At 38.8% G+C, this 139515-nt stretch overlaps 6 protein-coding genes across 6 annotated transcripts; 4 read left to right on the top strand and 2 right to left on the bottom strand.

The window, feature by feature from the left end:
- Nucleotides 1–33152: 33152 nt before the first annotated feature.
- AIM2 (absent in melanoma 2) lies at nucleotides 33153–54786 on the bottom strand. Its single transcript, XM_081486983.1, is given in 6 exon segments — nucleotides 33153–33227; nucleotides 38625–38816; nucleotides 40205–40417; nucleotides 40419–40636; nucleotides 43065–43198; nucleotides 54737–54786. Coding segments are annotated over 6 exon segments (882 nt in total).
- On the top strand, nucleotides 46044–84068 carry LOC145505084 (olfactory receptor 6N1-like). Its single transcript, XM_081486791.1, has 2 exons — nucleotides 46044–46153; nucleotides 80981–84068. The coding sequence occupies exon 2, from the start codon at nucleotides 80986–80988 to the stop codon at nucleotides 81928–81930; it is 945 nt and encodes a 314-aa protein (XP_081342917.1). The 5' UTR covers nucleotides 46044–46153; nucleotides 80981–80985; the 3' UTR covers nucleotides 81931–84068.
- Nucleotides 84069–95152: 11084 nt separating this feature from the next.
- On the top strand, nucleotides 95153–99670 carry LOC145505085 (olfactory receptor 6N2-like). The gene is made up of 2 exons (XM_081486792.1): nucleotides 95153–96123; nucleotides 99612–99670. The coding sequence occupies exon 1, from the start codon at nucleotides 95153–95155 to the stop codon at nucleotides 96095–96097; it is 945 nt and encodes a 314-aa protein (XP_081342918.1). The 3' UTR covers nucleotides 96098–96123; nucleotides 99612–99670.
- Nucleotides 99671–112820: 13150 nt separating this feature from the next.
- Nucleotides 112821–113774, top strand: LOC145504834 (olfactory receptor 6N2). Its single transcript, XM_081486162.1, has one exon. The coding sequence runs from the start codon at nucleotides 112821–112823 to the stop codon at nucleotides 113772–113774; it is 954 nt and encodes a 317-aa protein (XP_081342288.1).
- Nucleotides 113775–121596: 7822 nt separating this feature from the next.
- Nucleotides 121597–128954, top strand: LOC145505086 (olfactory receptor 6N1). Its single transcript, XM_081486793.1, has 2 exons — nucleotides 121597–121651; nucleotides 127607–128954. The coding sequence occupies exon 2, from the start codon at nucleotides 127625–127627 to the stop codon at nucleotides 128561–128563; it is 939 nt and encodes a 312-aa protein (XP_081342919.1). The 5' UTR covers nucleotides 121597–121651; nucleotides 127607–127624; the 3' UTR covers nucleotides 128564–128954.
- A 6749-nt stretch (nucleotides 128955–135703) lies between these two features.
- Nucleotides 135704–136720, bottom strand: OR6K6 (olfactory receptor family 6 subfamily K member 6). Its single transcript, XM_081486794.1, has one exon. The coding sequence runs from the start codon at nucleotides 136661–136663 to the stop codon at nucleotides 135704–135706; it is 960 nt and encodes a 319-aa protein (XP_081342920.1). The 5' UTR covers nucleotides 136664–136720.
- Between the last annotated feature and the right edge of the window lie 2795 nt (nucleotides 136721–139515).

Raw genomic sequence — 139515 nt, forward strand, 5'->3', positions numbered from 1 at the left:
AAAGGTCCGTCTAGTCAAGGCTATGGTTTTTCCAGTGGTCATGTATGGATGTGAGAGTTGGACGGTGAAGAAAGCTGAGCACAGAAGAATTGATCCTTTTGGACTGTGGTGTTGGAGAAGACTCTTGAGAGTCCCTTGGGCTGCGAGAAGATCCAACCAGTCCATCCTAGGGGAGATCAGTCCTGGGTGTTCATTGGAAGGACTGATGTTCAAGCTGAAACTCCAATACTTTGGCCACCTCATGCGAAGAGCTGACTCATTGGAAAAGACCCTAATGCTGGGAAGGATTGAGGGCAGGAGGAAAAGGGGACAGCAGAGGATGAGATGGCTGCATGGCATCACTGACTCAATGGACATGGGTTTGGGTAAACTCCGGGAGTTGGTGATGGACAGGGAGGCCTGGCCTGCTGAGATTCATGGGGTCGCAAAGAGTCGGACACGACTGAACGACTGAACTGAACCGATGGTGTGTTACAGGATATTGAGTATAGTCTTCTTAGAGAGTATTTGTTGATCCCACATTTGGTACTTGATATTTTGCAATTACTTTGTGTCACTTAATCTTATACCAGCTCTAGAGGGTTGACAGGATTCTTTTTTTTTTTTTTAACTCTCCTAATAAGAAAAATAAGAGACAGGGTGGCAAGATCATGTTTTTAATGATTAGAACAGTCCCATCATAAAAAAAATTTTCCCCATGTCACTTTATTGTCAATGCTTTCTCTAATCCAAGCTCCTGGAAACCACTAATATAGTTTTTTATTTTTATTTTTTTTTTAGTTATTTTATAATAGGAGGGAAATTGCTTTCAATGCTGTGCTGGATTCTGTGTACAACAACTCGAGTCAGTAATAATTATGCATATATCCCCTACTTCTTGAGCCTCCCTCCTCTTCCCTCATCCCAGCTGTCTAGGTCATCAAAGAGCACCATCTGGTCTCGTTGTATTATACAGCAGCTTCCCACTAGCTATCTATTTTACACTTAATACTGTATGTATTTGATGCTACTTTCTCAATTCATCCCACCCTCTCCTTCCTCTGCTGTGTCCATAAGTCCGTTCTCTGCTTCCGTGTCGCCATTCCTTCCCTGAAAGTGGGCTCATCAGTACTACTTCCCTAGATTCCAAAAAGAAAAACAAACACATATATTAATGCATATGTAGGGAATCTAGAAAAGCTTAAAGTGAAAGTTGCTCAGTTGCGTCCAACTCTTTGTGACCCCATGGACTATACAGTCCATGGAATTCTCCAGCCCAGAATACTGGAGTGGGTAGCCTTTCCCTTCTCCAGGAGATCTTCCCAATCCAGGGATCGAGCCCAGGTCTCCCGCATTGCAGGCAGATTCTTTACCAGCTGAGCCACCAGGAAAGCCCAAGATTACTGGAGTGGGTAGCCTACCCCTTCTCCAGTGGATCTTCCCGACCCAGGAATTGAACCAGGGTATCCTGCATTGTAGGTGGATTCTTTACCAACTAAGTTATCAGGGAAGGCCCTCTTAGCTTAAACTTTCCCCTTTTCCAAAGTTTCCTAAGATGGAAGTTAAAACGGATATAACATTTTGAGTCTGACTGTTTTTACTTTGTAAATGTATGTAAGATTCATCCATGTAGCTGTGTGTATTGGTTTTTTCCTTTTTATTGCTGTGTAGAATTTAATGTATGGACTCACTGAAGTTTATACATTCCTCAAGTGAGGAACAATTGGATTGTTGACACTTTCACATAGTTACAAATAAAACTGAGGCAAATACTCACATGCATATTTTTGTGTGAACCTATGTTATCATTTAATGAGTAAAACTTTTGGGGTTACATTGTTGGTTTATACGGTAAATGTATTTCAAATATGTAAGAAATTGCCAAATTGTTTGGTAAGGTGACTATAGGTTTTTCATTCCCTGGAGCAATCTGTGAGAGTTTGAGTTGCTTTGCATCCACCTCAGAATTTAGCATTGTAGGTGAATGTTAATTTTAAAAAACAAACAAACAAAACTGTCCAACTCTTTTGCAAAGCAGTGTACCATTTAATATACCTGCTATCATTGTAGGACAGTCTTAACTTCTCCTTATCCTCATCGGTCGCTGGTATGGTCAATCTTTTAAAATTTTAGTCATTCTAATTTCTCCATAGTGGTGTCTCACTGTAGTTTTAATTTGCATTTCCCTAAAGATAAATTAGTTTGAGCATCTTTTTAATGTGCTTATTTGCCACCTATGTATCTTTTTTTTTTGCTCATCTTAAAAATTTAACTGTTTGTTCTCATAATATTGAGTTTTGGGAATCCTTTATAATTTATGGTTTTAGGATCCTTAGTAGCTATGTGACCAGCAAATATTACATCTCAATCTTCGCCTTGTATTTTCATGCTTTTAAGGTATCTTTTGAAAAGACATGTTTATTTAGATGAAGTTTAAATTATCAAAATTTTTCTTATGAAGATTTTTTAACACTTGAGGGGAAAATCAAAAGACAAATGTGACGCAGGAAAATTATATAAAATTCAAATTTCAGTGTCTACCATGCAGTTTTATTGGAACACAAACACTTTCATTCATCTATGGATTGTCTATAGCTGCTTTTGTAGCCGATGCAAAGTAAGCATCTGTAATAGAGACTATAGGGCTCACATAGATTGAAACATTGGGTTGGCCATGAAGTTTGTTCAGGTTTTTCTGCATTATCCTACAGAAAAACCCAAAATAACTGTTTGGCCAACCCAATATGTATTATTGGATGTTTTACTGAAAAATTTTTCCAATCCTTCTTTTTGAACTTCAGTTATCTTGTAGAACACTTAAACATGAGAAAATAAATTTTATATTAGCTTCATTTTTCATATTATCAGTGAGGCTGACAATCTTTTCATGCTCTAAACCTTTGATATTTTTGCTGTGAACTTGTTTATTTATAGTGTATATTAACTTGTATAGCTACAGATAGTACATATTTTCCATTAATTATTTTTTCATTCAATAGATTTTGAAAATCTATAATATTTATGAATATTTACATAGAGCAGAACCCTATCCTCACCCCAAACTAAACCTGGCTATGGGCTTCAATAAATGAAAAATACATTTTTATTGTGATAACATGTTGAAATTTTGGAATTGTTTATCCAGGAATTAACCTATCCTGACTCATCTGGAGTTAGGAAGGAGCCTGTGTGCTACTGCTCTCCAGTAACTCACAATCTGGTTGAAGAGGTTGTACATTTCAGGTATTCTTCAATTAAATGCTGGTTAGACCAGTTGATCTGAATTGATTCCTTTCACTTCAATTTTTTGACCTTAAAACCTGGATGGAGACAAAATACATATGGTCTGAGATGAAGTTGATCAATTATCCCTCTCCTGCTTTCAGTGACTTTGTCCTCTTAAAGTGCATTTTTCTTTTCTTCTCATAAAATTATCTTCTTCCTTTCCTCCCAGTGGACTTCCCTGGTGGCTCAGATGGTAAAGAATCCACCTACAACGTGGGAGACCTGGGTTTGATCCCTGGATTGGGAAGATGCCCTGGAGAAGGGAACAGCTACCCACTCTAGTGCTCTTGTCTGTAGAATCCCATGGACAGAGGAACCTGACAGGCTACAGTCCATGGGGTCGCACAGAGTTGGACACGACTGAGTGACTTTCACTTTCACTTTCTTTCACTTCCTCCCAGTACATTTTTCACTCTTGGATAATTCTCCTGAAGTTGCTATGTGGCTTGAGATATACACTCCTACTTAACAAGGGCACATATACCAGTGTCTCAAGTCTCCACCCCACTCTTAAAAAGGGAGATAGCAGCTAGTGCAAACAGTGCTGAGACATGGGGATGAAGACCAGGCAGTGACAGCAGGGTGTACTGGTTTGAGGGACAGATGGAAGGTCAGGAGTAAGGGTTTACCCTGACTCCATTTCCCTGGATGATGTGTAAGGATGGCTGAAGTGCCTTTGAGAAATGTGTCCTTAAGATATACCTGGACTATGTCTATTTTAAGATACATCTTTCAGAATAATTTAACCGACTTTGGGCAATTGTCTGCATTAGACTTACAGTGTTACCAATGGACTGTTTGTGGAGATGTGTGGGTATCACAGGGTGTGTCTCTGCCTTATGAAGCCCATGTCCTCTTAATTGTGTGTCTAGGGTGTGTATCTTCTAAAAAGGAGGCTCCTAAGTTCTGTGAGCTAAATATCAGGGTCTTCCACACCATATTCTCTTCAATAGCACCTGTCCAGTTTGCTGAAAGCAAACACAAAGCATTATCCCTTTGGAGAGTTGACTTTTCTCCATGAAATTCCTACCTTAATGAAACTATGAACTCCAGATTTCACGTGTAGTTTCTTTCCAGTCTTTGATAGCTTGAAGAATATAAGCTGAAGTTTATCCCCTTCCTTACACTGGATTTTGTTCTCTTTCCCAAGCACCAATACTTCTATCCTTCCTGTGTTGTCATTTAGATTATATAATGTATGATTCCACTGTTGTGCTTTCTGCAAAGATAAAATCAAAATCCAACTTTTGGTAATCTAATTAAGGAATGCCACATCAATCAGATATCAGAAGTGCCAGTAACAGCCTCCAGAAAGAGATATAAGGGGAAAGAATACAGGCTTGAAACTGGCAGATATTTAGATAATGTGCTGTGCTGTGTTTATGTTAGTAAATTCAGGTAGAGAAGACAGTCCTGTTTTACTTAGATCCTATTGCCTCTTAGGTCCACCTTTCAGGTCCCAAGCTCCTTTCCCTCAGAAGGCCAGGATGGCCCTGTGAACCTGTAATTGGTCGGGCCAGTAGTTGGAATAGTTAAGGGAAAGAAATTCCTGAGTTGGAGGACAACCACTCAAAGCAACAAATGCAGGAGATAGATGAGCAAATGAGACAAAACCAATAGCGTCTAAATAAGAGTTAGGAATGAGGAGAAGCAGAGTAAGTTACCCCCAAGTATTCCGCTTTGACTTGTGGATTTTTAGTTGAAGATAATTAAGACCCAGCAGATTCAGGAAAAGCTTTTTACCTCTCCCTGAACCTCCTAAAATAATTTAGATATGGGGACCCTACCAGAAAGAGCTATTACTAAAGATACCTTTCTACAGCAGAAAGACTTATCTGTATGGTAGGACAAACATCTATTTAACAAACACTATTTAACAAACATCTGCTCTTTTCATTTTCCTGTGAATTGTCTTCCCCCGCTTTGAAGACCCAGACTCCTACCTCCTTCTCCTTAGCTCAGGATAGTGTATAAGACTCAATTGCCTGACCCTGTTGTAGTCATATTTTTTATGGGGCTCCCATACAGTTTAAATTACAGACACTTCCTGCCACATTGGATTGTCCTAGGTACTGATATATCCTGAGCCAAACTCCATCTTCTCTTGTCTCTTTAAAGTTCCATGGAATGCTGATGCCTCCGGCAGAACAAACCTTCCTACTGAGTCAGCACCCAGCTTCATCTCCACTCATCTCACCTTGTCCCTTTCTCTACTTTCATCTGCATGGTTCAAAATCTCAAGCCACTTAATTTATTTCAGCCAAGTTGTTATGAAGCTAAATCAGAAGTAATGAAATGATGAGGGAAACAGGAAAATACATGACCAGGGATATAAAACAGGTAATCAAAGTGAGGAACACATTGCATGGGAAAGAACATAGTGAGTTTGGCCATGAACCAATTGGATACTCAGGTATCTTGGCCCTAAAGTCATCTCAAACTCGATATATCAAAACTTCTCCCATACATACCTCGTAGACAATGGTAAATTAATTCTTCTTTTCTTATTTTTGTTTACCACCTAATTTTCCAAACTAGAAACTTGAAATAATTGCTCTTTTCTCTCTTTCACCTTCAATTGTTAGTGAATGCCTGTGGATCAACCTCCCTAAGCTCCATTCCCTCCTCTTCCACAATGTTGTTTCTGTCTTTTAATCCTTTAAAGTCCTAGTGTACATTCTGGATGGAGAAGGCAATGGCACCCCACTCCAGTACTCTTGCCTGGGAAATCCCATGGATGGAGGAGCCTGGTGGGCTGCAGTCCATGGGGTCGCTAAGAGTCGGACACGACTGAGCGACTTCACTTTCACTTTTCCCTTTCATGCACTGGAGAAGGAAATGGCAACCCACTCCAGTATTCTTGCTTGGAGAATCCCAGGGACGGCGGAGCCTGGTGGGCTGCCGTCTATGGGGTCGCACAGAGTCGGACAAGACTGACGCGACTTAGCAGCAGCAGCAGCAGCAGTACATTCTGGAAACTCAAGATCCAAACATAAGAATGTAAACCCATTGCGAGCTAGATCCATCATGCAAAATATGATTCTTTGGCCAGAAAGGAACTTGAGAAGGCACAAAATCTACACATCTGAATCTGTGTAGACCACACACTAATCATGAAACTTTTAGTCCTTAAAGGCAGCACAGTAGAAAGAGCATGACTTTTGTAATCAAATAAATAGAGACTAACCCAGGCTCTGCCACTGACAGTGTGTTCTTAGACAAATTATACAGTTTCTGTGATTTATAATTGCCTGGCTTGTAAAATGGAGATAATAAAATTATCTACATCAGGGTACTGTTATGTAGATTAAATTAGTTAATTAATTTGTACAAAAATAACCACTGAGCCCATGCTCTGAGCCAGTCACCCTCCCATTTGCTGGGAATATAACATGAAAAGAAATAGAAAAATATCTTTACCATTATGAAGTGTACGTTCTAGTGGGTAGAGAAAAATAAATATAATTGAATAAAATATATGTAATAGAAAGTGATAATTACAAAGCAAATAAACCTAGGAAAAGATCTCTTGGGCAGGAAAAACTCCCAACAATTACAAATATCTTTGAAATAGGAGTGTCCCTGGAAGCTTGAGGAACTGTGAGGAGGCCAGTGTGGCTGCAGTGAAGTGAGGGTGAAATGCTGGAAGATAAGGTCAATGCATTGACGATTTTCTTGTATGACTGTACTGGCCATTTACAGCAGGTATTTGTTCTACTTGATCAATCCTTGTGCCGTGCAGTGCTTCAACAGCACTCATGTTCATAGGAGATAAATTGTGGAAACTAGCTAGGGTCCAGAACATGGTAAACTGAATGAATTGCCAGGAGAGAGCAAGGAGGTATTTCTGGAAAATAAATTTTAATGTAAAATCAGGAGTAGAATATTATGGTGGGTAGGAAAGAAGTTAGATTAAGAATTCAGAAAAAAAAATGCAATGACAAGCAGTTATGTGCAAAATTTAGGGTGAAAGTTATATTTGAGCTGGGCTAGGGTTGCAATGGTTACACATGAAAGCCAAGCTGGAACACTTGCACAAAATTGGAAATTCAGTTAAATTATAAGGTGGAATTCTTTTCTCTCCAACTTGAAAGCTTCTCCCATCTTGTCTTTCTTCTCTCCCATTCTGCAAACTACACCTCAAATTTATCTTCTTTTACCTTTTCTTTTTCCCAAACTAATATCATCAACCCCAGACAATTCGGGCATCAGAAAATGCATCTGTGACTTAACAATAATCTCCCTATTTTAAGTGGAATAAAGAGACCCAGTGTTGGAGCAGGAGAGGAGAGCAAACCTCTGTGAAAACATCAGGGGTGATGTAGCTAACTTCTGTACACACCTGGAAATAACACCATTAAGCTCATCTGCTTAACACAGCACAGGGAAAGTCCATGAATTGATGCCATTACTGATCATCGTAACTATTGTTCTCTGAACCTCACAATAGCAGACAACACATATTTTCCCACTTCTCTGCTTTAATATCTGCTATTTTCATCCTCTATTTGATCATTTCATCTGAGACAGATCATTCTCCAGTTGGGCTTCTCTGATGATGCATCCTAGAATAAGATTCCTTTACTCTGCTTTGCTTCAGGATTTCCTCTTTTTACTCTCAAGATTTTCTCAGATATTATTTTACTCTAAACTTGGAGATGAGATGCTTTGCTCTTGAAAAACACTGATCTCCCCACCCTAGATGTCTAACTTAGAGGTTCTTCCATTATTAAAATATATTATTTTCTAAGATTTACTCAGCCAAAGGGCAGAGTGAATTGAAATTTAAATTTCACAGTATCTTTTCCCTTGATATATATTGATTTATTGAGTTGAGGGAAATAATTTAAAGTATTGGAGTAATGGCGTTTGGATCCAGAATTTCCTTTTCTTTGAGCTTCACATTGGACCTTACGAATTTTGGGCCCATGTGAAGAAGCTCTTAGGCACCCAAATTAATGTTCTTGCTTTCTTAAAATGTTTAAGCTATCACCTCATGAGTGTCAGAAAGAATGACAGGAATTATTCACATGCAAGTGGTAGAAAGTTGGTGGAGGAATTGCATACTGACTTACTGGCCATGATAAAGGAAGACCGCTTTTCAGGTTTATAAAGCCAAAAACTGATGTAAGCACTTCACTCTAATCTTAGGATCACCTAGTATAGTAAAGAATAGGATCACTTTGGGAACAGAGGTATAGCTCCTCTAGGGGCTCAAAATATGGCAAGTTATTGCTTCTTAGTGTTATGACAGTGATTTAGGTCTTGTACGATGTTGTAGTTTCAGAATGTATTGATATATCCAGAATAAAAATACAACTATGGTGTAAATTATTATCATATTCTCCTGTAAAAAAAATTTTATGCTTAAAAATTACTGTTAGCAGAAATGCATTCAAATAAATTTCACGACTGATTTTGCTACAACTTACTTTACAAGTTTATACAAATGGAATTAATTTAACTTTCCCTATATTTTATCATGTTTCACTTCTCAGAAAGCTGGATTATTTTCTTTGGGGATAAAAATATCTAAGTTACTTAATATATTTTGTAAATAAAACTGAACATTTCTTATTTTTGAAATCATCCTATGAGATATCTGAGTTGATCACATGATTTTTTTCTGGCTTTCATCTATGCTATTCCAGGCTTAGAAAGCCCAGTTAGAGAATACACATTGAAGAGATAAATGTAAATGATGAATATAAATGATGGCATAAGCACATGATGCTACAATGATATAAATTATTATCTAGTTTCTAAGGCATTTAGCAGAAGGGACTGATTATGTGTTGCATTGTAGTTTTCTCTGCTCTGTGAAGTTAGAAGATGTAGGTTTTAGAGATGGCCTCAAGGTGGCAGTGATTACATGTAATTGCTCCAAGTAACCCAAAGCCCTGTGATATTTCGAGTGTAAGCCAGGAATCTAGAAGTGTTGGTGAACATAGGTTGAAAATATTTAGGAATGTCTTTTATTTTTTTCTCTCAACTGAATAATTTATTCCTCTCTGTCCAGGGTAGCACCAAATTTCCCCTACTGCAACCTTTCTTCCCTTTGCTATTGTAATGATCCTAGAATTTTATTACCCTGACTAGGTAAAAATGATCCAATAAGGAATGAAATTTCAGAAAAATTACTAGTACAGAATGACTGGTAGCTCTGTGCCCCATGTAAGAAGTCAGTTAGGTTCCTGTTTTATTTTAAATTCCATCCTAGATTATTCCTAGGTATATTTCGTATGTATCAAATTTGTTTGTGCTCCATGCCACCCCTAGCTATTCTGGTGGGAAACCAGTTTTTGTTTTGTTTCCTTGTTGGTTTCATCTTTCATCTTTTGTTGAAGTTTCTTTCTGTGTAACCAGGAATGTCTGCACATTTACTACTGTATAATGTTCTTCTCACAACCTCTCCTCATTTGAAGTAGAACAGAGTAGATGGAACTATACTCAATATCTTGTAATAACCTACAATGGAAAAGAATCTGAAATATATATATATAAACATGTATATATATACATATATATATCTGAATCAATTTGCTGTACACTTGAAACTAACAGGACATTGTAAATTAAATATACTTCAATAATAAAAACAAAAACAATGTCTGTTCTTCCCTCCCCCTCTTCCCCAAATAATTGAAAAAGAACATCTTGAGAAATGATATTTTAGAAATCAAAACTGGAAGTTGGTTTTTCAAATAATATATAATTTGGCCATTGACCTGGGGCACCCAAGCCAGATGGTCCAGCTGCACTGTGGTGGCATTTTTGAGGGGCCAGGTTGTCATCCACCCATCCATCCCTTTATCCTTTCAGTAAATATCTCTTGAGTTCCTAATAGATAATAGGGACTGTTTTAGGTTCTGGTGATAAAACAGGGAGTTAAAAACAAATCCAAGTTTTACAGAGATTTTATTCTAATGAGAGAGGTACATCTTTTTCTTGACCACAAATTAATAAATTAGTAATCTGAGGTAAGACTTCCAGCTGAAAGGAAGACAGTCTTTGGAGAGCATGTGTCAAGGATGCCTAACAACAGACAGAGGTTAGAGTGGGAGCTGTCAGCTGAGGCTTCTCTTGAGAAGTGACTTTTGTGCTAAACTCTGAAAATGAACAGGAATGAAATGTATCTTCAGTCAGAGGAAACACAATGTGAAAAAGGCCTGTGGCAGGAGTTTGACTTTCTTAAGGGTTTGAAAGACAACAGGGTGGCTGCGGTACAGAGAATCTCCGAAGGGTGGTATGATGCCTTGTAAGGCCTGTTGAACATGATTAGAATGCTCTGTTTCCAGAAAAATCAGAAATGATCGAACAAAAGGTTTTGAACAGTAGAATGATAATAGATTTCACTTTAAACTGATCCTTCTAGATATTATTTGGCAAAAAATGAGTAGCCAATTTGACTTTGGGGAGAACAACTACTACCATAGGCCTGGAAGAGATAATAGTAACTTTGATTTGGAAATGTAGGAAATGTAGGAAAATATACTGAATTGAGAGAGATTTGAGAAATATTAAAACTTGGTGATAATTAGAAATGAAATGTTGGTGACTAGGCTTTGTCAGAGAGTATATTTTAGTTTTATCCAAATAAGTTAAGTTGCCAGGTGAAATATACATATATAGAAGTATATATATATATATATATATATATATATATATACACATACTTTATACATTAAATATATATATGTATATATTTATATTAATTTTTATATTAATATGTATATATTTATATTAATTTATATTAATTTTTATATTTATATTTAATTTTATTAAAATTTATATTAATTTTAAATTTTATTTAATTTATATTAATTTTCACCATTAGTATATAAAAAATAAAGAAGGTACACAGATTTAAGACTACAACTCAACAAATTATCAAAAAAGTAAATGTAACATGATATACCATCTTGATTGGTAAATTTTATTAGCACCTCCGAAGTCCCTTTTTCGCTCCAAGATACACTTAAAGATTGCCATTGTCTTGAATCCTAACAGCAGAGACTAATTGTACCTGTTTTTCAATATTAAAAAAAATTTACAGTTTAATCTATTTTGTGTCTTTTTTCAAATGACATTAGTAGCTTGTAGCAGTTGTTTGTTCATTTTAATTTCTGTACAACATTTCATGTTTTAGTTTTATACATATAATATATGAGAGAGTCTACTGTTGATTGTTATTTGGGGACATTATGAATACTGCTGCTATAATCACATGTTCATTACAAATATTATGAACATTATATACATGTCTTTTCATTTATATATATGCAAACATATAGGCTTCCCTGGCAGCTCAGCTGGTAGAGAATCCATCTGCAATGCAGGAGACTTCAGTTCAATTCCTGGGTTGGGACAATCTCCTGGAGAAGGGATAGGCTTCCTACTCCAGTATTCTTGGGCTTCCCTGGTGGCTCAGACGGTAAAGAATCTGATTGTAATGTGGGAGACCTGGTCCAGTCCCTGGGTTGGGAAGATCCTCTGGAGGAGGGCATGGCAACCCACTCGAGTATTCTTGCCTGGAGATCCCCATGGACAGAGGAGCCTGCTGGGCTACAATCCTTGGGGCTGTAAAGAGTTGGACTCAGCTGAGCGACTAAGCACAGCACAGCATGTGCAATCATAGAAGTATGTATATGTAATACTGTATATCTTTCACTTGATTGTATACCTGTGAATGGAATTAATGGAAATAAGTTTAGCATATACTGAATTTTAGAAAACAGTGCCAACTATTTTCTGAAGTGATGTAGCAGTGTGAAATTTCTACTTAGATCACAGTTTTTTTTAAATTTATTATAAAATATTTGCCATTTTAAAGAGTACTTTAATATGAATTTCTCTGATAACTTTTGAGGTTGAGCACAATTTATATTTATATGGTTACTAGCCATTTATATATCTTATTTGTCAAGTGACAATTCATTTTTTCCCTGCTTATCTTGTGGTGTGTCTACCTTTTAAATCTGTGTGTATGAGAGTAATTTATATTCTGGACACCAGTACTTTATTTTATATATATATATATATATACACACATATAAATATAAAATATTAAAAAGTGAACCCCTTGGATACACTATTATCTCAGTCAGTACATGGAAATCCATCTGTTCTCTCACTCTGTGGCTTGCTTTTCACAGTCTTAGTAGTACCTTTTGGGGAACTGGATAAATTGATGCTGTGGTATGTTACAAACACAGCTATCACACTTTGCATTGCAACCATGCAGATGCTCATCAGGAGGTGGAAATTCTGTTTCTTAACCTCTGAAACTGTATGTAGGCATGTGATTTGCTTTAGCCAATGGGGCATTAGGAAACACGCTATGCTATGCTATGCTATGCTATGCTAAGTCGCTTCAGTCGTGTCCGACTCTGTGCGACCCCGTAGACGGCAGCTCACCAGGCTCTGCCGTCCCTAGGATTCTCCAGGCAAGAATACTGGAGTGGGTTGCCATTTCTTTCTCCAGTGCATGAAAGGGAAAAGTGAAAGTGAAGTCGCTCAGTCATGTCCGACTCTTAGCGACCCCATGGACTGTAGCCTACCAGGCTCCTCCGTCCATGGGATTTTCCAGGCAAGAGTACTGGAGTGGGGTGCCATTGCCTTCTCTGTTAGGAAACATGAAAGGAGTGAAAACCACTTGTACATTGGAGCTTTCCTTGTCTTATTCCTGGGAACCCTTCTGTCCTCATGTGAACAAACCTTGCTTACCCCTTAGGTGATGAGGCACCACAAGGGAGGAGACCCCAGTTATCAGTCTTCTCAGTCTCTCAGTTGAGGTCCCACATGAGTGTGAGATGTCATGTGATCGTCGAACTTCTCTGAGCCAGTCACGATTGCAGAAACTGCTTGGACAATTTACAGAATTACAAGAGATAATAAATGTTTGTTGTTTTAAGCCACTAAGTATGGAGTGGTTTATTGTAAAACAAAAATTAACTGATGCGCTCCCAGCTTTTTGTGGTATTATTCAATTAAGTTCAGTTGCTCAATTGTGTCTGACTGCAATTCCATGGACTGCAGCACGTCAGGCTTCCCTGTCCATCACCAACTCCCAGAGCTTGCTCAAACTCATGTGCATCGAGTTGGTGATGCCATCTAACCATCTCATTGTCTGCCATCCCCTTCTTCTCCAGCCTTCAATCTTTCCCAGCATCAGGGTCTTTTCCAATGAGTCAGTTCTTTGCATCAGGTGGCCAAAGTATTGGGGCTTCAGCTTCAACATCAGTCCTTCCAATGACTGCTATTATTATTATTATATATTTTATCTCTACATGTTATAATCACATACAATGTCATCAACATCATCATCATCAGTGTCACTGTCCTCATCATTGTTGTGATATTAAACTGTTAATACTCTTCATATTTACCCATATATATTGACTTTTTAAGTGTTCTTCATTATTTCATTAATTTCTTGTTTCTGTGTGATGTTTCTTTATTATAGTCTGAATAATTCCCTTTGTTATATCCTGCAGTAGGTTTCTGATTAATGTATTCTTGTAGATTTTATCTGAAAAATTTATATCTGACTTCCATTTTGGAAAATATTTTATATTGCTTTCTTATTCTTTCAGTACTTCAAAGATGTCCTTATAATACCTTCTAGAACATAATTTCTATAGAAAAGTCAGCTATTGGGCTTATTATATTTCCTTTTAATGCAATGTGTGCTTTTATTCTCAGATCTTTTAAGATTTTTCTCTCTGTTTTTGTTTTCCATCAATTTGTCTGTGATGTAGTGAACTGATGCTTTCTTTGTATATTTTCTGTTTATGGTTTACTAAGCTTCTGAAATCTATGCATTGATTCCCTTTAAGCTGTTGGCAAACTCTCAGTCACCATCTCCTCAAATATCCCTCTGCCCTGTTCTCTTCTGCCTTGGAATTCCACAAACAGGACATGTTGAACACTTTCTACATATTTCTTTATGCTCTCTTCTGTTTTTCCATTCTATTTTTTTTCTTTGTTTGATTCTGTTTTCGTGATTTCCATTGACCAGTTTTCTAGATAACAGTCTTGTCATCTGCTGTATTCAGTCTTCTCTCCAATCCTTCCAATGTGTTGTTAAAAGCAGATATTGTATTTTCATCTTTATAATATACATTGGCTGTATGTACATACATCTTTATAACATACATTACCATCTTTCATAGATGGTAATTCTTTGTTGAAATGATCTATTGACATTTTAATCAGTATTATGTGCATCATTTTCTTTCTTTAGCATGACAATCTTAGTTATTTTAAAACCCATATCTAATTCCTTAATCTTCTCATAGGTGGTTTTGCTTGTATTGCCTTCATTTTTCTTGACTATGACTCTTTAGGTTTTTGGTTCATCATTTTTTTTTTCTTTCTTGATGTTTTCTCATGCTTTTGTGTACTATTCTTCAAAGTCAAATTGTCTATTTTTTGTATTTGTTCTCTGTGACAGGATGTGTTCCTAATAAGTAAGCACATCATTGTCAGAGTCAGAACGTGTTCATGTATCATTATATTCCTGTTCCTCTATATCTGAAGGATTTACCTACTACTACAACATGCTGATGCAGTTTCAGGATGTCTGTGTGTGTGTGTGTGTGTGTGTGTGTGTGTGTGTGTGTGTGTATAATCCCAGGGCAGTTTTTGACTCAAGATAACTTTACTTTATTTCTGAGGGAAAATAATATTTACATTTTCCTCAGATGTCTATGTTTAATCTCTTTGGGTTAATATATGTTTGTTTACTTTTAACTAGTTGATAAGAAATACAAACAGAAAAAAGGAACAAAGCTAGTGAAAGAGAGAAGTCAAGCTGAAGTGATGCCTAATGCTTCTGCAATTCAGAAGCAAAGGATGTCATGAACACGCCCCACTAGAAGTCTCTCCTCACATTAGGTGTGATGGGCAAGTGGAGGCACCTCAGTCCTTGTCAGAGCATCCTCCAGTCACTGTCCTTGTCATGTCCCACATTGGGGTCCTCTGTTCTCTATCACACAACGTGCAAGTAAAGAGAACAAGGCTATAATATGAATGGTACATCTGGGTAACAAAAAGAGAAATTCCTTCAGATTCATTGGATTAAACATCTATTGAGCTCCTAATCTCTGCCAGGCTCTGGGCATCTTAACACATTGTTACAGGGTAAGTGCTGTAAGAAGAAAACTCTGAGATAGACAGTGGTTTTCAGGCAACAGCTGTGAGAGTGTTCTCAGGATTAGTACTTGTGAAGGAATGATGTAGGAGAAGAGCAAGAATTTCAGTTCCACTGCATCGTGACAAAGACCCCAGCCACTCCACAGGGAGCTCAGGAGCTGGGAGTGCCTTTCAGAGTTGTCGTGATTTAGGTGCAGAAAGGAAGAATTTAGGCACCTGTGCTAAGATGAGGTAGCCCTCCTCAGGCAAGAGTGATGACCAGAGAGGGTCTTGGCTTCTGGAATGTTTATCTTTTCTATAGAGGAGCAGGCTTCCTAGGTGGCTCAGTGGTACAGTATTTCCCTCAGTTTTCAAGGAGATAAGATTCATATGCAAGTGGTACCTTCCAGTCATCAGGAATGAAAATACACATTATCCAACTATGGGTAAGTGGTATCAAAGAGAAATCTTTGAGTAGACTTGAGTGAATCTAACTGGCCACCTGATATGAAGAACTGACTCATTGGAAAAGATTTGGACTAACTGAGTGACTGAACTGACTGAGTGAATCAAACATTTTCCTGAATTGGTTCAAATAGTCTGTGTCACTGTCCATCAGTGTCCTCTGGTGAGTAGACATGCCCTGCACTCCAGATCCTAGTAGAGATCCCATTCAGAAGCACCTACAGTTTTCCTTGTATGCATCATTTTTTTTCTCTATTTTCCTTTGACTCTAGACAGTAAATTGTTTTTCAAAAGTAGCATTTGCTTCTAAAACAACCTACCTCCTCGTATCTTATCTCAGTTAATTTGGAAAAGAACAAAGAAAAAAATTAATATTAATCTTATCACCTAGAGAAAACCTAGTTGATATTGGTAGCTATTTAATGTGTTTGTATGTGTGGCTTGTTTACCCAATAAGAAAAACACTGTATATTCTGTTTGGAGCCTTTACCTTTTTTGAGTCAATTATAACAGTTTACCTCATTATTCCTCTAAAGCAGTTTTAATATTTATATAGTGTTCTATTGTTTGACTATAACACATTTTACTTAATTAAATCCCTATCCATCTGAATGCAGAGTTCCAAAGAATAGCAAGGAGAGATAAGAAAGCCTTCTTACAAGAACAATGCAAAGAAATATAGGAAAACAGTAGAATAGGAATGACTAGAGATTTCTTCAAGAAAATTAGAGATACCAAGGGAACATTTCATTCAAAGATGGGCAAAATAAAGGACAGAAACAGTATGGACCTAACAGAAGCAGAAGGTATTAAGAAGAGTGGCAAGAATATACAGAAGAACTGTAAAGGAAAAAAAAAATGGTCTTAATGATTCAGATAACCACGATGGTGTGATCACTCACCTAGAGCCAGACATCCTGGAGTGTGAAGTCAAGGGGGCCTTAGGAAGTATTACTACGAACAAAGCTAGTAGAGGTGATGGAATTCCAGCTGAGCCATTTCAAGTTCTAAAATATGATGCTATTAAAGTGCTGCACTCAGTACGGCAGCAAATTTGGAAAACTCAACAGTGGCAACAGGACTGGAAAGGGTCATTTTTCATTTCAATCCCAAAGAAGGGCAATGTTAAAGAATGTTCAAACTACCACACAACTGCACTCATTTCACAAGCTAGCAAGGTAATGGTCAAAATCTTTGAAGCTAGTCTACAACAGTACATGAACTGAGAACTTCCAGATGTACAAGCTAGATTTAGAAAAGGCAGAGGAACCAAGAAATCAAATTGCCAACATCGTTTGGATCATACAAGAAGCAAGAGAATTCCAGAAAAACACCTTCTTCATTGACTACACTAAAGCTTTTGACTGTGTGGATCACAGCAAACTGGAAAATTCTGAAAGAGATAGGAATACAAGACTACCTTACCTGCTTTCTGAGAAACCTATATGCAAGTCAAGAAGCAACAGTTAGAATCAGACAAAAACAATGGACTGATTCAAAATTGGGAAAGGAGAACATCAAGTCTATATTTTGTCACTCTATTATTTAACTTATATGCAGAGTAAATCATTTGACATTCTGGGCTGCATGACTCACAGCTGGAACCAAGATTGCTGGGAGAAATATCAATAACCTCAGATATGCAGATGACACCATCTTTATGACAGAAAATGAGGAGGAATTAAACAGCCTCTTGATGAAAGTGAAAGAGGAGCATGAAAAAGCTGGCTTAAGAACTCAGCACTCAAAAAACTAAAATCATGGCATCTGGTCCTATCACTTCATGCCAAATAGATGGGAAAACAATGGAAACAGTGACAGATTTTATTTTCTTCAGCTCCAAAATCACTACAGACAGTGACTGCAGCCATGCAATTAAAAGATGCTTGCTCCTTGGAAGAAAGGCTATGACAAACCTAGACAGCATATTAAAAAGCAGAGACATCACCTTGCCAACAAAGGTCCATACAGTCAAAGCTATGGTTTTTCCAGTAGTCATGTACGGATGTGAAAGTTGGACCATAAAGAAGGCTGCCATATGACCCAGCAATCCCACTGCTGGGCATATACACTGAGGAAACCAGAGTTGAAAGAGACGCGTGTACCCCAATGTCCATCGCAGCACTGTTTACAATAGCCAGGACATGGAAGCAACCTAGATGTCCATCAGCAGATGAATGGATAAGGAAGCTGTGGTACATATACACAATGGAATATTACTCAGCCATCAAAAAGAATACATTTGAATCAGTTCTACTGAGATGGATGAAACTGGAGCCCATTATACAGAGTGAAGTAAGCCAGAAAGAAAAACACCAATACAGTATACTAATGCATATATATGGAATTTGAAAGATGGTAACAATAACCCTATATGCGAGACAGAATAAGAGACACAGATGCATAGAACAGTCTTATGGACTCTGAGGGAGAAGGTGAGGGTGGGACGTTCTGGGAGAATAGCATTGAAACATGTATATTATCATATGTGAAACAGAACACCATTCCAGGTTCAATGCATGAGACAAATGCTCAGGGCTGGGGCAATGGGATGACCCAGAGGGATGGGATGGAGAGGGAGGTGGGAAGGGGGTTCAGGATGGGGAACACATGTAAACCCATGGCTGATTCATGTCAATGTATGGCAAAAACCACTACAATATTGTAAAGTAATTAGCCCCCAACTAAAATAAATAAATTTATTAAAAAAAAAAAAAAAAGAAGGCTGAGCATTGAAGAATTGATGCTTTTGAACTGTGGTGTTGGAGAGGACTCTTGAGAGTCCTTTGGACAGAGAGGAGATCCAACCAGTCCATCCTAAAGGAGATCAGTCCTGAATATTCATTGGAAGGACTGATGCTGAAGCTGAAGCTCCAACACTTTGCCCACATGATGTGAAGAACTGGCTCATTGGAAAAGACCCTGATGTTGGTAAAGTTTGAGGGCAGGAGAAGGGAATGACCGAGGATGAGACTGTTGGATGGCATCATCAATTCACTCAATGGACATGAGTTTGAGTGAACTGCAGGAGATAGTGAAGGACAGGGAAGCCTGGTGTGCTGCAGTCCATGGGGGTCACAAATGAAATTATTGAAATTATTTCAATTTTTGTAATTATAAATAACAAGATGTAATGCTTTTCTAAAGCCTTAGTGGGTAGCTTGTTATTTCTAAGGGTAAATTTATAAACATACATTTGATTCTTTTTTTTAATTCTCCCTATAACTCACTTGTAGAATCTCTGACTTAGGTCATTCCCTTTGCTCACATTCAGCTTAATCTCTCATTTTATCAAGCAGAGGAGCATTTCTAAAAAATTGGGAAGGTTGTGCAGATAATTGAGCTTCCTCAATTATCTACCATTCAGTTTAGTTCAATTGCTCAGTTGTGTCTGACTCTTTGTGACCCCATGGACTGCAGCACGCCAAGCTTGCCTGTCCACCACCAACTCCCGGAGCTTGCTCAAACTCATGTCCATTGAGTCAGCAATACCATCCAATCATCTCATCCTCTGTTATCCCCTTTTCCTCCTGCCTTCAATCTTTCCCAGCATCAGGGTCTTTTCCAATGAGTCAGTTCTCCACATCAGGTGGCCAAAGTATTGGAGTTTCAGCTTCAACATCAGTCCTTCCAATGAACACGCAGAACTGATTTCCTTTAGGATGGACTAGTTTGATCTCTTTGCTGTCCCAGGGAATCTCAAGAGACTTTTCCAACACCAATTTGATTCTAGCTTGTGCTTCATTCAGTCCAACATTTCACATGATGTATTCTGCATATAAGTTAAATAAGCAAGGTGACAATATACAGCCTTGACATACTCCTTCCCAATTTGAAACCAGTCCACTGTTCCATGTCCAGTTCTAACTGTTGCTTCTTGACCTGCATACAGATTTCTCAGAAGGCAGAAGGTGGTCTGGTATTCCCATCCCTTTAAGAATTTTCCATAGTTTGTTGTGATCCACACAGTCAAAGGCTTTGGCATAGTCAATGAAGCAGAAGATGTTCTTCTGGAACCCTCTTGCTTTTTTGATGATCCAACAGATTTTGGCAATTTGACCTCTGGTTCCTCTGCCTTTTCTAAATCCAGCTTGAACATCTGGAAGTTCACGGTTCACGTATTGCTGAAGCCTGGCTTGGAGAATTTTGAGCATTACTTTGCTAGTGTGTGAGACGAGTGCAATCATGTGGTAGTTTGAACATTCTTTGGCTTTGCCTTTCTTTAGGATTGGAATGAAAACTGACCTTTTCCAGTCCTGTGGCCACTGCTGAGTTTTCCAAATTTTCTGGCATTTGCGTGTAGCTCTTTAACAGCATTATCTTTTAGGATTTGAAATGGCCAGCTGGAATTCCATCACCTCCATTAGCTTTGCTCATATTGACGCTTCCTAAGGCCCACTTGACTTTGCACTCCAGGATGTCTGGCTCTAGATGAGTGATCACAGCATCGTGATTATCTGGGTCAATAAGATCTTTTTTGTATAGTTCTTCTATGTATACTTGCCACCTCTTCTTAATATCTTCTGGTTCTGTTAGGTCCATACCATTTCTGTCCTTTATTGTGCCCATCTTTGCATGAAATACTCCCTTGGTATCTCTAATTTTCTTGAAGAGATCTCTAGTCTTTCCCATTCTATTGTTCTCCTCTAGTTCTTTGCACTGATCCCTGAGGAAGGCTTTCTTATCTCTCCTTGCTATTCTTTGGAACTCTGTATTCAAATGGGTATATCTTTCATTTTCTCCTTTGCCTTTCACTTCTCTTATTTTCATAGCTGTTTGTAAGTCCTCCTCAGACAACCATTTTGCCTTTTTGCATTTCTTTTTCTTGGGGATCGTCTTGATCTCTGCATCCTGTATAATGTTACTAACCTCCGTCCATAGTTCTTCAGGCACTTTGTCTATCAGATCTAATCCCTTGAATCTGTTTTGAGTGCTGGAGTGGCAGTTGTGCAGTGCTGGAGTGACTGTGAAGAGATATCCCAGGTCCAAGGGAAAAGGAGAAGCCGAGAAAGATGGTAGGGGGGGGGCGAAATTGCGTTTAGAATCAAACCCCATACTAGCCAGAGACTCTTAGAGGGTTCAAACATACCTTGTGCACACCAGGACCCAGACACCCCACAGAGACTGAGACAGAACTGTGTTTGGGTGTCTCCTGAGGAGGTACAGGTCAGCAGTGGACTGCTGTGTGGGCAGGGGCTCTGCGTGAAGTAGACCTGGGTATGGCATAAGCCCTCTTGGAGGAGGTCACCATTAACCCCACCACAGAGCCGCCAGAGCTTACACAGGACTGGGAAACAGACTCTTGGAGGGCACAAACAGAACCTTGTGCACACCAGAACGCAGGAGAAAGGAGCAGTGACCCCACAAGAGATTGACCCAGACTTGCCTGTGAGTGTCCAGGAGTCTATGGCAGAGGCGTGGGTCAGCCATGGCCTGCTGCAGGATCAGAGGCACTGAGTGTAGCAGTGCATGCGTGGGACATTTTGAAGGAGGTCGCCATTATCTTCATTATCTCCACCATAGTTTGGCCTCAGGTCAAATAACAGGAAGGGAACACAGGCCCATCCTTCAAGAGAAAATTGGATTAAAGATTTACTGAGCATGGACCTGCCCATCAGAATAAGACCTAGTTTCCCCCTCAGTCAGTCTCTCCCATCAGGAAGATTCCATAAACCTCTTATCCTTCTCCATCAGAGGGCAGACAGACTGAAAACCACAATCACAGAAAACTAACCTATCTGATCACATGGACCACTGCCTTGTCTAACTCAATGAAACTATGAGCCATACCATGTAGGGCCATCCAAGACGGATGGGTCATGGTGGAGAGTTCTGACAAAGCATGGTCCACTGGAGAATGGAATAGCAAACCACTTCAGTATTCTTGCCTAGAGAACCCCAAGAACAGTATGAAAAGGCAAAGAGATAGGACACTGAAAGATGAACTCCCCAGGTTGATAGGTGCCCAATATGCTACTGGAGATCAGTGGAGAAATAACTTCAGAAAGAAGGAAAAGACAGAGCCAAAGCAAAAACAACCCTCAGTTGTGGATGTGACTGGTGATGGGAGTAAAGTCCGATGCTGTAAAGAGCAATATGTGCATGGGAACCTGGAATGTTAGATCCATGAATCAAGGTAAATTGGAAGTGGTCAAACAGGTGATGGCAAAAGTGAACATTGACATTTTAGGAATCAGTGAACTAAAATGGAATGGAATGGGTGAATTTAACTCAGATGGCCATTATATCTACTACTGTGGGCAAGAATCCCTTAGAAGAAATGGAATAGCCATCATAGTCAACAAAAGAGTCCGAAATGTAGTACTTGGCTGCAATCTCAAAAAAGACAGAATGATCTCTGTTCATTTCCAAGGCAAACCATTCAATATCACAGTAATCCAAGTCTATGACCCAACCAGTAATGCTGAAGAAGCTGAAGTTGAACGGTTGTAGGAAGATCTATAAGACCTTTTAGAACTAACACTCAAAAAAGATATCCTTTTCATTATAGGGGACTGGAATGCAAAAGTAGGAAGTGAAGAAATGCCTGGAGTAACAGGCAAATTTAGTCTTGGGGTACGGAATGAAGCAGGGCAAAGGCTAACAGAGTTTGCCAAGGGAATGCACTGGTCATAGCAAATACCCTCTTCTAACAACACAAGACAAGACTCTATACATGAATATCATCAGATGGTCAATACCGAAATCAGATTGATTATATTCTTTGCAGCCAAAGATGGAGAAGATCTATACAGTCAGCAAAAACAAGACCGGGAACTGAGTGTGGCTCAGTTCATGAACTCCTTACTGCTAAATTTAGACTTAAATTGAAGACAGTAGCGAAAACCGCTAGACCATTCAGGTATGACCTAAATCAAATCCCTTATGATTTTACAGTGGACGTGACAAATAGATTCAAGGGATTGTATCTGATAGACAGAATGCCTGAAGAACTAAGGACAGGATTAAGTTTCCCTGTAATATATCATGTTTTACTTCTTTCTTAAAATCTAGATTAGCTCCAATAATGGTACTATAGGAAGCTGGATTGTTTTCTTTTGGGATAAATGTTTCTAAGTCACTTCAATTTTATTTTTTACATAAATCTCTTAGATTTTAACAAACATTCTCAATCTTTCTTCTTTTTGAAATCATTCTATGAGAAATATGAGTTGACCACAGAGGTGTTTTTCTGGCTTTCATCTACACTATTCCAGGCTGAGAAAGCACAGTTAGAAAATACACATTGAGGAGAAAAGTATAAATGATAACTATAAATAATGGTATAAGCACATGGCTCTGCACTGATATAAATCGTTATCTAGTTTCTAAGGCACTTTACAGAGGAACTGATTTTGGCTTGCATTTTCCTTCACTCTGTGAAGTTAGAAGATGTAGATTGTAGAGATGGCCTCAAGATGGCAGTGATTACACGTAATTGCTTCAAGTAACCCAAGGCCCTGTGATTTTCTGAGTGTGAGTGTTGGTGAACGTTGGCTGAAAATACTTAGGAATATCTTTTATTTTTTCTCTCAATGGAATAATTCATTTCTCTCTGTCAAGACAGCACCAAATTTCCCACACTGCAATCTTTCCTCCTTTTGCTGTTGCAATGATCCTAGAATTTTATTATCCTGACTACGTAAAAATGATCCAATATGAAATGAAATGGTAATTACTGAAATGGTAATTTCAGTAAGAGAAATTACCAGTACAGAATGACTTGTAGCTCTATGCCCCATATAAGAAGTCAATTAGGTTCCTGTTTTATTTTAAATTCCATCCTAGATTATTCTTAGGTGTATACTTTGTATGAAGCAAATCTGTGCTCCATACCACCCCTAAGTATTTTTGTAGGACAACAGTTTTTGTTTTGTTTCCTGTAGGTTTCATCTTTCATCGCTGATTCTTTCAGTGTAACCAGGCACGTCTACACACTTACTACTGTATAATGTTTTTCTCACAACCTCTCATGTGAAGTAGAGAGTATCTGGAGCCCAGGGATTTATACTCAATATCTTGTAATAACCTATAATGGAAATGAATCTTTAAAAAATAATATATCTATACATATACATATATATACATATACATACATATATCGCTGATCCTGTTCGTGATGCCAATTGTCTTGCATCTGTTCACACTGTTTGTTGAACCCAGGGTGGGCAAGGAACAAGCTAAGAGGCTGAAAGAAGACTCAAGGAGTCGTAGGAACGCAGACACATTTATTCTTTCCTGACTGGCATAGCGGCCATAACACAGACTCTCTCCTGGCTGGCGCAGCAGTCAGAGCAGCAGTCACAGCATAACCAGAGTGTAGCAATAACTAGCCATGACATGCCTCATATAACATAACCATGATGCCACTCCAATGTAGTCCCAATGTCATAGCAGCCAGGGCTTTTGTGATGAAGCTCTTACAGGCACACCACACAAAGCAGCTCATGACCAAGAGAATACTTCATGTTGCACATGTGCCTTGCTATAAGTGGTCTCAGCTGCTACATAAACATTATTTACAAAATGTGGAGCAAGCAAGCGTGAGAGACTGTGGGGTGAGAGAGCCTGATCACATCATCTTGGCTAATTTGCTCTCTCCCCACTATATATATACACATATATATCTATCTATGTATATAATTGAATCACTTTGCTGTATGCTCAAAAGTAACAAAATGTTGTAAATTAACTGAACTACAATACAAAAACAAAGAATGTTGTTCCATACCCCCTACCCCCAAATAATTAGAAAAGACATGTTGAAACATGGTATTTTAGAAAGCCAGACTGGAAGTTGGCTTTTCACGATGAAATAAAACTTGGCCCTAGACCTGGGGCGCCCAAGCCAGATGATCCAGCTGCACTGAGGTGGCATTCTTGAGGGGCCAGGTTGTCATCCACCCATCCATCCACTTATTCATTCAGTAAGTTTACCTTGAGTTCCTAATAGGTAAAGGAACTCTTTTAGGTTCTGGTGATGAAACAGGGAGTTAAAAACAAATCCAAGTTTTACAGAGCCTACATTCTAATGAGAAAAGTTTCTTTTTCTTGACCACAAATTAATGAATTAATAACCTGAGGTAAGAGTTCCAATTGAATGGAAGACAGTCTTTGGAGAGCATGTGTCAAGGAAACCTAACAATAGCCAGGTATTAGAGTGGGAGCTGTCAGCTGAGGATTCTCTTGAGAAGTGATTTTGGGCTAAACTCTGAAAATGAACAGGAATGAAATGTATCTTCAGTCAGAGGGATCACAGTGTGAAGAAGGCCTTGCTTCTTCAGGAGTTTGACTTGCTTAAGGGTGTGAAAGATAACCAGTGAGGCTGCATTACAGAAAATCTCCAAAGATGTGGTATGATGCCACTTGAGAGAAGACCTTGAAGGTCTTGTAGAAGATGATTAGAATTCTTTGTTTCCAGAAAAATGAGAAGTGATTGGTCAAAATGTTTTGAGCTGTAGAGTATTACTAGATTTCATTTTAAAGTGATCCTTCTGGAAATTATTTGGGAAAAAATTAGTAGCCAGTTTACTTTGGGGAGAATAACTATTATTATAGGTCTGGAAGAGATAATAGTAACATTGATTTGGTTATAAAGTGGAATAGAGGAAAATATACTGAATTGAGAGAGATTTGAGAAGTATTACGATTTGGTGATAGCTTGAAAAATGTTAGTGAATAGACATTCAGGGAGGATACTCTAGTTTTAATAATTTAAGTTTCCAGGTGAAATATACATAAGTATACATATACCTTATACATGTAAATATATACATATACATTTATGAATAGGTCTGTGTGTTTACTTATTACATTTTACTGTAGCTTGGATTTCCCCTGTGGTTCAGCGGTAAAGAATCTGCCTACAATTCAGGAGACCTGGATTTGATCCCTGGGTCTGGAAGATCCCCTAGATGAGGACACAGCAAGCCACTCCAGTATTCTTGCCTGGAGAATGCCATGGACAGAAGCCTGGCAGGTTACAGTCCATAAGGTTGCAAAGAGTCAGACACGACTGAAGTGACTAACCACACACACACTGTAGCACATCACAAACACAGGAGACACACAGATTTTAAGAATACAGCTCAACAGGTTATCAACAAATAACTGGAAGATAACATACCATCTTAGGCAGTAAATTTTACTAGCACCACTGAAGTCCTTTTTGTGCTCCCTCTAAGATTTACACTTAAAGATAGCCATTATCTTGAATTCTAATCTCAGATATTAGTTTTGCCTGTTTTTGAATATAAAAGGACTTTTACAGTGCAAATTATTTTGTCCTTTTTTAAAATATTGCTAGCAAAATTTAATCCATGATGTAGTTTGTAGCAGTAGTTTATTCACTTTGATGCTCTATAACATTTCATGTTTTGGTTTATATACATATGTAATATATATTTGTATTCAATTGCTTCAGTTGGGTCCAATTCTTTGGAATCCTATGGACCATAGCCCGCCAAGCCCTTCTCTCCATGGGATTTTCCCAGCAAGAATACTGGAGTAGGTTATCACTTCCTCCTCCAGGGGATCTTTCTGACTGAGGGATTGAACTCTTGTCTTCTGCATCTCCTGCACTGCAGGCAGATTCTTTATTGCTGAGCCACCAGGGAAGCCACATATACATATACATAAAGAAAGTGAAAGAAAGAAAGTGAAGTTGCTCAGTCGTGTCTGACTCTTTGCAACCCCATGGACGGTAGTCTACCAAGGTTCTCCGTCCATGGGATTTTCCAGGCAAGAGTACTGGAGTAGGGTGCCATTGCCTTCTCCAGGGGATCTTCCCGACCCAGGGATTGAACCTGGGTCTCCCGCATTGTACATATACATATGTATATGCAAATATATGTATGTACAAAATTATATATATAGGTTTGTGTGTGTATATATATATATATATGTGAGACAATCTACTGTTGGCTTTTGTTTGGGGCCATTATAAATAATATTGCTATAGTCATTTATTCCATTTTAAATATTGTGAGTATTATGTACATGTTTTTTCTTTTATATATATGCATACATGCATAGTTATATAAGTATATATATAATACTGTGTGTGTGAATCTTTTTCTTGCCTGTACACTTGTGAATAGTTATTGTACAATAAGATTAGTATATATTCAATTTTAGCAAGCAGCCCAACAGAAAATAGCCTGACTATTTTCTGAAGTGTTGTAGCAGTTTGAGAATTCATAGTTCACATTTAAATAAAAAATCTTATTTACTTAAAAACTATTCATCATTTTTAAAAGAGTATTTAATATACATTTCTCTGGCAACTTTTGAAGTTGAGCATTGTTTATGTTCATATGATTTATGCTTATGTTCTTATGGTTATATGCCATTGGTATATCTTATTTAGCAAAACAACAATTCATTTTTTTTGCCTACTTATCTGGTGGTATGTCTGCCTTTTACACATGTGTGTATAAGAATTATATATATTCTGCATACCAGTATTTTGTTTTATATATATACACATAATATATCAAAAAGTGATTAAGAAAATACCTGAGTGTAGGCATGTGACTTGCTTTAGCCAATGGGGCATTAGAAAACATGATGAAAAAACAGGTATGAAAGCTGCTTGTACATTGTCTTCTCTTATTGCTGGGAACCTTTCTGCCTTCATGTGAACAAACCTTGCTTAGCCCTTAGATGAGGAAACATCACAAGGGATAAGGCCCCATTTATTATAGTTTTCCCAGCATCTACAATGAGGTTCCAGACATGTGTAAGAGACATCATTTAATCATTCAGCTTCACTGAATCAGTCAAGTTCAGAGGAACTGTCCAGACAATCTACAGAATTATAAGAGATAATAAATGTTTGTTATTCTAAGCCACTAAATTTGGGTTGGTTTATTCCACACTTAAGGCAAATATATTGGTGACCAACCAGTCAGTGTCCCAAAGCACATTATCAGAAAAGCTGGTGAAACCCCAAAGATCATGAGCATCAAAGTCAGCCCCTTGGAACAATTGTGAATAAGCTGTTTGTTGTCCAGAAGGTAATTATATATAATTTTATATTGATTAGCAGAAAGTTCATTCTCCACTATAATCTTGGAGAGACTTTAGAAATTATCCTTTTCAAAATAATTTTATATAGAAAAAACTAAAACAAATTAACCCCTCCCAACCTAAAAAGCTATAGAGTGGATGTTCTAAAACTGAAATACATTAAAAGGGTTTTTATTTTCAAGATGCTGTCACACTCTTGCTTCAATTTCCCTTTGTCATTGTAGTTTCTGAAAAAGGGATGATTTCATATGCAAATAATGTTTGCCTTCTAGGTTATTTTTATATTTATACAAATGATCTTTATTCCAGCTGACTATCGTTATAAATACAGAATTACTATAGTTGAGTGATAAACTAGATTAATTGGCTCAGAAAGCCAATATGTAGGGCAAGATTACAGAACTGTGCTTAAAAAAAGAAAATAGAAGACAGAGTTAGTATAAGGAAATTTATTAGAAGTGAGGAATAATAACATATTCTGACTCTGAGCCTCAGGGAACGAGCCTTGTATGACTGTTTCCGGTATAGGCTGGCACCAAGAGCCCCAGAGAGGGAACCTGCTGATTCTGCCTCCAGGAGCTTAAAAGGCTAAGCTCTGCTGTCTTGGGTTTAGTGAAGAGGAACTGATAGGAAGAATCTATCTTCTTGAAAAATTCAAGTTAAAATTAACCTTGGGTAAGAAGGCCATGGTCTTTACCCTAGTTTTGAGCTTTCAATTTAGCCCACTGTACACAAATATATATTCACTGAGCCCAGCAAATTAAGCCTAAAATAAAATCAATCTCCTAGGCAACTAAACAATTAAATAAAAGTGTAAAAAATCCAATTGTTCCTCACTTGAGGAATGGATAAGCAAACTTTGATGCGTCCACACATTGAATTCTACACAGAAATAAAAAAGGATAAAGTGGTACACACAACCGTATGAATCCTAAATGCACTTTACTAAGTGACAGAAGTTAGACAAAATGTCAGACACATTTAAATTTCCACTTTAGAAATTGCTGGTAAAGTGAAAAGTTTAAGTTGAGAAACTACATCAATGACTTCCAGAAGCTTGGATTGGAAGAAGCATTGACAATGAAATGGCATGGAAGAAATTCTTATTATGATGAAAGTGAAAGTGAAAATGTGAGTTGCTCAGTCGTGTCTGACTCTTTGCAACCCCATGGACTGCAGCCCACTAGGCTCCTCTGTCCATCGAATTATCCAGGCAAGAATACCTGTGTGGTCAGCCTTTCCCTTCTTCAGGGGATCTTCCCGACCTGGGGATAGAATCCAGGTCTCCTGCATTGCAGGCAGATTCTTCACCATCTGAGCCACCAGGAAAGTCCATAGTATAAGATTAAGTGACACAGAATAAATGCGAACACCAAGTACCAATTATGTGATCAAGAAATACACTGTAGGTGCAACTATACTCAGTATCCTATAATAAACCAAAACGGAAAAGACTATGAGAAAGTACACATTTTTTTTGTATAACTGAAACACTTTGCTGTACAGCAGAAACAGTACATTATTTTATGTTACAAGATTGTATATCAACCATACTTCAATAAAAAATACATTGTAAATTTCAGTGTTAGATATCTATTTTCTGCCATTACGTTCTACAGTAAATTAATTATTCTTCAGTGTTATTCTTCAGAGTTTGCCTAATGCAAGTCTTTGCCTGGAGCAATTTCCTCATAGGACCACAAGTGTGAGGACCAGAAGTTTAGCCAGAGAACTAATGAGCTGTTGGTATATGAATAAATCAGTTCAGTTCAGTTGCTCAGTCGTGTCCGACTCTTTGTGACCCCATGAATAGCAGCACACCAGGCCTCCCTGTCCATCACCAACTCCCTGAGTCCACCCAAACCCATGTCCATCGAGTCGGTGATGTCATCCAGCCACCTCATCCTCTGCCATCCACTTCTCCTCCTGCCTCAATCTTTCCCAGCATCAGGGTCTTTTCCAATGAGTCAGCTCTTCTCATGAGGTGGCCAAAGTATTGGAGTTTCAGCTTCAACATCAAGTCCTTCCAATGAACACCCAGGACTGATCTCCTTTAGGATGGACTGGTTGGATCTCCTTGCAGTCCAAGGAACTCTCAAGAGTCTTCTCCAACACCACAGTTCAAAAGCATCAGTTCTTCGGCACTCAGCTTTCTTTATAGTCCAACTCTCACATCCATACATGACTACTGGAAAAATCATAGCCTTGACTAGATGGACCTTTGTTGGCAAAGTAATGTCTCTGTTTTTTAGTATGCTGTCTAGGTTGGTCATAACTTTCCTTCCAAGGAGTAAGCGTCTTTTAATTTTATTGCTGCAATCACCATCTGCAGTGATTTTGGAGCCCAGAAAAATAAAGTCAGCCACTGTTTCCACTATTTCCCCATCTATCTGCCATGAAGTGATGGGACCAGATGCCATGATCTTAGTTTTCTGAATGTTGAGCTTTAAGCTAACTTTTTCAATCTCCTCTTTCACTTTCATCAAGAGGCTCTTTAGTTCTTCTTCACTTTTTGCATAAGGGTAATGTCATCTGCGTATCTGAAGTTATTAATATTTCTCCCAGCAATCTTGATTCCAGCTTGTGCTTCCTCCAGCCCAGTGTTTCACATGATGTACTCTGCATGTAAGCTAAATAAGCAGGGAAACAATATACAGACTTGACGTACTCCTTTTCCTATTTGGAACCAGTCTGTTGTTCCATGTCCAGTTCTAACTGTTGCTTCCTGACCTGCATACAGGTTTGTTAAGAGGCAGGTCAGTTCAGTTCAGTTCAGTCACTCAGTCATGTCCGACTCTTTGCGACCCCATGAATTGCAGCACGTCAGGCCTCTCTGGCCATCTCCAACTCCCGGAGTCTACCCAAACCCATGTCCATCGAGTCGGTGATGCCATCCAACCATCTCATCCTCTGTCGTCCCCTTCTCCTCCTGCCCCCAATCCTACCCAGCATTAGGGTCTTTTCCAATGAGTCAGTTCTTCGCATGAGGTGGCCAAAGTATTGGAGTTTCAGCTTCAACATCAGACCTTCCAATGAACACCCAGGATTGATCTCTTTTAGGATGGATTGATTGGATCTCCTTGCAGTCCAAGGAACTCTCAAGAGTCTTCTCCAACACCACAGTTCAAAAGCATCAATTCTGCGGCGCTCAGCTTTCTTTACCGTCCAACTCTCTCATCCATACATGACCACTGGAAAAACCATAGCCTTGACTAGACGGACTTTTGTTGGCAAAGTAATGTCTCTGCTTTTAAATATGCTATCTAGGTTGGCCATAACCTTCCTTCCAAGGAGTAAGCGTCTTTTAATTTCATGGCTGCAGTCACCATCAGCAGTGATTCTGGAGCCCAAAAAAATAAAGTCTGACACTGTTTCCACTGTTTCCCCATCTATTTCCCATGGAGTGATGGGACAAGATGCCATGATCTTAGTTTTCTGAACATTGAGCTTTAAGCCAACTTTTTCACTCTCCTCCTTCACCTTCATCAAGAGGCTCTTTAGTTCTTCTTCACTTTCTGCCATAAGGGTGGTGTCATCCGCATATCTGAGGTTATTGATATTTCTCCCGGCAATCTTGATTCCAGCTTGTGTTTCTTCCAGCCCAGCATTTCTCATGATGTACTCTGCATATAAGTTAAATAAGCAGGGTGACAATATACAGCCTTGACGTACTCCTTTTCCTATTTGGAACCAGTCTGTTGTTCCATGTCCAGTTCTAACTGTTGCTAGAGGTAGGTCAGGTGGTCTGGTATTCCCATCCCTTTCAGAATTTTCCACAGTTTATTGTGATCCATATGGTCAAAGGCTTTGGCATAGTCAATAAAGCAGAAATAGATGCTTTTCTGATATTCTCTTGCTTTTTCGATGATCCAGCAGATGTTGGCAATTTGATCTCTGGTTCCTCTGCCTTTTCTAAAACCAGCTTGAACATCTGGAAGTTCACGGTTCACGTATTGCTGAAGCCTGGCTTGGATAATTTTAAGCATTACTTTAAGAGTGTGTGAGGTGAGTGCAATTGTGTGGTAGTTTGAGCATCCTTTGCGTTGCCTTTATTTGGGATTGGAATGAAAATTGACCTTTTCCAGTCCTGTGGCCACTGCTGAGTTTTCCATTTTTGCTGGCATGTTGAGTGCAGCACTTTCACAGCGTCATCTTTCAGGATTTGAAATAGCTCAACTGGAATTCCATCACCTCCACTAGCTTTGTTCGTAGTGATGCTTCCTAAGGCCCACTTGACTTCACATTCCAGGATGTCTGGCTCTAGGTGAGTGATCACACCATCGTGATTATCTGGGTCATGAAGATCTTTTTTGTACAGTTCTTCTGTGTGTGGAACCAGTTGTTTCACATCAGACATGGCTAGAATTAATTCCAACATATACTAGTGACTTCATGCAAATCACCAGAAGCTGTCTTAGTTTGTATGCATGTTATGTCCCTCCAGGAGACCGAATCTGAAAAGATAGCATTGTTTTGGAGTAAAGCAACTCCACCCTAGAACAAGGGTTGGCAATTGAAGCACAAACTGGATTTCAGCCCGTCTGCCGCCCTCCTGGGTTTCTCTGAGTGGAGTACAGCTTGCTCAACCTATTCCTTGTTTTTCTTTCTTTCTTTCCTCTTTCTGATAAAAGACAATTTCATCTTCTTTAAACAACTCCACAGAAAAGGTGAGTACCATGGTCTAAATAAGACTCATTTGACATCAATAACATACATTACGGAGAAGGCGATGGCACCCCACTCCAGTACTCTTGCCTGAAGAATCCCCTGGACGGAGGAGCCTGGTAGGCTGCAGTCCATGGGGTCACGAAGAGTCGGACATGGCTGAGCAACTTCACTTTCACTTTACCTTTCATGCATTGAAGAAAGAAATGGCAACCCACTCCAGTGTTCTTGCCTGGAGAATCCCAGGGACGGAGGAGCCTGGTGGGCTGCTGTCTACGGGGTCGCACAGAGTCAGACACAACTGAAGCGACCTAGCAGCAGCAGCAGCAGCAGCAGCAGCAGCAGCATACATTATATAAAACTTGGAATCTCAAAGGAAATAAACATTCCACTGACATTTTGCTTACATAAGTTCACCTAACAAATGCTCTTCCTTCACCATGAAGTTAGACAGTGACTCAGTCCCAATGTTTGGTTTATTTTGACTCAGTCAGAATAGATGGAAATCTGGATATGGGCTCCAGACTCTGTCCTGTTCCATTATGAGATAAACTGGAAGTGAGTATGAACACTGCCATCTGCTTTGGAAAGCCTCAACTCGTGTTAGCCTTATAAAGCACCAGTTCGGTTGAAGCATCAATCTGTTCATTCTTGATCACAATTATATCCTGGAAAGTTCATACCCAAAGTATAAATCCAAATATTGCTTGGGGCTTAGGAGTCCCTATATGATTTGAGAACCACAGACTATTTATTTTTAGGCAAAAAACCTATGCATTAGACTCCTAGGGAGGCACACATTTAAGGGAAAACAAATGATGCTTAATTCTTCCAAATTATAAAAGTTACAGATTTAAAATATGACAGTGAGATGATACAGAAAAGTATATTGAAAAAGAAAGTGAAAAGCACCCTTAACACCCCATTCCTAAGAATTAATAGCTAGTATATATATATTACTGTATTTCAAACATATGTGTATATATATATATTTTTTTCTGTACTTAAATTTATCACAATAAACATCAATATTAATGACATCCAGGTCTTATCCAAACACATGAAAATACAAGATAAGCTTCTATATAGAAGAAGACCTCTAATCAAGTTTCCATATGTGAATCAAGATTGAATGGTTGTTCCTTCCTTTCCTTGTACTTGGTGACCTTGAAGAAGAAAGAGACAGAGATCAACAATGAGATGACCCTGATTATACATCTCTTCTTTCATTCACACTGTGTCAGCTTGCTATAGGCCACATCCCTTTTTCTCTTTCAGTCTAGAAGGCTCTTTTCCCACTCTCACCTAGCTTCTTTAGTGAATTCCTCTTTTGAGTCATCACCTCCAATTCTTAGTTGGGGCCCTCAAGTGAGATATGCACTCATACCCAGCATGAGCGCATGTGGACAGGCAGGAGTTGTTGGAGAACAAGAGAGAGGAAGGAGCAAGTGTACTCAAGGTTAAGAGTTGGAGGGAAAGTTCTTACTGGGAGGAAAGGTGGAAGGAAGGGGCAAGAGGTATTCCTGGTGCCATGCTATGAAGGAAGGATTGGGCTATCTCACTGAGAGCTTGAGGACTGGCAAGACTGAAGAGCATGTGCATTTCTGAGAGCCTGGATATGTCAGCCTTTGAGTTTGATCTGTTCGCATTCCAGTGCAGGCACACCTCAGAGATATTATGCATTCAGTTCCAGATCACTGTGATAAAACAATTATTGCAAAAAAGTGACACCTGATTTTTTGCTTTCTCAGTGCATATAAAAACTATGTTTTCACTATCCTGTAGCCTATTGTGTGCAAGAGTATTAATGTATATATTTTAATAAAAAAATCCATTATTGCTAAAAACTGCTAACCCTCATCTCTCTCTCAGCCTTCATAGAATTGAAGAGTGTTAGGGCCTTACCCTCGGAGAAGGTAATGGCACCCCACTCCAGTACTCTTGCCTGGAAAATTCCATGGATGGAGGAGCCTGGTAGGCTGCAGTCCATTGGGGTCGCTAAGGGTCAGACACCACTGAGCGACTTCACTTTCACTTTTCACTTTCATGCACTGGAGAAGGAAATGGCAACCCACTCCAGTGTTCTTGCCTGGAGAATCCTAGGGACGGGGGAGCCTGGTGGGCTGCCGTCTATGGTGTCGCACAGAGTTGGGCATGACTGAAGCAACTTAGCAGCAGCAGCTGCAGCAGCAGGGCCTTACACTGGGAATACTGTGGCTGGTTTAATCTTCTATCCAGACTACTAAAACTTTTCCCATATCAACAATAAGACTGTTTTTCTTTCTTACCATTCATGTGTTCACTGAGATAAAATTTTTAATTTCCTTTAAAAATTTATTCTAAGCATTCACATCTTGTCTATTTGGTACAAGAGGCCTAGTGTTTGACCTCTTTTCTTCCTTCCTCACTAAGCTTAATCATTTCTAGTATTTGATTTAATGTAAGAGATACGTGACTCTTCCTTTCACTTGAACATTTAGAGGCCTCTGTAGGGTTACTAATTGGCCTAATTTCATTATTCCTTTGTTTCAGGGAATTGGGAGTCCCAAAGACAGAAAGAGAGATAGGGGAATGGTCCATCAGTGGAGCAGTCAGAACACCTATAACATTTATCAAAGAAATTATCCAACTTAGGAGGGTGTGTAGTTCATGGCACCCCGAAATGATTTCAGTAGTAACATCAAACTCACTGATCACAGACCACCATGACAAGTATAACAGTAACGAAAACGCTTGAAATATTATGAGAATTACTAAATGTGAAAAGAAGACTCAAAGTGACAAATGTTTTGGAAACATTGTGCCAATAGACTTGCTCTAGGCAGGATTGCTACAAACCCCCAATTTGTAAAAACAACACAGTATCTATGAAGCACAATAAAGTGCAATAAAGCAAGGTATGCCTGTATTAGCCTTTGTTAGTGTTCCAGGAATTCGTCCTACACGGATGTATGTATGTGAGTGTGACAAAGATCATGGGATTTGTCCTGTAGGATAAACTACAACAGAAGTGGTTTATCCTATAGGACAAATCCCATGATCTTGAAACAAATCTTGAAGCCCAGATTTACTAAGTAATCTACCTGGTCTGAAGATTCAAACAATTCTATACTATTTAGATTTGATTTCATATCCTATAATAGCTTCTCTGAAATTTCTTTCTTCAATATGATTAAAAATATCCTTTATGAAAGGTATAAGACACAGATGAAGAAGTCAAAGACAACACAAACAGATCAAAAGATATAACTTGTTATTGGATTGGAAGAATCAATATTGTTAAGATGACTATACCACTCAAGGCCATAAACAGATTTAATGCAATCCCTATCAAATTCCCAATGACATTTTTTACAGAACTGGAAGTAAAATTTTCAAATTTCTGTGGAGACACAAAAGATCCCAAATAGTTAAAATAATCTTGAAAAATAAGAATGGAGCTGGAGGAATCATGGTCTCTGACTTCAGACTACTTCAAAACTACAGTAATCAAAACAGTATGTACTGCTACATAAACTCAAGGATTTGTGATCAATTAACCTATAACCAAGGAAGCAGGAACGTACAATGGAGAAAGACAGTTCCTCCAATGAGTTGTATTGGAAAAGTGGACAGCTTACATCTAAAAGAATGAAATTAGGTCATTCTCTAATACCATACACAAAAACAAACTCAGAATGGATTAAGAACCTAAATGTAAGACTGTGTGCTCTAAAACTTTTAGAGGAAAGCAGAGGCAGAACACTCTTGGCATAAATTGCAACAATATTTTTTTAAATCAGTTTCCTAGAGTAATGTAAATGAAAACAAAAATAACTAAATGTGACCTAATTAAACTTAAAAGCTTTTGCACAGTGAACTAAACAAAACGAAGAGACAACCTACTGAATGAGAGAAAATAATTGCAAATGATGCTACCAACAAAGGATTGATTTCCAAAATACACAACTCATACAGCTTAATATCAAAACAAACAATTAAATACAAAAATGGGCAGAGGACCTAAATAGACATTTCTTCAAAAAAGACATACAGATAGCAAATAGACCCATGAAAAGATGCTCAATGGCTCTAATTATTGGAGAAACATAAATCAAAACTAAGATGAAATGTCACCTCACACTAGTCAGATTGGCAATCATGGGATGGGGAGGGAGGTGGAAGGGGGGTTCTGGAAGGGGAAAACATGTTCACCCATGGTGGATTCATGTCAATGTATGGCAAAACAAATATAATATTGTAAAGTTAAAAAATAGAAAATAAACTAATTTAAAAAAAGTCTACGTGTAACAAATGCTGGATAGGGTATGGGGAAAAACAAAAAACCTCCTAAACTATGGGTGAGATTGTAAATCACAGTCATAATGGAGAACAGTATGGAGTTTCCTTTAAAAACTAAACATAGAGTTACTATATGTAGGATCTGGAGAAAACTCTAATTTGAAAAAAATACACGTACCACACTTTTCACAGCAGCAGTATTTACAATAGCCATGGTGGACGGTGGAGAAAGCTGAGCGCCGCAGAATTGATGCTTTTGAACTGTGGTGTTGGAGAAGACTCTTGAGAGTCCCTTGGACTGCAAGGAGATCCAATCTGGGTGTTCATTGGAAGGTCTGATGTTGAAGCTGAAACTCCAATACTTTGGCCACCTGATGTGAAGAACTGACTCATTGGAAAAGACCCTAATGCTGGGTAGGATTGGGGGCAGGAAGAGAAGGGGACGACAGAGGATGAGATGGTTGGATGACATGACTGACGTGATGGACATGGGTTTGTGTAGACTCCGAGAGTTGGTGATGGACAGGGAGGCCTGGCGTGCTGCAATTCATGGGGTCACAAGGAGTCGGACACGACTGAGCGACTGAACTGAACTGAACAAGTAACTTGTGCCCTTTGACAAATCAATGGGCAAAGAAGACATGGTGTATATATACAAGGGAACAGTGCTCAGCCATAAAAGGAATAAAACAATGCTATTTGCAGCAACATGGATGGACCTAGAGATTATTATACAAAGTAAAATAGTCAGACAGAGGAAGAAATACCATATGATAGTACTTACATGTGGAATCTAAAAAAATGATACAAATGAACTTATTGATATAACAGAAATAGACTGATAGACATAGAAAACAAACTTATGGTTACCGAAGTGGGTAGCAGTGGGGAGAAGGGAAATAAATTAAGAGTTTGGGATTAATATAACACATTATAACATATAAAATAAGTGAACAAGGACCTACCGTATAGCACAGGGACCTATATACAATATGTTATAATAGACCATAATGGAAAATAATCAAAAAAGAATATGTGTATGTGTGTGTGTGTGTGTGTGTGTGTGTGTCTGTGTAACTGAATCCCTTTGCTGTGCACTTAAAACTAAGACAACATTGTAAATTAATGATGTGCTGTGCTCAGTCATGTTCAATCCTTTGCAACCCCATGGACTGTAGTCCACCAGGCTTCTCTGTCTGTGGGATTTTCTCAGCAAAAATACTGGAGTGGGTTGTCATTTCCTCCTCCAAAATTAACTCTGCTGGGCTATGCTTAGTTGCTCAGTCGTGTCCGACTCTTTTGTGACCCCATAGGCTGTAGCCTGCCAGGCTTCTCTGTTCATGAGGATTCTCCAGGCGAGAATACTGGAGTGGGTTGCCATGCCCTCCTCCAGGGGATCTTCCCAACCCAGGGATAGAACCCAGGTCTTCTGCATTGCAGGTAGGTTCTTTACCATCTGAACCACCAGAGAAGCCCAAGAATACTAGAGTAGGTAGCCTATCTCTTCTCCAGGGGATCTTCCCTGACCAAGGAATCAAATCGGGGTCTCCTGCATTGCAGGCGGATTCTTTACCAACTGAGCTACCAGGAAAGCTCAAAATTAACAATACTTCAATATAAAAAATTAAATTTAAAACTATTCTTTTAAAAAAGCATGATTATTTACACCCACTAAGTGGCAAGGGTTAGTTATTCCACCTGCTGGGCTCTCTGTGTAATAGCAGCTGTCTAGTTTTTTAAAGACTTCTACTTTGGAGCAAAGATAATGCACCAGATGATCTTACCTTGATGAAACTATGACTTATGGATCTCAGCTGCCTCTTATCCCTAATTGATGCCAATTCAAAGCAGATGAGTGTAAGCCTATCATCTTCCTTACAGTTGATGCTGGTCAGTTGCCATACATAAATGAGGACTTACATCACTCTTGTATTATCTTGTATTTCACAATATATGTTTTTATTACATACCAATTTCTGCAAAAGAAAATTAGCAACCATCCTCTGATAACTGGATCAGAAATTTCCACAGCTTTGAAAATGTAGGGTATTAGTGGAAACTTGTGTCTCATACCAGTTGCTATAAGCTGGAGGTCCAGAATTACAGGTACCAAATAGTGTTAGATATCTTGTTCAGTTTATCCTCCCATTAAAATTCTCTATCTATCTTTCCTTCCTTTAGGTGTTTCTGTGCTGAGTTCCTCTAGAAAAAGGGATTACTTTCCTAATTTTTTTCTGCCTCCATTTCAGAATAGCTGAGATTTCCTAAGGAAATTAGAAGTGGTGTGGTCTGACAAGCTTAACAGGTTTCTCTGGATCTCCCCTAGAACTGAGTAGAAAGGCTATTCATGTCTTACTATGGGTCTCAGAAGATTGTTGCAAGTCTTCCTTCCAACCCACTCCAGTATTCAATATTTGCTCTATCTTTTCTATTTATTTGTTCTTCACTGATCTGCCCAAATTTTGAATCTAGACCATCTGATTTCATTGTTTTAGTTCCTATGTCACTTACTTTATTCAGTAATTCTACAAATACACTTGTGTGCAGTTACTTAGAGTGTACAGAAAACAACAGTGGGTAAGTAGGGTCACACTAGAATACATGCATAATGGAATATGAAACATACTTCATACAAAAGTTAGATCAGCTGAGTTTAGTATTTCTATGATGTGTTGGCATTGAAATACCTACCCTGATTCTAAGACTTTCACAAAAATTTTGCATTTTATTGTCCATGTTAATACCCTAAGCAATGAAACAACTGATTTTTCTAGTCTTTTTAACGTCCATATTTCCTCTTAAGTTAATGCCAGAATTCGTTGTTCAACAATTTTTGATGAAAGAATGTGAAGAGGTGAGAGATTTTAGAGTTTAAAATGATCAGAATTTTAGCTAATTGTTGATAAGAGCTGATTCTAGGGCAAAGTAGTCTATTGATTTCTTACCTTGATTTTTACAGCTGGAGTCCAAGCTTGGAAGGGCAATTATTTATTCTCAATTAAATTAAGCTGTTACTGAAACAGGTGAGGCAGAACTCAAAAAACACAATCATGAGGAGTGTTTTTTCTAGTCTATCTATGTACCTATGTTAACATGTTAATAATATATTAATAGATATATATAAACTGCACAGGGTGGCTGTGAAGGGATTAGCACAGCTGATAAAATGACTTGATTTTTGGTGAGTCACTTTCTAAAGAACTTGCATGGTGTTACCTTGGGAAGAAGGTAAGAGATTATTTTATATTCTGAAGACTGCACCAACTATCCTTGATCAGGGGGCTTTGAGTTCCTGTGTTTATGAGGTGAACTATATTCACTTGGCAGTTAAGACTTTTACATTCTGTGATATCAGAAGAAATACTGAAAAACAATAATGTGGGCTTATCTTATGCACTAAAAACACCCCATTCACAAATATTCCTAGAGCTTGTAGGTAAAGATGACTGATTTTAGGAGTTGCCTTTGCCTTTTTAATCAGGCTTTTAGAGGTCTGCAGCTTTCAGTCAGGGTTAACATCAGACACGGATGAGGCATTGAACACCTCCGGGAACCCACTGCAGCCAAAACAATCTGAATATGGCAAAGGTTTTATTTGTGATGAACTTCTCCTTCAGGGCCACATGATAAACCTTCACTTGGAAGAACTGGCTCTCAGTAGCCACTGTGGCATGAAATACCTTCCTCTTGCCTTCTCTGACATCATATGTAAATAGTTCCATTGCCTTCAGCACTATCACTTCTTTGGGACCCCTGTGGAAGCCCTCCTCTCTGGAAGCGTCTTTAGCTTCTTTATCTTGGTTTCTACTTAGAAGTACACACCGAAAACAGGCACAATTAAGAAAAGGAATGCAGGTTCACTCCCTAATGAGAATCATCTATGGCTTAATTTTGAGCCTCAATAAAGAACATAATTGAGAAGAGTTGGGGAAAATAGAAAAAAAACTAGATGAAGATCACTGACATGGTATAGATAATCTAATGGAATAAATGGAGAAGATTTAAACAGTGATTTTTCTTCTTTTTCTCTGTTTTATGACTCTGGTAGGGAGAATATATTTCTTTAAAAAAGTGTTAACTCACATGAAAATGTATTTCTGCCAGGAAGAACTATGTAGAGTAGGGAGGCAATGGGCAGTAGCAATGCTGTTGTGGAGTGGTTTCTAGTAGAGATGAGAATGAAAAAAGTAAAAAAGTAATCTTAAATTATCCATCAACTCATTTCCATGTGCAAAATAAGACATAAATAAGGATGGAAATAAATCACCCTTGACAGCACTGAGAGTAAGGAATGCCTCCTAACAGCAACAGTTGATTTCATCCCAGGAGATGAAGTAGTTAAAAGTTCCAAATTAGTAAGCCCCTTTTCAGGAATGTGTTGTGTTAAAAAGTAAGACCGCCTTGAAAGAATTCCATGAATTTATGGAATTTGGAAATGACCTGAATAAAGGACATTTTGAAGACTAGCAGAATTAGCCACCCCAAAATATGTTTCCCTGTAATAAGATGACCATAAGCTGATTATTCTGAAAAACAGTACATATGGAGGAAGCTTTAAAACCAGAGAGGAAGATGACCTTTTGTAAGGGAGATTTGTTTTTATAAATTAAATCTCCATTTTAAGGGTGTCTGTCCCTTAAATGAGGGAAGAAGGAAGAGAAGGAGGACTCTCAAGCTCAGGAGAATATTATCACCAGAAGAAAAACTGACTTCAACCTGCATAACAAACATTTCCCTTATTGTTCCTGGTAACTTCCCCATAACTGATCTCCTCACTTTTTTCTTTCTTATGTCTTTCACAAAAGATGGTATTTAAGCTGGTGGCTTAGGCCACCTCAGGGAGTTACTTATTTTTCCTGTATTCTATGTGTAGATTAGGAATAACTGTTATTAATAGTAAACTTCTGCTTGTTTTTTCCCTGTTGATCTTTGTTTTAAAACAGGGATCTCAGCTAAGAGCTCAGAAGAGCAGAGGGGAAATTGTTTTTCCTTCTCTAAACACTCCTGATAGAATAATGGCAGGACCCTGAGGAGAAGAGTGCCAAAGAAGTCAGGTGTCAGGGTGCTTTTCTATGGCCTCCTGTCTACCCAGTGGCTGCACCATTTCAGTTTGAATTGGAAGGGAGGCCACTGATCTGTAAGAGAAAGTATGAAGGAAACGGTGTGCCATGGGGTTTGTAGTGACCAGTTCACGGAGATAGGCGAGCCGCCTCCACAGACAACAGTGCTCCTTGTGGTCTGACCTGTACCATTGTACAGGCCATGACCTGTGGGTCATAGGGCTCAACTCTGTTAAGCTTCTCATCACTGTGGCCAATTCTCCCTATATCCAGATGTTCAGTCCAAGGACATGTTAATCAGTAACAACAAATCTCTTACAAGTAACCACAAATCTCTTACAAGTAACCACAGCAGCACCTTGAGAAGATGTGCACAGGACTTGAGAAAAAATAATGTTCTATAGGCAGTATCATGAAAGGAGACCTGATGAACACCTATTCATTGTGTGTAAGGGAGTACTGAAACAGCCTGAGGTTAAATAATAAAGATAATTTTTTAACTTATAAAACAATCATGCAATTGTTCTTTAATGCTAAAATGATAATTTATATCTGTATTTCCTGTATCAAATAACACTGGCAAACATAGCAGGTGAAAGAAAAAACATAAATTATAGAAGTCAACTTGGGACAAATTGATATTTTGGGGGGTACACAAAACAAAATTTCAAATCAGAAAGACTATTTAATAAAATACAGCATTTGATAGAGGGGAAATTTCAGACAGTTAAAATTAATTATTTTTGTCTATGTATCTGCATTTCCTGAATTTTAACAATAATGTTATTTCCGTAATAAAAAAGAGAAAGAATTGGTGATAGTGCTTTGTTTCTGTATTTCTCTACCCTATCGCACCCTAAGCTCACTCTTTCATAAGGTATTGAAGGAAACACAAAAACATTAAACAAACAAGTTACTAATTATACCTACTGCTGAAGAGGAATGATATAGGTGCACACGAGGTCAGAGATTATCCTCATGCAAAGGGCAGCATAATAATAGTAGGAATTTGAAAGTCAGTAGGACCTTTAAATACACACTCAATAACAACATGTATGATCTTATTAATAAAGGACTGTATATCACAGAGGATTAGTGAGAAGTTCTTTTATGGTTCTATTGATCTCTATCATTATATTGCAGGGAGGGGGAAATGCTGAAAACAGGAATCTGGTACTTTGGTTGAGAAAGTGCTGGATGAGGTTGGTGGCAGCTTCTGAGGAGTCTGGAGGCAGCCCTCAATTGGGTGCATGCTGGATGTTGGAAGTTCTGGAAGCTGACTCTGCTTCAGAGTTTCTCTTGGAGTCAACAGCCTTAGTGGTGGTGTATTCTGTTTTCTGAACCTATATATATATATATTTATATTTTGCTTCCTGGTAAATGGTTTTCATCATCAAATAAACCAAAACATTTCTCTCCTACTTTCTGTCTGTCTGTCTGTCTCTCTCTTACACACATACACACATTACAGTATTCCCACTATGGCAATTTTCTACAGAATAATAGCATATCTTATGATATTCCCAAGACTTCCCCAGCTTGGACCCCCCCTACCACAATTGCAAACTTCTCTCTGAAAACATTAAAACTTTGTTTAATCCAGGGACACAAAGAAGATAGAATTGCATGGTATATTTAGGTAGGCATATGAGACCTAGGAGGCAGATTAGCCTCCTTGGGATTCCCTTGCTCCAAGGAGGATTTAGAGCAGTGGAATGATCTTATGGGAGTAGGAATGACAGTGTCAGAAGTTTAGGCAGATGGGACCTTAGAAATGACAGAATAAGAGACACAGATGCATAGAACAATTTTATGGACTCTGAGGGAGAAGGTGAGGGTGGGACGTTCTGGGAGAATAGCATTGAAACATGTATATTATCATATGTGAAACAGAACACCATTCCATGTTCGATGCATGAGACAAAGGCTCAGGGCCGGGGCAATGGGATGACCCAGAGGGATGGGATGGGGAGGGAGGTGGGTGGGGGGTCCAGGAAGGGGAACACATGTAAACCCATGGCTGATTCATGTCAATGTATGGCAAAAACTACTACAATATTGTAAAGTAATTAGCCCCCAACTAAAATAAATAAATTTATATATAAAAAAAGAAATGTCAAGCATAAGATTTTATGCATGGAAAAGCAAAGTTGACTTATGGTGTACATATATGTCATTGTCATAGCAGAGAGCCAGTGGCTTGAGTTTTCTCTGATTAGACCATGGCCACTTGGACCTGGTTCAAAATTGCGAAAGGAGTCCATCAAGGCTGTATATTGTCACCCTACTTATTTAATTTATATATAGAGTACATTATGTGAAATGCCAGGCTGGATGAGGCTCATGCTAGAATCAAGATTGCCAAGAGAAATATCAATAACTTCAGATATGCAGATGACATCACCCTAATGGCAGAAAATGAAGAGGAACTAAAAAGCCTCTTGATGAAGATGAAAGACGAGAGTGAAAAAGTTGGCTTAAAACTCAACATTCAAAAATGAAGATCATGGCATATGGTCCCATCACTTCATGTCAAATAGATGGGAAAACAATGGAAACGGTGACAGACTTTATTTTCCTGGGCTCCAAAGTCATTGCAGACAGACTGCAGCTATGAAATTAAAAGACACTTGCTCCTTGGAAGAAAAGCTATGACAAACCTAGACAGCATATTAAAAAGCTGAGACATCACTTTGCCAACAAGCGTCTATATAGTCAAAGCTGTGGTTTTTCCAGTAGTCATGTATGGATGTGAGAGTTAGACCATAAAGAAGGCTGAGTGCCAAAGAACTGATGCTTTCAAACTGTGGTGCTGGAGAAGGCTCTTGAGAGTCCTTTGGACAGCAAGGGGATCAAACAGTAAGGAGTCAATCCTAAAAGAAATCAGTCCTAAATATTCATTGGAAGGGCTGACACTGAAGCTGAAGCTCCAATTCTTTGGCCACCTGATGCAAAGAGCTGACTTTTGAAAAGACCCTGATGCTGGAAAAGACAGGTGGGTGGCATAATGGAATCAATTGTCATGAGTTTGAGCAAACTCCAGGAGATAGTAAAGGACAGGGAAGCCTCATTTGCTGCAGTTGGTGGGGTTGCAAAGAGTTGGACACAACTGAGTGACTGAACAATAGCAAAAGCACTCTAATGGCAGAAAGTGAAGATAAACTAAAGATGATGAAGGTAAAAGAGGAAAGTGAAAAAGCTGGCTTAAGACTCAACACTCAAAAAACTAAGATCATGGTATCCAGCCCCATCCTTTCATAGCAAATAGAAGGGGAAAATATGGAAATAGTAACAGATTTTATTTTCTTGGGCTCCAAAATCACTGCGGTTAGTGATTGCAGGCATGGAATTAAAAGACACTTGTTCTTTGAGAAGAAGCCACTTGGAAAGCCCTAATAGTTCGGTGGCAAAGAATCTGCCTGCCAATGCAGGAGACACAGGCTTGATCTCAGGGTTGAGAAGATCCTCTGGGGAGGAAATGGCAACCCACTCTAGTATTTTTTCCTGAAAAATTCCATGGACAGAGGAGCCTGGTGGGTTACAGTCCATGGGGTCATAAAGAGTCAGACATGACTTAGTGACCAAGCATGCACATGCTTCTTGGAAGGAAAGCTATGACAAACCTAGACAGCATATTAAAAAGCAGAGACATCACTTTGCCAACAAAGTTTCATACAGTCAAAGCTGTGGTTTTTCTAAAAGTCATGCATGGATGAGAGAGTTGGACCATAAAGGAGGTTGAGAACTGAAGAACTGATGCTTTTGAACTGTGGTGCTGGAGAATAATCTTGAGAGTCACTTGGACTGCAAGGAGATCAAACCAGTCGGTCCTAAAGGAAATCAACCCTGAATATTCATTGGAAGTACTGTTACTGAAGCTGAAGCTGAAGCTCCAATATTTTGGCCACCTGATATGAACAGCTGACTCTTTGGAGAAAATCCTGATGGTGGGAAAGACTGAAGGCAAAAGGAGAAGGGGAGAGCAGACGATGAGATCTTTACATAGGATCACCAATTCAATGGAGATGAATTTGAGCAAACTCTGCGAGATAGTGAAGGACAGAGGAGACTGTTGTGCTGCCATCCATGAGGTCACAAAGAATTTGACATGACTTAGCAACTGAACAACAACAACAACATCCCAGAAAGTAAATAAGGAGAGCCACAGGAAGGGGAAAGGACTAGTTTGACCACTGCATGGCATTGCAGAGAGATCCTAAATGGAGCAGAAAGGAGAAAGGAGGAGCCCTAGGGTAAGGACACACTGGGTGCAAATGCTGTGACTTTGAGATAGAACACAGGAATTCTTGAATTAAAGGGTCAAAGAAGTGGATCAACTAATGTTTATGTATAAATCTGTGTGTATTATGACAGTATTTCTACTTGAATTATTTGCATTGAAATTTCTGCTTTGATTACTGTAATCAACAATCCAGTGGAGGATCTTTGTGTGTATGTGTGTATGTGTGTGTTCCTAAGTGTATAAGTCTGAGATGCCATTCATGCCATGTAGATACTACCACATTTTTATCGTGTGTGAAAGGATAAAGACAGGTACCTTTTGCTCTAAGATGTAGTTATTCTAGACTCAGGGACACCTTCCCCCCATCTTTTCATTTGTGCTTGGTTAGAACTCTGTTGTTATGCCTCCTCCTCAATAAACATTTTTTTTTATTCTTCAGTTCAGTTCAGTCACTCAGTCGTGTCCGACTCTTTGCGACCCCATGAATCGTAGCACGCCAGGCCTCCCTGTCCATCACCAACTCCCTGAGTTTACCCAGACCCATGTCCATCAAGTCGGTGATGCCATCCAACCATCTCATCCTCTGTTGTCCCCTTCTCCTCCTGCCCCCAATCCTTCCCAGCATCATTTCTGGATTTCCTTTGATTCACTTTTCAACTTTTCTCATATAAACTGTATTATCTTCTACTTTGGTCCACACATTTTTATTCTTGAAGCATGGTTTTCTCTTGCATTCTCAGTCTTAGTAAATAATAACATCATTTATCCAGTTGCCTATGGTAGCAATCTAGAACAATATTTGAACTTCTCACCTCTCTCACCACTTAACACTCACAAACACGTGAGGTTCTACTTTGAAAGAAGCTTTTTTTAAAAAAATTATTTAAAGTCTCCTTATTTTTCCCATTCTTACCTGGAATTTTGAAATTGCTTCCTGAGAGATGTGCTCATAGACTAATTCTTTAAATTAAAAGCATTTTTCAATTTCAGTGGTGTAAATACTACTACTACTCAGGTTGCTTTCATCATACTCATTGTTTAGCCAGCAGCACCAAATTCCTGAATTTTTCACAGTCAGTTCTTCATAGTTGTAGAATGAGTGGGCTCCAGCACAGACTAATACTTACAATTTATCTTCCTGTCTCCAAACATGATCTCTCTCTCTCTCTCTAATGAGTCCCTCAAGATCATTGGCAAAATATTTTACTACTAAAATGTAACAATAATTAGACATTCTTCTACATGCTTCACTGTGCTAAGTCACTTCAAGCATGTCCAACTCTTTGTGACCTTGTAGACTGCAGACTTCCAGGCTCCTCTGTCCATGGGATTCTCTAGGCAAGAATACTGGAGTGGATTGCCATTTCCTTCTCCAATTCTTCTGCATAAAACCTCTCAATTATTTGCCTTTTTTTTTTTTTTTAACAAAGAAGATTCAGTTTCTCTCTTTTTTACATAAGGTAAGGAGATCCAACCAGTCCATCCTAAAGGAGATCAGGCCTGGATGTTCATTGGAAGGACTGATGTTGAAGCTGAAACTCCAATATTTTGGCTACTTGATGCAAAGAGCTGACTCATTTGAAAAGATCCTGATTCTGGGAAATATTGAGGGCAGGAGAAGCAGGGGACACAGAGGATGAGATGGTTGGATGGCATCAATGACTCAATGGACATGGGTTTGGGTGGACTCCGGGAGTTGGTGATGGACAGGGAGGCCTGGCGTGCTGCGGTTCATGGGGTCGCAGAGTTGGACACGACTGAGCAACTGAACTGAACTGAACTGAACTGAACTTACTGTCAAGGGGTTTTCAGGTGGCTTAGTGGTAAAGAATTTGCCTGCCAATGTAGGAGATATGAGTTCAATCCCTGGGTCAGGAAGATCGTCTGGAGGAGCTAATGGGAACCCACTCCAATATTCTTTTTGGGAAAATCTCAAGGACAGAGGAGCCTGGTGGGCTACAATCCATGGGGTCACAAAAAGTCAGACACAACTGAGTACCCACACACTGACATAGCCCTTTTTACGTCTCTAGCCTAATTTTCCCATGCCCTTTCACATATACCAAAGTTTTCATTGTACAGAATTACCTGTCATTTCATGCCATTTTTGAATAAGTTATGAGACACTTCCTTCACCTATCCAATTTCTCTACCTTATTAAGAACAATACTATGTACTGCATATGGTTTCTGAGGATCTACTAGGACTGTAATAAGAAATGTATATGTATTATTTTACTTAACTTTTGATTTCTCCATTTTAGACAAGTCCAGTTAAGTTAATTCTCCAAAGTTATGTGACTAGTGAATGGTGGTCTTTCTTATTCCAAAGCCCTTGCTCTTGATCACTAAGAGAAAGGATCTTCTCTACACTGCTCATTTTTACAAATCTTGTATTATTTAGCACAACTTTCACATCCTTTTGAAGCCTACATGAATGTCACTTTCTTAATATCTCTTAATTTTTTTTTATTGGAGTACAGTTGATTTACTCTAACTATTGGCTCAGACAGTAAAGATTATGCCTTCAATGCAGGAGACACGGGTTCAATCCCTGGGTCAGAAAGATCCCCTGGAAAAGGGAATGGCTACCCATTCCAGTATTCTTGTCTGGAGAATTCCATGGACAAAGGAGCCTGGTGGGCTACAGTCCACGGAGTCACAAAGAGTCAGAAATGACTGAGTTGCTAATACTAAATGTTATGTTAGTTTCAGGTATGCATTAAAGTGAATCAGTTATACATATACCAGGTTGGCCAAAAAATAGTTTGGGTTTTTCTGTAGCATCTTATGGAAAAACCCAAGAAACTTTTTGAACAACCTAATACATATATCCACTCTTTGTAAAATTCTTTTCCAATATAGGTCATTACAGAGTATTGAGGAGAGTTCCCTGGGCTGTACAGTAGGTGTTTGTTATTATTTCATATATAACAGTGTGTCTATGTCAATCCTGGTTTCCCAATTTATCCCTCCCTGCCTTCTCCCCTGATAGCCATAAGTTTATTTTCTACATCTCTTAATGAAATTCTCCATTTATATTAATACATTTGTGTCATATTTTAGATTCCACATATAAGTGATATCATATTATATTGTCTTTCTCTTTCTGACCTACTTCACTTAGTATGATAATCTCTAGGTTCATCCATGCTACTGCAGATGATTTTATTTCATTTTTTATAACTGAATAGTACTCCATTGCATGTATGTGCCATCTTTACTGATTCATCTGTTGATACACATTTAGGTTGCATACGTTGGCTATTATAATAGTGATGCAATGAACATTAGGGTGTATGTATCTTTTCAAATTAGAGTTTTCTCTGGGTATATGCCTAGGAGTGGGATTGCAGGACTCTATGGCAATTCTATTCTAAAGTTTTTGAGGGACTTCCATTATGTTTTTCACAGCGGCTGCACCAATATACATTCTTACCAACAGTGTAAGGCTATTTCTTTTTCTCCACAATCTCTCCAGCATTTATTTGTAGACCTTTTAATGATGGTCATTCTGACTGATGTGAGGTGATGCTTTGCATTTCTCTAATAATTAGTGATGGCTAACATCTTTTCATGTGCCCATTGATCATCTGTATGTCTTCTTTGGGAAAATGTTATTTAGGTCTTCTGCCCATGTTTCAATTGGGTTGCTTGTTTCTTTGTTATTGAATTATATGTGCTGTTTGAATATTTTGAAAATTGAGCCCTCATAAGTCACATCATTTTCGAATATTTTCTCCCAGTCCATAGCTTGTCTTTTTGTTTTGCTTTTGGTTTCCTTGATCAATCTCATTTATTTTTGTTTTCATTTATATTGTCTTGAGCGGCTGACTAAGAAAACATTGATGCAATTCACGTTAGAGAATGTTTTGCTTATATTCTCTTCTAGAAGTTTTATGTTGTCATGTCTTATATAAGTCTTTAAGCCAGTTTGAGTTTATTTCTGTGCATGGTATGAAGGTGTGTTCTAACTTCATTGATTTACATGCAGCTAGCTTTCCCAACATCACCTGTTGAAGAGACTATCTTTGTTCACTGTATATTTTTTTCTTCCTCTGTTGAAGACTAATTGACTGTAGGTATAACAATTATAAGATCCTGTGTTTAACTCTAAATAACAGCAACAATTATGACAGATTTTATACAGTGGTGTGTGTCTGGCTATGTGTATGTGTGTGTGTATACAGCATAAATGGCATGGTTTCTCTAGGAATGATGTCAGCATCAGGATGCAATAATATCCTCCCTTTTCTCTTCCTTTCAATCTACTACCAGTAAACCATCCACAGCTCAACAAAGGGGCCTTTGCCCAAAACAACAGGATGTTAGAAAGTTCCACACATCTTTACACTTAGAGGTGGATGGGTTAGAATAGAAGAGGAGGTGAACCAGGGGAACAGTGGAGGCAGTACCTGCAACTCCAGCCCCCTAGTCACAACAGCTGAGACCACAGCCCCAGAGAATGTGGTAGCAGCAAGAGAGGTGGTACAAACAACTCTTACCTCCTGGCTGCAGAGGTGCTTGCAGCCAAATTTAGTGGAGCCTATAACCTCATCCTTGCAGCTGTGAAGGCATCCATGTCTTTGGTCCACTGCCTCCTGTCTATAGCAGAAGCTCCTATGATCCAAACAACACCTGACAATGCAGAAGAGCGCACGACTCCAGTTACTTGCTTACCTTCACCCTCCGCCTACAGGAAATTTGTAGTGATAGAAGTGCCTGCCATCCTGGTGCCCAACACTGGCAGCACCAAGGCACCAATGATCCTGCAATCGTAAGTGACTCTAATGAGGGCACTGGGTGACACCTCTGACAAAGGTTGTAGAAGGTCAAAATTGCCAACTCTCAAATATAACTAGAGGCAGCTCAGATAAGAGAAGCAGAAAAAGTTTTCTACAGTGCCAGCTGCTGGAAAATAAGAATAAATCTTCTAACTGCGAACCTGTTGGATCAAGTTAAAAAAACAAAACATAACAACAAAGTAACATTGTACCACAAAAAAGAAAATGACAATCCTCCAGAAATAAACAAAGTCATGGGATATTTTGATCTCTTAGAGAATTCAAAATAGCTGTCATGAAGAAATTTATTGAGCTATAAGAAAGTTCAGAAAGATAGTTCAATGAGCTCAGGAATAAAATTAATGAACTGGACTACTTAAATGAACAGATGGAAACTCTAAAAAAAAAGAGCCAAACAGAAATTCTGGAGATGAAGAACTCAATAAACAAGAGAAAGAAAGAAAGAAAGAAAGAAAAAGAAGGGAAGAAAGCATTACAAAGAATTAAAATAGAGCAGACCATGTGTGAAGAGAGAATTAGCAAGTCTAGAGATAGGTATCTAGAAATGATACAGGTAGAAGAGGACAGAGAATTAACATCTTAAAAAAAAATAATGGCAATATTAAGGTAACAGATATCGCAGGAGAAGAGAAGGAGAAGGTAGCTAAGAGTTTATTAAAGAAATAATAGTTGGGAACTTGTAAACCTGAAGAAACTGGATATAAAATCCATGAAATTAACAGAACACCTTATTTCCTCAATGCAAAAACACCTTTTCTAAGACATTGTATTAAAACTGTCAAAAGTCAATGACAACAAAAGAATTTTAAAGGTGGCTAGGGAAAAATGGATGGTAATCTACAAAGGAACGCCCATCAGGCCACTGGCAGACTTCTCAGTATTAAATCTACTGTCCTGGAGGAAGAAGAATGACATTCTCAAAATACTGAAAGATAAAAATTAGTAGCCCAGAATACTCTATCCAGCAAAGTTATCATTCACATATGAATAAGAAATAAAGCCTTTCCCAGAAAAACAAAAGCTGAGAGAGTTCAACACTAGGCCTGACTTACTAGAAATGTTGAAAGAAACTCTTCTATGAGAAACAAAAAGGCCAATGTACACAAAATTTGAGTAAAGTGATAAACAGAAAGAATCAGAAAATTGCAACTCTGCATCAGAATGGGTTCTAAAACCCTTATTATAGCATAAAGGTTAAAGGAAAAAAATAGTAGAAAAAATAACAGTAGCCATTTCAATTTGGTAATGAAATCACAACAAAAAAGGAGATAATTTGAGACAACAAAATCATAAAAGGGAAAGAGAAAAAGGACAAAACTCATATAGGGAAACAGATAAGATTGTATCAGCAGAAAAAATATTTTTTTCTATGAGACCTCATAGTATCTATACAAATCTCTTGGTAATCAAGTCTTATGAGGCCAACATTACCCTGCTACCAAAAACAGACATGGACAAGACAAAAAAGAAAACTGCAGTTAATGTCTCTGGTGAACACAGACACAAAGATACTCAACAAAATATCAAAAATTGAATACCACAGTACTTTAAAAGGATCATACTCCATGATCAAGTGGGATTCATTCCAGAGATAAAAAACAACCTATCAAATTATAAAGGATATTTGCAAATCATACATCTGATAAGAGGTTAATACTCAAAAATGTATAAAGAAATCATACAATTCAACAACAAAAACAAAAAACCCAATTAAAAGTTGAGAGGAAGAGTTGAATAGACATTTTCCAAGGAAGACATACAGATGGGCAAAATACACATAAATATATGTTCTGCTGCTGCTACTGCTGCTAAGTCGCTTCAGTCGTGTCCGACTCTGTGTGACCCCATAGACGGCAGCCCACCAGGCTCTGCCATCCCTGGGATTCTCCAGGCAACAATACTGGAGTGGGTTGCCATTTCCTTCTCCAGTGCATGAAAGGGAAAAGCGAAAGTGAAGTTACTCAGTCGAGTCCGACTCTTAGCGACCCCATGGACTGTAGCCTACCAGGCTCCTCCATCCATGGGATTTTCCAGGCAAGAGTACTGGAGTGGGGTGCCATTGCCTTCTCCGAATATATGTTCAACATCACTAATTACCAGGAAGATGCAGTCAAAACCACTATAAGATATCAACATATACCTGCCAGAATGCATATTATCAAAAAGGCAAGAAATAAGAAGTGTTGAGGAGTATGTGTATAAAAGGGAACTGTCTTACACTGTTGGTAGAATGTAAATTGGTACAGTCACTATGGAAAACAGCATAAAAATTGTTCAAAAACTTAGTAGAACCACCATATTATCCAGCTATTGCATTTCTGGGTATTTATCCAAAGAAGACAAAAACACTATTTTGAAAAGATATATGCATCTGTATTTTCGTCACAATATTATTTACAATAACCAAGATGTGAAAAGAATCTAACTATGTTCCCATAAAGTAGTGAATGGAGAGCAAAAGATATGCCCATAAAGAGGTGAAAGGATAACAATGGAATTCTACACAGTCATAAAAAAGATGAAGTCTTTCCATTTGCAATAACATGGATGGAACTTGAGGGAATTTATGCTAAGTGAAATAAGTCAGACAGAGAAAGACAAACACTCTATGATCTCAGTCATATGTGGAATATAAAAACAAAGAAACAAAAGAAAACTAAAATAAATTAAGAAACCAAATAAAACAAAAGCCAACACATAGATATAGAGAATCAAGTAGTGGCTACCAGAGTGGAAGGCATAGAGGGTGAAATGCTTAAAAGGGATGAACAATACCAACAGCATGGTGATGGATGGAAACTAAAATTTTGGTGGTGAGCATGCTGTAGTGTGTAAAGAATTAGAAACATAATGTTGTACACAAGAAACTTGTTATAAGCCAGTTAACTGAATTTTTAAAGTACAATGCAAAAACATATGGCTTCTTTAACATGTTTTCTGTGAAGGCTACAGGTAACCATGCAAGTGATGACATAAGCACATAGTGCTATACAATTATAAACTGTTATGTTGTGTCTGAGGAATTTTAGAGAAGGGACTGATTGTGTCAGTCTTGCATTATATTTTTTATGTTTTCCTCAGCTATTTGAAATGAGGAGATATAACTCTTAGAGAGGCGCTCAAGGTAGCAGTAATTACATACAATTGCACAAAGTTACCACTAGCCCTGTACACAAGTCAGTTAAGTTTCTCTAATAGTTCTACTCTTGTGACTTGCAGTGTGGGTGAGATGATACTTATTAATTACAATTGTTGTAATTTGTAGAAAGGAAAGATAAATAAGATCTTAACAAGTAAACACTGAGAAGACTTTAGCCAAGAGGAGATCTCGAGAAGGATTTTCTGAAGATGAAACAGTAAGTTGGGACACAAACAATGAAGTTTTGAGCAGGTTAGGTTTGTGGAGATCCTGAAACAGAAGGAAGCACAGTGTACTGAAGAAACTTGGAGTAGTAAGCAAACAGAAGTGTGAAAGAGACTCAATTAGCAGACACTGAACCCGTTGCTGTAATTACCTTTCAAATTCACCAAATGTCCAGGTAGAAGAAAAAGATTAAGATGTAGTTAATTTTTAGTATGCCTTTGATTAAATCATAATTGGAGGGATTTTTTGTAGAAGATGAAATGAGGCAAAGTTTTGAGGTTTAACCACAATAATATAGATTGAAGAGAATTGAGCAAAAGAAAAACAAGAAGAAAACACCTTATTTAAGTGAAAATGCCCTTGTGAACATGTGATTGCTAATTAGGTGCCTAGATCTTTCACTACAGGAATCCCCAGATGTTTACCTCACTGGAACTTCTTCCACATAATCTTGATCTTGAGATATTTTAGACATGCAGAAATCACTTTGTCTTATAAGAGGAAAAACATAAATTAGTAAATATCTCTGGAGATAAAATGCAGAATGTTGTAATCTTGTAAAAGATTGAGAAAATAATGTGAAGGATTACAATGAAAATTGGTACAAATTTGGATCATTTAAAAAACTTACTAGTGCTGGCTATGTCTTGTTGAGCCATGATATAGTTTCCTCTCTCATTTGCTTTCCTCTCAGGGAGAGCTGTTTTGAAGCTATAAGGTGATTTTGACATTCCATCTGTCAATGTTTGTAGCTTTTGTGCAGTCAGGAAACTGCATAATTTCCTCCTGTGAATATTTTGTTCAAAATGAAGAATGATAGCAGGCATAACTTCTTTTAGTCTTTTATAACAAATTCATAGTGAAGGAAGTTCCAAAATTAAAACTTCTTTATACAGCGAACTTAAGTGCAGTTAAGTAGAAAGCAAAGTTCCTTAAATTAGGCTCTGATAAAAATGTGAGTCATCTTACCACTTCTCCCTCCTTCCCTGTGCTCAGAGGGGCAGTGGCAGGAGGAGATCTTGTAAGACCACAAGAAGAAAAGCTGAAAATGGCAAAATTTCATTCTTTTTATGGTTGAGTAGTATTCCCTTTTATATTAAACACATGTACTACATCTTCTTTATCCATTCACCTGTTGATGGACACTTAGGTTTCTTCCATAGCTTGGCAATTTAATAATACTGCTATGAACATTGGGATCTATATACCTTTTAAAGTTATTGTTTTGATTTTCTCAGATATATACCCAGGGTTGGAATTGCTGGGTCACATGGTAGTTCTATTTTTGTTTTTGTTTGTTTGTTTTTGAGTAACTTCCATTCTTTTCCCACAATGGTTATACTAATTTGCATTCCCAACAATAGTATAAGAAGATTCCCCTTTCTACACATGCTCTCCAATATTTGTTATTTGTGTTCTTTCTGATGATGGTCATTCTGAAAGATGTCAGGTGATGTTTCATTGTGATTTTGATTTGAATTGCCCTGATGAATAGTGATATTGAGCATCTTCTCATATGCCTATTTGCTGGGCACCTGCATTTCCTCTTTGGAAAAATGTCTCTTCAGTTCTTCTGCCCATTTTTAAATTGAGTTGTTTGTTTTTTTGATGTTGAGTTGTATGAGCTATTTATATACTTGGGATACTAATCCTTTACTGGTCAAATCACTTGAAAATATTTTCTCCCATTCAGTAGGCTATCTTTTCATTTCATTGATGGCTTCCTTTGCTGTACAAAAGACTTTAAGTTTAATTAGGTTCCATTTGTTCATTTTTGCTTATATTTCCTCTACTTTAGGAGACAGACCCACAAAAACATTTCTGTGATTCATGTCAAAAAGTATTCTTCCTATGTTTTTGTCAAGGCATGGTATAGTGTCTGATCTTATGCTTATATCTTTAATATATTTTGAATTTATTTTTGTATATGATGTTAAAGAATGTTCTAATTTTATTCATTTGCATGTAGCTTTCCAGTTTTCTCAGCACCACTTATTACAGGGACTCTCTTTTCTCAATTGCATATTCCTGCCTCCTTTGTTATAGATTAATTGACCATATTTGTGTAGGCTTATTTCTGGACTCTATTCTATTTCATTGATTGATGTGTCTGTTTTTGTGCCAGTTCCATGTTTTGATTACTGTAGCTCTGTAGTGTAATATGAAAAGACCAATTACTAGTAAAGAATTGCATCAGTAATTAAAAAATTCCCAACAAACAAAAGTCTAGGACTGGATGGCTTCACTGGTGGATTCTACCAAACTTTCAGAGAAGAGTTAACACTTATCTTTCTGAAACTATTCCAAAAATTGCAGATGAAAGAACACTTCTGAATTCATTCTGTGAGGCCAGCATCACCTTGATACAAAAACCAGACAAAGGTATCATAAAAAAGAAAATTATAGGCCAATATCACTGATGAATATAGATGTAAAAATTCTCAACAAAATAATAGCAAACTGAATCTGACAATATATTTAAAGAAAAATAAACCATGACCAAATGAGATTTATCCCCAGGATGTAAGAATTTTTCCATATTTGCAAATCAATCAATGTGATATATCGCATTAACATTTTGAAGAATGAAAACCACATGATCATCTCAATAGATGCAGAAAAAGCTTTTGATAAATTCAGTATCCATTTATGATTAAAAAAAAAGAAACTCTCCAGAAGGTGGGAGTACAAGGAACATAACATAATAAAGATCATATATGACAAATTCACACCTAACATCATGCTCAATGGTGAAAAGCTGAAGGCATTTCCTCTAAGATCAGAAATGAAATAAGGATGTCCACTTTCACCACTTTTATTCAACAGTTTGGAAGCCCAAGCCAACACAATCAGGGAAGAAAAAGAGGTAAATAGAATATTACTCAGCCATATAAAGGAACAAATTCAAGTCAGTTCTAGTGGGGCAGATGAGCCTAGAACCTATTATACAGAGTAAAGTAAGTCAGAAAGAGAAAAACAAATATTGTATATTAATGCATATGTATGGAGTCTAGAAATATGGAACTGATGAACTTATTTGGGCAGCAATAGAGATGTAGAAATAGAGAACAAACTTGTGGAAACAGCAGAGAAAGGAGAGGGTGGGATAAATTGAGAGAGTAGCATCAAAACGTTCCTTACAATAAATAAAATACATTGCCAGTGGGAAATTGCTGTATGATGCAAAGAGCTCAACCGGCACTCTGTGACAACCTAGAGAGGTGGGATGGGATGGGGGATAGGATGGAGGTTCAAGAGGGAGAGGCCTATGTATACCTAGAGCTGACTTATGTTGGTGTATGGCAGAAACCAACACAACATTGTAAAGCAATTATCCTTTAATTAAAAATAAATTTTGAAAAATGTACACAACAGAAAATAAAAGGAATCCAAATCAGAAAAGGAGAAATAAAACTGTTACTATTTACAGATGACATGATAGAGTACATAGAAAATCTGAAAGATGCTACCAGAAAACTACTAGAGCTCATCAATGAATTTGGTAAAGTTGCAGAATACAAAGTTAACATACAAAATCCATTTCATTTCTCTACACTAACAACAAAATATCAGAACAAGAAATTAAAGAAACAATCCCATTCATCATTGCATCAAATAGGAATAAACCTACCTAAAGAGGCAAATGACCTGTACTCTGATAACTTTAAGACACTGGTGAAAGAAGTTAAAGATGACACAGATGGAAAGATGCACTGTGTTCTTAAGTTGGAAGAATCCATATTGTTAACGTGACCATACCACCCAAAGCAATCTACAAGATTCAGTGCAACTACTATCAAAATATTGATGACATTTCTTACAGAACTAGAACAAAAAGTTTCAAAATTCATATGAAAACAAAAACGACCCTGAGTAGCTGAAACAATCTTGAGAAACAACAAAGCTGAAGGAATCAATGTCTTTAACTTCAGTAAAAAATACATTTGAATCGGTTCTACTGAGATGGATGAAACTGGAGCCCATTATACAGAGTGAAGTAAGCCAGAAAGAAAAACACCAATACAGTATACTAATGCATATATATGGAATTTGAAAGATGGTAATGATAACCCTATATGCAAGACAGAATAAGAGACACAGATGCATAGAACAATTTTATGGACTCTGAGGGAGAAGGTGAGGGTGGGACGTTCTGGGAGAATAGCATTGAAACATGTATATTATCATATGTGAGGCAGAGCACCATTCCATGTTTGATGCATGAGACAAGGACTCAGGGCCAGGGCAATGGGATGGCCCGGGGGGGTGGGATGGGGAGGGAGGTGGGTGGGGGGCCTAGAAAGGGGAACACATGTAGGCCCATGGCTGATTCATGTCAATGTATGGCAAAAACTATTACAATATTGTAAAGTAATTAGCCCCCAACTAAAATAAATAAATTTATTAAAAAAAAAATACAAGTGATAAGTGCTAGGAGGATTAGGGGAAAAGTATACTATTGGTAGGAATTTAAATTGCTGCAGCCACTTTGGAAACCAGTATGGAAGTTTTTCAAAAAATTAAAGATAGAAGAGAACAAGATGGCGGAGGAAAAGGCAGATGTGGAGAACATCTCTCTCCACGGATACATCACGAATACACCTTCAGACACAGAAGTGCATGCAGAACACCAGCTGTAGCCCACTAAGTTTTCAGGTGTGGGATTTCTTGCCCATCTGCTCAGTTGTGTCCAACTCTTTGCCAGCCCATGGACTGTACCCACCAAGGTCCTCTGTCCATGGGATTCTCCAGGCAAGAATACTGGAGTGAGTAGTCATTCCCTTCTTCTGGGGAGCTTCCCAACTCAGGAATTGAACCTGGGTCCCCCACATCAGTTCAGTTCAGTCACTCAGTCGTGTCTGACTCTTTATGACCCCATGAACCACAGCACACCGGGCCTGCCTGTCCATCACCAACTCCCGGAGTTCACCCAAACTCATGTCCAGTGAGTCGGTGATGCCATCCAACCGTCTCATCCTTTGTCGTCCCCTTCTCCTCCTGCCCTCAATTTTCCCCAGCATCAGGGTCTTTTCCAATGAGTCAACTCTTCACATCAGGTACCCAAAGTATTGGAGTTTCAGCTTCAACATCAATCCTTTCAATGAACACCCAGGACTGATCTCCTTTAGGAACAAGATAGAGTCTAGAGATAAACCCACACATCTACAGGTACCTTATTTTTGACAAATGAGGCAAGAATATACAATGGGGCAAAGATAACCTCTTATATAAATGGTGCTGGGAAAACTGGACACCTTCATGCAAAAGAATGAAATTAGAATACTTTCTAAAGCCATACACAAAAATAAGCTCAAAATGGATTAAAGACCTAAATGTAAGACCAGAAGTTATAAAACTCTCAGAGGAAAACATAGGCAAAACACTCAATGACATAAATCAAAGCAAGATCTTCCATGATCCACCACCTAGAGTAATAGAAATAAAAACAAAAATATACAAGTGGGGCCTAATTAAGCTTAAAGATTTTGCAGAGCAAAGGAAACCACAAGCAAGGTGAAAAGACAACCCTCAGAATGGGAAAAGATAATGGCAAAGGAAACAATTGACAAAGAATTAATTTCCCACATTGCTGGCAAATTCTTTACCACCTGAACCACCAGGGAAGCCCCTAGTAAGTCTCAGCTCAGTTCAGTTGCTCAGTAGTGTCTGACTCTTTGCAGTCCCATGGACTGTAGCCCATCAGGCTTCCCTGTCCATTATCAACTCCTGGAGCTTGCTCAAACTCATGTCTATCAAGTCGATGATGCCATCCAATCATGTCATTCTCTGTCGTTCCCTTGTCCTCCTGCCTTCAATCTTTCCCAGCATCAGGGTCTTTTCCAGTGAGTCAGTTCTTTGCATCAGTGGACAAAGTATGGAGTTTCAGCTTCAGCATCAATCCTTCCAATGAATATTCAGGACTGATTTCCTTTAGGAATGAGTAGTTTGATCTCCTTGAGGATGGACTGGTTTGATCTCCTTGCTGTCCAAGGGACTCTCAAGAGTCTTCTCCAACACCACAATTCAAAAGCATCAATGCTTTGGCATTCAACTTTCTTTATGGTCCGACTCTCACATCCATACATGACTACTGGAAAAACCATAGCTTTGATTAGATGGACCTTTTTAGCAAAGTAATGTCTCTGCTTTTTAATATGCTCTCTAGTTTGATCATAGTTTTTCTTCCAAGGAGCAAGCATCTTTTAATTTCATAGCTGCAGTCACCATCTGCAGTGATTTTGGAGCCCAAGAAAATAAAGTCTCTCAATGTTTCCACTGTTTCCCCATCTATTTACCATGAAGTGATGGGATTGGATGCCATGATCTTCATCTTTTGAATATTGAGTTTTAAGACAGCTTTTTCATTCTCCTCTTTCACTTTCATCAAGAGACTCTTTAGTTCCTCTTTGCTTTCTGCCATAAGGGTGGTGTCATCTGCATATCTGGGGTTATTGATATTTCTCCCAGCAGTCTTGATTCCAGCTTGTGCTTTATCCAGCCCAGCATTTCACATGATGTACTCTACATATAAGCTAAATAAGCAGGGTGACAATATATAGCTACTCCTTTTGAAATTTGGAACCAGGTCATTGTTCCAAGTCTGGTTCTAACTGTTGCTTCTTGATCTGCATACATATTTCTCAGGAGGCAGGTGGTCTGGTATTCCCATCTCTTGAAGAATTTTCCACAATTTCTTATGACCCACACAGTCAAAGGCTTTAGCATAGACAATGAAGCAGAAGTAGATGTTTTTTTCTGGAATTCTCTTGCTTTTTCTATGATCCAATGGATGTTGGCAATTTGATCTCTGGTTCCTCTGCCTTTTCTAAATCACAACTTGTACATCTGGATGTTCTCAGTTCATGTACTGTTGAAGCCTAGCTTGGAGAATATCTCACAAGCATCTTATTCTAATAAATCACTTCTTATCTATCACTTTGCTCTCACTGTCTTCTTTGTGCTGAGATATAAAGTTCTATGGCACTGGAGCTCTTCAGAGCTCCCAAACCACAAACCTTTAAAGTGTTTCAAAGGAAAATTAAGAAAACAATCTCAGTATAATAGCATCAAAAAGAATAAAATGCTTAGGAATAAACTTATCCAAGTACACAAAACACTTGTACACTAAAAACTTCAAATATTGAAGAAAGAAATTAAAGGAGAAATAAATAAATGGAAAGATATCCTCTGTCTGTTGATTGTCCATACTACTCAAAATTACCTACAGATTCAATGATATCTACATCAGAATCTCAATTGCATCTTTCACACACACACACAAAAAAATCCTAAAAGGTATATGAAATCTCAGAAGACCCAGAATAGCCAAAACTATTTTGAAAAGGAAAAATAAAGTTGGAAATACCACATTTGCAGACTTCAAAACATATTACAAACTGTACTAATAGTTACAACAGTATGGTCCTGGCACAAAGACAGTCCTACAGAAAAATGGAACAGAGTAGAGAGCACAGAAATAAATCCATGAACATACAGTAAACTGAGTCAACTGATTTTCGACAGGAGTGCCAAGAATATCCACTGGATAAAGCGTAGTCTCTTTCACAAATTGTGTTGGGGATTGTAGATATCCACATGTGAAAAAAAAAAAGTGGGGGAACACTACCTTGTAACTAGAAAAAACAACTCAAAACTAGATGATTTTATATGCATAAAACTCTAAAGATTTCACTATTAGACCTAATAAATGAATTCAGCAAATTTTCAGGACAAGAAAACAAGCAGTAATCAGTATATTTTTATACAATAGTGATCTGAAAAATAAAGAACAATACAATTTATGATGGCTTAAAAAACAAATGAAATCATTAGAAATAAACATAGCTTAGAAGGCGAAAGACATATATACTGATAGCTACAAACTGTTTCTGAAATGAATCAAAGTCACAAATACTTGGAAAGATATCATGTGTTCATTGATTGGAAGACTTAGTATTGTTAAGGTGTCAATACTACACAAAGTGATCTACAGAGTCAATATAATCCCTACCAAAATACCAATGTCATTTTTTTGTGTGTGTGTGGATAGAGAAAAATTCATCCTAAAATTTATACAGAATGTAAAAGAACTCCAAGTAGCCTAGACAGTTTTGGAAAGGAATATCAAATTTAGTGGTCTCCCAATTCCTGATTTTAATCAAAACAGTGTGGTATTGGTATAAAGACATACATGGAACAGACCAATGGAATAAAACAGATAGCACAAAAATAAACCTTCACATATATGGTCAGATTATTTTTGACACAGTTATCAAGATCATTTAATTAAGAAAGGACAGTTTTGTTTTGTTTTTAAATGGCGTTGAGTAATAAGTATGTTCACCTGCAAAAGATTTAAACTGAATACTTACTTATATCATATACAAAAATTAATTCAAGTTGATCAATGATCCAAACATGAGCTAAAACTATGAAACTCTCAGAAGAAAACATTGGGGAAAGTTTCATGACATTGGTTTTGACAATGGTTTCTTTGATGTGACATTCAATGTGTAGTCAAAAACAAACAAACAAAAATAGATAGATCGGAGGACATCAAAATTAAAAACTTCTCTGTATTAAAGTAAGCAGTCAATAGAGTGAAAAGGTAGCATATAGAATTTTAGAAATTATTTGCAAATTATATATCTGTAAAGGGATTAATATCTAGATATGTAAAAATTCTTACAATTCAATGAAAAAAATCAAACAACTTGATTAGAAAATATATGAAAATTTTGAAATAAATATTTCTCTAAAGATGCTATATGAATGATCAATAAGCACATGAGAAAGTACTTAATAACAATAATCATTATGCAAATTAAAATAAAACACAGTGAATTACCACATTACATTAATTAGAATGACTACTATATATATATATATATACATATATATGAAGAAAATAGAAAATAATCATTGTTGGTGAGGATGTGGAGAAATTGGAATCCTTGTGCTCTGTCAGTGGGAACTGACATGTCGTGGTCCATGTGTGGGTTGGAATGGGAAGAGAATAAAGTATATTAGAGTGGGAGATGCTGTTAGAACAGTGGGCTGTCTCAAGGAAAAGCTGTACCCTTTCACAGGCTTTCAGCCCATTTTTAGAGCCTCAAGAAAGAAAAAATTCCTACTGGAATGGTGGCATTAGGTGATTGGTTAGGATGCTATAGGATGGATAGAAATGTGGATATTTTACATAATGTGAGGCCAGGGAACTGGCCAGTTTAGATATGGAGGCTCATGGCAACAGTTGTTACGGGGCTTGGTCAGTTCCAGAGATTTTTATCCTGTGACCTTAGTACAAGGCTCCACAGTAAGTTGTATGGAAAACAGTATAAAGAGTCCTCAAAAACTTAAAAATAAAATTTTTATGATCCAGCAATTCCACTTCTAGGTATATACCCAAAGAAGTGAAAGTACAATCTTAAAGAAATATTTACACACCCATGTTCATTACTGTATTATTCACAGTAGCCAAAAGGTTAAAACAATATAAGTGTGCATTAACAGATGAATTAATAAACAAAATGTCATATGCACGTACAATGGAAAATAATTTTACCTTAAAAAGAAGGACATTCTGACACATGCTGTAACATGGATGAACTTTGGGAACCTTATGGTAAGTAAAATACATCAGCCACAGAACGGCAAATGGTGTATGATTGCACTCAGAAATTAGTGCTTTCTGGTATTTGCCAGGAAGAATCTGGGGGGAGGTGGAATGAAGGAATATTGCCTAATTGGTATAGAGTTTCTGTTTTGCAAGATGAAAGAGTTCTGGAGATTAGTTGCACAAAGTCAACATACTTAATGCTCTTGAATTGTATACAAGTGTACCCTGAATATATTGTGTGTTTGTTTTCAGATGACTGCAATAAAGCAAGTGACACGATTTTTTTTCTTTTGGTTTCCCAGTGCATATAAGAGTTATGTTTACATTATACTGTGGTTTACTGTAAAAATAGCATTATATTATTTTTAAAAAACAGTAAACTTTCCTTGAAGTGAAGTGAAAGTCGTTCAGTCGTGTCTGACTCTTTGCGACCCGATGGACTATACAGTTCATGGAATTCTCCAGGCCAGAATACTGGAGTGGGTAGCCTTTCCCTTCTCCAGGGGATCTTTCCAACCCAGGGGTGGAACCCAGGTCTCCTGCATTGCAGGTGGGTTCTTTATCAGCTGAGTCACAAGGGAAGCCCAAACATGTCTTCATTTAAATATAATGCCATTGAGAAATGGTGTGGGTAGACTTACTGGAACCTGGGTTGCCACAGACCTGCAATTTGTAAAACCACAATATCTTCCAAGTGCAATAAAGAGGATCACAATAAAATAAGATATGCCTGTGTTTAAAAATGGTTAATTTTATGCTATGCATTTTAACACAGTTAAACAAAACAAAACAATTCTCAATTTTCAAAATTTCACTAGTTTTGCAACACAAAGGCCCTCATCAACAACTGTTTGGGAAGAGCTTTTCAATAAGAAAAGAAATAAATCTAGAAAATATTGGCAAATGCTTTCATTAGATGTCTTAGAAATAAATAAAGCCAGAACAAAAGAGAAGAATGCAGGAAGTATGTCAACATGGTAGGGTTGGAGTTTAGGGGACCAGAGAATATGAGAATTCTCTAAGGCACTTGTTCTTAAAAAGAAGATAAAGATTTTTAAAGAAACTAATAAGAAAGGAGAAGAAAGCATATACTAAGTGTTACAAATTCTAATGAAGTAAGACAAAAGAATCAAGCTAAAATATATACATAAAATAGGTACCTAAATGGACAGGAGATTATTTTTTTCAATTTGGATTAAAAATAAATCCAGCTGTGTGTTGTTTACAAAATACACATGAAACATAAAGTCTCTTAAAGGTTGGATACCTAGATATATATGTCATCATGGTCCATGCATAGGCTGGAAAAGAATTTCCAGACATGAGGCAGAATGAGAGGAGAATAAGGTTTATTAGAGTGCGGGACAAGATTAGAACAGCTAGTTGGCTCAAGGGAGAGTTGAAAGGCTTTTGCAGGCTAGTAGCCAATTTTTATAACCTCAAGACAGAGAAAATCCCTACTGGAATGGTGGCATTAGGTGATTAGTTAGGATGCTATAGGATGGGTAATAGGGTGGGTATTTTATTTTATATGGGGTCAGGGAACTGAAGGGTCATGGCAACAGTTGCTATGGGGCTTGGTCAGTTCCGGAGATTTTTGTCCTGTGAACTTGGTACAGGGTTCCACAGAATATTGTAACTTAAAACAGAGTTTTAGAAAAAAAAATCAATACAGATAGAGTAGATTTGTAGATTTCATTGCATAATTACAATATAGTTAGCCCTTGAGAAAATATGATTTAATTTATGTATTCATAATATATATATGTATACACATATTTTACATTATCAATATAACAGCATATCATAATTTTTTATTTCCCCTTATTTACTAGTACATTTACTAGTATATATATATATTGGTATTTGTACAGGTACCTTCTGCTTTCCAAAAGTTCACATTATGCCACTTCACTTTTAACAAACATCCATATTGGTGCGATAATGAAATGGGAAACAGGGTTCTGTTCACAGAGTTAAAGAATGAATTCCTCAGACTCACCAAACACACATGCAGGCAAAGTTTATTTTAAAGGATGGAGATACAAAACCCTCAGCATAGATATTGAGAAGGGGTGAAGAGAGCTCCAAAAGGAAGGAATAACCTCAGTTTTTATATCTTTATTAGAGTTGATGTGTTCATTTTTGGTTGGCTCAGGGTTAGATATGCGATATGTGTAATTTCTGACAAATCAGTTTAAATGCTGCAATATCCAGTTTGTCATCTTTATGACTTTCTTGGATCTTCCAGTTTCTCAGATTTTTCTAGACATTGCAACGTCACCCCTTGACCCTTTCTCAAGACCCCCAGATTTAGGGGCTAGACGTATGTTTAGGAACTAATTGTCTACCTGGAGTTTTTCTCCTTGATAAACTGGACAGCAGCTAGTGATTGTCTTGTCCTAGGTCTGAATGTTTTCTGACCCTCCAGACCAGGGAGGCATTCTTCTGAATGCATGGAAACTGAAGGAGTAAATATAGCTTTTAATGAAACAAAATGCTTGTGTGTGAGAATTAAAATTGAAATTAGAAATTAGAAAAAGAGCCGAAGCTCTGACTTCTACACTGACTGCCTAACAATTTTTACCTCAATAAGTTTTTTTTTTAAGTGAAAATCCTCTTTGTATTTCTTTTAGTTAGCAAAAAATGTACTAATACAGATTTTTGGCAAAAGTAAAGTGGTATAAGGCAAACTTTTGCAAAGAAGGGGTACTCTTTGCTTTATGCCATCTTTTTGGCTTATGAAAGGTTTCCGAGCAATACTCTCCTTTCAGATAGTAGTGAAAAGCTGTATATATAAAAAACTATATACAAATATACGGAAAAATTCAAAAGAATTACAATGAAAAATTGACAAAGCTACCATTACAGCTGGAGATGTCATCATCTCTCTCAATTGTTGAAACAACAAGGCTAACAAATAGTTACAATTAAGATTCAAAAGATTTGGCTAACACAATGAACAGCTTAAGAAATTTTATCTGACATATGATTTTTGAATCCAACATTTATAAACTGTTCTTAAGCACACATTAAATCCTTAGAAAATATTTATCATGTAAAAATGGCCAGTTTTACCAGTACCTAGCATAGTATAGTGTTTAGCACATAGGTATTCAACAAATACTGATGAATGAATTAATGAATGAATCAGTGATCCCCTGTTATTCATGAGTAGGAGGAAATACTGGGAAATAATTTGAAAGGGAGAGAAGCAACTCATATATGGTGCAGGGATTCTGGTCTCAAGCAGACAACTTCTAAAATTCATTCTAAACAATTCAACTTTTCAATGCATAAACAGAAAAGATTCCTTCTCTATTTCTCCTACTATCCTGCTTACAACCACATTCTGGTCTGCTTGTGCTTTTTCAGAAGTGTTCATATCCTCAAAGACAACTAAGTCTGAGTAAGTTTATGAAATGATGCTGACTACTTTTAAGAATCTTGGTCTATGAGTGGTTGTGAGGCTTCTGCAGGGACACTGTAACTCTACAGAACTAAGACTTTCAGGATTTCCCCCCCTTGTTGAATTTCTCTGGTGAATTTAAATCATCTCCTTGGTCCTATTAGGTATTAGACATGTAACTATAATGCTGATAATAATAGCAATCAACAAAGTTTGATTTTATTTTTTAGCACTTACTACATTCCAACATAAATGATCTTAATTCTCCCAACAGCCTAAAAGACAGCTGCTGCTAACATTTTAATTTTGCAAATGAGGCAAAATGGGGTTAGCTAAATTGTACTGTATTTTAGAACTGCAGCTTTGTGATTGTTATTTTACAACTGTTGATTCAAACCCAGGGTTTTCTTACTGTGTGTTCTTTATACGATTGCATGTGTGCGTGCTGTCACTTCAGTCCTGTTTGTCTCTGTGCAACCCTATGGACTCTAGCCTGCCAGGCTGCTCTGTCCATGGGATTCTCCAGGCAAGAATACTGGAGTGGGTTGCCATGCCCTTCTCTAGGGGATCTTTCCAACCCAAGAATCAAACCCGAGTCTCATGTCTCCTGCATTGGCAAGTAGGTTCTTTATCACTAGCACCACCTGGGAAGCCCCTTTATATGATTACCAACCCTGAAAGTTGTACTTGTGATTCTGATTTTTTGGTACTGTCTGAGAGTTATAGTGCCATATATGTGTCTATTGGTCTGTAGACAAGCAGAGATGTCCAGACAAGCAGATGATTAGAACAGCTTCATCTTTTTCTGAAAGAAAATGATAGAAATTTTTTTTCCCCCAAACAGGAAATGAGAATTTATCAATTGTTCTGAAAGGGGCAAGTAAGTGTGGCAACACATTCCTTTGTTTGAACCTAGATGGTATAACCCCTCTTCTGTTGGGGCATGGTATCTCTTGGGACTTATATTTATCTTACTCTTATATTCTCACTTCTCCCTTTACTTCCTTTACACTCAGTAAACTTTTTTTTTTTTTTTAAGCAGAACTGAGGCTACTACACTCTTGTTTCTTGATGCTGTTAACTTTGGTATCAGAATGAAAACCACATCATTTATCATAAATCATAAAATTACAGCTCAAAGAAACCAAGTAATTCATCAAGTCCAATCTCCATGTTTTAGTATAGGTCAGGAAAGGTGTGTGACCCACTTTGGGTCAGAGTTAGTTAGTGACAGAGCCACGATTAAAGCTCAGGCCTCCTGACTCCCACTTTATGTCCACAGGACCTCCTATGACGGTAGAGAACATATGCCCTTCTGCATGGTTCAGACAAAGCTGGGAGGCTGGTGTCTCCCCGCCGGCCTAGAGAAAGGGTTCCTAGGAGGACTGTTTTCTAGAGCTGCTTTTTTTCACTTCCTGCTCTACGTACTCACCTTCGCAATTATTATTAATTGAGGAAGGCAAAAGGAGAAAACTGTGGCCTCCCCCAAAGCTCCCAGATCCTCCACTCAGGCAGGCAGAGGTCTCTGAAGAGAAAAATGCTGCTAATCACTGAAGTTGAGGCTCAGCTTCATTAAGCAGGCACAGCCTCTCCTGGGAACAGTTCCCTAGCCTCACTCTCTGGTTTCCCCAGTTCAACTAAGCTGCTCCTTATTTGTCTTCTCATTAAAAAACTAGTTGGCACATTGCTTTGTTCCCCTGAGTTGCTCAGAAGAAAAGTTTTGTGGGAGGATTTCCTTAGCTGCACAGATCTGGCTCTTATGCTTCCCCTAAGGGATATCTCAGTATCCAGGTCCTTCAAACAAGGGGTATGCAGCAGTAATAATTCAGCAATGGGCAAGGTTCCTCTGCTTGACCAAAGGGAAGTGGAAGGAAAGATCTGGGCTGGCTAAGGATATGAAAGTTCAGTACAGCTGCCTGGGATCTAATTCAGAAGGAGGGGAATGTGAGACTTGTTTGGACACACCGCTCAAAGATTTCCAGGCTCATCTTGTGCTGTTGAGCCTCTGAGCAGGTGTCCATGCCATCTGAACTCCTCCCCACATACAGAATTCCCACAGACTGTGCACATTGGTGCAGCTCTTCACGTTCACACACTCTTACATTTCAGCAGTGCCTCCCCACGGAGGCAAGACAGGACAGGTTAAATATTATTATTCTCTGCTTTTTAAACAGATGCCTGAAATCTATCTGGTACAGAGACTCCCTCACTGTTAGAGGGTTTTTTAGTCCTTATTGGGCTTCCATTGTGGCTCAACTGGTAAAGAATCTGCCTGCAATGCGGGAGACCTGGGTTCAACCCCTAGATTGGGAAGATCCCTTGGAGGAGGGCATGGCAATCCACTCCAGTATTCTTGCCTGGAGAATCCCCATGGACAGAGGAGGCTGGTGGGCTAAAGTCCATGGGGTCACAGAGTCGGACACGACAGAGCGACTAAGCACAGCACATATGTTTACCACCAACACATTAGTAGTAATAATAGTAATACTATTCAGTGAATGCCCGCTATAATGGATATATAAACTTACACTACATGAGGAAACTGAGGCTCAGAAAGGCTATGTAGATAGTTTAGGGTCATTTAGCAAAAATGATGGGTCTAATGATCATATCTAAGTGAGGGGAGAAAGAGGAGAATATTTTATATAAAGGATAGGTAGAGAGGTGGGTTTAATAATTAGTAACAGATGGAAAGGCACACATATAAGGGGGAATAAATGGGAGATGCAATTAAAGAGAGACTCAGAAAATGTTAGAGGTCATTACTGCCCCAATTTTACTTTCCCTGAACTGTGGCATCTGGATCTACCAAAACACTCATCCTTAGTCTCTTAAAGTATCCATTTTCTGTATGAAACAGCAGAAACAGAAGATTCACTGGTATATCAGGGGTCTCAGATCCTCCCCCAATTTCCCCATCTGCTCTGCCTCTCATCATTCACAGGAGCTTTTAGTTAAATTATACTGTCATACAGTCCTTGGTTCCTGGATCTCAATCCATATGCTGAGGCACTAGTCTTGTTGACTCTTTTGATAAAGGCACTCAATTATTCCACTTGTTCAGAATGCTCCCTGGTCTGTGTCTGCCAAAGGTAGGCCTATGTTCTGGAATGAGGAATTCTTTTTCATTCTTCACATTTGTTCAAAAATTCCTGTGTAACCCTAGCCAGAAACAGACCTGGCACTCTTGAAATATCAAAGAAGACACCAGAAAATCATCTAATCCCATATTTTCAAGCAAATAATATCAGAACTGTAATGCATAAAGCCAAGGAGTATCAAGTACAAAACAGACTGAAATAGGAAGAGGAAATGGGGACCCAAAGCTCTGGTCACTCCCTGTATCCTCTTTTCTATCCTGGCTCCTCAAACAATTACTCTGATGAGATGATTCAGTTTCTTCTCATTTTTTTCAGATGAGAGAGCTGAAGGCTGAGGAGATGATAAGCTACCAAAAATGCACAGGTCATTAGGGACTAAGATAAGACCAGAGCTTGGCAGAGACAGGTCACTGTATGCATCATGAATGTTCTTTATAAAATTGTTTTTAACTGTTCTTATGCAAAAATGAAATTAAATAGGTTTCTGGACATGGATTCACCCCCAGATCCACCCCAGCGGGCAAGACTTCCTCAGCCTCATTCTCACTCTCTGCCAAATGAACGAAAGAAATGGGTGACTGTCCATATTCCTTCCTGTTTAGAGTTTTAATTCCACAACTGCATCATTTCTTAAAAAAAAGCAAGATCCAAACTCAACCCAGGCAGGTAAGATATAACACACAGAGTTCAGTTCAGTCACTCGAACAGGTCCAACTCTTGGCAACTCCACGGACTGCAGCACACCAGGCTTCTCTGTCCATCACCAACTCCCAGAGCTTGCTCAAATTTATGTCCATTGAGTTGGTGATGCCATCCAACCATCTCATCCTCTGTTGTCCCCTTCAATCTTTCCCAGCATCAGGATTTTTTCCAATGAGTCAGTTCTTTGCATCAGGTGGCCAAAGTATTGGAGCTTCAGCTTCAGCATCTGTCCTTCCAGTGAATATTCAGGACTGATTTCCTTTAGGGTTGACTGGTTTGATATTCTTGTTGTCCAAGGGACTCTAAGTCTTCTCCAACACCACAGTTGAAAAGCATCAATTCTTCAGTGCTCAGATTTTTTTATGATACAGTTTTCATATGGTACATGACTACTGGAAAAACCATAGCTTTGACTAGATGGACCTTTGTGGGCAAAGTAATATCTCTGCTTTTTAATATGCTGTCTAGGTTGGTCATAGCTTTTCTTCCAAAGAGCAAGCATGTGTTAATTTTACTGCAGCAGTCACCATCTGCAGTAATTTTGGAGCCCAAGAAAATAAACTCTGTCACTGTTATATCACTGACTGGGGAAACAGATTCTTGGACGGCACTAACAAAACCTTGTGTACCAGGACCCAGGAGAAAAGAGCAGTGTCCCCACAAGAGATGGAACCAGACTCGCCTGTGAGTGTCCAGGAGTCTCTGGCGAAGGCATGGGTTGACAGTGGCCTGCTGTGGGATCAGGGGCACTAAATACAACAGTGTGGGCATAAGTCCTTTTGAAGGAGGTCCCATTACCCTTACCCCTACTATAGTTTGGCCTCAGGCCAAACAACAGGGAAGGAACACAGCTCCAACCATCAACAGAAAATTGGATTAAGATTTATTGAGCATGGCCCCACCCATCAGAACAAGATCCAGATTCCCCCACAGTCAGTCTCTCTCACACAAGCCTCTTATCTTACCCATCAGAGGGCAGACAGAATGAAAATCACAATCACAGAAAACTAACCAAACTGATCACAAGGATCACAGCCTTGTCTAACTCAATGAAGCTATGTGCAACACTGTGTAGGGCCACCCAAGATGGACAGGTCATGGTGGAGAGTTCTGACAAAACGTGGTCCACTGGAGAAGGGAATGGCAAACTATTCAGTATTCCTGTCTTGAGAACCTCATGAAGAGTATGAAAAGGCAAACACACAGAACAGAGAGGAAAAAGTGTTGGTCCAGATCTCTTTTCGGTTATATGCCTGCTGCCTGCTAAGTTGCTTCAATCATGTCCAACTCTTTGCAACCCCTGGACTGTACCCCACCAGGCTCCTCTGTTCATGGGATTCTCTGGGCAAGAATACTAGAGTGGGTTGTCATACCCTCTTCCAGGGGACCGTCCCGACCCAGGGACCAAATCCGCACCTCCTGTGTCTCCTGCATTGGCATGCAGGTTCTTTACCACTAGTGCCACCTATATGATTCCAAATAAAAAAAACTTAACCTCTGTCTGAGCAACTGTTTCCTTGTTTTTTAAAGAAAAATATTTATAATGATCGCCACACAGTCCTATAAAAATTAAAGGAAACAAAACATTTAAAGTGATCAATGCTTAAGTGTTCCTGACACTTGGGTTACTCTATGAATAATTGAAAGTTTTATTATTTTAGGGGCAGGACCAGGGACTTTGAATCTTGGTTCCTGAATTCAGTCATTATCTCTACTACTTTCTTTCTGTGTGACCTTAAACAATTCACTTACCCTTCCTATTTTCCATATGTAAAAGACTCCCTCATCTGTAAAATGAGGACAAGAGTAGACCCTCATTCAAAGAATTCTTTTGAAGATTGTTACTGTTGTTGCTCAGTCACTAAGTCATGTCTGACTCTTTGTGACCCCATGGACTACAGCATGCCAGGCTTTCCTGTCCTTCACTATCTCCTGGAGTTTGCTCAAACTCATATCCAATGAGTCAGTGATGCCAACCAACCATATCATCCTCTGTGACCCCCTTCTCAGCAAACAGAATAGTAAATATTACACATGAGATAGTCATTATTACTACAAATTCATCACATAAATTTCTGCAGTGGGAATTTCTTCCCTTAAGCTTGCTTGATTTCACACATATCTCACATTTTTGTCACATGTGTGGGTCAATAGAATTGATAATAATTCAAACTGAGCATTATCCTTGGGCTTAGGTGTCCAAAATTACCCTAGAACATCCTGTGTGTTTCTCCTTGCCCTTGTGAAATTTATACTATCCCTCAATACATGGCTTTGGGGCCCTTTATCCTCTTCCTACTCTTTCTTTTCTCCTACCCCATAGTTATCTCAACTTGTCTTTATTGGGGTGGTCATGGGTTGCAGCAATATACTATTTGGTCAGCACATTACCAGATGGCAGTTGAAATGAATCACTAGCAGTGGGGATTCCCTGGAGGCTCAGTGGTAAAGAATCTGCCTGCCAATGTAGGAGACACGGGTTTGATTGCTGGCCTGAGAAGATCATACATGCCACAGAGCAACTAAGCCCATGTGCCACAGCTATTGAGCCTGTGCTCTAGAGCCCAGGAGCTGCAACTACTGAGTCCATGTGCCCTAGAGCCTGTGCTTCACAGCAAGAAAAGCCACTGCAATGAGAAGCCCACACACCCCAACTAGAGAGTAGCCCCTGCTTGCTTCAACCTGCGAAAAACCTGAGCAGCAATGAAGACCCAGCACAACCAAAAATAAATAAATAAAATTTTGAAAAAGAAAAAGAATCACTAGCAATTTCTTGGGTTGCATTAATAAATACTATGTAATAAGCTTGAGGGCTTACAATCCTATTGTAGATACATTTTATAATTCAAAGAAGCATATGTTTCACCAGTGATTTCTGGTATGGTACATGGTATATTCTTTCATTTATGAATAAGTGAACAAAAGAATGAATGGATGAGTGAATAAATGAACTCTTAAGGAGCAAATAAGATGGTAGAGATTGTTTCTTTCTATAAGCTTACCAGGGATCATTCCTCTTTTTTAGATCAGTTCCCTGCTTCCAACTCATCTTCTCTTCTACTGCACAATCTTATACGCTCTCAAACCTTCTGAGGTCCTTCCCTTCAGACTGTCCTTAGTTTCGCAACAAACATAGGTAATAGGTGGGTTGGACTGCCCATCTCCCTCCACCTCACACTTTGAAGGGTAAGATACAACCTGAGGAAATTACAGACTTTAGACAGTTTGCACTTAAGCAGATTTATTAACACTTTTTAAAATCTGCTAAGATTGCGCTCATCTCACATGCTAGTAAAGTAATGCTCAAAATTCTCCAAGCCAGGCTTCAGCAATACGTGAACCATGAACTTCCAGATGTTCAAGCTGGTTTTAGAAAAGGCAGAGGAACCAGAGATCAAATTGCCAATACCTGCTGGATCATTGAAAAAGCAAGAGATTCCCAGAAAAACATCTATTTCTGCTTTATTGACTATACCAAAGCCTTTGACTGTGTGGATCACAATAAACTGTGAAAAATTCTGAAAGAGATGGGAATACCAGACCACTTGACCTGTCTCTTGAGAAACCTGTATGCAGGTCAGGAAGCAACAGTTAGAACTGGACATGGAACAACAGACTGGTTCCAAATAGGAAAAGGAGTACGTCAAGGCTGTATATTGTCACCCTGCTTATTTAACTTATATGCAGAGTACATCATGAGAAAGGCTGGGCTGGAAGAAACACAAGCTGGAATCAAGATTGCCAGGAGAAATATCAATAACCTCAGATATGCAGATGACACCACCCTTATGGCAGAAAGTGAAGAAGAACTAAAGAGCCTCTTGATGAAAGTGAAAGAGGAGAGTGAAAAAGTTGGCTTAAAGCTCAACATTCAGAAAACTAAGATCATGGCATCTGGTCCCATCACTCCATGGGAAATAGATGGGAAACAGTGGAAACAGTGTCAGACTTTATTTTTGGGGGCTCCAGAATCACTGCTGATGGTGACTGCAGCCATGAAATTAAAAGACGCTTACTCCTTGAAAGGAAGGTTATGGCCAACCTAGATAGCATATTTAAAAGCAGAGACATTACTTTGCCAACAAAAGTCCGTCTAGTCAAGGCTATGGTTTTTCCAGTGGTCATGTATGGATGTGAGAGTTGGATGGTGAAGAAAGCTGAGCGCCGCAGAATTGATGCTTTTGAACTGTGGTGTTGGAGAAGATTCTTGAGAGTCCCTTGGACTGCAAGGAGATCCAATCAATCCATCCTAAAGGAGATCAGTCCTGGGTGTTCATTGGAAGGACTGATGTTGAAGCTGAAACTCCAATACTTCGGCCACCTCATGCGAAGAGTTGACTCATTGGAAAAGACGCTAATGCTGGGAAGGATTGGGGGCAGGAGGAGAAGAGGACGACAGAGGATGAGATGGTTGGATGGCATCACTGACTCGATGGACATGGGTTTGGGTAGACTCCGGGAGTTGGTGATGGACAGAGAGGCCTGGCATGCTGGAATTCATGGGGTCGCAAAGAGTCGGACACGACTGAGTGACTGAACTTAACTGAAGATGTGAAAAGAAGTAGGAAGCAATGCATGAATATGACACATTGGGGTGAATGCCTCAGGGCCAACTCTTTGCCTCCTTCCTTTTTCCATGTTGATAGCAGTTTATTACTCTAGAAGAAGTGAAATTATATATATAATAACTCTGATTGCAAACTTTGCAGGAGTATCAAAGTTAGCATTCTATCACATAGGATGTATGTATAGTTTATCATGAAAGTAAAGCTCACATGCTCTTAAGAATAAAGTAGGGGTCTATTAATAATTATCCTGGACAACAGGCATTAACCAGAACTCACTTGAGCAAACCAAGATGTATGATTGCACTATGTCACTATATTCACATTTATTTTAAGAGTATACCTACATTATTAAAAATCAGAATAACTCATAAAAAGGCATATGAATCAATAGAAGAATATTTCTCCAATCCAGGTCCATCTGTCCCATGCTAACCCCACTCCCCACAATAGAAAACAACTTTCATCTGTGTTTCCTAAAACTGTTCAGTGTTCTCTTACATAAAAACAAGTAAATATGAGTATTCTCATAAGCCTCCTGGAGACCATTTCCGATCACTGTAGAAAGTCCTTCCTCAGTTTGATAAAGAGTTCATTGTGTGCTTAATTTAAACAGTCCAGTGCTGAAGGGCTCATGGGTTCCAGTCTTGCTATTACAATCATAACTACAAAGAATAACCTTGTGTATATATCATTTCATATACATATATGCAAGATGAATCCCTAGAAATGGGATTGCTAGGCACAAGTGACTATGTAGTTTGCATAAAGATTGATCAATTTTTCTCCAAATTTATTTCACTATTTTGTTCTCTTATGAGCAAAGTATGAAAATGTCTATTTCCCTGCAGTTGGCCCAATAAAACGTCTGGATTTTTGTCAGTCTGAAGGTGATAAAAGTATCTCAATGTAGTTTAAAGTTGCATGTGTCGTTATGAGTTAAGATGAATATCTTTTCATGTATTCAAGTGCCCTTATTCTTTTATAAATGTCTATTTGGGGATGGATTGCCCACACTCCAAATTAAGCATCTTGAGGAAAGGGATTATGTTTTATTCATTTCATAACTTTGCCCAGTAAGAGGTATGGGAAATAATAAGCATTTACTAAACATATTTCTTGAATAACAGAATCACTGATTTCCCCTCTCCATACACTATTGTTGCTTTTTGTTAACACTTTTTTCTAACCTTTGGATTGCACTTTCTTGGAAAACAATATTTCATATAAATATATGCATAATATAGAATATATAGATAAATAAAATTTGAATTACTTATAAAATTATTTTTAAAACAACTTTTCACCTATTTCTTTCTAATAATTTCTTGTAACACAGGCTTTTTTCAAATATTAATAATCATTGTACAGTGTTGAAACTTGAAATACTGTTTTCTTCACTTAACACTCTAACAGATATTCTTAATTGTCTCCTTTGCTAAATCACAGATCTCTTGATGGAGGTATCACACCTTGTTCTTTTCTTTTGCTCCATTTCTAATACAGGATATGTATTAGTTAAGAGAGGATGTTTTGCTGGTGGGGGATGACATGGGAGGAAAATAAACAATTTCTTAAACTTGGAACGCTCCAACTTCTATTTTCCCTCTTTGTGCTACTTTTAAGACAAATATTTCACTCATTTATCTACAATGCTAGATATTTTGCATATGTATTTTGTATTGATTTGGGTTTGTGTTTGAACTTCTTATAAACAAGTATTTGTATCACAGTGATTGTTTTCTGAAGGCAAACAAACAGCTTTATATACTGTTTTGGTGCAAGCCATGATGGTATACAACTGAGTACTCCAAAGCATGGGGGAAGCCTGTCCCAGAATCTGTCTATAGATCCATAAACGAAGCTACAAATCAGGAGTATTTTTGTATTTGGGAATGCGAAGGATGCAGAGATTTCATCAAATGGTAATTGTAACTGTTTACCCTGGAGAAATGTCAGTTGTTTCACTTGAAGTGGAATCTCTACAGAAGGCTAGAAAAGACTGAACAAGATCCTCTACATGCCCAAGCATCAGAAAAAATTTTACTCAAGGATTAATTCTTCCAATCTTGAGGTTACATTATTTTCTAAAGCAAAACACTCAAAATCAAATATCACACTTTAATGTCATTAAACAACTCCAGGTCTCACAGGAAGATTTTCCTGGCTGATTTGAGGAGTTGAGGAATAAATTCTCTCAAGTTTATGTGGTCTATCTGCAGACCTTTCCTGGTTAATGTTCTGATAGCCAATTTAATTTTGCTGTTATCTTCTCCTCTGCCTCTGATTCCTAAATGTGAAACTACGTTTACACTGACCTATGATACAAATCTACTATTCTCCAGTGGATTAATTCTTTCAACCTGTTACTTATATATGATTTTTATACCCAAACAGTCCATGCCTATGTATAATGCCCAATCAAGGTCAGAATTTGAATGAACTGACTGCAGGGCTTTTATGAAAATAGTGCTGACTGTAATAAAAAATGACATGAGTATGGAAAACTGAATAAGCATTATGTTCAGTTCAGTTCAGTCATTCAGTCATGTCTGACTTGGCAACCCCATGAATTGCAGCATGCCAGGCTTCCCTGTACATCACAATTCCCAGAGCTTGCTCAAACTCACATCCATTGAGTCAGTGATGTCATTCAACCATCTCATCCTCTGTCGTCCCCTTCTCCTCCTGCCCTCAATCTTTCCCAGCATCAGGGTCTTTTCAAATGAGCCAGCTCTTTGCATCAGGTGGCCAAAGTATCGGAGCTTCAGCTTCAGCATCAGTCCTTCCAATGAATATTCAGGACTGATCTCCTTTAGGATTGACTGGTTGGATCTCCTTGCAATCCAAGGGACTCTCAAGAGTCTTCTCCAATACCACAGTTCAAAAGCATCAATTCTTTGATGCTCAGCTTTCTTTATGGTCCAACTCTCACATCTATACGTGACTATTGGAAAAAACAGTATGTAGATGTTCCATATAATTATAATGGTGGTAGTGGTATAAATGATGACAGCAATGCTGGTGGTTTTGGTGGTTTAGAATGGTGTTTGGTACATAGTAAATTCAATAATAATTGAATCAATGGATAAATTGATTTCCTACTCGAGGGGATTTTCCTGACCCAGAGATTGAACCTGCATCTCCTGCACTGCAGGCAGATTCTTTATCACTGAGCCAAAAGAGAAGGCCATGGTAAAGTTGGTGGTTTAGCCATTAAGTTGTGTCCGAGTCTTGGGACCCCATGGATGGTATCCTGCCAGGCTCCTTTGTCCGTGGGATTCTCCAGGCAAGAATACTTGAGTGGGTTGCCATTTCCTTTTCCAGGGAATCTTCCTGACACAGGGATCAAACCCAGGTCTCCTGCATTGCAGGCAGATTCTTTACCAATTGAGCTACAAGGAAAACTTGTGGTAAGGTTAGTAGTGAGCAACTTGATGATTTACTCTTCTTAGATCACCTAGCTCTTATTATTGGAGTTGCATGGAAATGAAACTGAGAAATCTCCTTGCAATGCAATTTTTCAGAAGATGAAACTCACTTCTGGGGCACTCAGTGTGTTATTCTGTATGTGTGCATAAAATTATGCAAGATGGGTTGTCTCTTTCCATAGAAAGCTATGTGGAATTTTTGCAAAGTTTTCAAAGTGGCCTAGAAAAGACAGTTTCCCTGAGACTTGATCCCAGAGCTCAATAGTCAGGGTTGCAAGGTTAAGAAAAGTCATTTGAGAAACAGTGTTACTCTGCATCACTTTTCTGTGCCCAACATCCTGCCCCCAGAGGAACCTCTACTGAGAGCTCATCGTACTGAACAACACCAATGAACACACATTATGCATCCCCTGGGAAGCCAGCATTTCCAGGAACATGAGATATAAGTACAGAAGTGTCTTGGGTTAAAGGGATGATGAGGAAGATGCTGCAAGTCCTAATTTCATCCAGACAGATAGTAATTTGGGATGGTGTATCAGAGATGAGTAGAGCTGAAGGAGAAGATTAGGGGATGAGAAAAAAATGGTAGGAATCATGGTGCTGATGTTTCCCAAAGCCCAGAAACATTTTCAGTGGTTTTGGGGAACTATAAATTATCTGTGTTGTAAGAGTTTTAGAAAACATCAGTTCAAACTTTTTCATGTTAGAGAAAAAGAAGTGGCTTAGCCCAAAGTGTACTGCCTGTTAGCAACAGAGCAGGTTCTCAATGCAGAATCCCTGACTTAGAGGAAGGCCTTTTGTTTTTTAAATATAATAGGACTTGTTGCCGGGTGTTCTGTCTTCATGGTTTTCCTCTTTGAAAATTCCTGGAATATTTCTTCTTTGTAGATCATCTTTCAAAGTGAATTATTATCAGGCACTATGAACCTGAGATTTTGGAAACAGTTCTCAGAAATTTTGCATTTCTTTTTCTTCCCATCCTTTTTTTCTACTCCTTAGAAAAATGTCTATAAACTCTAGTGGGTATTTCTGAAAGAGGCTTCAACAGTCACTTTTAGGGGATGATTTTTCTCTCTTCTCCACAGCCCTGTATGGCTGTTTTTTAATCATTAGAAACTATAGGAATGATGGAAGTAAAGGTTTTCTTCTCTCTCTTATTTTCCTTTATACACACACACACAAACACACTTAAAGTTGAAGTATAGTTGATTTATAATATTGGATTAGTTTCATCACACAACGAATGTGCTGTACAGCAAAGTAATTATATATATATATATTCATTTTTAGATTTACATAAAGGTTTATTTACCTTACATAAATATATATTTCTTAAACTTTGTAATCTTAAGGTACTAAGAGAATTGAACCTCTGCTGTATGTATATGTGCTTCTCTATTTCTTCTTACTGTCTGCAGATCTTAGTAAATGACAGTTTAAGTTTGAAGACTGTTGTCTATTTCCTCTGCTCTCTCTATCATCTTTTGTTTTCACTATTTTCAACCAGTAGTTAGGTGTCTCCTGCTTCCTGATGGTGGAGCAGGAAAGAAATTCAGTTTCTGGAGTCATAAGAGCACAATATTATGGTGTAGAAAAGAATAGAACTGGCATAAAGAGCCTTGATTTCTAGTTCCAGTTCTGGAAACAACAGTTTCTGTTTGGTCCCACCATGTGTGCCTTTAGGATTGCAATTCTTCTATTGCAAAGTGAGGAGTATTGTTTAGATAATATCAAGTTCTTTTAAGGTGCTCAAATTCAGTATTCTTGACACTAGGGACATTTTCTGAATAGAGGAAAAATCTTGATGTTTATTAATCTTCTGTTTTTACTTCTTGCTCCTAGAAATCATGGACCTTGTCAATCACACATGGACCCAGAGTTTTCTCCTTGCTGGTTTCACTACCACTGGAACCCTGCGACCTCTTGCTTTCTTGGGGACACTGTGTATCTATCTCCTCACCCCGGCAGGAAACTTGTTCATCATTGTCCTGGTTCAGGCAGATTCTAGACTGTCCACACCCATGTACTTCTTCATCAGCGTCCTCTCCTTCTTGGAACTCTGGTATGTCAGCACCACAGTGCCCACGCTGCTGCACACCTTGCTCCATGGGCGTTCACTCATCTCATCAACTGTGTGCTTTGTCCAGCTCTATGTCTTCCATTCATTGGGCATGACTGAGTGCTACCTGTTGGGTGTCATGGCACTGGACCGCTACCTTGCCATCTGTCACCCACTCCACTACCATGCCCTCATGAGCAGACAGGTACAGTCATGGCTAGCAGGTGCCACTTGGGTGGCCGGCTTCTCAGCTGCCCTTGTGCCAGCAAGCCTCACAGCCACTCTGACCTTCTGTTTGAAAGACGTGGCTCATTACTTCTGTGACCTGGCACCATTAATGAGGTTGGCATGTGTGGACACAAGGTGGCATAATGGGGTCCATGGGGCAATGATTGGTGTGGCCACAGGGTGCAACTTTGTGCTCATTTTAGGACTGTATGGGGGTATCCTGAGAGCTGTGCTGAAGCTGCCCTCATCTGCAAGCCGTGCCAAGGCTTTTTCCACCTGTTCTTCCCACATAACTGTAGTGGTGCTTTTTTATGCTTCTGCCTTCACAGTTTATGTGGGCTCACCTGGGAGTCGCCCTGAGGGCACAGATAAGCATATTGCCTTAGTCTATGCCCTTTTTACTCCTTTTCTCAATCCTATCATCTATACCCTTCGAAACAAGGAGGTGAAGGAGGCTATGAAGAGGGTCAGGGTCAGGATATGGACCATTTTGAAGGAAGTTTGACAATCTCTGTTATCATTTTGAGGTTTCCTGGTAACTGTAGGAATGAATCACCCAGTTGGTTAGTCAATCATCTTCCCAGAGTTAAAGTAAATGCCAGGGAAATAAAATCAGTCTTATCATTTATCACATCCATTGCAGACACTCACTGAAGAAGGCATAAACCTGGATTAATCAGAATTGGAACATATAGAGAGAAAGGAGGTATGTCTTTTGTTCCATTCCAAACAAATGGGAGAGATATGCCACAAAGGAAGAAAAACAAACCAAAGAACAAGCAAATGTTTTTGAACTTAGGGCTCAGGGAGAGAGTAAGATACTGAGAGAAAGAAAGCAAACTAAAGCTGAGAGTTGGCACTTTTGTCAAGAAAAGATTCCCAGAATAAGATCGAAAAGGTGGAAAACAAGGCTGGCCAAAAATTATAACCTGTGTAAGTTTCAGATGTGAAGCCATGAGCTGTAGGCAGAAAACTTATCAAGAACCTAGTGATCTGGGCTTATCATGTGATCAAAGGTAGCTCACTGGAGAAGACAATGACTTTATTAGGTAGGAGACTAGAAACTTTAGATAATAATTTACTGTCTAATGGGGAGAGACAAAAGTGTTGGAGATGAGAGTGTCATCTGAATTCTCTTCTAATACTGTGGAATATGCCTTAGAGTGATCTGGAGCCATATTCAATAAATAAATAAATAAAATAAAAACCAAGCAACAAAGAGACAAACAAAAAGCTTTGTAAGCACACGTGTACAATGTAGAAAGCATACTGAAATAAAAAATAGACATGGGGACTGTAGCTATGACCTCATTCTCTCCCTTCTCTTTTGCCCCAGCTCCCTTACCACTTTTTCTGCCTAGCAAAGTTGGAAAATTATTGCTCAGGTTTAATTTCTGTACTTTGCCAATATGTGAACTATAGACATAGCCCCTGCCAAAAGATGTCAGGGTTTTGAGAAAGATAGGACCAGGATCTTGGTAGAGACTGGGTCACTGTGTGGGATTTAAAAATTCTCTCTAGTTTTCATTCTTATGTAACTGGTAAAAAATCAAATCAATTATTTTTTATATGTCTGTCCTATGCCAGACCAATGACAGCTGCTTTCCAATGTATTTTTAATTTAATCTTCATAAGACCTTTTGAAGAAGAAAGAATCATCTCATTATCTACATGATGACACTAGAAAGATTACCGCACTTGCTATCAAGAGACATGGGTTTAAGCCCAGATCCACTTCAGTGGGCTGGGTGAACTTAGCAAGACTTCCTCAGTTGCACTCTTTGCCAGACGTCAGTAAGGAGCTAATGACTGCTTACAAGTTTTGATTCTGTGATTGCAACATATCTTAAAGAAAGCAGGATCTGGACCAGACTCAGATGGTAAGATCTGAAAATCCAGAATAGAGAGAGGAAAGTCATGGTCCAAATCCAAGTTTTACTGTTTTTGACTATGTCATCCTGATCTCAGGTGGCCTCCAGCTGCAATGGTTGAAGCAGGATTTCAGTCTCCTGCCAGAGATCGATGCCTCTGGCAGTGACAGTGCTGAATCCTAGCCACCAGGCCACCAGGTACAAATGAGTGGCCAGTGACAAAGCCCTGGCCCATCAGCTGTGTAGAAATGAATTTCCATATATAGATGAAAAGTTGTGAAAAAAAGTATTTATTAGGAAGAAAAAACATGTATGTGGATAGACACACAGGCGGGCTCAGAGAGTCTCACCCTTTAAGTAGTTTAAATCATTTCACATGGGGTATGTCTTTCAGATTTCCTCTGGCCAATCATCTTGCTTTGCCTGGTTCTGAGTTTATATTTGGTTTATGCCAGGGTCCTCCCATGTGTGCACTTTCATCTCTTAGCTAAGATAGATTCTATCAAAGATGTCTATGGGTAGATTGACGTCACCTACTATGGAGTTGTTCCCCTTTCCCTTTTTGACCTTAAAGGAGATTTTCTGCTTGTGTGTAGTAAGGAAGGTCTCCTTGACTTCGAGAAGGAGGAATATGTGGCCTTTTATCTCTTATCATAGCAGGGCTTAGCTTCTCCTATCCACTGCTATTTTGAGTATCTGTCCATAGGGAACAAACTTCAGCTGTCCAGCCTGAGGCCCATCTGTCTTGCCTCAACCCTGTACAGAAAAGAAAGTAAATTCTCTCTGATCTTAATTTTTTCTTCCTTAAAAAGTTCTGTAACAAAGAGTCCTAAAGTTTAAATAAAATAACACATGCTAAGTGTTCAATACATGTTAGCTTTATTATCCCAGAGGCAGAGCAATGTAGTAGTTAGAACGTGAACTTTGATGCCTGCCTTCCTGGGGTGGCACATTAATTCTAATACTTAATTGCTTCGTGACCTTAAGCAATGCATGCAACTTTTCCTGTGTCTCGATTTCCTGATCTGTAAAGTGAGGACATAGTAGAATCTTAAATACCATATAAATGTTAATTATTACTACTTCAAAGATTTTCCACTTACATTTCTGCAGTGGGAATTTCATTCCTTGAGAATGCTTAGCTTCACACATATCTCACATTTTCATTATGTGTAGAATCATTAGAATTGATAATCCCCCAAGTGAAGCATTTCCTTTTTAAGTGTCCAAAGTCAACTTTCTATAGCCTCAGGAGCCCTGGCTTTCATGAAGTCTATGCTCTTCCCCCAAATACAAAATGCAATACTCCATTCTGCTGAGCTACTAAGTCTACTTCTTTTGAATTCTGATCTTTCCTCTCCTCTCCTACCTTGTTTCATTTAGAAGCTCTTTATGCAGGAATGGTTGTGGGCACTCCCTGTGGGGGCAGCACCAGAAATGGCTGGAAACTGCTTGCCCTAGCAATGACTTGGGTCATGTTAATTAACAGTGGACTTATAGTGTGTGGTGAGCCTAGGCGTTTGTAACCCTGTTTCAGAGACATCAGTTATTAATTAGCAACTCAATGCAGCACCATTGATTTCTAGCACAGTGTTTGGTATTCATTCTTTTAATGAATGAACTCTCAAGTGTCAAATGAGTGTGATAGGCATTTAAATGCTCCTTTTACAACTCTGGGACTCCTTGGTGGCTCAGATGGTAAAGAATCTGCCTGGAATGCAGGATGGCCAGGCTTGATCACTGGGTCAAGAAGAAACCATGAGGAAGGGAACGGCCACCCACTGCAGTAGTCTTGCCTGGAGAATTTCATAAACAGAGGACCCTGGGAAATTACAGTCCATGGGGATGCAAAGAGTGAGACATGACGGAGTGAGTAACTTTACTGGTCTAGCAGGAGATAGTCTCTTTCTTAGATATTTCATAGCTTCAATCTCCCCTAGCCTTTAATTTATAATCTTTCTGCTCTTGTAACCTCCTCAGGTCTTTCTCTTTAGAATATAAAGTTTAGATAATCCTTAGTGCAGAGTTTCCCAACTGGTATAAATAATGGGGTGTTAAGTAACTGACTCCCTACCTCTCATACATGACTTTCAAATGTTCATGTAGGGCCTGAGGGAGCTACAGTCCCTGGACTAGTTGCCTCTATGGAAAACAGCCTTTCTGTTCACCTAAGTGTTCCTTGGACAGCAAGGAGACCAAACTGTTGCAGCAAGGGGGATCCCTTCCAGGGCCCAAAACTGGGCTCTTGCCTAACACTCAGAAATGAATTGTCTGAGAAGACACATGTGCTGACAAAGCAAGAGATTTTATTGGAAAAGGGCACCCGGGTGGAGAGCAGTAGGGTAAGGGAACCCAGGAGAACAGCTCTGTCACATGGCGCACAGTCTTGGGTTTTATGGTGATGGGATTAGTTACTGGGTTGTCCTTAGCCAATCATTCTGACTCAGAGTCCTTCCTGATGGTGCATGCCTTGTTCAGCCAAGATGGATGCTGGAGAGAAGGATTCTGGGAGGTGGTCAGACATGTGGTGTCTCCTTTTGACCTATCCTGAACTCTTCCAGTTGGTGGTGGCTTATTAGTTCTGTGTTCCTTACCAGGACCTCCTGTCATAAAACAGCTCATGCAAACGGTTACTATGTTGCCTGGCCAGGGTGGGCGGTTTCAGTCAGTGTGCTTCCCCTAACAAAACCAATCAATCCTAAAGGAGATTAACCCTAAATATTCATTGGAAGGACTGATGCTGAAGCTGAAGTTCCAATATTTTGGCTGCGTGATGCGAAGAGTTGACTCATTGGAAAAGACCCTGATGCTGGGAAAGATTGAGGGCAAAAAGAGAAGGGGACGGCAGAGGATGAGATGGTTGGATGGTATCACTGACTTAATGGATTTGAGTTTGAGCAAACTCAGGGAATTAGTGAAGGACAGAGAAGCCTGGTGTGCTGCAGATCATGGGGTCGCAAAGAGTTGGACACAACTTAGATACTGAACAACAACAACAAAGTGTTATCTGCAAGTGTTATTGCTTTTTATATATGATAAGATCCAAAAAAAGATGTCCTTTTCAATATAGAGGACTGGAATGCAAAAGTAGGAAGTCAAGAAACACCTGGAGTAACAGGCAAAGTTGGCCTTGGAGTACAGAATGAAGCAGGGCAAAGGCTAACAGAGTTTTGCCAAGAGAACGCACTGGTCATAGCAAACACTCTCTTCCAACAACACAAGAGAAGACTCTACACATGGACATCACCAGATGGTCAACACTGAAATCAAACGGATTATATTCTTTGCAGCCAAAAATGGAGAAGCTCTAAACAGTCGGCAGAAACAAGAACAGGAGATGACACTGGCTCAGATCATGAAGTCCTTATTGCCAAATTCAGACGTAAATTGAAGAAAGTGGGGAAAACCACTAGACCATTCAGGAACGACTTAATCAAATCCCTTATGACTATACAGTAGAAGTGAGAAATAGATTTAAGGGACTAGATCTGATAGACAGAGTACCTGATGAACTATGGATGGAGGTTTATGAAATTGTATGGGAGACAGGGATCAAGACCATCCCCAAGAGAAAGAAATGCAAAAAAGCAAAATGGCTGTTGAGGAGGCCTTACAAATAGCTGGGAAAAGAAGAGAAGCAAAAACCAAAACAGAAAAGGAAAGATATACCCATTTGAATGCAGAATTCCAAAGAACAGCAAGGAGAGATAAGAAAGCCTTCCTCGGTGATCAATGCAAAGAAATAGAGGAAAACAATAGAATGGGAATGATTAGAGATCTCTTCAAAAAAATTAAAGATACCAAGGGAACATTTTATGCAAAGATGGGCTCAATAAAGGACAGAAATGGTATGGACCTAACAGAAACAGAAGATATTGAAAAGAGGTGGCAAAGATACACAGAAGAACTACACAAAAAAGATCTTCATGACCCAGATAATCACGATGGTGTGATCACTCACCTAGAGCCAGACATCCTGCAGTGTGAAGTCAAGTGGGCCTTAGGAAGCATCACTATGAACAAAGCTAGTGGAGGTGATGGAATTCTAGTTGAGTTATTTCAAATCCTAAAAGATGATGCTGTGAAAGTGGTGCACTCGATATGCCAGCAAATCTGGAAAACTCAGGAGTGGCCACAGGACTGGAAAAGGTCAGTTTTCATTCCATTCCCCCAAAAAGACAATGCCAAAGAATGCTCAAGCTGCTGCACAATTGCACTCATCTCACACTCTAGTAAAGTAATGCTCAAAATTCTCCAAGCCAGGCTTCAGCAATATGTGAACCGTGAACTTCCAGATGTTCAAGCTGGTTTTAGAAAAGGCAGAGGAACCAGAGATGAAATTGCCAACATCTGCTGGATCATCAAAAAAGCAAGAGAGTTCCAGAAAAACATCTATTTCTGCTTTATTGACTATACCAAAGCCTTTGACGGTGTGGATCACAATAAATTGTGGAAAATTCTGAAAGAGATGGGAATACCAGACCACCTGACCTGCCTCTTGAGAAACCTGTATGCAGGTCAGGAAGCAAAAGTTAGAACTGGACATGGAACAACCGACTGGTTCCAAATAGGAAAAGGAGTAGGTCAAGGCTGTGTATTGTCACCCTGCTTATTTAACTTATATGCAGAGTGCATCATGAGAAATGCTGGGCTGGAGGAATCACAAGCTGGAATCACGATTGTCGGGAGACATATCAGAAACCTCAGATAAGCAGATGACATCACCCTTATGGAAGAAACTGAAGAAGAACTAAAGAGCCTCTTGATGAAAGTGAAAGAGGAGAGTGAAAAATTTGGCTTAAAGCTCAACATTCGGAAAACTAAGGTCATGGCATCCAGTCCCATCACTTCATGGGAAATAGATGGGGAAACAGTGGAAACAGTGGCTGACTTTATTTTTCTGGCCTCCAAAATCACTGCAGATGGTGATTGCAGCCATAAAATTAAAAGACGCTTACTCCTTGAAGGAAAGTTATGACCAACCTATATAGCATATTAAAAAGCAGAGACATTACTTTGTCTACAAAGGGTCTGTCTTGTTAAGGCTTGGTTTTTCCAGTAATCATTTATGGATGTGAGTGTTGGACTATAAAGAAAGCTGAGCACCGAAGAATTGATGCTTTTGAACTGTGGTGTTGGAGAAGACTCTTGAGAGTCCCTTGGACTGCAAGGAGATCCAACCAGTCCATCCTAAAGGAGATCAGTCCTGGGTGTTCATTGGAAGGATTGATGTTGAAGCTGAAACTCCAATATTTTGGCCACCTGATGCGAAAAGCTGACTCATTTGAAAAGACACTGATTCTGAGTAAGATTGAGGGCAGGAGGAGAAGGGGATGACAGTGGATGAGATGTTCGGATGGCATCACCGACTCAATGGACATGATTTTGGGTAAACTCTGGGAGTTGGTGATGGACAGGGAGGCCTGGTGTGCTGCGGTTCATGGGGTCGCAAAGAGTCAAACACGACTAAGCAACTGACCTGAACTGAACTGAAGATGCTAAAAATATATTAGGGAAGTAACACCTTATTGTGTGACATATTGGGGTAAGTGCTCAAGTTAAGGGATTTCCAGGTGGCTCAGTGGTAAAGAATCTGTCTGCCAATGTAGAAGACGTAGGAGACCTATGAGACTCAGGTTCGATCCCTATTTTGAGAAGATCCTCTGGAGCAGGAAATAGGAATCACTCCAGTATTCTTGTCAGGAAAATCCCATGGACAGAGGGGTGGGCCACCGTCCATGGAGTCACAAAGAGTCTGACGTGACTGAGCATGCACACATGAACACCCAAGTTAAGGCTCAATTTTGGCCACTTCTCCCCTGGTAACATGTGGATAACGACTAGCAGGAGAGACAATGAGAACAAGCCAGGACTGAAATATATTATAAACAGACCATTCACTCTGTCTTTCATTAAGGCTAATATTCTACCCTGCAGAGTGTTATACAGTTCATCATCCAAGTGCAAATGCAGTAGGAGTGCATCAATAACAAGACATTGGGCTTAACAAACCAGAGTTGTCTGGGGCAAACAAGGACAATAGCCCACAGTACAACACTGAACTGACATTTCTTTTTTCTTAAATGTAATTTCTTTTTTTAAAAAAGCAGTTTCTTTCCTTCAACAAGTAATACACCTAAAGGATTCAAAATCAAAGCCATCTAAAAGTATTTATATAGAGAAATCTTGCTACTCTAGTTTCCCAACCTATCTGCTCCCTCCTGGTCTTCAACCAACCCTGATAGAAGATCATTTTTAATAATGTTTCCTGATTGATTACAATGTTTCTATTTGCAAACTTCATAAGATAATATTTTATAATCCACCTTTCTTAAGCATAAAGCCCCATACTATATTTGTTCTATCTTTGCTTTTATCTTTTTTCCATCACCTTGTAAAGAGTGCTTAAAAAAAAAAAATTCCATAGTATTCCATTGTGATTTTAATTTGACTAATTTTGTATTGAAGGACTCCTGGGTTGCTCCAGTCTTTGACTATTAAATACACGACTGGAATGAATAACCTTGTGTATGAATTATTTCATACATGTGCATACAAATTCCTAGGAATGAGATTCTTGGGTCATAGTGCAAATGCACATATTATTTGAGTAAATATTCTTAAATTTTGCTCTGAAAGGATTATGCCATTTAGTTTCCCCAGTCAGCAGTGGGTGAAAGCATGTTTTCACACAGCACCTTTTATAAAGTACATATTCAAACTTTTGGACATGTGTAAATATAATAATTGAGAAACAGTATTTTTTTTTTTTTTTTTAGTTTTAAGTTTCAAATTTATCTCATTGTGTATGAGGTTGAATTTTTTTTCTTGTATTTGGAAAACCTGTATTTTTATATATTAGTAAGTGACCAATTTGAGGGTCTATCTCTGGTGGTGCTTGTGGTGAAAAACTTGCCTGCCATTGCCAGAGACTTAAGAGATGTGGGTTAGATTGTTGGGTCAGGAGGATCTCCTGGAGGAGGGCATGGCAACCCACTTCAGCATTCCTGCCTGGAGAATCCCATGGACAGAGGAGCCTGGTGGGCTATGGTCCATAGGATCACAAAGAGTCAGACACAACTGAAGTGACTTAGCACTCATGCACTCCCAAGTGAAAAGAAAAAGTGAAAGTGCTAGTTGCTCAGTTGTGTCCGACTCTTTGCAACCCCATGAAATGTAGCCAGCCAGGCTCCTCTGTCCATGGAATTCTCCATTTCTTTCTCCAGGATACCTTCCCAACTCGGAGCTTGATCCTGGGTGTCCTGCATTGCAGGTGGTTTCTTTATCATCTGAGCGACCAGGAAAACTCTGCAGTAAGCACTTTAAGGGAAAGGACTGTGTTTTATGCATCTCATTTTCCAAGTTCCTAGCATAAGGCCAGCTCATAAAAAGTGTTTGAAAGATGTATTAAATACACAAACAAATGAGTAACTGTGATTTCCCATATTTCTCCCATTATTTTAACTATACTTGATATGTTTCTAACCTTTAAATCATGCTTTTTAAAATGTATTACATAGAAATATAGCATATAAAATATTTAGATGAATTTTAAAATCACTTATAATAACATTGTTTTAAAAATTATATATTCATTTTTAACTTCTAATAAGTATACACTTTTCCAAATATTATCAATGATACTGTGAATTTTCTAATACACCTAAGCTTACTTTGTTCAATTTTTTTACTTAAGTCTTAAGTTTATATAATTTTAAATGTCATCTTTCCCCCATGTTATGAATTAGCTGATGGAGCTGTGAGGTATCGTATTTTCTCTTGTTCCATTTCTTATTTTATTTATTTATTTATTTTGTCCACACAGCATGTGTGGATCTTAATTTTTTGACCAGGGATGAAACCCACACCCTCTGCATTGGAAGTGCAGAGTCTTAACTACTAGACCACCAGGAAAGTCCTTCTTGTTCCATTTCTGATACAGAATAATTGTCAGGTGTGTGCATGCATGCTATGTTGCTTCAGTTGTGTCCAACTCTTTTCAACCCTATAGAACATAGGCCACCAGGCTCCTCTGTCCATGGGATTCTTCAGGCATGAAGAAAACTAGGGTGGGTTGCCATGCCCTCCTCCAGGGGATCTTTCTGATCCAGGGATCAAACCCATGTCTCCTGTGTCTCCTGCAATGGCTGGTAGGGTTCTTTACCACTAGTGCCACCTAGAATCCCAACTGTTAGGTAAGCACTCTCTACTGAGAAGTGATGATGCAGAAGAGAAGAAACAACTTTCTTGGTTAGGCAAGGCCTATATTTGAAAACTTCCAATTCTTTAGCATATATCTCTCATTTCTGTACTACTGACCCTAGATAGTCTCTATGATTCCTATGCTCCAGTATTAATATTACATTCAGTTCAGTTCAGTCACTCAGTTGTGTCTAACTCTTTGCAACCACATGAACCGCAGCATGCCAGGTCTCCCTGTCCATCACCAACTCCTGGAGTCCACCCAAACTCATGTCCATTGAGTTGGTGATGCCATCCAACCATCTCATCCTCTGTTGTCCACTTCTCCTCCTGCCCCCAATCTTGCCCAGCATCAGAGTCTTTTCCAATGAGTCAGGTCTTCACATTAGGTGGCAAAAATAGTGGAGCTTCAGCTTCAATGTCAGTCCTTCCAATGAATATCTAGGACTGATCTCCTTTAGGATGGACTGGTTGGATCTCCTTGCAGTCCAAGGGACTCCCAAGAATCTTCTCCAACACCACAGTTCAAAAGCATCAATTCTTCGGCACTCAGCTTTCTCTATAGTCCAACTCTCACATCCATACATGACTCCTGGAAAAACCTAGCATTGACTAGATGGACCTTTGTTGACAAAGTAATGTCTCTGTTTTTTAATATGCTATGTAGGTTGGTCATAACTTTCCTTCAAGGAGTAAGCGTCTTTTAATTTTATGGCTGCAATCACCATCTGCAGTGATTTTGGAGCCCAGAAAAATAAAGTCAGCCACTGTTTCCACTGTTTCCCCATCTATTTTTCATGAAGTGATGGGACCAGATGCCATGATCTTAGTTTTCTGAATGTTGAGCTTTAAGCCAACTTTTTCACTCTCCTAATTCACTTCAATAGCCTTCTAATACAGTCAGTCAAAGCCAAGGCATTCAGATATACACCTGTACACTACAAATGAATAAGGAAGTTTGTTTTGAGGACCTTATAAAGGCCTATGAAGAGAGAATATAGGAATATCAATGTGATGTGAATATATAGAGAATAAAAATAAGTAATAAAGTGGCTACTCTAAGTATAGCATAATCATGTGTTGGAGGATTCTAGCTAGACGGCTAATTTCTACAGCTCAATGAAATAATGGAAACAAAGAGCCTTTTGGTGTTTAGGACTGGGGAGGTTGCAGTAATTTGGTGAAAGGGCAGTGGCAACTATCCATCCTGGAGAAAGGTCAGGTATTTCAGGTGAAGTGGGATGTAGACTCAGTGCTGGTTAAGACTGAAGGAAGCTTTCTGATTTCCAAATACTTGAGGTTTTTTTTTTTTTTTTCTTTTTTCTCAAAGAGACTCTGTGAATCCTGCAGGCACATTAGTAACCTTAGAAACAAATATTTTCTTTTTCTTTGGCTCAAAAGTCTCCAGCTTCCACAAAAGTTTCTGGATCTCAGAAAATTCAGTGATTTCCTTTATTTGAGTGTTGATATACTAGTTCATCTTTTATGGTTACCCCTTTAACTTAAATTAGGAAGTGAATTGTCCTTAAATTTGATTCTGAAGAAAAGTACATTTGGATGTATGAATGATTCAAATGCATTACTTTCAGTAGTGCTTTTATTCTATTATTTTTTTAGATTCCACATCCACCCAAGTGCATGCACCACAGGTAATGCTCACCTGAGGTTACAGCTCCAATGTTAATCTCAGGGTTTTCAGTGAAAATATTGAGGATGTGGCTATAGATAAAATGGATCATAGCAAAATGAATAAGCATCAAGAGGATAATGGTGGTGATAAAAGTAATAGTAATAATACCAGTAATGGAAACTTTGAACAGTGCAGTTAGAACAGAATTTTAGATATTTAATAAACAATGGTTGAATCAATGAATAAAGAGTAGAGGACTTGATGAAGGTAGAGATGGTGGTGGGATCAATGGAAGTGGAAATGTTCACACAGCAGTGATTATGGTGCCCACGCTGACTGTGTTTATATGGTGATTAAGATAGTAGTAATCAGAAAAAGAGCTGGATGAGAAATCTTGCAAGAAATTAAAAAAAAAACCTCGCTTCTTTTAAGATGCTCAAAGTATGACTCTTAACGTGTGCACGTGTTTATACAAGATGAATTGTTTCTTCTTAGAGAAAGCTATATGGAAATTGCAGAAAGTTTTAGTGGTCCAGAGGACACAAGGTCCTTGAGACTGGATTCCAGAGCCCTATGGTCAGGGTTGTAAAGTTGAGAAAAGTCATTTGAGAAATAGAGCTACTCTGCATTGCTTTCCTGCGCCCAACATTCTGCCCCAGAGGGACCCCCTACTAAGAGCTAGTCAAACCCAGCAACCCCAGGGAGCACAGCAAGGAGGCCCTGGGAAGCCAGCATTTCCAGGAACACAACACATAAATAGGGAAGTGTTTGGAGGTAAAAAGGGCACTGAAAAAGAAGATATAAGACTTAATGCCATCCAAGCAGTCACGTAATGGTCAGGGACAGTGTAGCAGAGATGAGAGGTACTCAAGAAGAGGACTGAGGGAGGGCTTTGATCTTTCCTAGGTGAAGCTTGTTACATGTGTGGGAAGAAAACTCTTGGGACCTTAGTGTAGAGCTTCTATCTCCACCCTCATCCCCAAAACATTTTTCAGTAGCTTTAGAGAATCATAGATTACCATGGCTGTAAGGGACTTCCAGGCATCTATTTAAACTTCTTCATTCTAGACAAGAGCAAGTTGAGGTAAAGAGAGGAGAAATGTATCATACAGCAATTGTCCTCCAATAATTATATTTTGTTCTGTACTTCTCAAAATTGTACAATTATAATCTTTGATAATTTAAAAAAGAAAAAATAGAGAGGAGAAATGGCCAGGCTCAATATTCATTTAGTGGCAAAACACATTTAGAAAGCTGATTCCAAGAGAATGTGTTTTATCTTATACTACAGCCCCTCTACACCAACATCATAGGGTCTGGACTTTATCACTTTACACACACACCTCTTAGAGACTTCCCAGTACATAATTCTATTTGAGAATCCTTCCTGAAAATGCACTGTGTTTACTCATTTTTTCCTCATCTGGCCTTATAGCTCTTATAGTCAAGGAAATCTCCAGGGTAATTCACATTTCTTTCTTCTTCTACTTCTTCCTCATTCGGTCCATATTGAGAACATTCCTGAATTCCAGAAAGGCTCCCTGAAAGAAGTTACTGGTCACATTTTAGAAATTATTTGTCACCTTTTCCCACAGTTAAGAACACCTGAGTTTTGGATACAGAGGAAAAGGTACAGGTGGATGTCTTAAAGAATCGTGAGACTTTTCATTTGGACTAAAAGCAGATGAGCATAAAAATTTCTTATCTCTTCTATTTCCTGAACGGATATGCAGGAGAATATTCTGGGGCCCCTGACTCTGGTATCACAGTCTATACAAACAAAGAAGTCCTGGACTGAGATTCAGGAAACCTGGACTCCACTCCATTTCTGTCAACAACAGACTGAGATATTGTGCAAATCATTTCTGCCTTCTGGGCTTCAGCTGTCTTTTAAAAAGTAAGGTTTGATAATGCATGAGTTATTTTCAAGGTTATACATTCAATATTTTTGGTTCTGGAAAGATTTGTCAAGAAGACTCCTGAAGTAGTTAATCTTCTGTCTTTACTCCTTGCTCCTAGAAATCATGGACCTTGTCAATCACACATGGACCCAGAGTTTTCTCCTTGCTGGTTTCACTATCACTGGAACCCTGCGACCTCTTGCTTTCTTGGGGACACTGTGTATCTATCTCCTCACCCTGGCAGGAAACTTGTTCATCATTGTCCTGGTTCAGGCAGATTCTAGACTGTCCACACCCATGTACTTCTTCATCAGCGTCCTCTCCTTCTTGGAACTCTGGTATGTCAGCACCACAGTGCCCACGCTGCTGCACACCTTGCTCCATGGGCGTTCACTCATCTCATCAACTGTGTGCTTTGTCCAGCTCTATGTCTTCCATTCATTGGGCATGACTGAGTGCTACCTGTTGGGTGTCATGGCACTGGACCACTACCTTGCCATCTGTCACCCACTCCACTACCATGCCCTCATGAGCAGACAGGTACAGTCATGGCTAGCAGGTGCCACTTGGGTGGCTGGCTTCTCAGCTGCCCTTGTGCCAGCAAGCCTCACAGCCTCTCTGCCCTTCTGTTTGAAAGACGTGGCTCATTACTTCTGTGACCTGGCACCACTAATGAGGTTGGCGTGTGTGGACACAGGTTGGCATGCTCAAGTCCACATTGCAGTGATTGGCATTATCAATGCTTGCAATCTTGTGCTCATTTTAGGACTGTATGGGGGTATCCTGAGAGCTGTTCTGAAGTTGCCCTCATCTGTGAGCCGTGCCAAGGCCTTTTCCACCTGCTCCTCCCACATAACTATAGTGGTGCTATTCTTTGCCTCTGCTCTTATTGTCTATGTAGGGCCACCTGAGAGTCTCCCTGAAGGCACTGACAAACTTATTGCCTTGGTGTATACTTTTCTTACCCCTTTTCTCAACCCCATTATTTATACTTTTCGTAACAAGGAAGTGAGAGAGGCTGTCAGGAGAGTCACCCGAAGCATTAGGGCTATGATGAAAAGACCCTGAGGATCAAGCCATGGGCCATTCATTTGGTAAGGGTAGGCTTTAGTTGGTTAGCCAATCAACTAATTAAATAATTTGTCAAATATACTGCATATATCAATTTAAATGTATTGAGTATTATATCAGGACAAATTGCGAAATTTGTAAAGGTGGAGAAATATGGCCTCTGAACCTATACCTATCTAATGTGGGTGAAAGATCACATAAATTAAAAACAATCAAACAATAAGGATGCAAATTCAAATTCCAAGGTAGACTTAAAACTTAGAGAGATAAATGTGTTTTTAAGAATTTGGAAAACAAACTAACTGTGAGACTTTGCTGAAGATGAAATTCTTGGAGAGCTATTGAGAAAGTAGTAAAGGAGGTTATGTGCTCAGTCGCATTTTCCTTTTTGCAATCCCATGGATCAAGTTTATTCTGAGATTTTCCTCAAGTCTCAGATTTTGTGATTCTAATACCCTGGGCACTCATTTGGTAGTTTTCTGAAAGTTCTCTTCAAATCAGACATGAAACTGTAGCATCCCCCTTGGAGATTCCTTGTCTCTGGATAACATGGTCATAAATATACTGAAAATACAAGAAGAAAATTCATTTAAAAAATAATCCTTCTGGGCAGCATTTTTTGAAATGACTGAGTATACAATTTAAGAGCTTCCTGTATTTGCCTAACGATGTTGAAATACTTTATTTCTATCGCAAGGTTAACTTGGTATTTATTTTAACTTATTTTACTGGGAAAAGATGTGTGTGGAGTGACACACAGACTATTTTTCCCATAGAATAATTCTCCTATGTCTATAGAACATGACTGCCATGAGATTTAACACGGATTTCTCTGGTCAGCCTTTCTGCTAGAGGCCTCTTTCTATCTCTTCTCTCTTCTTCTCAGAAGTAGGAATGGGCTCCCAGCTTCCCAGAACCATCCCATGCTCTCGCCCAGTTCCACAACTTCTTCCACAAATATACCATTTATACTTGAATATTTGGTGTTCATTTTCTCATCAAATCTCTCATAGCATCAAAATGGATGAATGTTCTTCCAAAGTCATTTAGTAAGTCAATTAAAAAAAAGTTAACTTTACTAAGTGAGAAGAATGAATAGCATCTTTTTAAAAAGGGGGTCTGATTCTGATGGCTGAGTCTTCATCTTCCCTATCACTCCTTTCAGCTATGGATTTTTCAGAGACTGTATGAACCTAGGAATCAGATTGTGTATGAGTTATCACTTAAATGTAGGCTGACTAGAGAAAATCCTTTCACGCATGATTTATATGAGCTAGCAGAGTCAGTTTTGGAAAGGTATTGTGTTCCCTACAGTCATAAAGTTCTAAAAATAAGAAATTATATATAATTCCTTTAGGTCTTTGACTCAGTGAACAAGACAGTAAACTTTTTTGAGCTTCCCCAAACACTGGATTATTGATTAATTGTGAGAGAAATGAAGCTCGAAGCATCACCTGGAATCTTCTCAGATAAAACCTTAACCATAGATTTGGAGTTTTTATTTTAATGAGAATGTGCATCAGAGAACTTTTAGAAACTTTGAGTCTGGGATGTAACAATTTGTATTTTAGCAAGCCTCAAGACAATGTGAAGCAAATTCAAGTCTGAGAGCCATTTATCTAATCTGATTGGTGAAACTGATAGAGGAATTAGGCATGTGTAGCCCAGTTATCTGTTCCTCTTCTTGGGAACCAACCTGCCCAGTTTGTCTGTTCTGCTCTCTGCCTCGGAGGAGGGCTGTGGCTTTCAGCATTTTTGGTAATCAGGAGGGGAAACTGTAAGGAAAGCTAACACACCCAACTATCATAGTAAAATGTTTGAGAACCTCTCCTGAATAAATATTTACCAGGCAGATATGGTGAAGGAACATAGAATACAGATGGGCTTTAAGCGCAAGTCAAATTAAACAAATGCTAAGCTATAATATAAGGCCCACTGAAAACGTGTATTTTTTGTTCTGGAGATTAAGTGTACAGCATGGTGACGATCAATGATACTGTAGTGTATGCTTGAAATTTACTAAGAGGGCAGGGTAGTTCTTAAGAGTTCTATTTTAAAAAAAGAAAGGAAGTGAGGAAAGGAGGAAAGAAAGAAAAATCATTAGTGTGTGAGGTAATGGATATTTTAATTAGTTTGATTATGGTGATCATTTCACAATGGATACCTATAACAAAACATCAAGCTGTATACCTGAAAATATACAGTTTCTACTTGTCAGTTGTATGTCAATAAAACTAAAAAATAAGTGGAAATAAGACTCAACACAGTTAAGAGAATTAGTATTATATTGATTAGTTTCTAAATCATGATGTAATCAAATTAGTAATAAATAAACGACAAATTTAAACTATCCTTATGCTTGATATTAAAAAAACACTTCTAAACAACTTGTAAATCTAAGAGTATACTAGGGAAAGTAGAAAACATTTAGCCTTGAACAATAATAAAAATTATAATTTTGAAACTAATGGGATAAAGCTAAATTATTCCTTAGAGAGAAATTCATAGCTTTAAATGTCTACATTATAAAGCAAAAAATGTGCAAAATTGATTACTGAAGCAAGCATCCAAATTTTAGGCACTTGGAGAAATAATATTAGGAAGAGAAAACAAAGAAAGTAGAAGGGAGAAAAATATAAATATGGAAAAGAAATTAACAATAAAAATGAGTATATAGCAAAGGAGATACATAAATCAAAGAATTGGTTCTAAAACAAAAGTAAACCCTTGACAAGAGTAACAAACAATAAAAGTGGAGAGGAATAAAAATAAGAAATATTAAAAATAAAAATTTGATACAAATACAGGTTTAAACTACAAAATATAAAGTGGTAATAAGATGATGGCGTTAGTGGTAAAGAAGCCACCTGCCAGTGCAGAAGATGTAAGAGACGTGGGTTCTATCCTTGGGGTGGGAAGTTCCACTGAAAGAGTGCACAGCAACCCACTTCAGTATTCTTGCTTAGAGAAGTCCATGTACAGAGGATCCCTCAGGCTATGGTCCATGGAGCTCAGAGCCAGACAGAAATGAAGCAACGGAGCACAGCACAGTGCATTAACAACATACAGTAAACAATTAAATTTTTAATTAGCTAGATTCATTTTCTGAAAATTGAAATTACCAGTATCAACTTCAGAAGGGCTTCCTCGTGCTCAGTGGTAAAGAATCTGCCTGCAATGCAGGAGACGCGGGAGACATAGTAGACGTGGGTGATCCCTGGGTCTGGAAGATTCCCTGGAGAAGGGCATGTCAATCCACTCCAGTATTCTTGCCTGGAGAATTCCGTGGACAGAGAAGCCTGGCAGGCTACAGTCCATAGGGTCGCAAAGAGTCAGACACGAGTAAAGCGACTGAGCACACACAGTTTCAGAAACAGTAGAAAATCTTAGTAATATTGAATTAGAAGTTAAAAATATTACTAGAAAGAAAACATTGGGCCAAGATGGCTTAACAGGCAAGTTTCTCCAAATATCGAAGAGAAAGGTAATTTCTTTTTTTTTTTTTTTATAGAACTTATTCAGAGAGCAGATACACTGGAAATACAACTTAACACATTTTAGAAATCTTGGTGGATGCTAATACTGAAATAAATAAAACCAGTATATGAAGAAAAGAATCAGAGGCCGGTCTCACTCATTAACATCAATGCAAAATTCGCCATCCAAAAAGTCCTAAGTCATATTTCAATAATCTTTATTAAGTAATGATGACTGAGTGTGGTTTAATCTCAGAAATGAAAGATTGATCTAACATTTGAAAATTGCATAATATAATTGATAATATTAGCTGTTTAAGAAAGAAAAACCATGATGATTATCTCTTGATCAAGATTAAAAACCATTAAATAATGATTCATAATTTAAAATAAGAAATAATAATAAAATTACAAATGAAAATAGCTTCCTTATTATTATAAAGGGCACTTTTAAAAATCATGCAGCAGAACCAATAGTGATGTATGAAAACATTTCTTTTAAGGTCAAGGACAAAACAAAATTAATGAGTAATACAACTTCTAATCTATTTTTTATAGGTAGTCCTGGCTACTATAGCAAATGAGCAAAAAGAATAAAGGAATTAAAAGTACAAGCGCCGGATAAAATTTGAATTATTTTTAGATGATATTTACACTGAAGCATAGATAACCATGGGCTTCCCTGGTAGCTCAGCTGGTAAAGAATCCTCCTGCAATGCAGGAGATCTGGGTTTGATCCCTGATTTGGGAAGATCCCCTGGAGGAGGGCATGGCAACCCACTCCAGTAGTATTCTCGCCTGGAGAATCCCCATCGACAGAGGAGTCTGACTGGCTACAGTCCATGGGATCGCAAAGAGTTGGACACAACTGAGCACTTACACATTTATAGATATAGGTACCATCTAAGCGCATAGATAATCTTCAGGCTTCCCTGGTGGTACTAGTGGTAAAGAATCTACCTGTCAATGCAGCAGATGCAAGAGATGCAGTTTTGATCCCTGAGTCCAGAAGATCCCCTCGAATAGGAAATGGCAACCAACTCCAGTATTCTTACCTGGAAAATTCCACGGACAGAGGAGCCTGGTGGGCTACAGTCCATGGGGTCACAAAGAGTTGGGCACAACTGGGCACTCATGCATTTATAGATAACCATGGATAAATTATTAGCATTAATATGGTTGACAAGCTTGCTAGATACTTCTCAATGAAAAAAAGCAACATTGTATTATTGTATAATATCAACAATCATAAATATAATCAAATAAATAATTTGTAATAAAAATAAAATACATATAGAGTACTTAAGAGATATTCAAGACTTCTTTGAAAATCCCTATAAACATATTTAAACTTATTATATAGAATTTTTATATAAATGATGATATAGAACACATTCATGGATGGGACATCAATATTAGAAAAACATTTCTTGCTCTGAATTGACCTATTAATAAAAGAAAATCTCACACAAAATTCCAAAAGTGGCATCCATGGAATTTGATAATCTTTCTTAAGGACAACAATGATCATGCCATTCAAGAAGAATAAAAAAGAAGAGGTGGCATATCAGTGTGATGGGGATTTCCACCAGGCATCCAAGGAGTCAGATTTAAAAGATAATTTAGTTATACTTGGAATTCTATGAAGGTGATGATATTAGAAAAAATTATAATTTAAGTTTTGATTTATGTTAAATGCTTTATTTATATTGATTTATATTAAATGCTGATGCTTTTCTCTAATGGCCTTTTAGAAGCAGAACTATAAGGGGTCATGTTGGAATGTATTATCCATATGAGAAGGTGAAAAATATTCAGAGATTGAAACCCTGAACAGGAGGTTATAGGGTGCCTGTCACAGTTTATAAAATGTTCCACATAATGCTCAGCTTAAAAATTGCCAAAATAATTAAATTGCCTACAAACTGAAGGAAAAAAGTTAATGTGATAAAAGTCATTCAAAATAGTGCACATGTTTGTGTTTGTGTGTGTGTGTGGGTGTGTATTAAAAGAAGATTCCTAAGTTATAGCCTTGGATACAACTATAGTCCATGGACCAAATCAGGTACATAGCCTGTTTTTGAAAACAAACTTTGTGGAACACAGCCACATCCATTAATTTATATATTGTCAATGGCTACTTTTGTGCTGCAGCCGCAGGGCTGAAGAGTTGTGACAGAGACATAGGAATTGAAAAGCATAAAATATTTTCTCTCTGGTTCTAATAAAAAGTTTGCCCATCCATGCCAACAGTCACAAACAGTCAGACACAACTCTTGTCCGACTCTTGTGACCCCATGGACTGTAGCCTGCTAGGCTCCTCTATGCATGGGATTCTCCTGGCAAGAGTACTGGAGTGGATTGCCATTTCCTCCTCTAGGATATCTTCCCGATCCAGGGATGGAATCCGTGTCTCCTGCATTTCCTGCATTGGCAGAGGTATTCTTTACCACTGGCACCACCCAGGAAGCTCCAGTATTTATATATTATCAGACTTAAATTGAAGAAAGTAGGGAAAACCACTAGACCATTCAGGTACGACCTAAATCAAATCCCTTATGATTACACACTGGAAGTGAGAAATAGATTTAAGGGACTAGATCTGATAGAGTGCCTGATGTACTATGGATGGAGGTCCGTGACATTGTACAGGAGACAGGGATCAAGACAATCCCCAAGAAAAAGAAATGGAAAAGAGCAAAATGGCTGTCTGAGGAGGTCTTACAAATAGCTGTGAAAAGAAGAGAAGTGAAAAAGCAAAGGAGAAAAGGAAAGATATATCCATTTGAATGCAGAGTTCCAAAGAATAGCAAGGAGAGATAAGAAAGCCTTCCTCAGCGATCAGTGCAAAGAAATAGAGGAAAACAATAGAATGGGAAAGACTAGAGATCTCTTCAAGAAAATTAGAGATACCAAGGGAACATTTCATGCAAAGATAGGCTCGATAAAGGACAGAAATGGTGTGGACCTAACAGAAACAGAAGATATTAAGAAGAGGTGGCAAGAATACACAGAAGAACTGCACAAAAAAGATCTTCATGACCCAGATAATCACGATGGTGTGATCACTCACCTAGAGCCAGACATCCTGGAATGTGAAGTCAAGTGGGCCTTAGGAAGCATCACTATGAACAAAGCTAGTGGAGGCGATGGAATTCAAGTTGAGCGATTTCAAATCCTAAAAGATGATGCTGTGAAAATGCTGCACTCAATATGTCAGCAAATTTGGAAACCTCAGCAGTGACCATAGGACTGGAAAAGGTCAGTTTTCATTCCAACCCCAAAGAAAGGCAATGCCAAAGCATGCTCAAACTACCGCACAGTTGCACTCATCTCACATGCTAGTAAAGTAATGCTCAAAATTCTCCAAGCCAGGCTTCAGCAATATGTGAACCGTGAACTTCCAGATGTTCAAGCTGGTTTTAGAAAAGGCAGAGGAACCAGAGATCAAATTGCCAACATCTGCTGGATCATCGATAAAGCAAGAGAGTTCCAGAAAAACATCTATTTGTGCTTTATGGACTATGCCAAAGCCTTTGACTGTGTGGATCACAATAAACTGTGGAAAATTCTGGGAGAGATGGGAATACCAGACCTCCTGACTTGCCTCTTGAGAAACCTGTATGCAGGTCAGGAAGCAACAGTTAGAACTGGACATGGAACAACAAGACTTGTTCCAAATAGGGAAAGGAGTACCTCAAGGCTGTATATTATCACCCTGCTTGTTTAACTTATATACAGAGTACATCATGAGAAATGCTGGGCTGGTGGAAGAACGAGCTGGAATCAAGATTGCCAGGAGAAATATCAATAACCTCAGATATGCAGATGACACTACCCTTATGGCAGAAAGTGAGGAAGAACTAAAGAGCCTCTTGTTGAAAGTGGAGAGTGAAAAGGTTGGATTAAAGTTCAACATTCAGAAAACTAAGGTCATGGCATCCAGTCCCATCACTTCCTGGCAAATAGATGGGGAAACAGTGGAAACAGTGGCTGACTTTATTTTTCTGGGCTCCAAAATCACTGCAGATGGTGATTGCAGCCATGAAATTAAAAGATGCTTACTCCTTGGAAGGAAAGTTATGACCAGCCTTGACAACATATTAAAAAGCAGAGACATTACTTTGCCAAGAAAGGTCCGTTTAGTCAAGGCTATGATTTTTCCGATAGTCATGTATGGATGTGAGAGTTGGACTATAAAGAAGGCTGAGCACTGAATAATTGATGGTTTTGAACTGTGGTGTTGGAGAAGACTCTTGAGAGGTTCTTCGACTGCAAGGAGATCAAACAAGTCCATCCTAAAGGAAATCAGTCCTGGATATTCATTGGAAGGACTGATGTTGAAGCTGAAACTCCAATACTTTGGCCACCTCATGCGATGGGTTGACTCATTTGAAAAGACCCTGATGTTGAGAAAGATTGAAGGCAGGAGAAGAAGGAGAGGACAGAGGATGAGATGGTTAGGTGGCATCACCGACTCAATGGACATGAGTTTGGGTAAACTCCAGGAGTTGGTGGTGGACAGGGAGGCCTGGCATGCTGCAGTTCATGGGGTCACAAAGAGTCAGACAGGACTTAGTGACTAAACTGAAATGAACTGAAAAATGTATAGACTGGTAAACATAGAGTTGATTAAATTACAATCTTAGGGAAAATTATATTCTTAGGACAAACTAATAAGTGGTCACTTAACCATATTCATGTTGATTTCTAATTAAGCATCTCCCCACTGCTGATTCAGATTATGTGATACCATTTTTTGATGTTTCACACAATACTTTCTTATAGCCCGACTCAGTTATTACCAGGGCTTCTTACCTTCTATTCCTCCCTGCCTGCATGATTCCCATCATATGGATATGCCTTGTATATACCTGGGGAGAAAAGGAAAAATGTGAGTTGGATGAGAGTATTGTTAGAACAGCTTATAGCTAGAAAAACAAGTTTTCCTTTCCATTGTTGTTGTTCAGTCACTCAGTCTTATCCAACTCTTTGTCACCCCATGGGCTGCAGCACACCAGGCTTCCCTGTCCTTCACCATCTCCCAGAGCTTGTTCAAACTCATGTCCATTGAGTCACTGTTGCCGTTCAACCATCTCATACTCTGTCATCCCCTTCTCCTCCTGCCTTCAATCTTTCCCAGCATCAGGGTCTTTTCCAGTGAGTCAGTTCTTCTCATCAGGTGGCCAAAGTGTTGGCGCTTCCAGTTCAGTATCAGCCCTTCCAATGAATATTCAGGACTCATTTCCTTTAGGATGGTCTGGTTAGATCTCCTTGCAGTCCAAGGGACTCTAAAGAGTCTTCTCCAACACCACAATTCAAAAGCATCAGTTCTTTGGTGGTCAACCTTCTTTATGGTCTAGCTCTCATATCCATACATGACTATTGGAAAAACCATAGCTTTGACTAGACGGACCTTTGTTGGCAAAGTAATGTCTCTGCTTTTTAATATGCTGTCTAGGTTGGTCATAGTTTTTCTTCCAAGGAGCAAGTGTCTTTTAATTTCATGGCTGCAGTCACCATCTGCAGTGATTTTGGAGCATAAGAAAATAAAGTCTGTCACTGTTTAAATTGTTTCCCCATCTACTTGCCGTGAAGTGATGGGACTGGATGCCATGATCTTCGTTTTTTGAATGCTGAATTTCAAGCCAGCTTTTTCACTCTCCTCCCTTTCTTCTTTTCCTGAGAAATGTTTATTTCAAAATGGCTTTCATAAAAAGTATCTGGGGTCTGTCACAGTGGTCTCTACTCAATCAGCAGTGGCACTCAAAAGTTTCACTAATAAACCGGTGCACTTAATCGCGTTTGACTTTCCGATCCCATGGACTATAGCCCACCAGGCTCCTCTGTCCATGGACTCCTCCAGGCAACAATACTACTGGAGTGGGTTTCCATCTCCTCCTCCAGGTGATCTTTCTGACCAAGGGATCAAACCCGTGTCTCCTGTGTCTCCTGCATTGCAGACGGATTCTTTACCCACTGAGCCATCAGAGAATCTAAATTATATACTTGTCCGATGTGTGGATAAAGTTGGAAGGAATACACAAAAGGGCAGGTGGCAGAATCAGAATCTAAACGTATCTGAAAGCTCTGGGAAAATAGATTGAATCTCATAAGATGAACTTTAATGTAGTTAAAAAAGGGTCTTGTGTTTGGTTTTCAAAACAAAAAAAAGTGTACCATAGCCATAATAAAACTTTCCAAACAAATATTGGGAGGAAAAAACATTTATATCCAGTTTCAAAATTATACTAAGTGTTTTTGCTAATCCAGACACTGTATTAGGGAATAAAAAATATAGCATTGAATGAGCGTTTCCTGGTGACCTAGTGATTAGGATTCTTGTCTTTCACTGCCTGGCCTGGGTTCAATCCCTTCTCAGGGAACTGAAAGTCCACAAGCTGAATGGCATGGCCCCCCAAAAGCCAAAAAAATAACATTGAATGGACAAATACAGAACAAACACAATCTCTATCTTCATGAAGCTTACATTCAGTTTGGAAATAGATAATAAGTTATTAGAAATAGGAGGAATGTAGAAATGCATAGTTCTCTGCAAATATGTAATAGAAGAACCTGGCCTATCTTGGTTATAAATATTGTGTATGTTTATGTGTGTGATGGAGGGTATCAGAAAAGCCTTTCCTTAATTTATTCATTCAGCGTATAGTTCTTGAATATCTACTTTGTACAAGAAAAAATACTTGGCAGTGAATGATGTATTAAGCACAGTTGGCCTTTCTCTTCACCAACTTTATCATATATTGATAAAGAAATAAACATACGAATAAGTAATTAAAATTTGTTCTGTGAAAGGAATGGCTAGGATGCAATGGAGAGAAAAAATGTTGGAAGATAGGGCATATATATAGATAGGGTATTTATATAGTGTGATCAGATCAGACCTCTTTGAGTAACAGATGTTACTGTAAGAATGAGGTGGTATTACCTTGGTGAAAGGGGTCAGGGTAGAGGGATACAGTAAGGGAGTTCTTTTCTAGGACTATCTCAAGCAGAGGGAAGTGTGATTAAAAACCATAATATATTTAGGTGATTTCTATTTTTGTGTGAAATCTTGGTGGCCTTGTTGCTCTTTTCAGGACGTGAGACTGTTGAATCACTAGCACCAACCATTGCTTATCAACTGCAAGTTTAGTTTACCTTCTAAATAAAATTCATTAAAATACTCAGTCACAGAATTATGTCCAGTAACTGACAGAATCCAATTCAGACCAATTCTTGCTTCTTTGGACCTTCTCCTGAGTCACCTAACATGAAACCATACCCTACAATAAATTCTTTTCTATCAACCCCTTACTGAAATGCTCCACAGTCCATATGATGTGTAATCTCTCTCATTGCAATAAACCAAATTTTGTTAAACTCTAAAGTGTGTTCCCGTCCACTGCATGGAAGGCATTGCTATGTTCCCTAATTCTAAAAGCAACCTAAATATACACACTTTAAGGATGAAGAAAATAAGGTTATGAGTGGCTAAGTAATTTAGATGCCTTCACAGAGTTATTTGGAGGAATTTAATGAACAAACATCTATTTTACACCTACTAAGTGAAACAGCAATATGTGTAGGCACATTTTAGAACCATTATAGTTACTTATCCTATTAGTTTTCACATAACCCTCACAACACAGATTTATACATGAGACAACATAGATTCACAGAGGTGAATGACTGCTTCAGGGCACATGGATAATGAGTGGTGGCCAGGTGGCTTTGTGCCCTTGGTTATTCCTTCAACCACTGAAGGCAGTGAGATTAGAAGGGATGAGCACAGGTTCTGGGGTCAGAATACTTTGCTTCATAATCCTGACAGGGATTCATACTAGCTGTGTGATCTTGGATATATTTTTAAACTCTCTGTGCTTCAGAGAGTTTAATATGAGAATAACAGTTGTACCAACCTCATAGAGAAATTGCAACTATCATATCAGTTGATACCTGCATTCTACTTAGAACAACACTACTTAGCAAAGGATCAGTAAATGGGTATTTTATGAGAGCCAGACTGAGATTTAGTTTTCTGAGGCTCTAAGCCTTTTTTTTTTCTCCCCAAAACGAGCGACTCCTATCAGAAAGTTTTCTCAAAGAAAGAACAATGTTTGGCTGGACTAGGCAAATAATTAGGAGAAGTCATTTGAAAAGATGAGGGGATATACAAAGTCTCTTTGGACTTGTGAGGCAAGCCAAGGAAAGATGAATGTATGTTTATGGGAAGAATTGTAGGGTTGGGGTTCATTTCTGCAGAGCCAGTTGAGAAGTCACTAGAGATGGTGAGAGAATTAGGGTTTGAAGAACCAGTGAAAAGATGGCAAGCGTTTGGGGAAATTTTCTTTGAGTCCACCTGGTAGAAGATAGATGTGGCCTCTATCCGAGTGCCCTCCCAGGAACCTCATCTAAGCCTGATTTTCATCTGCATCTGAGGCTGAAGGTGTTCCCCTTGCCTGTGTCCCTCGTGGCCTGAGACAGTCAAGGTTAGCTCTGGGGATTCTGCCCCATGGGGATCGAATTTCTTAAAGAGGAGAAAAGGCTTCTAGGTACAGTCTCCATCTCCCACATACACCTGAGCAAAGAAAGACAAAGGCAGATACCAAATGATGTTCAGTGGCTGGTAGGTGATCTGAGGATCTGAAAGGGGGGACCTCTAATAAAGGATTTGAAAACATAATATTTTGAAGTTAGCGAGTTGGGTTGGCAGAAAGATGGCTTAAATAGTGGGGACTTGGGATGTCCGATTCTGAGAATCATAGAGTTTCTAATTTAGAAGAAACTTTACAGGTTACCTTGTCCACTGTCCTGTTTGATACTTAATTTCACTCTACAGCCAAGAGATTGGCTAATGGCTATTTTGAGAGACAAGAAGTTTCCCTGTGTACTGTTGTAGACTGGCTACATTCTGGCAAGGATGGCAGAAAGTATAGGTTTCTGAGAAAATCATTCATGACATAGGAACTGTAACTAAGAAGGTCTAATGAGATATTGTATCATCTAAGGGGCAGCTAGCTGTATTTGAAAAGGTTTCATGTAGAGAGGGCTGTACACAGCTCTGTCACTGGGGACACCTGATGATGAACCAGTGTTAAGATCTAGAGGTCTTCAGAGTGCTACTGAAATTATTCCATGTTGGTAAGAACTTACTCAACCTACACATACAGTTAGCTTTGTTGAAACAAAGCTAATTTGTAGAAAGATAAAATATCATCAATAACTCTCACTCATCAATATCATCAAAAACGTGCTCACTCAGTCATGCCCGACTCTTTGCAACGCCATAGACTGTCTCAGGCCATGAGGGACACAGACAAGGGGATACCTTCAGCCCCAGATACAGATGAGAATCAGACTTAGGCGAGGTTCCTGGGAGGGCACTTGGATAGAAACCACGTCTGTCTTCTAGCAGGTAGATTCAAACTCAAACCCCCAACCCTCCTATAATTCTTCCCTAGAGAATCCATGGGACTCTCCAGGCGACTGAACCTGTGTCTCTTGTATCTCCTGAACTGGCATGCAGGTTTTTTACCACCTGAGCCACCAGAAAAGCCCCTCAATAATCCTTGAGCTCAGTTCAGTCACTCAGTCGTGTTCGACTCTTTGCAACTCCACGAATCCCAGCACGTCAGGCCTCCCTGTCTATCACCAACGACCGAAATCTACCCAAACCCATGTCCATCGAGTCGGTGATGCCATCCAGCCATCTCATTCTCTGTCGTCCCCTTCTCCTCCTGCCCCCAATCCTCCCCAGCATCAGGGTCGTTTCCAATGAGTCAACTCTTTGCATGAGGTGGCCAAAGTATCGGAGTTTCAGCTTCAACATCAGTCCTTCCAATGAACATCCAGGATTGATCTCCTTTAGGGTGGACTGGTTGGATCTTCTCGCAGTCCAAGGGACTCTCAAGAGTCTTCTCCAACACCACAGTTCAGAAGTATCAAGTCTTAGGCGCTCAGCTTTCTTCACCATCCAACTCTCACATCCATACATGACTACTTGAAAAACCATAGCCTTGACTAGACGGAACTTTGTTGGCAGAGTAATGTCTCTGCTTTTAAATATGCTATCTAGGTTGGTCATAATCTTCCTTCCAAGGAGTAAGCGTCTTTTAATTTCATGGCTGCAATCACCAACAGCAGTGATTTTGGAGCCCCCAAAAATAAACTCTGACACTGTTTCCACTGTTTCCCCATCTATTTGCCAGGAAGTGATGGGGCTGGATGCCATGATCTTAGTTTTCTGAATGTTGAGCTTTAAGTCAACTTTTTCACTCTCCTCTTTCACTTTCATCAAAAGGCTCTTTAGTTCTTCTTCACTTTCTGCCATAAGGGTGGTGTCATCTGCATATCTGAGGTCAGTGATATTTCTCCTGGCAATCTTGATTCCAGCTTGTGTTTCTTCCAGCCCAGCGTTTCTCACGATGTACTCTGCATATAAGGTAAATAAGCAGGGTGACAATATACAGCCTTGACGTACTTCTTTTCCAATTTGGAACCAGTCTGTTGTTCCATGTCCAGTTCTAACTTTTGCTTCCTGACCTGCATACAGGTTTCTCAAGAGGCAGGTCAGATGGTCTGGTATTCCCATCTCTTTCAGAATTTTCCACAGTTTATTGTGATCCACACAGTCAAAGGCTTTGGCATAGTCAATAACACAGAAATTGATGTTTTTCTGGAACTCTCTCGCTTTTTCGACGATCCAGCAGATGTTGGCAATTTGATCTCTGGTTCCTCTGCCTTTTCTAAAACTAGCTTGAACATCTGGAAGTTCACGGTTCACATATTGCTGAAGCCTGGCTTGGAGAATTTTGAGCATTACTTTACTAGCGTGTGAGATGAGTGCAATTGTGTGGTAGTTTGAGCATTCTTTGGCATTGCCTTTCTTTGGGATTGGAAAGAAAACTGACCTTTTCCAGTCCTGTGGCCACTGCTGAGTTTTCCAGATTTGCTGGCATATCGAGTGCAGCAATTTCACAGCATCACTTTAGGATTTACAAATATCAAGCCCAGAATTTAATTTCTTCTGTAGGGTATTTTGGGTTTGGGAACGATGTTTTGCTTTAGGTATGAGGTATGGGTTGAAGGGAAACTATTGGGAGGGGGATCTACTAATTTTTAAATAATTTCCACATTAATTTGTTTGATTAAGCAATTAGCTTTTATTGAATACCTTGAATAAGTTATGACAAATATTAGGACTACAAAAATAAGAAGAGACTGCAGTTTGTCAGTTTGGTGGCTCAAATATGGACAGCCTTCTGCAACTGTGATGTGACTGACACTGGTTACCATTTTTATGCATTTAAAGTCACGTTGCTTGTGGTTTTTTTTTTTTTTTTTTTAGTTGTGATGGTTTCTTTTCTGTTCCCTTCTTTTTCTTTTTGTATCTGCTTCACTTTGGGCTTGAGAATAAGAATGTCTGATATTTGTTCCTATGAAATATCATCAAGCCAGCTGTATATTTCTCACCTCTTTCTGTTTTTCTGAAAATATAGGATTTATACTAACTGTCACTTTATCATGTTTATTTTTTAGCCATCATTCTCTCACCATATGTGTTAACACCCCACTCATCTTTCCATCAATGATACCCACAGGCAAATTCACACCTTCATCTCTGAGCTTGGTTAGAGAAGTTACATATCAGTTAAGTTTTCAAAATCTTCATATGATCATGTCATTTACTGACCTAATATTCTTCAATGGCTCCCTCCACCTTTTGGGGTAAGATCCTAAATCATTGGGTGAGCTTTCCCAGTTGCCTTATCACACAGGCAAGCATGTATTTCCCTAAATCAGGTTGCTTCCAGTTCAGCATCTGCATGTGTGCTTTTTATCTGAATTTTTTTTTCCCTCTTCCAGGTAACTCCTACTCTTCCTGGAAAATTCTATTCAAAGTCTTCCTCCTCTGAGAAGCCTTTCTCAGTCTTCCTGGTCTGAGAAATGCGCCCCTGACTTAGTACTCTGTAGTGCTCTGAACTTCACAGGCTTATCAAGATGACTGCTTTGTCTGCTTCCCCAGGAGGACGCAAGCTTTCTGGTCACAGGGATTATAGTTTGTTTCATTCTGTATTCCTTATGCCGGATACACCTGTATACAATAAAGTTTTAGAGAGGTGAGCTGAACAATTAGAAAAGGCTTGTCACTTCATTAATCTCATGGACAAAATTCACCCTAATCTCGGGTGGTCTTGGCCTGCAACAGCTTGAAGCAGGGCTTAGGTTCCTGGCTAGAGGTTGAGGCTGGGTCATGGCAGTGAAAACACCAAATCCTAGCCATTAGAACAGTGATCAGTGACAAAGGCCCTTCAGCTCTGCAGAAAAGAATTCTCGCAAAGATGGAAAGTAGGGAAACATGTAAAGTATTTACTTGGAGAAAAAGAGTATAATATGTGTTGATAGACACAACGGCAGACTCGAAGAGTCCCTGAGTCGCACTCTCGTGGCAGTTTGAATTAGTTTTATGGGACATTTTTTCCGGGTTTTCTTTGGCCGATCATTTTGATTTTCCTGGTTCACTGTTCATATTTGGTATATTTCAGGATTGTACCATATATGCACACACATCTCTTAGCCAAGGTGGATTTCATGTGTGGTCCGGGAGGTCTCCTGACTTTGAGAATGAGAAATATGTGGTCTGGGCAGGAGCCGGCCCCCTCCTTTAATTGTCCTGCTGGTCTCATCTCAGAGTTTCAGTCCCCAGGGAATGCGTCTCTAATTGCTTTACCCTGTTGGGGGTGGAGGGGGGCGGTGCATGTACCTCCTGCCTCAAACTTTGGGGACCTGACTGAAGGGAAAACTATGTCCTGGGGTAGGGGAATAGAATGCTTGTAAATAGTATGGAGTTAGCATGTATAAGGTCAAATTCTGTTTCTGTAACATGGTATCTATATGAAATAGAAAAATCTTCATAATCTCACTATTTTCTCTTCTTAAATTTTACCATTTTGGTAAAACACGTATAACAATGGTACTTATTTGATTGGATGTGTGAAAATTAAGTAAAATATTGAATGCAAAACACTTGTAAAATGATCAACACACAGTGGGTGCTAATGAGAGTTAGCTATTATTATTTTTAGGGTAGTATAAATAGCAATAGCTGTGGTAGTAATAATTAAAGTTCTGCCTTTAAATTAAAAAAAAAAAAGACTAAACAGTAAAGAGAAACTTTTGAGTTGAATTTTGCAGTCATTCAAACTAGTTTTTTCTCCTTTGCTTCCTCACCTCAGCCTCTCATGGAGCCACACAACCGTTCAAGCCTGGCTGAATTTGTGCTCCTTGGTTTCCCCAGGGTGGGACATATCAAGGGCTGGCTTTTTGTCCTGCTGCTGTTGGCATACCTGTTCACTATCTGTGGCAACATGCTCATCTTCTTAGTCATACGACTGGATGCAGCCCTACACACACCCATGTACCACTTTGTCAGTATTCTTTCCTTCTTGGAGCTGTGGTATACAGCCACCACTATCCCCAAGATGCTAGCTAATCTTCTCAGTGATAAGAAGACCATTTCTTTTTCAGGATGCCTCCTTCAGACTTACTTCTTCCACTCCCTAGGGGCCTCTGAATGCTACCTTCTCACAGCAATGGCTTATGACCGATACCTGGCCATTTGCCGGCCCCTCCACTATCCTGCAATTATGACCCCCATGTTCTGTGCCAAGATGGCTGCTGGTTGTTGGACCTGTGGCTTTCTATGTCCCATATCTGAAGTCATCCTTGTCTCCCAGCTCCCTTTTTGTAGCTACAATGAAGTTCAACACATCTTCTGTGACTTTCCACCTCTTCTGAGCCTGGCCTGCAAGGACACATCCACGAATGTCCTGGTGGACTTTGTCATCAATGCCTTCATCATCCTTATCACCTTCCTCTTTATTATGGTGTCCTATGGAAGAATCATTGGGACTGTACTGAAGATAAAAACGATCGCAGGAAGAAAGAAGACCTTCTCTACATGTGCTTCACATCTTATTGTGGTTCTCATCTTCTTTGGGAGCATCATCTTCATGTATGTGCGGCTAAAGGAGAGCTATTCACTGACCCTTGATCGGACACTTGCTGTAGTCTACTCTGTACTAACACCACTAGTCAACCCAATTATCTACAGTCTTCGTAATAAGGAACTCATTAAGGCCATTAAGAGAACCATCTTCCGGAAGGGAGAGAGAGCTAGTCCCACACAACATTGACATTCTATCAAGGTCTTTCCTCTGCTTCAATGTTGATCTCATAAAATTCTATGTATCTTTGTCCTAACCTGTAATAATCTTCCCATTGTCACACATGCAATGAATCCCATCTCCTCTTACATTCTCAAAGGCTTTACTTCTTTGTGTTTTCTTTATTTCTTACATCTTTATGCTTTTATTATTTACTTGAACAGTGCTTTCTGCATTTAAGAATACTTTAGTATCTCCATTCTTAAAAACAAGTGTACACATTTCCTTCAGTCTTCCCTAGTAGCTCAGCTGGTAAAGAATTTGCCTGCAATGCAGGAGACCCTCTTTCGATTCCTGGATTGGGAAGATCCCCTGGAGAAGAGATAGGCTGTCCACTCCAGTATTCTTGAACTCCCCAGTGGGTTAGATGGTAAAAAATCCTCCTGCAATGTGGGAGACCTGGGTTCAATCCCTGTGTTGGGAAGATCCTCTGGAGAAGGGAACGGGCTATCTACTCCAGTATTCTTGCCTGGTGAATTCCCATGGACAAAGGTGCCAGGCAGGCCACAATGCATGGGGTCACAAAGAATTGGACAACTGAGTGACTAAGCACAGCACAGCACAGCACAGCACACATTTCCTTGGTCATATATTTCCAGCCGGCTAGAGGTCTATTTCTCTGTTCTTTTCCAGTCACATTTCTCAATATAATGAATCCCACAATCTATCTATTGTTCTTCACATCCTATTCACTTTTCAACCCATTTCAATCTGGCTTTTCAGACCTTTCAACAAATATTTTGCCACAGTCGTTACTGACCTCCACACTGCCAAATCCATTAGGTACATCTTGCCTTTCCTCTTTATTGAGCTCCTGATGCACGTAACCATTTCCTCTTAAGAAAACTTTGTCTCTCAGATTCCATGTTATCAGTGTCTCATGATTTTCTCCTTATCTCTCTAATTGGTCTTTATCAGTGGTCCTTGTCATGTAACACTGTCTTCTTAGATGTTCAGAGTTATTCCTAAGAATTTAAATTCCATCCCTACTGATGTCAACAATTCTTGAATTTATATCTCCAAACCAGAACTCTTTTCTGAGCTTTAGACTTAAACATCCAAATCCTCTTAACAATCCTACCTGGATGTATGTAAATAATTTAAAACTTAACTTGTTAAAAACAGAGTTCTTTTCTTCCTAGGGTCTGCAAGAGTTCTTATAAAATTATAATTTTCCAATCCTTGAATATTTATTAAAGCTCACAGGTAAATTTTCAATTTTCCATCCTGGAAGCTTAATGCTTTTGTTTTTCTGTGCTTGGGCAAGAAAATTTCAAAGTTTATTTCAATTTTTCTTCTAGTCCTTCATTATTATCATGTGCCAATCCTTCTTCAAAATATATCCTCAAATCTTTTTTTGTTTTCCCTTCCTTTTTCTCTTTAGTGTTTCTCCTGGTATAAATCTCCAATATCTCTCTAACTGAATTAATACAATAATATTCTCCCCACTCTCCTTGATCCTACTCTTGTTCCATTCTAATACATTTTCCATAACAAAACCAAAGTGAAATATTTTAAAGCTAAATTAGATATGCCATTCAATAAAACCATGAAATATTACAATTACGGTTAACATAAAATCCAAAGCCTCATTACACTTTACAAGATTCAACAGTATTCTCCCATACCTTTCTCTCCAACATTGACTCCCACCTTTACTCCATCAGTTCACTCTTATACAGTCAAATTGTCACTCTAATTTCTTCAAACAAATTAAGATCTGTATGGCTTCAGGAAATTGATACTGTTCTCCACAACTGCCTCAACCCCTCTAGCACTTCAATTGACTCATTCCTCTTTGCATGAGTTTCTGTTCAAATGTCACTTTCAAATGACATTATCTTTTAAAGAATGTCTGAAAAGCCATCCTATTTATGTTACTTATTTTCCTTTTGAAGTAGTTTGTTTTCCTTCAAAATATGTATCAAAATTTATATGTATATTCATATTTGTGTATATGTAGATATAGTTGGATATAGATAAAATTTTCAGTTATTTCCTACAAGACTATAAAATATATTTGGTCTAAAATCATGTCAGTTTTGTTATTTGATATATATCTATATCCAGAATCTAACAAGTGTCTAAATATGGTGAGTATTTAATAAGAATGTAATAAATGGAAAGTGTAATGAGTCTTCAACAAACTGTGAAAAGCTCTTAAAGAGATGGGAATACCAGACCATCTAATCTGTCTCCTAGAAACCTGTATGTGGGTCAAGTAGTAACAGCTAGAACCCTGTATGGAACAAATGATTGGTTCAGAATTGAGACAGGAGTACGACAGGGCCGTCTGCTGTCACCATGTTTATTTAACCTATACACTGAGCACATCATGAGAAATGCTGGGATGAAAATTACAAGCTTGAATCAAGATAGGTGGGAGAAACATCAGCAACCTCAGATATGTGGATGATATCACTCTAACGGCAGAAAGTGAAGAGGAACTAAAGAGCCTCTTGATGAGGGTGAAGGAGGAGAGTGAAAAAGCTGGCTTAAAACTCAACATTAAAAAAACTAAGATCATGGTGCTCAGCTTTCTTTATAGTCAAACTTTCACTTCCATACATGACTACTGGAATAACCATAGCCTTGACTAGATGGACGTTTGTTGGCAAAGTAATGTCTCTGATTTTTAATACGCTGTCTAGGTTGGTCATAACTTTTCTTCCAAGAAGTAAGCGTCTTTTAATTTAATGGCTGCAGTCACCATCTGCAGTTATTTTGGAGCCCCCAAAAGTAAAGTCAGCCACTGTTTCCACTGTTTCTCCATCTATTTGCCATAAAGTGATGGGACCGATGCTATGATCTTTGTTTTCTGAATGTTGAGCTTTAAGCCAACGTTTTCACTCTCTTGTTTCATCTTCATCAAGAGGCTCTTTAGTTCATCTTCACTTTCTGCCATAAGGATGATGTCATCTGCATATCTGAGGTTATTGATATTTCTCCTGGCAATCTTGATTCCACCTTATGCTTCATTCAGCCCAGTGCCAAAGAATTTATGCTTTAGAACTGTCGTATTGGAAAAGACTCTTGAGAGTCCCTTGGACTGCAAGGAGATCCAACCAGTCCATCCTAAAGGAGATCAGTCCTGAATATTCTTTGTAAGGACTGACGTTGAAGCTGAAACTCCAATAGTTTGGCCACCTGATGCAAAGAGATGACTCTTTTGAATAGACACTGATGCTGGGAAAGATTGAAAGCAGGAGGAGACGGGGACGATGGAGGATGAGATGGTTGGATGGCATCACTGACTCAATGGACATGAGTTTGAGTAATCTCCTGGATTTGGTGATGGACAGGAAAGCCTGGCATGCTGTAGTCCATGGGGTCACAAAGAGTCAGACACGACTGAGCAATTGAACTGAACTGAACTAAAGATCATGGCATTCAGCCGCATAACTTAATGGCAAATAGAAGGGGAAAAGGGGAAAGTAGTAACAGATTTCTTCTTCTTAGACTCTAAAATCACTGTGGATGGTGACTGCAGCCATGAAATCAGAAGATGATTCCTTCTTGGTAGGAAAGCTATCACAAATCTAGACAATGTGTTGAAAAGCAAAGACATTACTCTGCTGACAAAGGTCTGTATAGTCAAGGCTATGGTATTCCTAGTGGTCATGTACGGTTGGGAGAGCTGGACCATAAAGAAGGCAGAGTGCCACATAATTGATGCCTTCACACTGTAATGCTGGAGAAGATGCCTGAGAGTACATTGGACAGCAAGGAGAGCAAACCAGTCAATCTTGAGGGAAATCAATCCTGAATACTCACTGGAAGAACTGAAGCTGAAGCTGAAGCTCCAGTATTTTGGTCATCTGATGTGAACAGCTGACTCATTGGAAAAGTCCCTGGTGCTGGGAAAGACAGAGGACAGAAGGAGAAGAGGGAGTCAGAGAATGAGATGGCTGGATGGCATCACCGATGCAACAGACATGAACTTGTGCAAACTTCAAGAAATGGTGAGGGACAGGGAGACCGGGCTTTCTGCAGTTCGTGAGGTTGAAAAGAGTTGGACATGACTGGGAGACTGAACAATAACAACAGTGAGTCTTACTCACTCTTGTCACTGACATATTTTTATCTTTAGTGATTTCTTCCTGACTCCAATCACTACTGGACCCCACTGCCTTCCTATTTACTAATAAAGATACTATCTTTCATCTCTTACAAATCCCCCATACCTAGTTGCAATGCATTTAATGTAAATATCTGTGGGAAACACAAAGCAAAAGGATTCAGAAATCACAAAAGAAAGGACTCAGCTTTCTTTGGGCCTGATTCCTAGTTTGTTTTACTCTCTACTTGATTTGGTAAAAAATTGACTACACTCTGAGTAAATTATATACTATATGTCAGCTTCAGTTCTTGGGCCTACAATTCTTTTGTTTTGCAGAGCCTGCAACTAGCCAAAGGAATGCAAAATGTACAAGCTAGATGGTAGACTATCAATTATTATTGAAATATGACACTTAAACATACAGAGAACTGTATAAGACATAAATGTGCAACAAAATGAATGTTCATAGAGACTGAACTCCTTTTTAAGAAAAATATTTATTTTTATTTTTTATTTGGCTGTGTTGTTGTTCAGTCGCTAAGTTATGTCCAACTCTTTGTGACCCCTTGAACTGCAGGATGCCTGGCTTCTCTGTCCTCCACTATCTCCCAGAGTTTGCTCAAACTCATGTTCCTAGAGTCAGTGATACCATCCAACCATCTCATCCTGTCACCTCTTCTCCTCTTGCCCTCAGTCTTTCCCAGCATCAGGGTCTTTTCCAATGAGTTGGCTCTTCATATCGGTGGCTTAAGTATTGGAACTTCAGCTTCAGCATCAGTCCTTCCAATGAATAGTCAGGGTTGATTTCCTTTAGGGTTGAATGGTTTGATCTCCTTGTAGTCCAAGAGACTCTCAAGAATCTTCTCCAGCACTACATGTTGAAAGCATCAAATCTTCAGCACTCAGCCTTCTTTATGGTCCAACTCTCACATCTGTGCATGATTATTGGAAAATACATTTATTTGGCTGTGTTGGGTCTTAATTTCAGCACATAGGATCTTCATTTTGGCACACTGAATCTTTAGTTGTGACATTCCGAATCTTTAGGTGGGACATATGGGATCTAATTACAAGGATCAAAACTGGGCCCTCTGCATTGAGAGTCTAGAATCTTAGCTCCTGAACCACCGGAGAAGTCTTGATGGAACCTTTTTATATAATGAGCATTCAGAATAGAACACTGGAAATATCTCCAACACTCCCCATGCTCCTTTATATTAAACATACCCCTTTCCTTCCCACAAGTATAATCAATAACATGACATCTAACACTGTAGATTGATTTTGTCTGTTTTGGTATTTGCAGAAGTTGTTTCTTACAGTATACATCTTTTGTGTCTGATTTTTTTCACTCTACACATATTTATGAGATTCATCTCTACTGTCTTAATCAGCTGTAGCTTTTTCATTCCTGGGGGCTTCCTGGGTGGCTCAGTGGTAAAGAATTCACCTGCCAATGCAGAGGATGCAAGTTTGATCCCTGGATCAGGAAGATCCCCTGTAAAAGGAAATAGCAACCCATTACAGTATTCTTGCCTGGAAAATGCCATGGACAGAAGATCCCGGTGGGTTACAGTCCACAGGATCTAAAAGAGTCAGACAAGACAGAGTGACTGAACAATTGAGCATATTCAGTTCATCCCTGAGAGGTGAATATTAAATTGTCAGGGATTTTGTGAGCAGGTAGCTTGAAATCAGTCATGGTGTTAGAGTATATACACTATGCAAATCAATAAATGCTACAAGGAAAGTGAAAGTTGCTCAGTCGAGTCCGACTCTTTGCCACCCCACGGACTATATGGTCCATGGAATTCTCCAGGCAAGAATACTGGAATGGGTAGCTGTTCCCTTCTGCAGGGAATCTTCTCAACCCAGGGATCAAACCCAGGTCTCCAGCATCACAGGCAGATTTTTTACCAGGTGAGCTGTCAGGGAAACCCAAATGCTACAAATAAGAGCCTTTTTTCAAGGTGATGGATATCAAAAATAAACAAAGCTAGGCACTAGTTATAGTAGTGAGAAATTTTAATCAGTAACATACTATTGCAATAAAGTAGGAGGTACAGTGTGAACTGAATGCAACTTCAATTTGTACAGAGGTGACAGCTGTTTAAAAGAAAAATGAGAGAATAGAGACAGGATTGAGAATGGGCACAGTAGCGTCAGGGAAGTAAAAAATTAAATAGGGTTGGTAAGGATAAGTGCAATAAGGCCAGCTGTGTCTGGTAGCTGGCAATAAACTAAGTTAGGATTCTACTCTGTTACAGAGACTGGGAGACAGAGGCCCTGCCTTTCCTGATGACTACACTTTAAAGGAATGGCTCTTAGGCACTTTGAGAAAGACACTTCTGAGTTGGAAGAAATCCATACATATCTCAAAAGGATAAGGGAAAGAGTCACAATTGTAAACCCTCTTCAGTAAGTGCTCTAAGAAAGGGTAATCAAGGGCCTACTAGTTGGCTAGAATAAACAGTAGATTCTTTTGGCAGCCTTGGACTGTCTCAGGCAGCAACTTTATTAAGGTGGGTGGCTAGAATCATTCTGGGGATGAAGCACTGAGGTGTTAGAAACTATGTTATTGTTTGTTCAAGTCTTTTAATGTATGTGAGTTGGGGGTGGGGATAGCCAAAACTTTTAAATAAATCTATAGTCATTAATTACATATAATTATTAGTTAAAAAATCTATTCATAACAATCAAGGGATAAAATAACACTTTGACTCAAAAATTAAATTACTGTTTAAAATATATCTACAATAAGCAAAAAAAAAAATAACTTTCATAACTCAGTTTGAAAAGAGTAAAGTCCTCAAGGAATACGTTAGTAAGAAGAGAAGAAAAAGTTTGGATGAACAAACTTGAAGGCATGAATGGGGCTGGGAAAATGAAAAAAATTAAATCCTTTCATGGAATATGTTATAACTGATAAATACATTTTACATTCATTATCACATTTGGTCATTATTGCTTCATATGAAGAGAGTTTATCTTCTTCATATGAAATATGGGCCATCAAATACTCAGGTAGGTGGCCAATGTCACATAAATGGCTAGAAGAACAGCTGAGACTGAAATGCAAGATCCTGAGGCAGGGCTCTTTGTAGAGCAAGATAACAGCAGAGTAAAGAGGAAGCTGCTGCATGCAGTTGAAATAAAACTGCTATAGATACAAGCAACAGGCAGGAGTAGGAGGCTGCCTTGACATCATTTATGTTCTCATCCTGGCTTTGTTCTTATTCTCTCAGGGCCCTAAAAGGCCAGTTGCATTTTAGAAAGATCCTGTTATAATTAGAAGTTATATGTTTTCTCCTAGGTTGTATGATACAGGAATCCATTTGAACCTAGATCTCCAACACCAGTTACTGTTTTTTACAGAAAAAAATGTTTGCTCTTAGAGATATTCTTTCTCAACTTGGACTGGTGGTTATTACAATTGTAGTGAACTACTGGATGATGAAGGACCATTGGGTAATGAACTTCTTTGACAATTTACCTTTCTGAGAGAGCATTTTAGCAACCCCAGAAGGTTTGCTGAGAGACCCAGGGGCTTCTACCTCTCTAAGAACTCTATCAGTGATATTGGTCATGGGAGGGGAATCTTTCATGCTTTGACTTACTCCCAGAGGTTCTATCGAAGTGCTAAACTCCTACTCTACCAGGCCCCAGGAGTATGTGACTGTAATGCTGTAAGAGGTAAGAAGTGACCTGAGAGTTTTTCTTTTCCAGTTCCAGACTCAGCAGCGACTGGACTGCTACAGCCAAGAACCCTCCCACCAACAAGCTCTGGGTAAGAACGTTGTCAGTGAGGCATTTCTATCATCATGTATTCTAGTCTGAGCACTGGGAAGAACTTAGAGCATCATGAAATAGGAAGAGGAGGAGAATAATTAGAGTTCAGAGGACATTTGATTCAGAACATAAAAACCATTAACACACACACACACACACACAGATATTCTCCTTTCCAAATGTTAAAGACTTTGGGCTCAGAATTAGTAAATTAGCTATGTTTTATCTTTCAATTTTTTTCCATTTTTATGTACTTTATCTTAACTCTGTATATCCATTAAAGCTGTAATGATTATTTTTTGTATTTTATTGGGTTTTAGTTGCTTTACAATATTGTGTCAGTGTCTGCTGTATGACAAAGTGAAGAGAATGTGGGGTGGAGTGAGAGGAAGGTGCAAGAGGGAGGGATATATGGCTATGTTTTAATTAATCTGACTTTGAGAAAGTCATCTCTCCTTTCTGTATTCTAGTTTCCTCTATTGCAAAAGGAAGGTAGAACAATATGATCTCTAAAATTCACTCCCTTCCTAACTCCCAGCTCTTCGGTCCTATGCTTAAATAATTTGGGGTTATGGATAATACAACCCTAGGGACTTGAAAATAGAATGCAAGGGATTTGTAGTAAAAGCTATTTTTGGAATAAGGGGAATAAAATATGATTACAAAGGACTGAAGTAAGATAAATACTAATTTATACATGTGGTATGGGCTTCCCAGATGGCTCAGTGGTAAAGCATCTGCCTGCCAATGCAGGAGACTTAGGTTTAATTCTTGGATTGGGAAGATCCCCTGGAGAAGAGAGTAGCAACCCACTCTAATATTCTTGCCGGGAGAACCCAATAGACAGAGGAGTCTGGTGGGCCATAGTCCATGGGGTAACAGCGTCGGACACAGCTTAGTGACTGAAAAACAAAAACAATACATGCGGAAGATTTTATAAGAGCCCTGACAACAATATCAAGAAACCAATGGGAGGGCATAAGTAATTGGTAAATTAAGGAGCTGTGTAAGTCATCTAAATTATCATAATTTTTCCATTAGCCCCCATGGTTGCAATGTATCAGGCATTGTGCTAAGTATCTGGAAGATGGGGCATAATATAAGATTTCTGTAACTTCACAGAGTTGCTTTGGGATGATAAGATGTATGCATGAAAAGTAATTGTGGTACATTACAGAATATAATTGGAGGAAAAGTGAGGAAGTGCTACTGGGAATTTAGAGGCAGGAAAGGACAGTGTTTACCTTGGACAGTCAAGGGAAGATGTGAGGAAACTTGAGACAGAAAATGGTTTAGGTGTCTACAGACTAACTTTGGATAAAGTATATTCTAGTAAGGGTACATGGCAAACAAAAGAAGCAAGACTGAAGATAGGAACCGATTTGGTAAACAGTGAGATCCTTATGATATGGAAATTATGTTTAAATTTATGAATCTGTCCTAGAGCAGTGTTCCTCCCCCACCCCCACCCCCCAGAGTAAAAACTAAGAATAGTGGGTGAAACTCAGATTTCAGGTCCATAGAAGGAGTGTTAGTTGCTCAGTTGTGTCCGATTCTTTGTGACCCCAAGGACTATATATAGCCTGCCAGGCTCCTTTGCCCATGGGATTCTCCAGGCAAGAATACTGGCGTGGGTTGCCATTTCCTTCCTCCAGGGAAGGAGGTGGCTTTGTGTTTATGAACCGTAAACAACAATGGTTTATTTCAACAATGGGAAAGAACTGTCATATGGTGAAAGGACCTTCTGGCACTGTCAGTCTAAACAGAAGTTTAATGCCCATTTGCAGGGGGATACCAAGAGGATGGATTCCTACATGGCTGAGAAGATCTGAGTTTTCACTGCTTTGAATAAAAATGAAAACCATACAGACAATATAAAGCTTGGTTCAGATTGTTTCCTTTTATTCTTTATTTCAGCTTTCCTTCTTTTTACAGATATTAAAAGATCTTTCATTTTTATCAGTTGATGGAATCTTTGGCCCACTTAAAATATTCTTAGTCATACAATGAAAGCCAAAATTATGGAGGTCACTAGAGGGAGTGATATTTCCTAATGCTTTTTTCAACACCAACTCAAAATCTCTTGGTGCAGAAACTGAATTATAGCAGCATTTAAAAATTATAAAAGAAAATGAAATAAAACAACTGTGCAAGGGGAAAAACATTAGCATTTTTTTACCATACTGATTGGGTATGAGGGAGTTGGTCAAAATCTCTATAAATGTGAACTGAGGAGTTGAATGAGTACAGAGGTGCTAGTTTTCAGTGGGAAATATGCTTGACCTGGTCATGGTGGCTTTGATTTCCCAGGCAGAGTATCCAAAGAGCTAATGACAGCAGGTCATCATTAAGAAATGAAGCAAAGCAGTTTGAGAATACTGTGAGTCTTTGGAGTCAAGAGGAAACCTTACCTTCTGAGAAAGGAAAGGGCAAGATACTGGCTTCTAATATTCAGCCTTGAGGCTGCAGCCATGAATATCTGAAAGTTTAGTTATGGTCTCTACACAACATATCTGTGAGTGGAATTGGGAGGCCAGATATGGAGAGGAGCAGCTCCAGGAATGGTGTTTTATATTTTAATTTAAAGAGATGGAATGTAAAACATCTAGGAAAGAAAGGATCTGAGTTGGATAAAAATGTGGGGATAATTTTTTAGAGGTGGCATGCCTACATCCAAGATTTGAAAGAGAGAGAAGGCAGAATTGGGCAGTAGACAGACATGAATTCAAAGTTAAAAAAACTAAACAAAGAGGAAATCTCTGATAGTAAAATGATTCTGCTGAAGCAGAGTCACCCATAGAAGAGTTCTGTCTAGAAGTAGTCCTCTGGTATCTTAGTGGAGAAACAGTCACATTAATTCTTGGAATGAAAAAGGTTTTGATATAAGAGGTGGCCATGCTACTTGGATTTAGAAGGAAATCCTAAGAACAAAGCAGAATAAATATTAGCTTGGATGGGATCAGAGGGGTCTAGGGAGGAAAGATGTGATAAGAAGGTTGGACGGCAGAAAGAGGAGACCTTTCATAACACTTTCCGTTTACACAAATATTCTTTTGTGCCTAAAATATTTTAATTTTTCCATCTAGAAAATTCTGACAGTTTTTCGTTTCAAACGAAGTTGTGCCTTCTATGAGGTTTTCCTGAGCTCCATTTCCAGCCCATAGGTCATTTATTGCTCTTCCAACTCTTACTGTATATGCAAATAAGCATTTATCTTTATCAATTTGCTTTTTCATTTAACAAGTATTTACTGAATTGTCATCATGTTTGAGACACAACTCTAAACACTTGAAGTATATCAGCGAACTAAACAACAAAATTCCTTGATCTCACAGAGTTTATATTCTCAGAAAAGAGAGAAAAAATAAATATTCGGGATAATAAATAAGTACATTTTATAATATGTTAAAGATGATAAGTACCATTGGAAAAAAAAATTAAAAGTAAAGTAGGGGGAGGTGATTTCAGTACAGGATATGGATGTAAGAAAGGAGGGAGACTGCAGTTTTATTTAGGGTGGTTCAGGTAGAGCTGACTGAGAGAGTTAGATATGGCCAAAACTTGTAATAAATGAAAAAGATATCCAAGTGGATATTTGGTGAAAAAAAAGTTTAGGAAGAGGAAACATCTACAGCAAAGACAGTAAAATATCAAGCCACAGAAGAGAAGAAAAGAAAGACCTGATTTAATAATTTAAAAGGATAATTCAGGTTGCTGAATCAGCATGAGGGTATTGATGAACAAATGCAAATAAGAATATCTGTTAGGAGACAATTACAGTAACAGAGGTGCATGATGACAGTGGCTTAATTCAAGTGAAAAATAGATCCTGGATGTATGAGAGAAAGGTGAAAACAATGCTAACTGCGAGAATTTTGGCCCATTAGCTGAGAGATTGTAATTGCTGTCATTTGAGATGGGGAAGACTATGGGCAGTGCCCACAATAATTCGTTTGGAGATGGCTACTAAATGATTAATAGGAGATGTGCACAGGCAGTTGAATAAGGGAGAGAAATATAAGGGAGAGAAATGTTGGTTGGGATATCCATTTAGAAATCAACACCTATTTGGGGTTTTAAGCCATAGCATTGAATGACATTAACAAAGCAGTGAGTTTACAAAGAAATGAGAAAAGAATAATTAATGCTGACCTCTGCAAACTATGGCATTAAAAAGGTAGGGCAAAGAGAAAACTTTCACTAAGGTAGAAAGAAACCTAAAGTATAGCATCCTGAGGACCAAGTGATGAGAGTGTGTCAAGAGGCAGGATAGATCACCTCCATGAACAATGGCTGAGAGTCCAAGTAAGCAAAGGAATAAGAGATGACAATTGGATTTATCAAATCTTAGCTAATTAGTGGCTATAGGATGGAGGCTTTGCTAGAGAGGATGTAGTGAAGGTTTAATTAGAATGAGTTTAAGAGTGAAGTAAATCAGACAGAGAAAGAGAAATATTGTACCTTATCACTTATATGTGGAAGATAAAAAACGTAATACAAATAAACTCATTTACAAAACAGAAACAGACTCACAGACTTAGAGAAGAAATTCAGTGAGGAGCCCGAGAGGGATAGTTAGGGATTGACATGTACACAGTGCTGTTTTTAAAACATACAAGGACCTACTGTGGGGCACAGGGAACTCTGTTCAATATTATGTAACAATCTAAATGGGAAGAGAATTTGAAAATGAACAGATAGATGCGTATGTAACCTGAATCACTTTGTTGTATACCTGACTCTAACACAGCCTTGTTAATCAAGTATACACCAATAGAATAGTAAGAGAGGAATTAGAGGCAGTAAATATAGGCAGCTTATATATGGGAAGAGTTCATTACAGTAACAGAGAAGGAAATGGAGCAGTGGCTGTGGGGTAAGTGAATCAAGAGATTCATTTTTTGTGTTTTTTTGTTTTGTTTTGTTTCTTGTTTTTTGTTCCTTAACAAGTGAGAATAGTAGCATATTTCCATGAATGATAGAATGTTCTAGTAAAGAGTTGTAAACTAATTAGTTGGTTCTCCATTTTCTCTATTAGAATATTAGTTTCTCAACTTCAGATGCCATATTTTCTTTTTCAATTTAGCCCCTGTTCTAGGTACTAATATAATGCTTACACACAGAAAATGTTCAGTTAACTTTTGCTACATCGACCTCAACACAGTGAAATACAAATATTTACTATCTGTGAAGCAACAAATCAGAAAAGTGCATTTGAAGTTGGTGGAGGGGGAAAGTGGTAAGAAGAATTGATAAAGTGGCCACAGTATGGAGTAGAAATGCAGAAATAGATTTGCCTTCTGGTTTTTGGTGGCTCTTTTATTTACTTAATCTCCCTTTTTCCTTGGCTAGGATTCTCACCAATGTCCAAAAGAGGTGAAACTCTGATCTACCTGCTTGAAAGAAGCTGTTAGACCTGTGTTTCCATAAGAAAATGGAATGGAGCTGGGGGTGAAAGCATTGATTCTTTGGTGTCCAGAAAATTGAAGAAGAAAATGAATTAAAATTGGAAATAAAAATGTATGGTCCAAATGATGTAATCTTAGTGGAGTGAACTACCAATATTTTATTAGTATAAATGATGATTTATACCTCACACAAGGAATATGTATAAATTATGGTATGAATCTGGTTGAGGAATATTTAAAATTTTAAAACCCCTATAGATTCCATGAAGAAAGATAAATTGGTTATAGAATGGATTACAGTGGCCAAAAATGGGTTGTGTAATTAGAGAAGACAATTTAAGTCTGGTTATAAGAGTGAGTACTCTGAAGGAGGCTGTTGAGAACTGTTCGGGGGAGGGATAGAAACTCTGGCCTCGTAGAGCATATACTAAGATTGCTTATTCTGGAGGTGCAGGGGAAAGACAAATGGACTTTGAGGGTTTCCTTCTTCTTAGATATTCTTTGGATCAACATTGTTTCTCATCCTTCCATATTTTACATTCCAGGGATATGAATGGAGAGCAATGAAGCCCGGGAATTGGAGCCAGGTAATAGAGTTCATCATCTTGGGCTTTCCCCATCTTCAGGGTGTTCAGTTTTTTCTCTTCCTCTTGTTATTCCTAATCTACCTCACTACCATCCTGGGAAACCTGCTGATATTCTTGGTGGTCTGCCTGGACTCCCGGCTCCAAACACCCATGTACCGCTTTGTCAGCATCCTCTCCTTACTGGAGCTTGGCTACACAGCTGCAACCATCCCCAAGATGCTGTCGAACTTGCTCAGTGAGAAGAAGACCATTTCTTTCTCTGGATGCCTTCTGCAAATCTACTTCTTCCACTCTCTTGGGGCTACTGAATGCTATCTCCTCACAGCTATGGCTTATGACAGATACTTAGCCATCTGTCAGCCCCTCCACTACCATACTTGCATGACCCCAGCACTCTGTGTCAAGATTGCTGTTGGCTGTTGGTTGGGAGGCTTGGCTGGGCCAGTGGCTGAAATTTCCTTGGTCTCCCACCTCCCTTTTTGTGGTCCCAATCACATTCAGCACATCTTTTGTGATTTCCCTCCTGTTCTGAGCTTGGCTTGTACTGACACATCGATCAATGTCCTAGTGGACTTTGTTATCAATTCTTGCAAGATCCTTGCCACTTTTCTGTTAATCCTCAGCTCCTATGTGCAGATCATCTGTACAGTGCTCAGAATTCCTTCAATTGCAGGCAAGAGGAAGACCTTCTCCACATGTGCCTCCCACCTCACTGTGGTCCTCATCTTCTATGGGAGCATCCTCTTCATGTATGTGCGGCTGAAGAAGAGCTACTCACTGGACTATGACCGGGCCCTGGCTGTGGTCTACTCAGTGCTCACACCCTTCCTCAACCCCTTTATCTATAGCTTGCGCAACAAGGAGATCAAGGAGGCTGTGAGAAGGCAGTTAAAGAGGACAGGGATACTGGCTTGAAGGTGGAGGAAGCGGGCCAAGTGTGAAGCTGAGGATATGGTGACCTTGGGGGTCCTCAGTAGTCATAGATGAAATACAAAGTGTTCAGGGATTTTCTACATGGGCTACTGAAGTGGGGCAAAGGCTGCCTAGTTTTCAGTGATAGTGCAGCCATTATAATATCTGCTGCAACCACGTGTGACTTGGGACCAGAGACTGGCAATCCTCTCTAGCAATATGATACAGTGCTGTGATTTTCAAATCCTGAATGTTTGTACACCATACTTTGGATGTTGGTCAAATCTATGTCTACCTTATATATAAGTCTTTCAGATTTAGTTGATTTAATGTAAATACATTTAGTCATATGATCAATAATAAAATTTCCTAAATACATCTTAGGAAAAAAAGGTATTTCATGTATCATTTACAATCATTTCATGTATACTGAACATCTATGTATTAAAATGGAAAACACTGATGTAGTAGAGAAAAGCTACTTCAACATCATATATATCTAGGTTTAAATTCTAGTTCATGTAATCAGTTATTAAATACATAATTTCTATAACTCAAACTTTCTTAATTGATGAGTCAATTTCATCATTTTTTATTCTTGAAGGTTGTTTTGAGGATTACTGATAAGGTCTGTAAACCACAGTACAAAATGTCTGGCATAAACTGATAAAAAAAAGTTACATTTATTTTATTTCTTTAACTCCGCCCAGACCTCTCATCATTACTTTGTTAGAACAATATCCAGGAAAACATAATTAAGCAAAAACATTCCCCAGATATTTTTCTTAAAAGGAAAAAATGGGTAAACTAGCCAGAAGGAGAATTCGTGAGAGGTGTTTATCTCAGTGGTCTTAATATCTGTTCCCAGTAAAAAGTGTGAAAATGAAGGAGTCTGTGGCAGGAAATAGGATCACTTTTTATGTTGGACTACTTTATTTCATTTCAAGCTAATTACTTCCCTTAATATATGAAAAATAATCCTATGGTTTAGCATCTGAGAAATTCAAGTCTTTAATTATTATTTGGTGTTAGGGATTATTTATACATTGGCTATCTACCTGTTGGTAGATTATCAAATGTTGACTGTAAGAAAATCTTCAATTCTGTGTAGAATTACATAGATCGACATAATAAAGATCCCAAAGTGTTTTTATTTCTACAATCTTCCATTTGTCAATTCAGCACATATTTATTTAGCTGTTAGTGTATATCAAATGCTGTGCAAAACTTTACATAAAGTGATGATGTACAACGCAGATGTTACCCTGTTTTTTTTAAGTTCTTGTTCTTAGAAATGTTTTCAAAGAGTTGAAGATTCTAGACATTAAATTTGTGCTCAACTTGTAATTAATTACAATTAATTGATTTATGTTTTGGCAATTAGTAATTAGATATACATGCACTCTCTTCCCAGGTGATGCTACTGGTAAAGAACCTGCCTGTCAATACAGGAGATATAAGAGACATGGGTTTGATTCCTGGGTTTGGAAGATCCCTGGAAGAGGGCATGGCAACCCTCTCCAGTATACTTGCCTAGAGAATCCCATCTACAGAGGAGCCTGGCAGGCTACAGTCCACAGGGTCTCAAAGAGTTGGACATGACTAAAGCAACTTAGCATGCACACATGCACTCTCTTTTCAAATAAGTTACATTTAAGAGGAAAACTGAAGGATAAATCACAATTAGACATATTTATGAAAGCAGTAATTGCAATAATTATTTCTATTTTACAGAACTGGAAATTTAGACTTAGATAAAACACCTGCCAAAACTATAGAGCAAGTCAGAATCAGGGACTCTGCATATGAAATTAAAGTCTTATAAACAAATTCTATTTCAAAATATAGATATTTTACTGATTAATTGCTCTGAACATAGTGATTTTAAGTGGATGGGCGAGATGGGTTGGGAAGAGATTATTGAAAGGAGATAACATTATCAAAAATAAATGTTATCTCTTGGATCTTTTTTTACTTTACCATGCATGGGAGTTGATTAGTCCAAAGATATAAGATATATGGGATGGGGTGTAGTGTAGCAAAGTGAATAACAAAAAGTTTATTTTTAAAGGAAAAATAAGTATTGAATTCAGGAATATCACTGGCTAAACTGATTTAAACCAGGGTTTTGCACAACCAACCAGCTTTATGTAGACCTGGTGCTTTGTTCCCTGGAGAAACAAAATTTAAATGCAGAGAATGAGGTTCTCCAATCACAGTTTTAGAGAAGCAGTGTTTAATTCCATGGTCTGATGGTCCTGACTATTTTGCTAAAGGGTTTAGTTATAGCTCTGATCATTTTTCAGTTTCAAAATGTAAGGAATTATGTCTTCTGAAAGACAGTAAATTTACAACATGGGGAGATATGACCACATCTTAGCCAGTACTCTGTAATCTATGTGTACAATGGCAAGGTGTTCTTTGCTGCTGCTGCTGCTGCTAAGTTGCGTCAGTCGTGTCCGACTCTGTGTGACCCCATATACGACAGCCCACCAGGCTCCCCCGTCCCTGGGATTCTCCAGGCAAGAATACTGGAGTGGGTTGCCATTTCCTCCTCCAGTGCATGAAAGTGAAAAGTGAAAGTGAAGTCGCTCAGTCGTGTCCGACTCTTCGCGACCCCATGGGCTGCAGCCTACCAGGCTCCTCCGTCCATGGGGTTTCCCAGGCAAGAGTACTGGAGTGGGGTGCCATTGACTTCTCCGAGTTTGTGCCAAAAGTTCATACAACAGTTTCAGTTCTTGGCCTTGGGTAACTCATGAAATTTGGGTAACTCAGCATCTACTACTGGGATTTCAGAAAGCACAAACTGAAGATTGAATGGCATTCCCTAGAGATGTACAAGATGAGGGGCCTGGAAGTAATTTTCAGTTTAGAACAATAATAAAAGTTAAAAAAGCATTGATTAATAGTAACTAATATTTGATAAGCACTGTAGACATTATGCTCGGCATTTTATACACCTTACTGCATGTAATCCTTGAAAGCCTTGAAGATCCCATATTATATATAGATGGTGACACGGTAGCTCAGGACACCTATGCTAATTCCCCATGGTTGTACAGCTGGCAAGTGGAAAAGTAAAGATTCATGTTCAGGCAGTATGATCTCAAATTCTCAGTCTTAGACTACATTGAGTTTACTCTAATAAAGAGAAGCAATCTGCAAATTAGAGCTATCCAACATTGTAGGAGATCATCTTGGTTAAGTGTTCAAACAGAGATTAGATTACATTTGTTCAGATATGCTGAATAGTGATTCCTCATCAGGTGTAGAGATAACTTGATGTCTCCAAAGGTAACTTTGGAGTTCAGAACAAATGGGGAAAATAGCTATTCTCTTGTTCTAATGACCTTAAACAGAAAGCAAAGGCATTATTATACATAGGAGATACTTTATCCTGAAATAGGGCTGGGTCTAGGAAATAGTCAACAGCATGAAGCAGTTAAGACTAATCATTAGTCTGATGATTATCTTAGACTAATCATTATCTTAGTCTTGCTCCTCTGAATACTGCATCCACCTGTTTGACACATCCTCCCTTCTTCATTCCTTCTCCTTTGGCTACTTAAGGCTGATATGGGTACTTGATTTTTACCAAGACCATCTTTTCTCTCTCCTTCATTTGTTCTCACAGGTATTGATCCACCTTTGTCAGTCAGCCCAGCTTCTCAATCAGTCAGTCAGTTAAACTGATTAAACTGACTATCCAACAGCAAACATTGGATAGTCAACAGATCCTATGCTGAATGATGTAACATTCAGAAGGATGAGGAAACCTTATCGCTGTGGATCCTTAGTCCAATGGGAGAAGTGGAGCAAGCAAGAAACAGTAAGACAAGCAAAAAGATAGAAAATAAGTCACATCAAAACAAGGGTCTATATTGGTCCAGATGTCAGTACCCAGAATATCATCCTTGAATATGAGGAATCTTTCTTGAAGATCGCAGTTAATATTGAGAAGTAGAGGATGATAATAGTAAAAACAATAATTTCTGAGCTTCAGTGACAAAAGTTAAGGTTATCCTTGTGAATAGAATCAATATGCTAGATAGAAAGAGAGAAGAAAGGATGAAAAAATGATACATATTCAAAGAGGCTTGAAGAACAAATACTAAATGCTTAGAAGATTTAGATGAAATAAAATAGCCTAAAGCTGGGAACACTGAGTCTATAGGGACCATTACATTTTATGCTAAGAAAAATGTGAATTCAATGAATAACAACACTCATTAAAATAGCAACAGTAATTATTCATCAGACTCTGAGGCCTCCAAAGATAAAAAACACTGATATGATAGCCACTAATTAAACCCTCTGCACTTAACAGAGTACCTAACATAGAACTGCTACTCAAACTTTTTTAAAATAAATCTTGAAATCTCGAGGAGCAAACTGTTTCATCACTTTTTATTTAATAGTTATCATATTTACTGAATATCATATTTCCTTTGGAAAATTAGATTCAGTAATTGGTCCAGAATGAAAGCAATGTAAAGTGAGCACAATATCTTGGCAAATAAAGACCTGACTCTGGGAACAGGTAGAATTGAATTTTTGCTCTGGATTCCTAATAATAAGCTCCACATACTTGAACTATTGAAACTGTGTTTCATGTTTTCCATTTGTAAAACAAAAAGATTTAATATTTATTTCACAGGATTGTTGTAAGAATAAATGAGGGATACATTTAAGATCTTTACCTTAAATTAAAAAAAAAAAAAAAATCTTAGCTCTTATGCATGTCAAGAAGCCCTAGAGCTAGGAATGAGTTTAGTCATTCCCACATCTGACTCATCATCAGAATATTCTTGGAAACTTCTCAGAAATGCACAAGAATGGTTTTCACTTTCAGATTTTCTCAGTCATAAGTTCTGATGATCAGTAAGTTCCAGGAACCATGTAATTTTAAAGACAAGGAAATGACACAGCTTAGTGGCAGAAAAAGACAGAATATTTTGTCCTTGAACCATATTCCAGATGTTCAAGCTGGTTTTAGAAAAGGCAGAGGAACCAGAGATCAAATTGCCAATATCCGCTGGATCATCGAAAAAGCAAGAGAGTTCCAGAAAAACATCTATTTCTGCTTTATTGACTATACCAAAGCCTTTGACTGTGTGGATCACAATAAACTGAGGAAAATTCTGAAAGAGATGGGAATACCAGACCATCTGACCTGTCTCTTGAGAAACCTGTATGCAGGTCAGGAAGCAACAGTTAGAACTGGACATGGAACAACAGACTGGTTCCAAATAGGAAAAGGAGTACGTCAAGGCTGTATATTGTCATCCTGCTTATTTAACTTATATGCAGAGTACATCATGAGAAACGCTGGGCTGGAAGAAACACAAGCTGGAATCAAGATTGCCGGGAGAAATATCAATAACCTCAGATATGCTGATGACACCACCCTTATGGCAGAAAGTGAAGAAGAACTAAAGAGCCTCTTGATGAAGGTGAAGGAGGAGAGTGAAAAAGTTGGCTTAAAGCTCAACGTTCAGAAAACTAAGATCATGGCATCTGGTCCCATCACTCCATGGGAAATAGATGGGGAAACAGTGGAAACAGTGTCAGACTTTATTTTTGGGGGCTCCAGAATCACTGCTGATGGTGACTGCAGCCATGAAATTAAAAGACGCTTACTCCTTGGAAGGAAGGTTATGGCCAACCTAGATAGCATGTTTAAAAGCAGAGACATCACTTTGCCAACAAAAGTCCGTCTAGTCAAGGCTATGGTTTTTCCAGTGGTCATGTATGGATGTGAGAGTTGGACGGTGAAGAAAGCTGAGCGCCGCAGAATTGATGCTTTTGAACTGTGGTGTTGGAGAAGACTCTTGAGAGTCCCTTGGACTGCAAGGAGATCCAATCAATCCATCCTAAAGGAGATCAATCCTGGGTGTTCATTGGAAGGTCTGATGTTGAAGCTGAAGCTCCAATACTTTGGCCACCTCATGCGAAGGGTTGACTCATTGGAAAAGACCCTAATGCTGGGAAGGATTGGGGGCAGGAGGAGAAGGGGACGACAGAGGATGAGATGGTTGGATGGCATCACCGACTCAATGAACATGGGTTTGGGTAGACTCCGGGAGTTGGTGATGGACAGAGAGACCTGGCGTGCTGCAATTCATGGGGTCGCAGAGAGTCGGACACGACTGAGCGACTGAACTGAACTGAACTGAACTGAACCATATAGTCCAATAGTCTTTCCACAGTCCCCTGAGGACTAGGAAATTCACAAAGGAAAGAACTCATGACTCCTAGTACTCATTAAAGACTAGTAAGTTTTCATGAAACTTTGAGGAAAAGAAATATGTATAATTTATTTTGTTGAACACAGAATATATTAAATGAACATATGTATTTATTGGGGTCAGAGCATGAAGTAGAATCCTGAAGTTAAGTCCCACCTCTGTCACTAATGATCTATATGGCTTTAGGCAGATCATTAAACTTCTTTGAACCTTTGTTCCAACACTTAAATAATGATGATATCTGACCTAATTACTTTAGTTTTTTTTTTAAGTCAAGAGGATTCATATATGTGAAAATATTTAAAATAGTAAATTACTAGAGGAAATAGTGGACTATTATTAATTACTATGCCACTCTATTGGGCTAAAATTCTATAGCACATGGTATACAAGATCAGAACATGGCCATTGAGTTGTGCATTAAATAAGCTAAAAGTGAAGATGTTTCCTCTGTAGTTTCAGGAAACTGTTTATTGAGGTGGAATGTGGAACTGCATGGGGTTCATCATTGGAAAGAGGATTGGGGAAAAGCTAACAGCAATATCAAGAACCATGATGTCTTTTATGCTTCTTCAGTCCTGCTCTCTGGCCTCACCAGCACTTGGGACCACAGAAAACAAGGGCAGGAGTCTTGCTAATAGAGTGTGAGGAAGAAGCCTGCCTGCACCATAAAGCAGGAAAACCCATGTATACTGCTTTCAGCTACCACAACTACATCAATGTAAATAAGCTCTGCAATCACTACCAATGACTTGGATGCAGCAGTTTTTCATCCTTGTTTATAATAATAGAACAAGTAGCTGTGACAATAGAAAAAAAGCATAATCATGAACAAGATAAGGAACAGTGCAAAGCTGAACTTCCAAGAGTTTTTTCAGTCTAGAGAGATCTAGATCTATCTCTCAACCCCACCAGCCCTCTTCTGATAGCCGAAGAGCCTCCCAATTGCATCTTTCATATCCTTATTTCTCAGGCTATAGATAATGGGGTTGAGGAAGGGAGCAAGGATAACAAAAGTGACAGCAATTGCTATGTCCCAAAACACTGAGTAGGTGGCTGAGAACCGCAAGTACATGACAGCCACGCTGCCAAAAAACAGCACAAACACAGCAAGGTGGGCAGCACAGGTAGAAAAAGCTTTGTGGCGGCCTTCAGCTGAGGGCATTTGCAGAATCACCACAATGATCCGGAGGTAGGATAGGGCAATGACCAGGAAGGAGGCCAGGATCTCCACTGCATGGATGGCATCCACAATGACCACCAGGGATGTATCTGTGCAGGTCAAGCTCAGCACAGGGGTGAAGTCACAGAAGATCTGCTGGATCTGATTGGAGCCACAGAAAGGCAGGGTGCCAATCCATGCGATCTCAGGGAGCACCAGGAGGAAGCCACAGAGGCAGGATCCAGCTGTCAGATGGATACAGAGTTTGGGAGTCATAATGGCTGGGTAGTGGAGGGGGTTGCAGATAGCTATGTACCTGTCGATAGCCATTGCTGTCAGGACACAGCCTTCTGTGATGCCAAGTGAGTGAAAGAAGTACATCTGCAGAAGGCAACCAGCAAGAGAGATGGTCTTCTGCTCACTGACTAGGCAGGAGAGCATCTTGGGGATGGTGGTCGTGGTATACCAGATTTCCAGGAAAGAGAGGACACGGATGAAGAAATACATGGGGGTGTGCAAGGCCACATCCAGCTGGGTGACAATGAATATCATTAGGTTTCCAGTTATGATAAATCCATAGATGAGAAGCAAGAGGATAAAAAATAAGAGGCCACCTTCATGTAAATGCGGGAACATAGAGAAGAAGAATTCAGTCACCCTTGTCTGATTCCCACTGGTCATCACCTTTGTCATCTGGGAAGGGAAGAAAGGAGACCAAAAACTCCTGAAATTGGGATGGTGATTACTTATTGAAAATTACTTTGCTCTTTTCTGTAATCAGTTACTTAACCTGATGCTGGGGCCCCAAATAGGCCAGTTAGAAATCTCTCCAGTTGCACCTCTATGCAGGAACATCTGAAATGCTTGCTTTTGAACCCCTAAATGAATCTTTTTGTAAACATTTTCAAATGATGTGAAGAAAACACAAAGCAGCACACAATTTTAATTCTCTGGAATTATTTTCTGGAGGTGGAGTCAATTTTTTTAATTTCTGAGTTTTTTGTCCCACTCTGTGTTTAGCTTTAAAATATGTATCTTTCTTTTTAACTATTCTCAATTCCTGTTCTTTAGAAAAGCAATTAAAAAATATAAAACACCATCAAGGACACATCACTCAATAAGCCTTCAGTTGCTCACTCATATTTTATAGCTCTGCTACCTAATCTTAGATTGGCTACCTTTATCTCTCTGCCTCTTTTCTGTTGGTTTCATAGCAGCAAGTCTATTTTCCATTTAGAGCATAGGTACCCGGACACCAGAAAGTATCCCTCCTCTCCTCTGCTTTCTCTGTAACTCCCTCTCCTCTTCTCTCAGTGGTTGATATTGATAGGTGCTCAGACCAACAGTCTCTTCAGAATCACAGCATACCTGAAAAGTGGCCATTGAATTTTGGACAAAGATGTAATTTCACCCTTGCACATCCCATTTCTCCTAGAAAGACCACATCTAAGAACCAAACGGAGAAGGAGATCATCCTGAAACTTAAAAAAAAAAAAAAGCTTCTCTATTAACTTTGGCAATCTTGGGGAGAAAATGTCACAAAAAATCAGCTTCAATAGAAATCAGGCCAACATCTACTTGTTGGGAAGAAAGGGCAACTAAATTTTTTGAAAGGCTAATTAAACTTAAGTACAGCAGTATGCTTATCTCTTAACTATTTTAACATCTTTTTCACTGGTTTTACCTCCATGAAGTCATTCTACAGATGAATATTTCTATTCATGGTCTTGCTTGTCTTTAAAAAAAACATTAAAGGATAAACCCAAAGATCATAGCCTGATATTTATTGTCTTTTCTCATCAGGTTCCAATCAATTTTTTTTCTTTTTCTTACCTTTTATGCATTTCAGTTTGTTTATTAATTTTAAAAAATATTGAGGTGTTGTTGATACACGATGTTGGTTAGTTTCAGGTGTACAGCAATGTGAATCAGTTAAACATATACATAGATCCATTCTTTTTCAGATTCTTTTCCCATATAAGTCACTGGAGAGTACTATGTAGTACTGTGTTATACAGCAGGTCTTTATTCAGTTTAGTTCAGTTCAGTCGTTCAGTCATGTCCGACTCTTTGCGACCCCACGAACCGCAGCACGCCAGGCCTCCCTGTCCATCACCAACTCCTAGGGTTACCCAAACTCAGGTCCATTGAATCAGTGATGCCATCCAACCATCTCATCCTCTCTTGTCCCCTTTTCCTCCTGCCTTCAATCTTTCACAGCATTGGGGTCTTTTCACATGAGTCAGCTCTTCGCATCAGGTGGCCAAAATAATGGAGTTTCAGCTTCAACATCAAGCCTTCCAATGAACACCCAGGACTGATCTCCTTTAGGATGGACTGGTTGGATCTCCCTGCAGTCCAAGGGACTCTCAAGAGTCTTCTCCAATACCACAGTTCAAAAGCATCAATTCTTCAGCACTCAGCTTTCTTTATAGTCTAACTCTCACATTCATACATGACTACTACCAGAGCCTTGTCTAGAGGGAAATTTGTTGACAAACTAATGTCTCTGCTTTTTAATATGTGGTACGGGTTGGTCATAATTTTCCTTCCAAGGAGAAAGTGTCTTTTAATTTCATGGCTGCAATCACCATCTGCAGTGATTTTGGAGCTCAGAAAAACAAAGTCAGCCACTGTTTCCACTGTTGCCCCATCTATTTGCCAGGAAGTGATGGGACCAGATGCCATGATCTTAGTTTTCTGAATGTTGAGCTTTAAGTCAACTTTTTCACTCTCTTCTTTCACCTTCATCAAGAGGCTCTTTAGTTCTTCTTCACTTTCTGCCATAAGAGTGGTGTCATCTGCATATCTGAGGTTATTGACATTTCTCCTGGCAATCTGGATTCCAGCTTGTGCTTCCTCCAGCCCAGCATTTCTCATGATGTACTCTGCATATAAGTTAAATAAGCAGGGTGATAATATACAGCCTTGATATACACATTTTCCAATTTGGAACCAATCTGTTGTTCCATGTTCAGCTCTAACTATTGCTTTCTGACCTGCATACAGGTTTCTCAAGAGGCAAGTCAGGTGGTCTGGTATTCCCACCTCTTTCAGAATTTTCCACAGTTTATTGTGATCCACACAGTCAAAAGCTTTGGCAGAGTCAAAAAAGAAGAAATAGATGTTTTTCTGGTACTCTCTTGTTTTTTCAATGATCCAGGAGATGTTGGCAATTTGATCTCTGGTTCCTCTGCCTTTTGTAAAACCAGCTTGAACATCTAGAAGTTCATGGTTCACATATTGCTGAAGCCTGGCTTGGAGAATTTTGAGCATTACTTTACTAGCGTGTGACATGAATGCAATTGAGTGGTAGTTTCAGCATGCTTTGGCATTGCCTTTCTTTGGGATTGAAATGAAAACTGACCTTCTCCAGTCCTCTGGCCATTGCTGAGTTTTCCAGATTTGCTGGCATATTGAATGCAGCACTTTCACAGCATCATCTTTTAGGATTTGAAATTGCTTAACTTGAATTCCATCACCTTCACTAGCTTTGTTCGTAATGATACTTCCTAAGGCCCACTTGACTTCACATTCCAGGATGT

This window comes from Giraffa tippelskirchi, chromosome 5 (genome assembly GCF_054371585.1).
Source record: "Giraffa tippelskirchi isolate mGirTip1 chromosome 5, T2T-mGirTip1v1.2.pri, whole genome shotgun sequence".
NCBI classification, from domain to species: Eukaryota; Metazoa; Chordata; class Mammalia; order Artiodactyla; family Giraffidae; genus Giraffa; species Giraffa tippelskirchi.

Bases quoted from the DNA above. Each gene is read 5' to 3' on its own strand.
- LOC145505084 (XM_081486791.1), top strand. From the start codon at position 80,986: ATGGACCTTGTCAATCACACATGGACCCAGAGTTTTCTCCTTGCTGGT.
- LOC145505085 (XM_081486792.1), top strand. From the start codon at position 95,153: ATGGACCTTGTCAATCACACATGGACCCAGAGTTTTCTCCTTGCTGGT.
- LOC145504834 (XM_081486162.1), top strand. From the start codon at position 112,821: ATGGAGCCACACAACCGTTCAAGCCTGGCTGAATTTGTGCTCCTTGGT.
- LOC145505086 (XM_081486793.1), top strand. From the start codon at position 127,625: ATGAAGCCCGGGAATTGGAGCCAGGTAATAGAGTTCATCATCTTGGGC.
- OR6K6 (XM_081486794.1), bottom strand. From the start codon at position 136,663: ATGACAAAGGTGATGACCAGTGGGAATCAGACAAGGGTGACTGAATTC.